General features: G+C 46.7%; 1 protein-coding gene across 1 annotated transcript; it reads left to right on the top strand.

Annotated features, from left to right (window-relative positions):
* Nucleotides 1-21,956: 21,956 nt before the first annotated feature.
* On the top strand, nt 21,957-141,796 carry mindy4b (MINDY family member 4B; the record flags this gene model as incomplete). The annotated part of the gene is made up of 13 exons (XM_084309715.1): nt 21,957-21,965; nt 25,038-25,147; nt 70,632-70,749; nt 74,376-74,555; nt 94,976-95,095; nt 101,485-101,582; nt 121,686-121,851; nt 123,110-123,175; nt 124,081-124,151; nt 131,537-131,609; nt 132,067-132,243; nt 138,737-138,917; nt 141,654-141,796. The coding sequence occupies 13 exons, from the start codon at nt 21,957-21,959 to the stop codon at nt 141,794-141,796; spliced, it is 1,512 nt and encodes a 503-aa protein (XP_084165841.1).
* Nucleotides 141,797-142,850: the final 1,054 nt, after the last annotated feature.

Here is a 142,850-nt window from a genome sequence, read left to right as displayed (position 1 = left end):
AACCTGCAATTTGTTCTTGTCAGAGACCAGCAGGGCTGAGTCGTCCGCAAACAGGAACAAGTTGCAGTCACAGGCTGACGACATGTCATTTGCATAAATTAGGAAGAGTAGTGGTCCTAGTATGCTTCCTTGTGGAACACCACAGCTCACTGTGAGGGGGGGGGATAGAGTACCGTTTACCTCTACCATCTGTTCTCTCCCCTCCAGGTAGGATTGCATCCAGCTCACTGATAGGCTATCAAAACCAATTGCTTTTAGCTTGTCCATTAGAATGGAGTGATTGACAGTGTCGAAGGCCTTTTGTAGGTCCAGCATGACCATGCCGCAGTATTTGCCAGCGTCCACCTCTTGTTTGATGTGGTCGTTCAAATAGAGGAGGCATGTGTCAGTGGAGTGGGACGTTCTGAAGCCAGATTGGAATTCGTAGATTAGGTTTTTTTCCGCCAGGTACTTTTCGACCTGTTCGTAGACTATTTTCTCCATGACTTTCGAGATGGAGGTAAGAATAGAAACAGGGCGGTAGTTGCCTGGGTCTAATTTGCTGCCCTTTTTGTGTAGAGGGGTCACTCTCGCAATTTTGAAGTCCTTGGGGACGTGCCCCTGTCTTATAGAGAGGTTTATTATGTGTGTGATGACTGGGGTGATGGCGGCTGCTGCGTCTCTGAGGAATTTGGAGGGGATGTTGTCATGGCCAGTGGCCTTGTTAGGTTGGAGGGCGCTCAATTTTTTGAGTACCTCATCGGTTGTTACCATTTCAAGTTTGAAGTCGTCTTTGTGGACCCCTAGGTTTTTGTAGTATGCTACTATGTGTTCTACCCCATAATGCCCTGAGTGGGAGGGTAGTTTGTTTACCAGTGTTGTGGCTATGTTTGTGAAGAAGATGTTTAAGTAATTGGCTACATCCAGCTTGTCTGTGATGAGCGTGTTGTCCGTCTTTATGTTTATGTTTGAGAATCTGGTTTTAAGTTTTTTACTGCAGCCTAGTTGATTATTGAGTAATTTCCAAAGTTCGCGGGGTTTGTTTTTGTTTTCCTCAGTTTTGTCGTTGATGAAATTTCTTTTTGCGGTTCTGATCATGGTGTTTATGTCATTTCTTAGTCTGTTTCTTTGGATTTTTAGTTCAACCACGTGGGCTTGGAGTTCACTGTTTGAGCTTTTGGAAAGCTTTGTCTGACTTTTATGAAGTTCAGAGCATTTTTTGTCTCTGGTTTTCATAGCGGCCAGTATTTCAGTGTGCATCCATGCCTCAGCGCGATTTTTAACCCTGGTGGTTCTTATCGGTGCCATGTTGTTGAGTATTGCTGTGAATTTGGTTTTGAATCCAAGCCATGTTTCTTCAACCTGTGTACCACTGAGCTCATCTGACCAGTCCAAGCTCCCCAGTTCTAGGTTAAAGGCCTCTCTAGAGTAAGTTTTGAGGTCTCTAGATGTGACTGTTTTGTGACAGCCGGCCTTCTGTTTTAGCTTTTTGCGGGTACAGAAAATCATATAATGATCACTTAACCCGCATGCTATCACCCCTTTACTGGAGATCATGGACTTGTCAGAGGTCAAAATGAGGTCAATGGTGGTTTGTGTCGAATCACATACCCTTGTGGGTTGTGTGATTAGCTGGCTGAAACCGTGCAGGTCAGAAAATCTACTGAAGGCCTTGAAGACGGGTGCTGATTTACGCAGCATATCCGTGTTCCAGTCCCCAATAAGAATTTTTTCTACCCCCTCCACCCCAGCTAAACACCCATCAAGTGTGTCATAAAAGCCACTCTGTTCTGGTGGTCTATAGATTGTGCCTACTAGTACTGGTTTCGCCCTGTCTAATAAGATTTCAATCCAAACAGTTTCAATTTCATCATGGTTAAGGTCAGTACGGTTGATGTATTTGGTATCCTTGTGTATATACACACAGACGCCACCTCCATACTGGTTCCTATCCCTCCTGACTATTGAGTAGTTTTCTATTTCAATCTCTGGATCCTGTACAGATGAGTCTAATTTTGTTTCTGTGAAACACAATATGTTAGCCTTACCGTTTAAAAACAACTGTTTGATTTCAGCCAGTTTAGGTCTCAGGCTATTTGTATTTAGATGAAATATGTGAAGTCCATTTTTGCTTGTAATAAGATTGACGTCGTCACAGTTGAGGTAACTCTGTTCAATTGTGTCCTGTCCTGTGGTGGGGGGAGGGGGGGCGTTGTTGCTGTTTGTGCCGTGGGTGGGGAGGGGGGGAGGGGGTGATGCTTTGTCCTTTGCTGGAGTCTGTATTCCTTTGTGTGAAAGCCCGCGATGTGGGGGGGGGGGCTGGTTGATTACAGATATGTCTGATTGTACTCCATTGTGGGGGAGGGGGGGTGCCTTTTGTCCTGGCCTCGGCCCGGGTAGACTAGCTGGCATGGCGGCCTTGGCGGGGCCAGCCAAGCTAACCGTCGGGTCCTTGGTGGTCTCGATGTCCCGCGCCGCTCTCCCTTTAGCCACTCGCCGAGTCCGCTGGGGCTTCTGTGAGGGTATGTCGCCGCTTGCTGGTCGGCTGGTGCAACTGCTGGCTGAAGCGTCAATTGCGTGGATGCTGTTGATCTCCGGCGCCGGTGTGAGGAGCGATGCCTCGCTGTTTTGTCCCCGCGACGTGCTGGGCGCCTCGGTTGTGAACCCCGGTTCCTTCCCTCTTGCTGTGGCCTCTCGTGGGTTCTTTTGCAGAGGAGGCAGAGGAGGAATGTTGCCGTTGATCATGTCGTTAGCCGCAGTATGTGTGGGTAGCCGTTGATCTGTTGTGCTGGCTGCTGCTTCTTGGGTCAGCAGATTTGACTGTAGTCTCTGGTTCCGTGTCATTACGGGACCAGGGTTCTGATGAATGTCACCCGACATGAGCAGGTATAATAAAAACATTGATCTCTTATTACACTTGCCTGCCGGGGGTAATTTCTTTCGTTCCGGATTTGCAGTAAGTACTGTGTGGATGGTCGTGGCTCCGAAGGCTGGATGTTTCCTCTCCGAGCCCGTTAACAAATAGAAGTCGCAATGGGACTGCTGTTTTACGTTTTCGCTACCCTCCACTTCTGTCTGGAGTTGCTGCTTGAGTTGTGAATTCAGGTACAAATCCATAATCCACAGGAGGGAAAGTAGAAAATGCGCAAAGTACTTTTTTGTTGTTGCTCTGTTGCGTTGGTTACGGGAGCTACGTAAAATGCGACCGTCCATGTTGAAGCCGGATGTCTCTCTCTCTCTCTCTCTCTCTCTCTCTCTCTCTCTCTCTCTCTCTCTCTCTCAGCTCTCTCTCTCTCTCCCACCCCCCCTCTCTCTCTCTCTCTGTCTACCAGTCGCAGACTCTGTGTGGGCTGACTGTCACTCAAAGTGCTTATGGGCGGAGCCAGGCCATAACAGCCTGAAATCCTGAGGCTGAAAAATGATGGTTTTCTTTTGAGTACTTGATTAGAAATATAAAACAATGCGTTTTAATTTTTTTTTTTACAGATGTCTTCAATAGACTCACAGGAATTGTGTAAAGTTGCCCAAATAGTGCTAGGAATAGCAATGCAGGTCCCCTTTAAGCAAAAGTGGTTACCTGTGTTGAACTGGTCTATTTTTTAGAAAATAAAAAAATATACTGGATTACTATTACGACTACTACCACTGCTAATACTACTGATACATCCCTATTGGCAAAATGTATATATTAAATTTTTTTTTAATTATTATTATTATACTTTATTTTTTTGGTTCATTATAAAACTGTGGTGGGACAAATTAGGGCCGCCACAGTCTAGGTAATTAATTGGAAACATTGTACAACGTACAGGTGATTAAACTGGTATAAAATATATAAATTAGTACTACTGTACTGAATAATAGTGCTAATCCGATGTATGTACAGAGTTGTAGTATTAATATGTACAGTGATACAGGTATAAAGACACTATGGTAGTAAGCAGCGTAACTAGTAAGATATAATATATATTTGAATGCTTATATATGTGTAAAATAAACAAACAAACAAACAAACAAAACAAAATTATATCAACTTCTCAAATTCTAGTCTGAAAATGTACTACAACGGATATTTGAGGCAAATTAATGTTATATCTTAATATCAGTTCACACTAGTGTGCTTTGAGTGTTACAATAAATAGTTTCTGAGTACAGTTAACGGGTGATTAGTCAGTCTTTATAGTGTGGAAGTAACTCCCCCAGCAAAGAAGAGGCACCTCCCACGGAGCAAATAGCACAACAAACGTGGAGAATTGTGTTTACAGGGAGGCCTGTATCCTTAGTAACCTCTTCATGAATGTGGACCTGCTCCAGTGGCTTTAAACTCAGACACGTCTGGAGCCAGTGGAGCAGCCTTGAGACGACAAGCTTCTCTCAATCAAAACACTTGTCGCTGCTTCCTGTGACTCTGCTCCACTTGTGTTCTTGCGCTGTTGTGCCACTTACTGTGGACCAAGGTAAGCTCTGATGAGTGTGATGATGATAATTATTATTATTATTATTAGTATTATTATTAGTAAATTAAAGGTGATGTAAGTGGTATTTATCAGTGATGGCTGTCAGAATGTAGAGCTATTTAACACTTATTTTAACAAAAAACAAGATGAGATAAAATAAGATATTCCTTTATTGAATCTCTTGATGCGCACATTTCCCCAAGGGGATCGATAAAGGAACATCTTATCTTATCTTATCTCTTACAGCACCTTTAAGTAAGGATGCAGATGAGTCTGTGGTTTCTGTGTCTGGTGGACGAGTGGTGTTTACAACTGCATTCAGTCATGAATGTTGGAACTGACATAAGGTTTTTGAGTTTACTGATATACAGTAAGGTTCCACAACCATTGAATGGAATTACTTGCTGTTCAAAGAATAAATAATTTACTTCTACAAAACATCCAAAAATGGAAATTAAATGTGTGATGTCATCAGTCAAAAACACATCTAAACAGTTTAGAAATAATGGGTTAACTTAATATACAGTATGTTTTGTATGTCGTTAACTTGTGTTTGTTTAAGATCTCCACGTAATTTACTTTCACTTTGCTCTTGATTGCATGGTGTACAAGTTTACCTGCAGCTTGGCTCAAAACAAAACATATCTAACATTTCCATTTCAAGACAGAGGCCGACACACAAACCACCATAGCAACCATCACAGGCCAATAATACAGTTCATCATCATTCAGTATCATACACATGTTTATCCAATATTGCAACTGAAGCAGCTGCTGACCTCAGGCCTGGTGTTTAATTGTGTCAAGACTCTCACAATAAATAATGAAAAGGTCTGAATACGTCTGCTAAAACTCACCAGTTTTAATCTGGAGAAGGTTGAACTGCTTATTCTATGGTGTCAGTGTTATTGTTGTCCGCGTGGCTTGATGTATTCTGTTGTAATTCTTCTTCTAATGTTTTTTTTAATGCCACACCCAGGATAACAGGTTAAAACTAGACAGTGATTATTTATATCCCAGAACGGCCCAAATTATTAACTTTTTGTGACCATGCCCCGGCCTAATCCATGCCGTTGAGAAGTAGTTAATGTTTTTAGTTTCATGAGAACAGCGCCACCCCGAGGCCAGACGAGTCATTACTTCACAGACCTTGTATTGTATTGCAAGGCAAACTTACTAGTCAAAGTTTGTTGGAAATCGGACAGTTCACTAGTAACGAGTCACTTCCTGGTAAGATATCCTTGTTTAACAGCCGGGTTTCAGACATTTGATTGGATCTAGCGGTCATCTGGTTACCCAAATAAATAAAGTAAGTGAATTTAATTGAATTGATTGGAATTGATTGGATTGAAAGTGAACCCTCCTAACTCCATGAATGGACGACCCACAGGCTTCAGACAGCAGCTATACAACATGTTTCCAGAGGCACTGAATGGGAACGCGATAGGCCCAGTAATGACCAGTAATTCAGGGCCACTTGGAGTGACCAGTGCTCACATAATTCAGGTGCAGACAGGTCTACTTACTGAATGGGACAGGCCCTCAGAGTACCTACTTACTGAATGGGACAGACCTCTGCGTCTCTTAACCCACACTGCCCTGACTGTACAATAGAAGAGAGGCCGATTGAGTTTCCTCTTGCATGTAAGAAAACACGACTCAAGTGTTTAACCAGTGGTTCTCAACCTGGGGGTCGCAATAATAATAATAATAATAATAATTATTATTATTATTATAATTTATTTATTATTACAAAAATTAATTGTATTTTTTTGGGGTGTGTGTGTCACGTGATAGATTACAGAGTATGATGTCATATGCATTACATCATTGTGTTTATACACATCTGCAGCCTACAGGGTTGGGGTTACCGACTGCTCTGGGGATGACTCTGAGTCATTAAGGCCCCATGTCGCTCAGCGGTTCGACCAGAACAGTATCAGGGTTAAAGGCTCAATCCCTGATCCAAATGTAAACAAATGGGTGGCCCGGCCCCACCTGGCACCTAAAACCACCCCGCCTGGGACAGGCGTCTATTTGAGACTCTACTTTTTATTAGAGGTTATTACAGTATACTCCATTTGTATGGTAGAAAAGACAGCCCACTGCAGTATGTACTAACAGCACAGTGAGGATGTCATCAGGGGTGTAGGTTTGATTTCCACTCGGTGCATAGCATACTACATACATTACCTTTTACATTGTACATATCCCTTACCTACTCTTACTAGTTACGCTGCTGGCCAGTCTGACTTACTACCATAGTGTCTTTATACCTGTATCACTGTACATATTAATACAGCTCTGTGCATACATCTGATTAACACTATTACTCAGTAGTACTAATTTATATATATTTATGCAGTTTAATCACCTGTACATTGTATATTACTGTTGCACTTTACTGTTACATTTGCCAAACCTATTTTTGTTGTACTGTACTTGTGCTGTATAATGATGACAATACATTTTTAATCTAATCTAATGTAATCTAATCAAATTTGATCTTTGGTAGGGACACTTGATATATAATATATAAAATATAGATGTTTTTTTCAACTCATTTGAGTGTAAATAAATCTTTTTGAGCTACAAAGAGCATCAGATGATCCTGTTTCTTTAATGAACCTCCTGAATGGATGCGTTTGGCCTACTGTACATGTGCACTTGCTGCATACACAATGACAGCAGTTTACAGGCAGGCATTTATCAGACGCAAACTATTATCATTGATACAACTGTGAGTGTAGCTATAGGGGCTACACGACCCTGACTGTATTTAAAGGATAGGTTCGTTAGACCACTACTAAATATTAATTAGCCAGACATTAAATGTACACAAAATGGCGGACACTCTATTAACTGCGAGGGGACAGTGATACAAAGTTGAATAATCACTTTAATGTTAAAGCCAAACATACATATCATATAAACACAGATCTCCTGTTACTAGTATAATGTCAATGCAACAATGTCCGAGGTAAGTATAGTTCCTAAAACTACTGGTACCCGACCGTTGGAGCTCTGAATGGAGTGAGACGGATTGAACAGCACGGGGGAAGCAAGATGGCGGATGGAGACGATATTCTCTGGAGTTCCTACTCCAGAGAGCTGCAGACCAACGGGGATAATCCTGTCGTCGCTGGATAGGGGGTCTCATACGGACCTGGTTCCTGTATTCCAAACGCCCGATGGCAGATTAATAGCTAATATTCCAAACGCCCGATGGCATGGTCACTAGCTAGTTAGCCCTTTTATGCTAAAGGCTAACCCGCATGTAGTCAGTAATAGTTAGTTGAATCCAGAACGCCGCTGGGTTCAGCCCAAAGTCTCTCAACGTTCCTTTCTTATTTGCCCGTCTGCAAATCTATAGAGATTATTATTTACTTCTGTTAGGGTTTGAAACCGACCTCAACAGCACGGCACAGACAGGTAGTTCAGAGTTAGCCAAACACTAGGGCGTATTTATTACAGAATCAAAAAAGAGCCAAATAACAAATCTGAATCAACAAAAAAGGAGAATGCCTTCGGCAGAGTTGTCTGCGGCTCTGCAGATCCTCCCGGTGTTAGAGGTGGGGAATCGGCGTAGGCGCCGCTGCGGCTCTGCAGATACTCCCAGATCCAACTCGGAGTGGAAACGGAGAGAGAGAGAGAGATCAACAACAGTCCAACAGTACACAGAGGCAGTGCAGTTCAGTCCTCCCTTAGCTGAGTCCAGTATGAAATACAAGTGACTTGATCTTCGGTGTAAACTACACACAAGTTAGCTGAGTCCAGTACAAAACAAAACGGTACTTCTTCAGTGTTATCCAAACACACAATTTAGCTGAGTCCAGTACAAAACAAAACGGTACTTCTTCAGTGTTATCCAAACACACAATTTAGCTGAGTCCAGTACAAAACAAAAACGGTATTTCTTCAGTGTTATCCAAACACACAAAAACAGATAATCCAAAAAGGTTTGTTTCCAAAACTCACCAAAGCGCAAACGCGTAAAGCGGGCAACGAGGCGCAGCTCCAAACGGATGATCAAGATATTCACCAGCGGCGATCCAAAGATGTCCTGGAGGGAAAGTAGACGAGGCACAACAACGGGGGGAAGACAGGCAGTAGCAGTAGTAATAAAAACGACCCGACAACGATTGAAAGAAGGTCCGAGTATATGAAGCCTCTGGAGCGCTAATCACAAACTACGACTGGTGCGTGATGGAATTGGTAATAGCTCCTGAAGCGTGTGGCGGGGAATGCACCAATCAACACAGTACCTTGAAGAAGCGTGTGGCGGGGAACGAGCCAATCCTCACAGTACCCCCCCCCTCCACGGGAGCCACCCGGCGACCAGCCCGACCCGGCTCGTCCGGATGGGAACGATGGAAGTCGGTGATCAGGCCGGGGTCCATGATGAGCTGGCGGGAGACCCAGCTCCGTTCCTCCAGGCCGTATCCCTCCCAGTCCACCAGGTACTGGAACCCCCGACCCCGCCGTCGGACGCCCATCAGCTGGCGGACTTGCCACTGGGGGTGTCCGTCCACCATCTCGGGAGGAGGCGGGTCCGGAGCAGGAGGCATCAGGGGACTGAGAGAGACAGGCTTAACCCGGGACACATGGAAAACGGGGGGAATGCGCATGGACGCAGGAAGCTTAAGACTCACCGCCGCCGGACTGAGTACCTTCAGAACCTCAAAAGGACAGACGAACCGGGGGTTAAGCTTCTTGGCCGAGGACCGAAGCGGAAGGTCCTTTGCGGACAGCCACACCCTCTGCCCAGGGTGGTACGTCGGCGCAGGGACCCCGGCGCCGGTCAGCCCCATGACTGGCGCGCTCCGATGACCGGAGCAGCGCAGTCCTGGTGATCTCCCAGACCCGACGGCACCGGTTGAGATGGTCCTGTACGGAGGGAACTGCCACCTCCGACTCCTGTGCAGGGAAAAGAGGGGGTTGGTAGCCCAGGGATATCTCAAAAGGTGAGAGGCCGGTGGCGGAACTGACCATGGAGTTGATGGAGTACTCGACCCAGGGAAGGAACCGGCTCCAAGAAGCGGGTTTCTCGGCAGCCACACACCGAAGAGCAGACTCCACGCTTTGGTTCATCCTCTCCGTTTGTCCGTTAGTCTGGGGATGATAACCAGAGGAAAGACTGACCGTTGCCCCCAATCCCTTGCAAAAAGCCCGCCATACCTGGGAAGTGAACTGGGGCCCCCGGTCCGAGACGCCGTCCTGGGGAAACCCATGGAGGCGGAACACATGGCGTGTCAGGAGGTCCGCCGTCTCGGCCGCCGAGGGAAGCTTGGGAAGGGCCACGAGGTGAACCCCCTTGCTGAACCGATCCACCACAGTCAGTAGGCACGTGTTCCCCTGGGAAGAAGGAAGACCTGTGACGAAGTCCAACGCCACATGGGACCAAGGGCGGCTCGGAATGGGAAGCGGCTGCAATAGCCCGGAGGGTGCCTGGTGGGAGGCCTTGCTGCGGGCGCAGACCGCGCAGGCCAGTACAAACTCCTTGACGTCGTTCCTCATGGTGGGCCACCAGAATCGACGAGCCAGGAAGGAGAACGTGCGATGAACGCCTGGGTGGCAGGCGAACCGGCTGGTATGGCCCCACTGGAGGACCCGGGACCGGACTGAGTCGGGGACGAAGAGGCGATGAACAGGTACATTGCCGGGAGCGTGATGGAAGCTGGGGACCAGTCGAACGGCAGGGCGGGAGAGGTTAGCCTGGTAAGTGGTTCCGCCACCTGGCTGTAGTTCCGGATGAATCTTCGGTAGAAGTTTGCGAACCCGAGGAAGCTCTGTAGCTCCTTCCGAGAGGTGGGTTCCGGCCACTCCTCCACGGTCCGGATCTTGCGAGGGTCAGCTCGGGTCAAGCCGCTCTCCACGATGAAGCCCAGGTAATCGACGGAGTCGGAGTGAAATCGGCACTTCTCTGCCTTGACGAAGAGCCGATTGTGGAGGAGGCGCTCCAGCACACGGCGGACATGCTGGATGTGTTCCTCGAGGGTCTTGGAGAAAATGAGGATGTCGTCTAGGTATACCACCACAAACTCCTCCAGCATGTCACGAAGGACGTCGTTCATGAGCGCCTGGAATACCGCCGGAGCGTTGGTGAGGCCGAACGGCATTACCAGGTACTCGTAGTGGCCCCTGGGAGTCTTGAAGGCGGTCTTCCATTCATCGCCCTCTCGGATACGGACCAGATGGTAGGCACTCCGGAGGTCCAGCTTGGTAAAGACGGTAGCCTGGGTGAGAGGCTCGAAGGTGGAGTTCATGAGAGGAAGAGGGTACTTGTTCTTAATGGTGATCTCGTTGAGCTGGCGATAGTCGATGCAGGGTCGAAGGTCTCCGTCCTTCTTCCCAACAAAAAAGAAACCGGCCGCCACCGGGGAGGAGGAAGGCCGAATGAGGCCTGCTTCCAAGGACTCAAAGATATATCTATCCATCGCTGCCTTCTCAGGGACGGTCAGACTGTAGAGGCGGCTGCCGGGAAGGGGAGCCCCTGAGCGGAGGTCGATGGCACAGTCGTAAGGCCGGTGAGGCAGAAGGGCCTGAGCCCGGGACTTACTGAAAACCTCCTCGAGGTCGTGGTACTCGGGGGGTATAGTCGAGAGGTCCGGGGGCGGCTCACAAAGGGGGCTCCGGGGCGAGGGACAGGACGCCGCCTGAAGACACTGGGCATGACAGTCGGAGCTCCACCCCCTGATGGTACCGGAGGACCAGGCGATGTGGAGCTCATGCAGCGCGAGCCAGGGCCTGTCCAGGACTACTGGGACAAGAGGGGATCTGGTGATAAAAAACTGGAGTCTCTCAACGTGGTTACCAGCAATGGTGAGAAGGACTGGACAGGTGCGTTGAGTGATGTCAGCCAGGCGGTGCTGGTCCAACGCGAACACCTCCAAGGGTCTCACGAGGTCCTCTAGCGGAATGTTGGCCTGGGTAGCAAACTCGAAATCCAGGAAACTCTCGTCAGCACCCGAGTCAATGAGTGCCTCCACCATCGCCCGTTGGTCCGCCCAGGCCAGGGTGACGCTCATCAGACGGCTAGGTGGTGCACGGTTCTGGGAACGAGAAAAACGGCTCACCAGGATCTCCCGGGGTCCCGGCGAGCCTGGTCTTTTGGCCGGGTGGGGCAGTTGGAGATACGGTGCCCATCCCGGCCGCAGTAGAGGCAAAGGCCGGACCTGAACCTGGCCTCCCGTTCAGCCGGGCTAAGGTGTGAGTGTCCCAGCTGCATGGGTTCCTCCTCGGGCACCTAACGGGAGGGGAAGGAACCACCAGTTGTGGTGGGAGCAGGACGGACCGCAGTACCGTCACGAGTGCGGGGGGTCTGGGGAACTTCTGGGGGTCCCCGTCGGGCTCTCTCACGCCTTCTCTCCCGGAGGCGTCCGTCGATGCGAATGGCGAGGTTGAATAGGTCCTCGAGGGACTCAGGCTCCTCACGGGTCGCGAGCTGGTCCCTTGTTGAGCCCCCTCAGGAAGGTGAGACGAAGCGCTTGATGGTTCCAACCGCTCTCCGTTGCGGCCAGTCTGAACTCCAGCACGTAGTCGGTGACCCCGCCACTGCCCTGCCGGAAGGTGCCCAACCGAGCTCCTGGGTCCTGGCCACGGGCTGGGTGGTGGAAAACCCTGCGGAGCTCTGCCACGAAGTCTGGGTAGGAAAACCAAAAATCAGCCCTCATTGCCCAGGAGGCAGTAACCCACTGTGCTGCCCGGCCTGAGAGCAGGTTAGTCATGTAAGCCACTCGGGCTCCCTCTGAAGTGAATCGGCTGGGTTGATGAAGAAAAACCAACTCACATTGCATGATGAATGTGGCACAATCCTCGAAGTTACCATTGAACAACCGTGGTTCGGAGAGACGGGGCTCCCGAGGTGCGGGATCGGGAGACGCGGGGCCCGCCATGGCTGCGGGTGGTGCTCTGGCCGAGACTCCTGAAGCAGGTGGGGTTACAAGCAGGGCGTTAAATGCTTCACTCAGAGTTTGTAATTGGTGAAGAATATCAGCCTGCTGATTACCCTGGGCTGTCTGCAGGGTAGCCAGAGAGCCAAGGGACTCCTGAATAGGCAGGACCTGGGCTCGGAGCTCCTGTACAGCAGCCGCAGCCGCACCTAACTGTAGGCTGTGGTCGTTGGTCAATTCAATCTGGACCGCCAACGCTGTCCTGACTCTGTCTGTGTCGGCTGAGGTCGTCATGGTCGGGTCGTAATGTTAGGGTTTGAAACCGACCTCAACAGCACGGCACAGACAGGTAGTTCAGAGTTAGCCAAACACTAGGGCGTATTTATTACAGAATAAAAAATTAGCCAAATAACAAATCTGAATCAACAAAAAAGGAGAATGCCTTCGGCAGAGTTGTCTGCGGCTCTGCAGATCCTCCCGGTGTTAGAGGTGGGGAATCGGCGTAGGCGCCGCTGCGGCTCTGCAGATACTCCCAGATCCAACTCGGAGTGGAAACGGAGAGAGAGAGAGAGATCAACAACAGTCCAACAGTACACAGAGGCAGTGCAGTTCAGTCCTCCCTTAGCTGAGTCCAGTATGAAATACAAGTGACTTGATCTTCGGTGTAAACTACACACAAGTTAGCTGAGTCCAGTACAAAACAAAACGGTACTTCTTCAGTGTTATCCAAACACACAATTTAGCTGAGTCCAGTACAAAACAAAACGGTACTTCTTCAGTGTTATCCAAACACACAATTTAGCTGAGTCCAGTACAAAACAAAAACGGTATTTCTTCAGTGTTATCCAAACACACAAAAACAGATAATCCAAAAAGGTTTGTTTCCAAAACTCACCAAAGCGCAAACGCGTAAAGCGGGCAACGAGGCGCAGCTCCAAACGGATGATCAAGATATTCACCAGCGGCGATCCAAAGATGTCCTGGAGGGAAAGTAGACGAGGCACAACAACGGGGGGAAGACAGGCAGTAGCAGTAGTAATCAAAACGACCCGACAACGATTGAAAGAAGGTCCGAGTATATGAAGCCTCTGGAGCGCTAATCACAAACTACGACAGGTGCGTGATGGAATTGGTAATCGCTCCTGAAGCGTGTGGCGGGGAATGCAGCAATCAACACAGTACCTTGAAGAAGCGTGTGGCGGGGAACGAGCCAATCCTCACAACTTCACTTCGCTCAAACAAGTCACTCTGCTCTTCCAATGGTAGCTCGACAATATTGTTGTTGTATCTAATTAGCCGTCCAGCTCTCTATCAAGATACGTTTTTGTTCTGTTTACAACTGCTGCGCCAAACGTTTGCTCTCACACACTATGCCCGGGCATGTTCTAAAACCCTGCGTATGCGCTCACGCTGTCTACAGATGCATGCGCCCGCGCCTACGGCGTTAAGAATGGAACATATGCAAAGAGGCGAATGATAAATACTGTTAGGTAAATAGACGACGTGAAAATATATATCTTATATACATAAACAATATATAAGGTATACAAAATAATAAACGTGGACTTTATGTGTTAATCTGGACCTTCAGAACAGCCGCCCCCTAATTAGTCAGAACCTAATTAGCAAATACATTTTAGGGCACAGATTAATATCAAAGGTCAAGTCAATTTCTCCATAAAGGACTATGGGGAGTTGGAAGTAACCTATAAAGTCGAAGGGTTATCGTCATCGTCAGGAGAGTCAGGGAACGCAGGAATCTCTATCAACTTAGCTACTGGTCTGGTATAAGTCCGCCCTTGGACGATGACCTCTGCAGCTCTGACCTTCCCATCCGAGCCCTTGATTACTCGGCTCACGCGGCCGGCTGGCCACGTAGCTCGGGGTAGTGACTGGTCTATGATCATCACGACGGTCCCCACAGTCAGGTTGTCTCTGTCTTTCACCCATTTCTGGCGGGCTTGAAGGGAGGGTAAGTAGTGTAGGAGGAAGCGGGCCCAAAACTGGTCGGCCAGCACTTGGCTGTGTCTCCACATTCTCCTTCCGCTCATCTCGTCCTGTCTGTACACAGTCTGAGGAAGGGCAGGGTCCAGCCGCCCCATCAAGAGGTAGTTTGGGGTGATGGGGTCGACGTCAGATACGTCGCTTGAAACATAGCCTAGGGGCTTGGAGTTCAGAACTCCCTCAATCTCAGTAAGGACCGTAGCTAGGACTTCATCGCCCACCGTCTGGGCTCCAAGCACGGTGTACAGAGCAGTCTTGATTGATCGGACCTCTCTCTCCCACGTTCCACCGAAATGTGGAGCATTCGGTGGATTGAACTGGAAGGTGACCTGAGCCGGAGCGAGGCGAGTCTTGAGTTCTTCACCCATGTTCAGGAAGCTCGCTCTCAGTTCCGTGTCTCCTCCTCGGAAATTTGTCCCTTGGTCTGACAACAGCACTGAGGGGGTCCCTCTCCTCGCTTGGAACCTCCGGAAGGACATGAGGAATGAGTCGGTACTCATCGACTGAAGGAGCTCAATGTGGACAGCTCTGGTGGTCATGCATTTATACACAATACCCCACCTCTTCTCTGTTCCTCTTCCTCTCTTAACATTGAATGGGCCGAAGCAGTCCACGCCCGTGGAATGGAAGGCCCGCTCGCCGACTCTGAGGCGGCAGGGAGGCAGGTCTGCCATCTTCGGGATAATAGGCTGTGCCCTCCACTTGCGACAGGTCGGGCAAGTTTGTTGGAATCGGCGTACAGCTTCTCTCCCTTGGAGTATCCAGAAGGGCCGCCGGATCTCCGCAAAGACTCGCTCAGTCCCCGCGTGGCACACCACCTCGTCGTATTTCTGAATGATCAGGTCTGTTACCCTGTGTCGGCTGCTTAGGACGATGGGATGCTTAACATCCTCGGCCAAGTCCGGGGCCCGTCTCAACCGACCCCCCACCCTGATGAGGCCCTGGGCGTCGATTTCTGGGGCTAAGGTGAGGAGTCGACTGTCTGAGGGGACTGGATTTGCCCTTATCAGACACTCCCTTTCCTCTGGGAAAGAGTCTCTTTGCGCCCTCTGCAGCACAAGAAGTTCCGCTTCCTTGTAGGCAGCTGCACTGAGGTCTGTGGTGGGGGGAAGCTCCGGGTGGTGCCATAGGAATGTCCTTTTTTGGGCACTCTCCAGAGTTTGACAGTCATCTAGGTCTGGGCCCGTTGGAGCCGGGGCTTGACTCAGCCCGCAGAACATGGACTTCTTTATTTCTGACTCGTCCTGGTTCGCATCCCGCAGTGTTGAGATAGGCCACTTCTCCTCCGGGAGTCTGAGGAACTCTGGGCCATCACTGTATGAGTTGGGACGGGTGAGGTCGGCTAGGGACATCCCCCGTGTGATGACATCCGCCGGGTTCTGCTTGGTGTCAACATATCTCCAACATTCCGCTCCTACCAGGTCTTGGATTTCCGATACTCGGACTCCTACGAACACTTTGTACCGGCAGGAGGCGGACTGGATTCAGGTGATCACGGTCATAGAGTCTGACCATAGGATGATCTCACGCACCGGTATGGTGAGTTCATTTTGCACCATTTTGGCAAGTTGTGCGCCTACCAGGGCTGCGCAGAGCTCCAGTCGCGGAATCGACTGCTGCTTGCGCGGAGCAATCCTCGAGCGGGCCAGGACAAAGGCTACGTGGACTTCTCCTCCCTCTTCTCGAGCCATCAGGTAGGCCACTGATCCGTACGCCACTTCCGAGGCGTCGCTGAAGACATGCAGGTCGATTTGACAAGTCTCCAAGCGCACGGTAGGAGGGAAGTATCTCCGCGGGATGGCAACCTCGCGGAGTAAGACAAGTTCATCCTCCCACTCTCTCCATGTGGTGGCTAGGTGCTCGGGTATGGGGTAATCCCAGCCCTGCTCCTTGGCCCACAGTTCTCTCACCAGCATCTTCGCCCGGGTGGTGTAGGGGAGAATGCACCCCATAGGGTCGTACTGGCTGGCGAGTGTTCGGTACACACTCCGCCGAGTGGTCAGTCTAGTCGTGGAGGCCTCCTGGTCCGTCCTCAGAGGTGTGTGCCGGTAGTGAAGCGAGTCCGTTTTAAAGCGCCAGACGAGACCCAGAGTCATCTCTTGCGCTTCGCCTGGGGTGTGCGCCATCCAGGTCTCGCTGCTAGCGGCCTTCGTCTCTGGAGGGAGGTGCCGGAGGACTTGAGGGTCGCTACTGGCCCACTGTCAGAGGTCGAATCCACCTTTGGCTAGCGAAGCCCGTAGCTTCATCATGATGCTCTCTCTGCTTCTTCTGGCGTGGATACGCTCTGTAGACAGTTGTCCACGTAGAAACATCGTTCAACGCTGTGTCGGACATCATCATCAGCTCCGGGGTCTTCGGTTACGCGCTTCTGTAACGCGAACGTGGCGCAGCACGGGCTGCAGGTGGTGCCGAAGGGGAGTACCTCCCATTGGTATATCGAGGGTTGTTCGTCGTCGAGCCTCTCCCTCCACAGAAACCTCAGTAAAGGCTTATCTTCCTCCATCAGCCGGACTTGTAAGAACATCCCCTTGATGTCGCCGCTGATGGCCACTTTGTCCTGACGAAAACGTATCAGGACGCCGAGGAGGGAGTGTCCAAGTGTGGGACCGGGCAGGAGTAGGCTATTCAGATTCTGCTGTCCAATCTGATGACTGCAATTGAACACAATGCGGTTTTTTCCATTGTGTGTGACCTTGTGGTGGGGCACGTACCAGAACTCTGTCGTCCCTTCTGCCTCGTGGTCATCGATTTTCTTTATGTGGCCGGCCGTTACCAGCTTCTCGATCTCGGTGCGATAGATTGCCGCTTGTGGGGGGTTCTTGGCGAGGCGCCGCTCTGTGCTCTGTAGGTAGTGGTGCGTCGCTCCCTTAGGCACGTGCATAGTGGGCATCCCTTCTCGCCTCAAGAGTGGGGTCGCGTACCTTAGCACTCCGTCGACCTCGACCCTAGTAGTCTTCTGCTCTAGTAGAGCGATGGCATACTTGTCCTCCATGGACCGAACCATCTTCCGTTCGTTCTTGAATGGCAGCGCATCTAGCGTCCATAACCTCTCAACGTGCTGTAGGAGAGTGGGGTCTGTGTCGCTCACCTTGGTGTAAAGGCAGCGTGTGGACGTTGGTCGGCTGGAAGGCCCGGAGAGGGGGCCCTGTAGCGTCCACCCCAGCCGGGTCTTAACCGCGGCTGGGCATCCTCTGGGTCCGATGTGGACCGCGTCAGTAGGGACAATGAGGTCCGCGTGGTCGGACCCAATGAGTAGGGTCGGTGTGGCGCCGCTGATAGGCGGTATGGGCAGTTGGCGTAGGTGGTCGTACTTTTCCCTCAGCTGTGGGATGGGGTAATCGTAGCGTGACAAGCCAATGTCGTAGCTCGTGAACGCCTTGCCGATGGCGTACCGCTTCTCAGGCTGATCGATCGCTGCAATGGTGAACGAGACACTTTCACCTTTGATTGTCTTTAAGTCTCGACGAATGGTACGGAGAGTCATGGTCTCCTCGGGACCCCGCAGGTCCAACTGGGTCGCGGCGGAGGCGAGGAGGAGTGTCTTCTCCGACCCATCGTCAAGGACGGCGTAGGTGTCGAGTACTTTGTCCCCGTGACTAAGGAGTACTCGGACCACCTTGAGGAGCACTCTGGAACTCCCACTCTTCGCGGGGTCAATGTAGAGTACGTCTGCTCCCGAGTTGATCAGTGGAGCTGGGTTCCACTTGTTGCTCTCGTGCAGTGCTTCGAGGTGAGCGCCGTCACACTTGCCACACTTCTTAAGGCGGCATTCTGCTGCCATGTGGCCACGCGCGCAGCGGAAGCAGCGGCGGTTAGCCCTAATCCACTGACTTACTTTGGCGGTGGTCAGTTTCTTGAATGCGTCGCACTGTGACAGCCAGTGTTCGCTGTCGCAGTATTGACATGCGATCTTCCACATCCCCTTGGCGGGGGGGTTGTGACTCTTCTGCGGTGACACAGTGGTGTAGTGGTTAACACTGTCGCCTCACAGCAAGAAGGTCCAGGGTTCGATTCCCGCTTGGGGACCAGGTTTCCATGATGCCAGTTACCCAGGTGGGGTATCTCCCAGGCCTTTCTGTGTGGAGTTTACATGTTCTCCCCGTGCTCGCAAGGGTTCCCCCCCCGATAAGATAAACCCAATGGAAAAACATGCACAACAATAGATCGCTAACGCTGTGGCGTCCTTGACGAAGACGGACAGGAGCACTTGGATTGGTCCCCTGGCGCGGCTCACGTTGACGCCTGTCTGCTCCCGGCTGCCCTTGGGGGGGAAGGACGACGGGATGGGTTAATCGCAGATACGAATTGCATGCATGCATCGCATGTGTGCCGATTGATGACCTCTGAGCAGGTCCTAAATTATTATTATTATTATTACACCGACTCGGCCTGGTGCATCACTGTGATGGGCCTGCTTTGGTCTTTAGCCCTCCTCTGTCCCTCTTTAAGGTTCGAGCCACCCCATGCGAAGGTGTCAATCCTTAGGCTGCTAACCTCCCTGGCGAGGAAGTCAGCAAGATCCAGCAGTGACTGCTCTGGGGCATTCCGGTCACGGTAGTTTCGTTGCAGCCGAAAACATTCTTGGCGGAATGGGGGGAGCTTCTCTAATATGCGCTCCACGTTGGAGTTGGCGTACAGCTCGTACATCCCCTTCTCTCGTTGGGACCCGAGCATCCCTACTAGGGACTGTACTTTGACGGATAGGTCATCCAGGGCTCGGTTGTCTTTAGCTGGGGGGAGTCGTTCGATCTCACGTATCTCCTGAATGACATAATCCCACGTACGTCCGTAACATCCGTCGAGGGCAGCCAGGGCGTCAGAATAGGGAGTTTGTGAATTGGAGTATGCCAGCTCAATGTTGTGCGCTCTAGTTACCTTGAGATGTTTAAGAAGGATGGCGTACTTGTATGGCTCGTCCTTTACTCCTGACATGATCGTCTCTAGGCACATATGCAACTTGTTATACTGCGCTCGGTCTTCTCTTGTGAAGTCTGGGAATGTGGGTGTCCCAATGTAGGGTGCCATGGAGGGCTGTGACACTGACACACGTTGGGGGAGGGGCGTTCTCGGCGAGTCTCCCGGTCCGTTGGGGTGTTGGTTCGTGCTGGGCGGGAACCAGGGGCTGGGTTGCCAGGCTCTAGTCCTCAGTGCCGTTTGGTGCTCTAACTCCCCACTGGGACGTGTTGGGGGTTCACGACGCAGCGTGTCGTGACTGAGACCGGGGCTGCGATCGGCCTCCTGGTCTGAGATGGAGTAGTGCGGGTGGGCCCTCTGACCTAGGGCTGGGCGATATGACGATATTATATAAATATCGGGTACAGTTCATTAACGATACACTTTTTTAACGTATCGTGGATATCGTGATGTTTTGCCCAAGAGGTTTGTGTCGCGTCAATCTGGTCCACCCCGTTCAAACTTTTGAACAACGCCGCCCCCACACACACACTACTGCATCAAAGTTAGTACTTATGATTAACAAAGGCATTCGTTTTGTGGCATTAACGTTATATAGTTACACGTTCAATAACATCAGCGTATTTACCCAAACATAGCAACGTCCGATGACGACATAGATAGCAAGCGTTACTGTTCATATCTCAGCCCGTGCTGAGTTGTGCGTGGTGGTGCTGCGGTCGTTTAATAAAGTTTTCAATCAGACCGCTGTATGGAAAGGCTTTTATTATAACATTTGTTGCAGTAAAATCATTATGCCTCGTTGTCATGCTGCGGTGCGCTAGTAATCACTCGTCGGCCGCGGTGAGCTGTTGTTGTTGTCGTTGAGCTGAGCTCTCGTTAAAATCAATGGAGGACATTCAGGAATGTAAAAAAATAATAGCGCTTGCCGATTGGTGCTAAGAACAGCAGGGCGGGTGCAAGCGGTGTGACGTAATTGGCAGACTCGACTGTCAATCAAAATGATTCTGTTGCCGGCTGAATGATTGAATGAATGAAAACGTTATTAACGATTGCAGAATGGGTACAATACAGTACAGCTCAATACAACAACAGTGGACTGGAGGATGAAGACCAGAAAAAGACTTTTACACAAGGGTCCTCTATTTTCAATTCATCAAAACATTTAGAGACATACAAAAATACAGTAGTTTCATAAAAATGCTAAAATCCTATTGATTGATTGATTGATTGATTTAAAACTTTATTAACATATTGCAGAATGGGTACAGTACAGCTCAATACATACAATTGTTAAGGGGATGTAGACCAGAGAAAGACTTTCGTCTTGTTTACATCAGGGTCCCCCATTTTCAATTAATCATATTTCATATCTAAATCATATAATATCTCATTGCTAAATATTATGCAATATATAATCTAATAATCCAATAATCTAAATCTAATATATAATATAAAAATGCTAAATGCATGGGTATTTTATTTTGTCTTTAATGTTAGCTTGCAAACTCATACTGTCTTGGTAAGCCTCATAATGAATTGTTTGGGGAAAAAAAGAAAAACATCGTGATGTGTATCGTGTATCGCCGAAAGGTCAGAAAATATCGTGATATCATATTTAGGCCATATCGCCCAGCCCTACTCTGACCTCCCTCGTCTTCAGTCAGGCTCTGTAGTCGCTCGGCTAGCTGCTCTGCAACGTAATCAGGTTCTTCCCTTAGGCGGGGTCCCATGTAGCTTCGTCGGGTCGGGGAGGGTGCCCTCGACCCTTGGCGTGACGATCTCCGGGAGCTCCGGGTGGAAGAATGGGGAGTTACATTCTGGAGCGCTTGCGCCATCATTTGTGCTTGTAGGCGGTCTCGTTCTGCCTCGCGCTGCGCATTGACGCGGTCTCGTTCTGCGTCGCGCTGCGCATTGGCGCGTTCGCGCTCCATGTTTTCTTCAGCCTGGAGTCGCCTCTCTTCCACTCTGAGATGTTCACGCTCACTCTCTCGTTGCGCCTGGAGGCGGTCCCTTTCCGCCGAGGCGGTTATCGTGGCGATCAGGACTTGCGCTAGCCTCCTATCGGCCCCGCTTGGGGATGACGCTGATGACCTTGATTCGGAGCTGCCTGGGCTGGGCGGCGACCTGGTCTTCTCACGTGCTCCGAGGTCCATCTCGGGGGCACGGTACTCTGTGGGTCTAGTCAAGTCATGCCTCGCTTGTCCCCCCCGGTAAGCTAAGTTAGTTTCACTTAAACTAGCTTGGGTCTCTACATCTAGGGTTGACCCCTCTGTAAGGTTGGGCATGCTTGAGCTACCAATGTTATCCCTGCTTAGCATCCTCTTGGATAAGCTATGAGGTAAATCTACGGCGTAGCCCTCCAGGTAGGGAGGGGGCTGACGCTGGCGCCTAGGGCGCTCTAATGGGGAGATCTGGTTGGGGAGTGTCCGCCACTGGCCATATTATCACTGATATTATCACTGATACCTCCGGCTCGAAGGACCAATTGTAGCTAAGGGGCTACACGACCCTGACTGTATTTAAAGGATAGGTTAGACCACTACTAAATATTAATTAGCCAGACATTAAATGTACACAAAATGGCGGACACTCTATTAACTGCGAGGGGACAGTGATACAAAGTTGAATAATCACTTTAATGTTAAAGCCAAACATACATATCATATAAACACAGATCTCCTGTTACTAGTATAATGTCAATGCAACAATGTCCGAGGTAAGTATAGTTCCTAAAACTACTGGTACCCAACGGATTGAACAGCATGGGGGAAGCAAGATGGCGGATGGAGACGATATTCTCTGGAGTTCCTACTCCAGAGAGCTGCAGACCAACGTGGGATAATCCTGTCGTCGCTGGATAGGGGGTCTCATACGGACCTGGTTCCTGTATTCCAAACGCCCGATGGCAGATTAATAGCTAATATTCCAAACGCCCGATGGCATGGTCACTAGCTAGTTAGCCCTTTTATGCTAAAGGCTAACCCGCATGTAGTCAGTAATAGTTAGTTGAATCCAGAACACCGCTGGGTTCAGCCCAAAGTCTCTCAACGTTCCTTTCTTATTTGCCCGTCTGCAAATCTATAGAGATTATTATTTACTTCACTTCGCTCAAACAAGTCACTCTTCTCTTCCAATGGTAGCTTGACAATATTGTTGTTGTATCTAATTAGCCGTCCAGCTCTCTATCACGATACGTTTTTGTTCTGTTTACAACTGCTGCGCCAAACGTTTGCTCTCACACACTATGCCCGGGCATGTTCTAAAACCCTGCGCATGCGCTCACGCTGTCTACAGGTGCATGCGCGTGCGCCTACGGCGTTAAGAATGGAACATATGCAAATAGGCAAATGATAAATACTGTTAGGTAAATAGACGACGTGAAAATATATATCTTATATACATAAACAATATATAAGGTATACAAAATAATAAACATGGACTTTATGTGTTAATCTGGACCTTCAGAACAGTGAGTACAGAATAATAATAGTCGGTCAACATATTTTATTCCCTATTGTTGGAGAACTTCAAACTTGCTGGCTGCTAATCAGAATTCCGTGGGGCGACAGTGGCTCGGGAGGGAGAGCAGTCGTCTGGTAATCTGGAGGTTCCCGGTTCGATTCCTGCTCCTCCCGGGCAGCGTGTGGAAGTGTCCTTAGAGCAGGGGTTCTCAAACTTTTTTATACCACCACCCCATTTTATTTAGGATTTCTTTTGGGCAACCCCACACTTAATGTATCACGTCATTTCAACGTGGAATTAAGGAATATCAAAATAAAAGCACAGTTTGTTGAACTTGATCATGCATATTTATTAGAACATTTTATTACAGCACTATGTTATCAATACACATTTATAAAATGAGGCATATTTAGCCAAAATATGTCGCCAGAACATAATTATTATTAAAAAAAATGTAATGTGTGAGTGAGTGGGTGAATGTGTGGAACAAATTGTAAAGCCTTTGGATAAAAGAGATATATAAATGCAGACATTTACCATTAATCATGAGAGTGAGTAACGTGACCAACGAGTGGGCGGCTGTGACAGAGCTGTGGGGGAGGGCGGAAAGTCCAGGTTGCTGATTGGATGTTGCAGATAATAGGAAAACCTACCTACCTACCCTTTCGCATCAGATAAGAAGGCCCTGTTTTCCTGACTGTGATGTTGTGAATTATAAACTAAAACTACTGTTTTCATTCAATTATCTTTGGTAGAAACAATTCGTGTTTCCTGTCCCAAGCGTCCCCCTAATATATAACATAACATGTTATCAAGTGAAACAGCCTGACAGGGATTCAGGATATTTACCAGTTCATGGCTTCTATAACAAGAACAAGTGAAGAATACAGTATGTTAATGAATGTTTACAATATGGCCCAAACTGTTAAACTGTTATTGCTATAAGGAACCCAAACTAAACAGCATAATTAGGCTGAAACACTTAATTTAGCCTCTGTAGAATTAGAGAATAGTGCAGTATAAAACAGTATAAAACAGGCTATATGATGACTTTAAGCCTATGTAGAATTAGAGAATAGTGCCGTATAAAACAGGCTATATGATGACTTTAAGCCTATGTAGAATTAAAGAATAATACAGTATAAAACAGTATAAAACAGGCTATATGATGACTTTAAGCCTATGTAGAATTAAAGAATAATACAGTATAAAACAGTATAAAACAGGCTATATGATGACTTTAAGCCTATGTAGAATTAAAGAATAATACAGTATAAAACAGTATAAAACAGGATATATGATGACTTTAAGGCAAGCCTATGTAGAATTAAAGAATAATACAGTATAAAACAGTATAAAACAGGCTATATGATGACTTTAAGCCTATGTAGAATTAAAGAATAATACAGTATAAAACAGTATAAAACAGGCTATATGATGACTTTAAGCCTATGTAGAATTAAAGAATAATACAGTATAAAACAGTATAAAACAGGCTATATGATGACTTTAAGCCTATGTAGAATTAGAGAATAATACAGTATAAAACAGTATAAAACAGGCTATATGATGACTTTAAGCCTATGTAGAATTAGAGAATAATACAGTATAAAACAGTATAAAACAGGCTATATGATGACTTTAAGCCTATGTAGAATTAGAGAATAGTGCAGTATAAAACAGTATAAAACAGGCTATATGAGGACTTTAAGCCTATGTAGAATTAGAAAATAATGCAGTATAAAACAGGCTATATGATGACTTTAAGCTTTAATAATGCAGGGTTAGGGTTATATGATAAAACAGGCTATATGATAACTTTAAGCTTTAATAATGCAAGGTTAGGGTTATATGATAAAACAGACTATATGATAACTTTAAGCTTGAATAATGCAGGGTTAGGGTTATATGATACAACAGGCTATATGATGATTGATTTTAAGCTTTAATTATGCAGGGTTAGGGTTATATGATAATGCAGGGTTAGGGTTATATGATAAAACAGGCCTTTGAAGGAAAGGTAGATGACAACAGGCCTATTGCTTTCAGCAGGGAAAGAGACTTACAGCTGGGACAGAATCAAGGTGTAGCCTATGGTATTATATACCTATGGTCGTGGCTCGTCTGTCTCCTACGGTTACAGTTACAGGGTGTAAAGAGAGACCGCAGGGGGTCCTCAGCCAAGAGGAAGCAACAGCATCAGCACTGCTAGTAGTCCGCTGACTGACTGACTGTGCTGACTGACTGTGCTGCATCCCTCACGATGAGGCTGGATGGTCGTCTCAGTCGGGGTTCTCCCCTGCTCGCTGTGCTGTGTCCCCCTCAGATGGAGGAGGGCGACGAGGAGCACTGCTTGAGGAGAAACGCAGAGCTGGAGGAGATACTCGCCCAGGTGTCTGACCTCGACAAGTGGAGGGAGATCTTCGATTCCCGCAGGTAAGCCGTGCTTCTATCGTCAGTAACCCTACACCTATAACCCTATGACATCATCTTGTATCTATCTATCAATCTGCCCGTCGGACAGTAATCCTACACCTGACCTCATCTTCCACATGGAACCTGGGAGGTGCTTCAGGAGCCTGGAGCTAAATCTAGCCACTGATACGTCAAGATAGAAATTAAACTGTTTTGGTTTTTTTAGTCATTGTGTCAATTCCCTCCCTGGTCATTGTGCTGCCCTACTGTCAGTCTGGGGAGGGTGTAGAGTCGACTAACACATGCTGCCCTACTGTCAGTCTGGGGAGGGTGTAGAGTCGACTAACACATGCTGCCCTACTGTCAGTCTGGGGAGGGTGTAGAGTCGACTAACACATGCTGCCCTACTGTCAGTCTGGGGAGGGTGTAGAGTCGACTACCACATGCTGCCCTACTGTCAGTTTGGGGAGGGTGTAGACTAACACATGCTGCCCTACTGTCAGTCTGGGGAGGGTGTAGACTAACACATGCTGCCCTACTGTCAGTCTGGGGAGGGTGTAGAGTCGACTAATACATGCTGCCCTACTGTCAGTTTGGGGAGGGTGTAGACTAACACATGCTGCCCTACTGTCAGTCTGGGGAGGGTGTAGACTACCACATGCTGCCCTACTGTTGGTCTGGGGAGGGTGTAGAGTCGACTAACACATGCTGCCCTACTGTCAGTCTGGGGAGGGTGTAGAGTCGACTAACACATGCTGCCTTACTGTCAGTCTGGGGAGGGTGTAGAGACTAACACATGCTGCCCTACTGTCAGTCTGGGGAGGGTGTAGAGTCGACTAACACATGCTGCCCTACTGTCAGTCTGGGGAGGGTGTAGACTATCACATGCGGCCCTACTGACGGTCTGGGGAGGGTGTACTGTAGACTAACACATGCTGCCCTACTGTCGGTCTGGGGAGGGTGTAGACTATCACATGCGGCCCTACTGACGGTCTGGGGAGGGTGTAGACCACCACATGCTGCCCTACTGTCGGTCTGGGGAGGGTGTAGACTACCACATGCTGCCCTACTGTCTGTCTGGGGAGGGTGTAGACTACCACATGCTGCCCTACTGTTGGTCTGGGGAGGATGTGTAGACTACCACATGCTGCCCTACTGTTGGTCTGGGGAGGGTGTAGACTACCACATGCTGCCCTACTGTCGGTCTGGGGAGGGTGTAGACTACCACATGCTGCCCTACTGTCGGTCTGGGGAGGGTGTAGACTACCACATGCTGCCCTACTGTTGGCCTGGGGAGGGTGTAAACTACCACATGCTGCCCTACTGTCGGTCTGGGGAGGGTGTAGACTACCACATGCTGCCCTACTGTCGGTCTGGGGAGGGTGTAGACTACCACATGCTGCCCTACTGTCGGTCTGGGGAGGGTGTAGACTACCACATGCTGCCCTACTGTCGGTCTGGGGAGGGTGTAGACTACCACATGCTGCCCTACTGTCGGTCTGGGGAGGGTGTAGACTACCACATGCTGCCCTACTGTCCTTCTGGGGAGGGTGTAGACTACCACATGCTGCCCTACTGTCAGTCTGGGGAGGGTGTACTGTAGACTAACACATGCTGCCCTACTGTTGGTCTGGGGAGGGTGTAGAGTCGACTAACACATGCTGCCCTACTGTTGGTCTGGGGAGGGTGTAGACTAACACATGCTGCCCTACTGTCAGTCTGGGGAGGGTGTAGACTACCACATGCTGCCCTACTGTCGGTCTGGGGAGGGTGTAGACTACCACATGCTGCCCTACTGTCAGTTTGGGGAGGGTGTAGACTACCACATGCTGCCCTACTGTCGGTCTGGGGAGGGTGTAGACTACCACATGCTGCCCTACTGTCGGTCTGGGGAGGGTGTAGACTACCACATGCTGCCCTACTGTCGGCCTGGGGAGGGTGTAGACTACCACATGCTGCCCTACTGTCGGTCTGGGGAGGGTGTAGACTACCACATGCTGCCCTACTGTCGGTCTGGGGAGGGTGTAGACTACCACATGCTGCCCTACTGTCGGTCTGGGGAGGGTGTAGACTACCACATGCTGCCCTACTGTCGGTCTGGGGAGGGTGTAGACTACCACATGCTGCCCTACTGTCGGTCTGGGGAGGGTGTAGACTACCACATGCTGCCCTACTGTCGGTCTGGGGAGGGTGTAGACTACCACATGCTGCCCTACTGTCGGTCTGGGGAGGGTGTAGACTACCACATGCTGCCCTACTGTCGGTCTGGGGAGGGTGTAGACTACCACATGCTGCCCTACTGTCGGTCTGGGGAGGGTGTAGACTACCACATGCTGCCCTACTGTCGGTCTGGGGAGGGTGTAGACTACCACATGCTGCCCTACTGTCGGTCTGGGGAGGGTGTAGACTACCACATGCTGCCCTACTGTCGCTCTGGGGAGGGTGTAGACTACCACATGCTGCCCTAGTGTCGGTCTGGGGAGGGTGTAGACTAACACATGCTGCCCTACTGTTGGTCTGGGGAGGGTGTAGACTACCACATGCTGCCCTACTGTCGGTCTGGGGAGGGTGTAGACTACCACATGCTGCCCTACTGTCGGTCTGGGGAGGGTGTAGACTACCACATGCTGCCCTACTGTCGGTCTGGGGAGGGTGTAGACTACCACATGCTGCCCTACTGTCGGTCTGGGGAGGGTGTAGACTACCACATGCTGCCCTACTGTCGGTCTGGGGAGGGTGTAGACTACCACATGCTGCCCTACTGTCGGTCTGGGGAGGGTGTAGACTACCACATGCTGCCCTACTGTCGGTCTGGGGAGGGTGTAGACTACCACATGCTGCCCTACTGTCGCTCTGGGGAGGGTGTAGACTACCACATGCTGCCCTAGTGTCGGTCTGGGGAGGGTGTAGACTAACACATGCTGCCCTACTGTTGGTCTGGGGAGGGTGTAGACTACCACATGCTGCCCTACTGTCGGTCTGGGGAGGGTGTAGACTACCACATGCTGCCCTACTGTCGGTCTGGGGAGGGTGTAGACTACCACATGCTGCCCTACTGTCGGTCTGGGGAGGGTGTAGACTACCACATGCTGCCCTACTGTCGGTCTGGGGAGGGTGTAGACTACCACATGCTGCCCTACTGTCGGTCTGGGGAGGGTGTAGACTACCACATGCTGCCCTACTGTCGGTCTGGGGAGGATGTAGACTACCACATGCCTCCTCTGATCCATGTGGAGTCGCAGCTGCTTCTTTTCACCTGACAGCGAGGAGTTTCACTGGGAGACGCTACGTCACTTACATGGACTCCAGTTAAAGGAACACTCCACCATTTTGGGAAATACACTTATTTGCCATCTTCCCCTGGACCTCTATCTGGGGCTACTGGACACACAGAGATGAAATTGACATCACTCATCTTGTCTGACTCTGGAGAAGGTGGTAAATATGTGTTTCCCAAAATGTGTTCTTTTAGTCCTCATCTACCGCCCCCCCAAAGCCTCCACCTGTCTGAACTCCTCACTACTGTCTGCACTATGTGCTCATCCACACTCCTGCTTGGGGACTTCAACATCCACATGGGCGTCATCTCCACCCTTTCCTACAAAGCCCATGTCAGTTCTGTCACAAAATCCCCCTTCTTCCACCTCAGAAACATCTCCAGACTCCGACCATCACTTTCCGACTCCACAGCTGAGACCCTCATCCATGCCGTCGTCACCTCCCACCTGGACTACTGCAACAGGGTCCTGTCTGGGGTTCCAAGCAAAACCCTGGACAGGCTCCATCCAGTATGTTCAAAATTCTCACCCGCACCAAACCCTGGCAGCACATCAACCCCACCCTCATCCACCTCCACTGGCTCCTCATCAAATCCTGCATCACCTACAAAACCCTCCTGCTCACTTACAAGTCCCTCCATGCTCTGGCACCTCAGTACCTCACTGACCTCCTCCACCCCCTCACTCAGTCATGGTCCCTGCGATCCTCTGACACTGGTCACCTCTCCATTCCCCGAACCAGACTGCAGACCTTTGGTGACAGAGCTTTCAGCGTGGCAGCTCCCACCCTCTGGAACTCCCTCTCCGCAGAACTCCGCAACGCCCCAACTCTGGACTCCTCAAAACTCACATCTTCAACATGGCCTTTGACCCCTAACCTCCTACATTGAATGTTGTGTTTGTCCACCATGTTTGTTATTGTTGTTTTTCCCCCTATGTAAAGCAACCTTGGGTTTTATGAAAGGCACTATATATATTATTATTATTATTATTATTATTATTATTATTATTATTATTATTATTATTATTATTATTATTATTATTATTATTATTATTATTATTATTATTATTATTATTATTATTATTATTATTATTATTATTATTATTATTATTATTATTATTATTATTATTATTATTATTATTATTATTATTATTATTATTATTATTTAAGGCCCTCCTGGCTCTAAGTTACATATCTGAGGAGGACCAAGCAATATATCTGATCATGATATAATTTCCTTACAGGTTGGATTTACAGCACATCATAAAAGTAAGTTAAATTCCCTTTACTTATCCAGACATTATTCTCTCTCTCTCTCTCTCTCTCTCTCTCTCTCTCTCTCTCTCTCTCTCTCTCTCTCTCTCTCTCTCTATCTATCTATCTATCTATCTATCTATCTATCTATCTATCTATCTATCCATCCATCCATCCATCCATCCATCCATCCATCCATCCATCCATCCATCCATCCATCCATCCATCCATCCATCTATCTATTACTCCATTTTAATAGATTACCCAAACACTTCCCAACATCACATTTTCACAACTCACAACTTACATGATGATGAGCTCAGTTTTTCTCAATTGCTTTGGTGCATTTCTCTGATCAGAATTAAAGTTCTCATAACTGTTAGTGCATTTCTCAAAACAATTAGTACAAACTGCAAAACCTAGGTGATAACCTGCAGAAGCGTGTCACTTGCTCAAAATGGATAATTCATTCCTTAAAAGCAAGTATTCATGTCAATGAAAGTGTCACTGTCATCAAAATGAAAAGTCCTGACACCATTGTTTATGAACAAGATAGTCAAATGGCTTTGCCATGTTTTCGTTATGACAGTTCACTCTGTAAGTGTTTTCCAATGCAAAAAAAGTCAGATCTTGGTGACACTTTCTGAAAATGCTCAAGACAGCACTATACACTATTTGCACAGCCATTTGAAATCTACAGTTACACATTGCTGTATTTAGTGAGGTAAATGAGTACAAGACACGTATGTTTCACATTTTTACTGCATGCTCTTTGCAATTTTAATGTGTTCACAGCATTGTGCAAAAGAAAAATACAAACAAAATTTACAACAAACATAAGAAACACCCTTTGGCCTTTGGGTAGAGCTGTGCACAACTGTAAACAATATTGCAGTACATATTGGAACTGAATTGGAACATACAACATACATAGTACTGTAAATCATTCATTCACATCCAGACGTTCCTGTCTGTCTGGCTATTGGATTCAGGAATGGGGAGTAGGGAGGGAGATATTCCACCAGCATCCTTTCATGTGCTGCAAACCACTGTGTGACCAGAATTGCGTGGTGAAAACACACATTATCCCATACAACAATGTACTTGGTCAGATGGTCGCCATTTAGACCCCTCTCATTCTCAGGGATTATGTCCCTGTAAAGAGTGTCTAAAAAAGTCAGCAGATGTTGTGTGTTGTATGGACCAATGCGGGGCATATGGGTGAGGACGCCGTTTTCTGAGATGGCTGCACACATTGTAATATTCCCTCCTCGTTGGCCTGGGACATCAGTGGTTGCTCTCTGTCCAATGTGATTCCTTCCACGCCTTCTACCTTTTGCCAGATTGAAACCCGCCTCATCAACATATATGAATGTGTGCAGCGATTCCCTGGCATCCAGCTCCATTCAGGGAAAAAATTATAAAGAAATGTATAAAATTTGCTTGACAGATTTTGACAACTAGTTCAACATATTTGTATGTAATGACTCAAGCAATGAAATGAGGACTATTAGTTTTATAGGGAATGACTATTCAGCAGTCATAAGTATAGTTCATTTTGACTGACATGACCTAAGCAAATGATAATGTTATAAAACAGCAGAGAATTGTATGAAAGCAATTGATGCATGTCCAAAAGCATTTGCAATTTGTTCGGAGGAATGAGAAACTGCTACTATGATGTGCATAAATTACAAAATGTTGTGGAGGTTGAACTAACAGTTATGAGAACTTTAATTCTGATCAGAGAAATGCACCAAAGCAATTGAGAAAAACTGTAACAATCATCATCACAACTCATGTAAGTTGTTAACTGAGCTCATCATCATGTAATGTGTTGTGACAGTTATACAGTCAACTGAACAGTTGAATCAACCAAACAGTTATACAGTCAACTGAACAGTTATACAGTCAACCAAACAGTTATACAGTCAACCGAACAGTTGAATCAACCGAACAGTTATACAGTCAACCGAACAGTTGAATCAACCGAACAGTTATACAGTCAACCAACCAGTTATACAGTCAACCGAACAGTTATATTTCGTTATATTATCGTACTTGGCCATCGCGTCCCGCTCTTAAGCCTATCGAGATATACCTCATCTCATGTACCTATTGTACTCCATCAACAAAAACAAAAATACGCCCATCACCTGCCGGACCCCGCCCCTATAGAGGCGTGCTCTATAAGATACTCGGCATGGTCACCAAACACTCTTCCTCTATTTTCGTTTCCATCATAAATCGGTCGCAAGGCGCCTTATGTAACTAGTTGTTATGAAAAGATTAGAGAAATTGCATAATGTTGAATGCTTACCGGAGGTTTGCTTACCCCTGGAATCTTCGGGGCATGTTTCAGCGACACGTCGGGCCTATTCTGATGTTTCCTCGTCTGGTGGCAGCAGGACAAGGAGCAGCGTGCAAGGTTTGGCTATCGAGCCGGCTTGTACACAGGTAGGCCCTGTGTCATCAGGCATTGATGTTGGTGTTAGTAATGCTGTGGAGTGTGTTTCGGCTCCAGGGGCGAGGTGGCTTGGTGAACGTTCCACTGCAGTGGACGATTTCCTGGCTGTCCTGGAGCATGCTGCTTACACTAATGCTACTAATGCTACTGCTAATGCTAATGTTGATGCTGAAATGGGTCGTTGTTCTAATATTCCCCGCCGCGGGACGTTGCCGCTTTTCCCTCCTCTTGCCCGGTTCATTGATGAAGGTCAGTCGGTTGCTAATGTGGGGGGTTTCGCTGAGTCTTATTTACCTTTTTTACGGGTAAAAGGGCTAACAAACAGGGTGCAGGCCGGGTGTACCGTGGCTACGTAGCCAGGTAGCTTTGATCCTGTGTCCCGGCGGGGATGAACGATGTCCCACCCGGCCGATGCTTGAGAGCGAATCGGCTCGGAGGGTGGCAGTATGGACGGATGAGTGGTATACTACTGCAGGATGGTTTGTAGCTGCGGCCAGTGTTATGGCTCAGCTGGCTATTTTCCTATCCACATTGGCGTCGGGTAGTGGGGCTATGGGTCCAACCGACATTGTAAACATGTTGCATGTTTGTGGTGTTATAGAGATCTTGACTCAGTCGCAAGCTATAACTGCGGGGAGGATTAGGATGCTATCAACGTTTGTTGTTAGGCATGTCTGGTTGGAGCACTCTCCTCTTGGGGAAGAGGATAGGTTTTCTCTCCTCACGACTCCTTTTTCCACGGAAGGACTTTTTGGTCGTTCTGTTGAGGCGCAGGCGGTTGTTGATCTGGGTCCCACACCGCCTCACGCTGTGCAGCCAGAGGTTGGAGCACGGCCTCGTCAACGACTGTGGCGAGGCCCTCGACAGGCTGCCATGTTTCCCCCGCCAGTGGTACCCTGGGCGGAGAGTCAACAGGGCTCCACAAGGCCGACAGCCTTGGCGGCCGATGGATCGGCCATTTTGGATGTATTCAGCTTGGATAATACAAGCCGTCGTCATTCTGCCGCGAGCAGCCCGCTCCCCGTTCAAACCTCTCTCCGTTACCCACGGAAGCGGGGCTCTGATCGTTTTTCTTTGGCTGCGGGCCGCGAACCTTCTTTGAAGCGCATGCGGCCCCACTTTTCACTTCTCATGGGGACAGGGGCTGACACCCAGTTGATGGCTGAGCCTGGGTCTGTCCGTGAGAATGTTTTGCTGTCGCGTGGCTCCTGCACCACACGTTGTGTGATGGGTGAGCCTGGTGTTACGGCTGCCACTAGCTACAGTGGTCAGCAGGGGGACTCGAGGCCTCTTCTGTTGAATGCACAGCAAGGGTTACCCCGGCTTCGCCTTCGCCAGGCGGGGTGTCACACTGACGCCTCCCACTCCCGTGAGAGCGGCAGTGGTCTGCAAAGAAGAGGCGAGCGTGATTTGGGTGATAGCAATATCACTGCAGGGCTCATCATGGGGTCCTCATGCCTTGCGTGTCTAGCTGTAGAACAACTCCTCAGCATGCGCTAGAGGGGTGTTCAGGGGGGGGGTGTGTGTCAACCAGTTTGATGACAGCTTCTCCCGTATCAAACCGGCCCTTTCTGTCGGGGTCCCCCCTTGGGTGCGTCGCACAGCGGGACGGACCGGGCCAACTATCTACTGTTCCTTGCGGCCCAGCGTCAGTTGACGGCGGGTGCGCTGTGGGATTATTTTCACATATGGCGACAAGAATGCCGTTTGGAGGGGTGGATAGAGAGAACGTTGAAGGAGGGGCTTGTGTTGCAGTTCTCAGGTTTGGTGCCGACCCTATTGTCAGGGTCAGAAGCAGTGACAGCCCTGGCCGACGAGATCCAATCTCTGTTGGCGAAGCAGGCCGTAGTCGTGGTTCCGAGAGAGGATGCGATGTCAGGCGTCTACTCCCGTTATTTTCTGGTGCCCAAGAAAAAGGGGGGGGTCAGACCTATACTGGATCTGTCCGCGTTCAATCGGTTGATTGTAGCGAGACCGTTCAGGATGTTGACCGTCAAACTCCTTCTGCTTGCTGTCAGAAGGGGAGACTGGTTCACCTCCATAGACCTGAAGGATGCGTATTCCTGCGGTTCCTGTTTCAGGGCGTAGCGTACGAGTACCAGAGGTTGCCGTTCGGCTATTCTCTGGCTCCCCGCACATTCACCAAGTGCGTAGCGACTGCGCTGGAGCCTCTACGTCGTCGGGGAATACGGGTTCTATTCTATCTCGACGACATTCTACTCCTCAGTCGTTCGGAGGAGGTTGCCAAGTCTCATACCAGGCTGGTGGTGGAATTCCTCACCAGGCTGGGTTTTGCTGTGAACTGGAAGAAGAGTACGCCTCTTCCCAGTCAACAGGTGGAGTACTTGGGCTTGACGTTGAGGTCAAGGCCCATGATTGTAACCCTCTCGGAGCAGCGGCGGGTGTCTATCCTTCACGCGCTCGGGGGTTTCCGTCTGGGAGGGACGGTCACGGCGCTGCAAGTGATGCGCCTGCTCGGTATGATGGCATCTGCTCACACGGTGGTTCCTCTTGGCCTCCTCTTCATGAGGAGGATACAGAGGTGGTTTTTCTCTATGGGAATAGATCCGGTGAGGGACAAATGGAAACGGTTGACGGTTCCTTTGTCGATATGGGGAGATCTCGCCCATTGGAGGAGGCTGGGTATCCTCACCATTGGGGTCCCCATGGGCAGCAGGCGCTCACACGTCACGGTCTTCACCGACGCCTCTCTCACGGGTTGGGGAGGGACGTGTCGGACCAACGCAGTGGGGGGCAGCCGGACGAAGGTCCGTGCTGGCCCGTCTACCCCGCACATCAATGTGTTGGAATTGAAGGCGGTCCTCCTGGTCCTCAAACGGTTTGCCCACCTGGTGGTAGGCGAGCACGTTATGATCAGAACAGACAGTATGACGGCAGCGGCGTATATCAACAGGCAGGGTGGGACTCGTTCCATCCGCCTGCACCGGGCGGCGGTCGAACTTTGGCTGTGGGCATCTCGCAGGCTGCGCAGTCTGAGGGCGCTCCACATCCCTGGTGCAGAGAATATGGGCGCGGATATGATGTCTCGGGGCGGTCCTCGTTACGACGAGTGGGAACTCCGCCCCGACATAGTCAGGTGGATCTGGGATCGCTTCGGGGAGGCCTCGGTAGATCTGTTTGCGAGCCGACGCTCTCACAAGTGCCCCTTGTGGTTCTCGGTCAGTCGAGCAGATCATCCCCCCTTGGGGGTGGATGCCTTCTCGATCTTTCCATGGCCGCCCAGTCTTCTGTACGCCTTTCCTCCTGTACAGCTGTTGGGTCAGCTGTTGGAGCGGATACGGAGGGAGCGCAGGACGGTGATCCTGGTCGCGCCGGACCGGGGCACAGCAGTGTGGTTCCCGGTCTTGATCCAGCTACTGGTCGCTCCGCCTTGGGTTATTCCTTGGTCGGCGACGGCCCTCTCTCAGCAACACGGGTTGGTGTGGCTGGTGGGAGGGTAAGTCTGGAGAGGATGGACCCTTCTGTGGTTAATACCATCCGGAATGCGCATGCTCCCTCCACTGTCGCGCTTTACGCGGGCAGATGGCGTATGTTCCAAGAGTGGTGTAAGGTGGGGGGCCGGGACCCAGTCTCCTGCCCCCTGGATGCTGTCCTTGGTTATCTCCAGTCTCTCCTTGGTAGATTGTCGGCTTCGACGGTGAGGGTATATGCAGCAGCTATATCCTCCTATCATGAGGGGTTTGAGGGGGATGTCTTGTTCAGCCACCCTCTTGTGAAGCGTTTTCTGCTTGGCGCTCGACGCGTTAAGCCGGTGCAACGCTCTTTGGCTCCGAGTTGGGATCTTCAATTGGTCCTCGGTCGGTTGTCCTTGGCCCCGTTTGAGCCGCTTGAGCAAGCGCTGATGGGACGGCTGTCTTTCAAGACCGCGTTCTTGCTGGCTGTCACCTCCGCTAAACGCGTGGGTGACCTCTGTGCTCTTTCGGTACATCCAGAGTGCCTGTCTTTTCGTTCCGATTGCGGTGCCACTCTGCGGCCTAATCCTACTTTCGTGCCTAAAAATATCCGGAGTTCCTTCCGCTCCAGGGATATTGTGGTTCAGGCGTTTCATCCGCCTCCTCACGCTAGTGAGTTAGATGCGGGCCTTCACCTGTCATGTCCGGTCCGTGCTTTGGGAATTTACCTCAGCCGTACTCAGGACCTCAGGGTTACCGATCAGCTTTTTGTCTGTCACGGTGGTTCTCGTGCCGGTAAGGCACTATCGAAACAGCGCCTGTCCCATTGGTTGTGCGAGGGCATTGCCCTCTGCTACACGTTGGCCGGGCTGGATCCCCCTGGGGGCATCAGGGCGCACTCCACTCGTGGGGTGGCTGCCTCTGCCGCTCTGCTGGGTGGGGCCTCGGTGGAGGACATCTGTGCTGCAGCTTCATGGTCCTCCCCGGGCCCCTTTGTAAGGTTTTACCTCATGGACATGACCGGGGGTTCTGTCTCCCAGGCGGTTCTGGGGTCGGTGGCCTTTCCTGCTTCCCGTCCTTTGGTAGGGTAGCAGGAGTGTGTGGGTATGGGCCACAGTGTGTTGGGTCACACGTGGTTCCGCCTGTGCTGTGTGTTCAAGGGGTTCTAGTTCCCTCTTGCTCGCACTCGGGTGGAGTTGACTGCGCCCCCCCTTCATTAGGAAGGATGGGGTGACGGGACTCCCCAACCCCTTGATGTGGGCTTACGGGTCCTCGGGTTACATCTGTCGGGCCTCGCGTCCGCTCTACCCCATATCTCGATAGGCTTAAGAGCGGGACGCGATGGCCAAGTACGATAATATAATGACAGGTTATGTATATAACCTAGTTATATGAGTACTGGCTAAGCGTCCCGCTCTTAAGCGGCCCTGAGTTCCCTTGGGAAATCTTTTCCTGGAAACGGGTTTTTTGCGAGGAAGAGTGTTTGGTGACCATGCCGAGTATCTTATAGAGCACGCCTCTATATAGGGGGGCCCGGCAGGTGATGGCCGTATTTTTGTTTTCGTTGATGGAGTACAATAGGTACATGAGATGAGGTATATCTCAATAGGCTTAAGAGCGGGACGCTTAGCCAGTACTCATATAACTAGGTTATATACATAACCTGTCGTTATAGCTTACGCTTTGCTCTATTGGAACTGTCCCTTTAATCATATCCTAAAATGAAAACTTTCACCTCGTGTACCTGCCCAACCTGCCTGACCACTCCCACATCCGCTCCTATAAAGCGGGGTCATGGCCATACAACAGCTCCTTCCCTACTTTCACTGCCAAAGCCCGTGTCATAGCACTGCTTTAAGTTGAGTGTTAAAGTAGTTAGTTTAGTTATAGGAGCTGTGTTGGCATTGTCCTTTGTTTCTTCCTCTCTCACTAATTTACGGGAGAAAGAAAGGATAATGTCGTCACCACCGGAGAGTCTAGAAGATGATGATCATTCTGACCTCCACCGACGCTTCGCATTGGGGTTGTCTCCGGCTATGCAGCTGGATACTTTGCCTCGAGAGGCGGTCGGCTGTGTGAGAGCTGACGGTCTCTCTGGGGGGGTGATGTTTTGCGACGCGAGCCTCACGTGTGTCAGTTGTGAGGGGGCAACTGCGCAGCTTGCGTAAGGTCGGCTCCAGGCGAGAACCCCTTCGTTGCCTCTTCATAGCGGTGGAGGGGGTTCTAGTTTGATGCCCCACGATAAAACAGTGCTCCTCCTCAGAGAGGTCGTAGCTTTATTTTCCTGGGGCCGTGATTCCGAGTCTGGGGTTCAAGTTCCCGGGTCGGATACCCTCTGCCACCGCGCTGGCCCCGCTTTTCAAGACGAAAGCATCCTGCATGGATGATGCGAGCTTGGTGTTTCATTATGAGAATATCTCCGTGCTCAGGACGGCTGCAGCCCGCGTACAATGGGGCTTACTGCCGATGCCGCTGTATCTGGTAACACCGTTCTGTGAGAGGGACGTGTGTTGCCTTCCCTTTTTTCTTTTGGATAAAAAGAAGGAGAGACAGTCGACTGTCTGAAGTGTTTGGCCTGTATCGCTATTCCTCACGTTACACAGCGTCGGCCTGCACCATGACTGGCCGCAGGATGTGGGCGTCGCGTCGGAGCGAGGCTTCAGCCATCGCCGCTTCTGGCCCCGCCAGCGAGAGGCCTCGTCAACGTGGTGGACCAGCCTGTTGTTGCGGCCATTTCATCCTGCGTCTGGTAGTTGGGTAGGAGTCCATAGGCCATTACACTATGCCCCACTCTTCCTTCCTCCCCCTCCGGAATGTTTTTGGTTAATAACGATGTTTTTGTTTAACAAAACGGTGTTACTTCACTGCATTTTGGGAGATATGACGATGTGAACTCGCAGCTACAAATGCTGGGGTGCGTTTTCTTGCTTGGAGTGTTGTGCAGTTTTCTTTGAAAATTGTGTTGGTCGCTATTTTGTATAGCTTAGCAAGGCTTGTAAGTTCTAACACTTGGCCAAGGCTTATGTCTTTCTCTCTACTTAAAATCAGCGTTCTTCTTATGTGAGTAAAAGTGAACTGTTTTTTTTTTATTGTATGATGAGAAGTTGTGTGTGTGTTTCATGTAACGTTTAGGAAACGTAGCATTGAGTCCACAACTGGCTGGGTGTTAACCTACAGAGTTGTACATAGTGGCATATGACCAAGGGCCTTGAGTCCCTCTCTTTAGCTTGATATTTCTTCTTTGCTTAAGGGTAATGATAAAAATAACGGGTGGCAAGTTTTTCACACATAAGCCAGAGCCATGGATAAAGCAATTTTTTTACACAAATGAGGTTATATATCGTATTTGCTTCGCGTCCCGCTCTGAGCCTTATGAGATATCCCTTATCTCCTATGATACCTATTGTATCTCCCACGAACAAAAACTACATGCACCCCACCTGTATGGGGCCCCGCCCCCATGGTGGCACCGCCCATATAGCAGTGACTCTGGTCACCAAACACCCTTCCTCTATTTTCGTCCCAGCGTAATGGCTGCGTGCACCATACGATAACTAGTAGGATGAAAAGATTAAGGAAGGTTCGTAATGTTGAGGGCTTACCGGAGGTTGCTGGCCCCTGGCATCTTCGACGCATGTTTTCGGCGACACGACGGGCCTATGTTGATGTTCCTCGTTGATGACAGCACATCGAGGTTCAGCTGTACAAGACTGGCTGTCGGGCCAGCTTGTACTCAGGTAGGCCCTGTGTCTTTCAGGCATGGGTATTAGTGTTAGTAATGCTGGTTTGTTTTGTTACACAACCATGTTGTGTGTTGGCGCCGGGGGCAGGATGGTTTGGTGAACGTTCACTGCAGGGAACGGTTTCCAAGCTGTCTTGGGCGTGCTGCTAAAACATCTAATGCTATGCTACATGCTATCGCTAATGCCGCATGCTATTACTACTGCTAATTGCTACGCTGTTCTAATGTCTCCGCCGTGAGATGTTGTCACTCTCCCTCCTCTTGCCCGGTTCATCAATGAAGGTCAGTCGGTAGCTGTTGTGGGTTTTTTTGCTGAGTCCTATTTACCTTTTTTCGGGTAAATGGGTTGACAACAGGGTAGGCCGTGGCTAGGTTTCCTAGCCAGGTATGTTACCTTGTGTTCCGGCGGGGTTTGTTGAACGGTGTTCCCATCTGGGTTGGCGTCGGGTAGTGGGGCTATGGGTCCGGCCGACATGGTAAACATGTTGCGTGTCTGTGCGCAGGCAATTGTTGTTTTGGGTCCCACATCGCCTCGCGCTAGGCTGCAGTAGTATAAGGGCAGGGCCGCCTGGGAGAAATGTGAGGCCCTGTGCGTTTTTAGACGCGAGGCCCCCCACCCCCTGAGGTGGCCCTGTGTAGTGGGCTATTGTTTCGTTTTGTCACTCTGCTATGAGAAGGTCTGTCTTGCTACAGTTTTCTCTCCTCTCAACCATTCATACTGACGGTCAATCGGTATACTGGGGGAGTAGTGCAGGGGGGGGGCTTTGTTTACCTTTTTTGGTAAATGGGCTAAACTAGGGCTGGTGTCCTGTTGTGAATATTTTGAATGAAGGCGGGACTAGTTCGCTCTGGTCCGTCTCCCCTTAACTTTGTGTGTATGGGTTTGCTCATTCTACAGTATTTTGTGGTTTAGTTCTTTTATTCATTTAACCTTTTCATGGTGCACACCACAGTGGAGGTTGCTGTTTGCAATCACCACTGGTGCTCCGTGTTAACATCAGTCCTTTGTTTTTGACATATTGAAACAATGCCCCGCCCGGCCGACGCCATGGGTGGGTCGGCCTGGCGAGTGGCTGGTGGGCTGTTAAGGCTTGTACCGCCACGGTATGGAATTAACAACGATTAGAACTGTGTTCGAATTGCTGTTTTTTTCTATTAAAAAAATTGTGTCTGGTGGAGGGGCCTGAGGGCCAGCCGACGTCGACACATCGCGCGAGGTTGTTGACGTTATTAGCTTTGACCCAGCCGCAAGCTATAACCGCTCAGGGTTTCCCTCTCCGCAGGGGATTTTTGGTCTTCTGCTGGAGCGCGGGCGGTATTGTCCTAGGCCCTACACCGCCTCACACCGCGCAGCCAGAAGAAGAGAGAGCACGGCCTCGTCAGCGGCGATGACGAGGCCCTCGACAGGCGGCCATGTTTTTCCCCGCCGGAGGTATCCTGGGCGTTGATTCGACAGGTGTCCACAAGGCCGACAGCCTTGGCGGCCGAGGGATCGGCCATGTAGGATGGGTTCGGCTTGAACAAACAAGCCGTCACCGTCCTGCCGCGAGCAGCCCGCTCTCCGATCACTCCCTTCCCCAACACCAGCGGAAGAAGTGGGCTCTGATTGTTTCCTTTTGGCTGCGGGCCGCGTGCCTTCGTTGATGCGCGGGTGGCCCCCCTTTTCGCTTCTCATGGGGACAGGGGCTGACACCCAGTTGATGGCTGAGCCTGGGTCTGTCCGTGAGAATATTGTGCTGTCAAGCGGCTCCCACACCTTGAACTGTGTTGGTTGAGCCTGGTGTTACGTCTGTCAACTTAAGTGTTGTCAGCAGGGGGGCTCGAAACCTTTTGAGGCACACAGTGCGGGCTTCCCCGGCCTCGCCTTCGCCAGGCCAGGTATCATGTTGGTGCCTCCCACTCCTGAAATATTGGCAAGTGGTCGCAGCTCACATGATTTGGGGTGGTAGTAATATCACTGCAGGGCTACGGTGTGTAGGAACCCATGGGGGCCTTACACCTTGCATGTCCGGCTGCAGAACAACTCCTTCAGCATGTTCTGGAGGGGTGTTCAGTGGGGTTTTCTTTTTTTATCGGAAGCCCCCCGTATCAGACCGGCCCTTTCTGTCGGGGTTCCCCCTTGGGTGCGATTGCCTCGTGGGTGGTGTCAGGGTCAGGTGTTCCGACACGGAACGCGCTCCTCGCACGGTTCCAGGTTTGGCTACGCACAGCGGGGGGACCGGGCCAACTATCTACAGTTCCTGGCGGACCTGCGCCACGTGACGGCGGGTGCGTTGGGAGTGTCATCACATATGACTACGGCAGTACCATATGTCGAGGTGGATGGAGAGAACGCTGTGGCGGGGACTTGTGTTTACACAACCCCACCCGTTTTCAGGTTTGGTACAGACCCTATTGTCAGGGTCTCCAGCAGTGACAGCTCTGGTCAACGAGATCCAATCTCTGTGGACGAAGCAAGCCATCGTCGTGGCGTTCTCCTCCCGGTGTTCTCTGCCCGAGAAGTTGGGAGGGAGGGGTGTAAGACCCAGGCTGGACCTGTCCCATGGGAAGGTTCAGCATTTTTTGGATCGTCTCCTACCTGTTGAACACTGTCAGGTGGGGGTCTGGTTCTCTTCCATAGACCTGTAGGATGCGTATGCGCATCCCCGATCTTCCATCCTAGTGCTTACCTACGCTTCCTTTGCAGGGTTAGCGTATGAGTACCAGAGGCTGCCGTTCGGTTTTCTCTGGCTCCCCGCATCTTCACCAAGTGCGTGGAGGCCGCACTGGGGCCTCTGCGTCGTCCGGGGTTACGGAGTGTTCTGCCCTGATGACGTTCTGGTCCTTCGCGGTCAAGGTGGATCGTCAGGTCTCGTACCAGGCAGGTCTCTACCAGCCTGGGGTTGCTGTATACTGGATGTAGAGTACTCCTCTTCCCAGTCAACGGTTGGAGGGCTATGGGAATCCATCTCAGAGCGTGTTGTCAACACGCTCGGGAGGTTCCGTCCTAGGACGGTTACGGCGCTGTCTCACGTCGCGTTTTCACCGACGCCTCCCTCGCTGGTGACGCGTCGGGCCAACGCAGTAGGGGGCAGCTGGCAAACCATGCTGCCCGGTCTGCGCTACGTTCAATGTGTTGGTGTTGAAAGCGGTCCTTCTGGTCCACAAATGGTGTTGATCAGGACGGACGATACGACGTCAGTGTCGTGTATCGACAGACAGGGAGGAGTACGCTCCCCCTGTCTGCACCAGGCGGCGGGCGGCTGGCTATGGGCGTCCTCCATCTGAGCGGCCTGAGGGCTCCCCACATCCCCGGCAGGGAGAATGTGGGTGCAGGTGTACTGTCGCGGGGCGGTCCTCATCCTGACGGGTGAGGATTACGTCTGGACATGGCCAGGCAGGTCTGGGACTGATGCCGTGCCGCCAGGGATTCTTCCCCATACATCTGTTAGGTCAGTTGTTGGGACGGGTACGTTGAGGGGCGCAGGTTCTTGATCCTGATGGTGTTACCGTCTGGAATGCGCATGCTCCCTCCACTGTCGCGCTTACGCGGGCAGATGACGTATGTTCCAAGTGTGGTGTAAGGCGGGGGGCCGGGACTCAGTCTCCTGCCCCCTGGATGCTGTCCTTAGTTACCTCCAGTCTCTCCTTGATAGACTGTCGGCTTCGACGGTGAGGGTATATGCAGCAGCTATATCCTCCTTTCATGAGGGGTTTGAGGGGATGTCTTGTTTAGCCACCCTCTTGTGAAGCGTTTCCTGCTTGGCGCTCGACGCGTTAAGCCGGTGCAACGCTCCTTGGCTCCGACTTGGGATCTTCAATTGGTCCTCGGTCGGTTGTCCTTGGCCCCGTTTGAGCCGCTCGTGCAGGCGCCGTTGGGACAGCTGTCCTTCAAGACCGCGTTCCTTCTGGCTGTCACTTCCGCTAAACGCGTAGGTGAGCTCTGTGCTCTCTCGGTACGTCCAGAGTGCCTGTCTTTTCGGACCGATTGCGGTGTCACTCTGCGACCTAATCCTGCTTTCGTGCCTAAGAATATCCGGAGTTCCTTCCGCTCCCGGGATATTGTGGTTCAGGCGTTTCGTCCTCCTCCTCACACTAGTGAGTTAGATGCGGGCCTTCACCTGTCATGTCCAGTCCGTGCTTGGGGATTTACCTCAGCCGTACTCAGGATTTCAGGGTTACCGACCAGCTTTTTGTCTGTTACGGTGGGGCTCGTGCTGGTAAGGCACTGTCGGAGCAGCGCCTGTCCCATTGGTTGTGCGAGGGTATTACCCTCTGCTACACGTTGGCTGGGCAGGATCCCCCTGGGGGCATCAGGGCGCACTCCACTTGTGGGGTGGCTGCCTCTGCCGCTCTCCTGGGTGGGGCCTCGGTGGAGGACATCTGTGCTGCAGCTTCATGGTCCTCCCCGGGCCCCTTTGTAAGGTTTTACCTCATGGACATGACCGGGGGTTTTGTCTCCCAGGCGGTTCTGGGGTCTGTGGCCTTTCCTTTGGTCGGGTAGCAGGAGTGTATGGGTATGGGCCACAGTGTGTTGAGTCACACGTGGTTCCGCCTGTACGGTGTGTTCAAGGGGTTCTAGTTCCCTCTTGTTCGCATTCAGGTGGAGTTGACTGCGCCCCCCCTTCATTAGGAAGGATGGGGTGACAGGGCTCCCCGCACCCCTTGATGTTGGCTTACGGGTCCTCAGGGGGTACATTTGTCGGGCCTCGCGTCCGCTCTTCCCCATTATCTCATAAGGCTCAGAGCGGGACGCGAAGCAAATACGATATATAACGAGTTATATTAGTATTGGCTGAGCGTCCCGCTCTGCGCGGCCCTGAGTTCCCTCTTGAGGGATTTTTTCCTGGGACGGGTTTTGGCGAGGAAGGGTGTTTGGTGACCAGAGTCACTGCTATATGGGCGGTGCCACCATGGGGGCGGGGCCCCATACAGGTGGGGTGCATGTAGTTTTTGTTCGTGGGAGATACAATAGGTATCATAGGAGATAAGGGATATCTCATAAGGCTCAGAGTTGGACGCTCAGCCAATACTAATATAACTAGGTTATCTACATAACCTATCGTTATCGGCTGTGGCTGGCGTGCATGATGTAAAGTTTTACTCTACAGGTAAGTATGTGCTTTCATCTGGTGTCACGGCTCTGCTTTCTTTTGGCGTCGTATCAGGGGTGAGGTGGTGAGGGGGTGGATAAAATAAACCTCCCTTCTCCCGGATATAGTTATATCCTTACGAAACTGATTGGCCGAGAGGTTGTGCCTTTCTACCTATCGGTCTCCCTGTCGAGGTCTCTCTCGTCACAGGGAGGGGAGGGGATTTTCCTGTCTCCCACACCAAATCAGGATAGGTGGGACACGGGTTTCCCCCGGCCATTTGAAAACGTCACAGGTGCTTTTTCTTGCTGGCCAAGAGACATGTCCGTGAGTTACAAGGCCTGTGCTACAGACCGCTGTCATTGTAAAGGATAGGTGATGCAATGCAGTAGAGACAATTTATCTTCTACTCTGCTCCCTACCAGTAGTGTATATTGGGTCAGAGCCTCCTCCTCAGGGAGTTTTCAGAGTCTCCTCCTCAGGGAGTTAAGAGCCTCCTCTGAGTTTCAGAACCTCCCGCTCAGTGTGAGCCTCCTCAGAGTTTTCAGAGTCTCCTCCTCAGAGAGTCTTGGTCCAATTGTTACATGAACCGTTTTCAATTGTTTTTACTCACGTTGTGGTCTCTCTGGGAGAATCGCTGTCTTCTCCTCTTACATGAAGAGCAGAATTGACGCAGTTTTTATTCCCAGGCTCGAGAGGCCATTGAAGCACAAGCGCGTTTTCTTATTGGCCAAGAAACATGTCTGTGAGTTACAGGGCCTGTGCTACAGACCGCTGTCATTGTAAAGGATAGGTGGTGCAATGTGGTAGAGACAATTGTCTTCTACTCTGCTCCCTACCAGTTGTGTATTGGGTCAGAGCCTCCTCCTCAGGGAGTTTCAGAGCCTCCTCCTCAGGGAGTTTCAGAGCTTCTTCTGAGTTTCAGAACCTCCCTCTCAGTGAGGGAGCCTCCTCAGAGTTTCAGATCCTCCTCCTCAGAGAGTCTTGGTCCAATGTGTTACATGAACCTTTTTCAATTGTTTACTCACATTGAGGTCTCTCTGGGAAAACTGCTGTCTTCCCCTCTTACATAAGGAGCAGAATTGACGCGGATGTTATTCCCAGGCTCGAGAGGCCATTGAAGCACAAGCGCGTTTTCTTATTGGCCAAGAAACATGTCTGTGAGTTACAGGGCCTGTGCTACAGACCGCTGTCATTGTAAAGGATAGGTGGTGCAATGTGGTAGAGACAATTGTCTTCTACTCTGCTCCCTACCAGTTGTGTATCGGGTCAGAGCCTCCTCCTCAGGGAGTTTCAGAGCTTCTTCTGAGTTTCAGAACCTCCCTCTCAGTGAGGGAGCCTCCTCAGAGTTTCAGATCCTCCTCCTCAGAGAGTCTTGGTCCAATGTGTTACATGAACCTTTTTCAATTGTTTACTCACGTTGAGGTCTCTCTGGGAAAACCGCTGTCTTCCCCTCTTACATAAGGAGCAGAATTGACGCAGTTGTTATTCCCAGGCTCGTCATGTGAGGACCCGTGTCTGTGTCTTTTGTAGACCGGCTCCCTGCTGCTCGTCCCAGACAGCAAGGGGAAACGTTGTGAGGCTCTTTCTTGTTGGAAATTCGCCGTCACTGTTCTCGGGTTCTTTGCGAGCATATACGCTGTTTATGAAATCAGCGTATGGTCTTACGAGACCGATCAGCGCTGGCCCAGGGTGTTTTTTCAATGATTGAATATGCTTTGTGGGCCGGCGCGCCTTGGTTGCCCAACATCATAAAAACTGCGTTTTTTATGCGGGCGGCTGGGAAGGAGATTTTGTCTCTACCGAGCGCCAGTGCACTAGGTTAGACACGACGGCTCACGCACATCTCCGGGGGGAGATGACGGAGTAGATCAAACATTGGCAGGGGGGGTTCACGCCTTTGGGTGGGCCACCAAGAGCAGTGCGTTCGCGTACTGACCGTCTTGGTGGCGCCCTCTATGATGTTTTGGATCGACACGCGTACCTACCCCCCTCTTAGGACTGGGGGCAGCGGCGTGACTAGGGCACGGGACTGGTCCTGGTCGCGCCGGACCGGATCAGTTTAACCCATTGTCCGCCGAGGCATAGACAGGTTCTGGTTCCCCGAGGGACTCTGTGCTTTTCCGGGGGGAAATGCCAGGTCGGGCCGGACGTCACAGGGGTTGATGTCATGAATGTGTGTGTCATATACATGTCACCTTGAGTTGCCCTTGACAGTGGCATGCATTGGTCCATACTGTGTTGTACCTTTTTGCACGGTGTTAGGGGGTTGGTCCTTCTCCATTTGTTTCACCCCTCCCTCCCTGTTAAACCGGGGATGGGAGGGGGCTGTCGGGGAGGCTGCTTCTCTCAACTCCTCTATGCATCCCTGTGTAGGTCCCGGTCCACCAGGCCCAGGTCGGGCCTTGCCCTCAATAAACCTGTTGGCCTGGGTTAACCCTTTTTAAACCTGAAACGCTTGAACTGCATTGTATAGCCTGTGTATACACGCATTTGTGTTTCTGGGGTTTCTTAGTGGGTTAAGGGAGCACCCACCTGTGTGTTGGTAGCAGAGTCGACTCTCAGGTTGAGCCCGGGTCTGACCCCGGCTGCCCGAGAGTATGCCCCCGCATCTTTCATGACGTCTGCCAATTGTGTCAAACTCTTTCTCTGAACCTCGACCCCGCGGGATTAATAAATTGGCGGGGTCAGGGTTCGTGGAGATTGTGACATGGTGCACAGCATACCGGACCACCCTTTACCCTTTCCGCCGGGATGCTGTTCTTACAGTAAGCCCCTTAGGCGCCTGTCTAGTCCTCGGTGCTCCGGGCGCAGGTCGAGTTCTACTCTTGGGACCTGTCGGCCTGGATTGAGGGATCAACCTCCTTGGAGGGTTGTCTCCCCGGCGCGCCGGCTGGCCCCACGTTATTGTGGGGGGGAAGCCTCCTTGGGTGCGCTTCGGAGTGGCGTGCCAAGGGGAGAAGGGCCTTCACCTGGTTTAGGCCCTGTCCGATACGCTGGCGATGTGGAGGGTGGTGTCACCAGTGACCGTCTGGTGGGGTCTCTATGCCACGGCCTCATAGACCTCACCAGGCCCCTTTTTCAGGGGGTCCTAGCCCCGGGGTGGCCTGAGGCTGGGACCTCCTCCGCGCTCCGCTGCTACGGTCTTGCCACGGGGTTGGGGTTTTGACTCCGATCCCGCGATGTTGGGGGCTGTGACGAGGGTTTGCTCACGTCTGTCTGTCGGGCTTACGCTCTGCTCAGCTCTTGTGTTCCAATAGAGCAAAGCTATAACGAAATATAACAAAGGTTCAAATCAAATCAAATCAAATTTATTTATAGGGCCCGACAACACACGTTAATGTCCCCATGGGCCGTACAGGTCTTCTTTAAACAAGTCAAGAAGACAACATAACAATAAGTCAAGAACAGAACAAGAACACCATAGGGTCCAAACATTTTTTAGATGAATGCAAATAAATGAAAGAATGCAAGCACTCCCAGACATACCCCACGCGAAGGTAAGGAAAAACTCACTAAAACCTAACAATAGGGAAAAAAAGCTCCACAGGCAATGTGGAGGAGAGAAACCTTAGAAGGGCCGTTCAAGGGGGGATCTCCCTTCTTAGATGTCGGTGATAGTAGTGTTGCAGACGGACAGTTGGTAAGCATGCACTCATGTGTGTGGTGAAACACAGATGAGTGCATGCAATAGCAACTGTACATTTTGAAAAATTAAAGATAGAGCTAATAGCGATAGCAACTGAACATTTTGAAAGATTAAAGATAGAGTTGATAGCGGATCTATTTGAGGCACAGGGGCGGCGCAAGAGGGTCACGTCCTCCCCGTCTTAGTCACGGGACATTAAACACTCCGGTCGTTGCTCAGGGACAGCCGGAGACAGGGGGAAGGCGCAGAGAGGGTCGCGAACTCCCCGACATCATCGCGGGACATCCGGCACTCCGGTCACCACTACGAGACCTCCGAAGACAGGGGGGCACGCAGAGGGGGTCGCAATCTCCCGGCCTTCGTCACGGGACGTCCAACACTCCGGTCAACACTCCAGGACAGCAAGTCATAGGAAGACAGGGAGACGGGACAGGCGTTAGACAGCTCATGAGATTGTAGTAGGCGGACATAGCAATAGATACAAGTGGTAGGCATATATGTGAATGGAGTAGATATATGAAGTAAGCGTATTATGTGAATAGAATAGAAGTACTTAACCCAGCAATGAAACCGCGTTGACTGTTAATCTGTTAACAGTCTGTTAATCAGTTGACAGGACCACGGACAGACGGCGGTGAATAACTGATCCAATGCCTCGGAGGTGCATGTAGAGCAGTCAATACAGGCTTGGCCAAGACCCCGAGGCATCCATCACCTTGGTCAGCGCCAGGAGACGGGTACTCAGAGAGAAGGGGGAGGGAGGGGGGGGGGGGGGGAGGGGGGGGGGGGAGAGTTAGAGAGTTCCCATGTTTGTGGTGCTGCAAAGGAGCAGACATGTAGTACCCTGTAGTGCCATGTAGTACCCCGTAGTGCCATGTAGTACCCTATAATACCCCATAGTGCCATGTAGTACCCCGTAGTATCCTGTAGTACCCTGTAGTGCCATGTAGTACCCTGTGGTGCCATGTAGAGCTATGTAAGCCATGTAGTACCCTGTAATGCCATGCAGTACCAAGTAGTACTCTGTGGTACCAAGTAGTACCCTGTACCCTAACTAAACTACCCTATAGTAAACTACCCAGTGGTACCATGTAGTACCCTGTACCATAACTAAACTACACAGATTAATCTAAAGGTCAGTCCCCGACCAGGTGAGATCAAGGTAGGTTGAAGGAGAGAGAGAAAAGATGAGTCTTAAGCAGGGATTTAAAAGCTTCGACAGAGCAGGCGCCCCTGATGACGGCAGGTAATTTGTTCCACAGGTAGGGAGCGCGGTAGACAAAGGCTCTGTGGCCGGCGGATTTCTTTTTAACCCTAGGGGTCGATAGAAGCCCCGCATTTTGTGAGCGCAGAGCACGAGCGGGCGAGTATCGGGAGATGAGATCAGATAGATAGAGCGGTGCAAGCCCATTTAAAATTTTGTAGGTGAGGAGTAGCACTTTAAAGTCAGAGCGGGCTTGGATAGGAAGCCAATGTAGGGCGGACAAAACTGGTGTGATGTGATCAAATTTTCTAGTTCTAGTTAGTATCCGTGCAGCCGCATTTTGCACGAGTTGAAGATTTTTGATGCTTGAATTAGGTAAGCCTGAAAAAAGTGCATTACAGTAGTCCAGACGTGATGAGACAAAAGCATGAATCAGGGTTTCAGCATCAGCCAGAGTTAAAATGGGGCGTATTTTTGCGATATTACGAAGATGGAAGAATGCAATTTTTGTGACATTTTTTATATGTGCATTAAATGAGAGGGAGGAATCAAAAATGACTCCGAGGTTTTTTATGGTGGAGCTCTGGGATACATGACAGGTATCAAAGTTGAGGGAGATGTTCTGAAACAGGCCTCTGTGGTTTGGGGGGCCAACAATTAACATCTCAGTTTTATCTGCATTAAGGAGTAGAAAGTTTTGCGACATCCATTTTTTGACGGCAAGCAAGCAGGCCTCAAGGTTTTGTAGTTGGGAGGAATCATTTGGCTTAATAGGTATATATAATTGGGTGTCATCAGCGTAAAAATGAAAGTTTATGCCAAATTTGCGTATGATATCGCCGAGGGGTAGCATGTAAATCGAAAATAGCAAAGGGCCCAGGACAGAGCCTTGTGGGACACCACATTGCACTGGGAGGGTCTCAGATGTTAAATCATTATAGACCACGCAGTGTGTTCTATCAGTTAAATAGGATTTAAACCAAGCTAGTGCGAGACCCCGAATGCCAACATGGTTCTCAAGCCGACCTAGAAGAATCGAGTGATCGATAGTGTCAAAGGCTGCACTGAGATCAAGCAATAAGAGCACAGAGGTGAGGTTTGAGTCAAGAGAGAGCAGTAAGTCATTTGTGACTTTGGTAACCGCCGTTTCGGTGGAGTGTAAGGCTCTAAAGCCAGATTGAAATGATTCATTAAGATTATTGTTTGATAAATGGTCAGTAAGTTGCGTTGCGACGATCCGTTCTAACACTTTGGATAGGAATGGGAGATTGGAGATAGGTCTGTAATTTTTCAAGATTAGAGGGTCGAGGTTCGGTTTTTTAAGTAATGGTTTAATGACGGCTGATTTAAAGGCCAGGGGCACCACGCCAGTAGACAAAGAGGTGTTGAAGATATTGAGTAGGGCAGGGCCTAGAGTTGGGAAGAGTTTTTTGATGAGAGTTGCTGGGAGAGGGTCAAACAGACAGGTTGAAGGTTTAGCCGCGCCAACCAGTTTAGAGAGGGCACTAAGTGAGACGTTTTCAAGGCAGCATAGCGTATGACTGGAATCAAAGTCAGGGGGAATGCCCGTCAAAGGTTGGGAGGGACTCTGATTGTTGAGTAAAGCAACAATTTCATCTCTAATGAGGTCAATTTTCTTGGTAAAAAATGTCATGAATTCGTTAGCCGAGAACGCATGGTTTAGGGCACTTGGTTGTTTCTGCGTAAGTTTTGCAACTGTGTCAAACAGAAACTTTGAGTTGTTTTTGTTTTCATTTATGAGCCTGGAAAAATAAGAGGTTTTGGCAAGTGAGAGTGCCTTTTTGTAGTTACGTAAACTATCATTCCAGGCGAGGCGGAATACTTCGAGTTTGGTCGAACGCCATTTATGTTCAAGTTTGCGACAAGCCTTTTTAAAGGAGCGCGTTTCCTCCGTAAACCAGGGAGTTAGTTTTTGCGGAGCACGTTTAATTTTAGGTTTAAGGGGAGCGACAATGTCGAGGGTGCTACGAAGGGCGGCATTAAGTTTGTCTGTAAAGAGATCAAGGGGGCCAGAGTAAGAGAGGAAGGGAGAGAGGGTGTCTGGTAGGCAGTTAACTAGAATTGGGACAGTTGAGGCGTTAATACGACGGCTCATGTAGGATTCTACACTGTCTGGGCGAGAAACCGTCAGATCAATTTGAAATTTGATGAGGTAGTGGTCTGAGAGAGCAGGAACATAGGGGGAGACGGTCAAATTTGACACAGTGAGACCGCGGGCTAGGACTAGGTCAAGGGTGTTCCCACCACTGTGAGTGGGTTGGTCAACGATTTGAATAGGGTTATCCTATAACCCTAGTTATATGAGTAATATCGAGCGCTTTGCTCTGACTCACTGAGGACCCCACGGTCTTCCGTTTCGGCGGTGAAAGACTGGGGAAGGAGCTGTTGTATGGCCATGACCCCGCTTTATAGGAGCGGATGTGGGAGTGGTCAGGCAGGTTGGGCAGGTACACGAGGTGAAAGCTTTCATTTTAGGATATGATTAAAGGGACAGTTCCAATAGAGCAAAGCACTCGCTATTTCTCATATAACTAGGGTTACAGGATAACCTTCGTTATACAGTAAACTGAACAGTTATACAGTAAACTGAACAGTTATACAGTCAACCGAACAGTTATACAGTAAACTGAACAGTTATACAGTCAACCAAACAGTTATACAGTCAACCAAACAGTTATACAGCCAACTGAACAGTTATACAGTCAACCAAACAGTTATACAGTCAACCGAACAGTTATGCAGTCAACTGAACATGGAACAATTCTGCCACACTTGGAGAACAGGTAACATTAATTCAAAGACAACTATTTAATTGACCAGTGTTCATGTGTCGTGTGTGTCTGAATGTTCCCTGTGTGTCTGAATGTTCCCTGTGGTGTCTGAATGTTCCCTGTGTGGTTTATCTTGTGTGTCTGAATGTTCCCTGTGTGTCTGAATGTTCCCTGTGTGTCTGGATGTTCCCTGTGTGTCTGAATGTTCCCTGTGTGTTTTCTCTTGTGTGTCTGAATGTTCCCTGTGTGTCTGAATGTTCCCTGTGTGTTTTCTCTTGTGTGTCTGAATGTTCCCTGTGTGTTTTCTCTTGTGTGTCTGAATGTTCCCTGTGTGTTTTCTCTTGTGTGTCTGAATGTTCCCTGTGTGTTTTCTCTTGTGTGTCTGAATGTTCCCTGTGTGGTTTCTCTTGTGTGTCTGGATGTTCCCTGTGTGTCTGGATGTTCCCTGTGTGTCTGAATGTTCCCTGTGTGTCTGAATGTTCCCTGTGTGTCTGAATGTTCCCTGTGTGTTTTCTCTTGTGTGTCTGAATGTTCCCTGTGTGTTTTCTCTTGTGTGTCTGAATGTTCCCTGTGTGGTTTCTCTTGTGTGTCTGGATGTTCCCTGTGTGTTTTCTCTTGTGTGTCTGAATGTTCCCTGTGTGTTTTCTCTTGTGTGTCTGAATGTTCCCTGTGTGTTTTCTCTTGTGTGTCTGAATGTTCCCTGTGTGTTTTCTCTCGTGTGTCTGAATGTTCCCTGTGTGTTTTCTCTTGTGTGTCTGAATGTTCCCTGTGTGTTTTCTCTTGTGTGTCTGAATGTTCCCTGTGTGGTTTCTCTTGTGTGTCTGAATGTTCCCTGTGTGGTTTCTCTTGTGTGTCTGAATGTGCCCTGTGTGTTTTCTCTTGTGTGTCTGAATGTGCCCTGTGTGTTTTCTCTTGTGTGTCTGAATGTTCCCTGTGTGTTTTCTCTTGTGTGTCTGAATGTGCCCTGTGTGTTTTCTCTTGTGTGTCTGAATGTTCCCTGTGTGTTTTCTCTTGTGTGTCTGAATGTGCCCTGTGTTCCCTGTGTGTCTGAATGTTCCCTTCGTAAAAGTCAGTCAAAGCTTACCAAAAGCACGAGCAGTGAACTCCAAGCCCACGTGACTGAACTCAAACTAGAAAGAAACAGACTAAGAAATGACGTAAACTCCATGATCAAAACTGCAAAAAAGAATTTCATCAATGACAAAACTGAGGAAAACAAAAACAAACCATGTGAACTTTGGAAATTACTCAATAATCAACTAGGATGCAGTAAAAAACTTAAAACCAGATTCTCAAACATAAACATAAAAACTGACAACACGCTCATCACAGACAAGCTGGATGTAGCCAATTACTTAAACATTTTCTTCACAAACATAGCCACAACACTGGTAAACAAACTACCCTCCCACTCAGGGCTTTTTTTTTTTTAAACTTTATTTTTTAGCGTTTATCGCTTTTCTGGTCAAGCATGACCGACAGAAACAGGTTGAATGGGATGTAGAGTAGGGGAAGACACTCTGAGAAAATACGGCGGGTCCGGGAATCGAACTCGTGTACCCCAGATCCGTGACGAGCACGGTTGTCCCCGACGCAGAAATGGCGCCGAGGTACGCGGTGAGCTACGGGAGCTCGCCCACCCACTCAGGGCTTTATGGGGTAGAACACATAGTAGCTTACTACAAAAACCTAGGGGTCCGCAAGGACGACTTCAAGCTGGAAATGGTAACAACAGATGAGGTACTCAAAAAACTGAGCGCCCTCCAACCTAACAAGGCCACTGGCCATGACAACATCCCCTCCAAATTCCTCAGAGACTCAGCAGCCGCCATCACCCCAGTCATCACACACATAATAAACCTCTCCATAAAACAGGGACACGTCCCCAAGGACTTCAAAATTGCGAGGGTGACCCCTCTGCACAAAAAGGGCAGCAAATTAGACCCAGGCAACTACCGCCCTGTTTCTATTCTCACCTCCATCTCGAAAGTCATGGAAAAAATAGTCTACGAACAGGTCGAAAAGTACCTAGCGGAAAAAAATCGAATCTACGAATTCCAATCTGGCTTCAGAACATCCCACTCCACTGACACATGCCTTCTCTATTTGAACGACCACATCAAACAAGAGGTGGACGCGGGCAAATACTGCGGCATGGTCATGCTGGACCTACAAAAGGCCTTCGACACTGTCAATCACTCCATTCTGATTGACAAGCTAAAAGCAATTGGTTTTGATAGTCTATCAGTGAGCTGGATGCAATCCTACCTTGAGGGGAGGGAACAGATGGTGGAGGTAAACGGTACCCTATCCCCCCCCCTCACAGTGAGCTGTGGTGTTCCACAAGGAAGCATACTAGGACCGCTACTGTTCCTAATTTATGCAAATGACATGTGACTGCAACTTGTTCCTGTTTGCGGACGACTCAGCCTTGCTGGTCTCTGACAAGAACAAGTTACAGGTTGAAAAAACCCTCAGCTCGGAACTAGGCAAAATCTGCATATGGCTCGCTGATAACAAACTATCATTACACATGGGCAAAACAGAGTCCATTCTCTTCGGTTCAAATAACAAACTCAGCAAGACCGACGGCTTCTCAGTTACAGTGGGTGACAATATTGTCACAAGGAAAGATGAAATTACCTACCTGGGTTCCATCCTAGAGGCTAATCTCTCCTGTGACAAAATGGCATCCAATGTAATAAAAAAAAGTCAACCAATGAACTCGATTCTTGTACCGGATCGCCTCTCTGGTAAACAAGAATACCCTGAAGACTCTGGCAGGAGCACTCATTCAAGGGTACTACGACTATGCTTGCACCGCATGGTACCAAAGCACCTCAAAGGCGCTAAAAACAAAATTACAAACATCTCAAAACAAACTGGTCAGACTACTGCTTGACCTTACTCCTAGAACCCACCTCACCCCTGCCCACTTTGACAACCTAGGATGGCTTAGAGTAGACGACAGAGTACAGCAACTTGCAATGGGCCTGGTCTACAAGATACACTACACGACCAAGGTACCCATGTACATGGCAAAATACTTCCCAAAGGTCAGTGAATACCACGATCACAACACCAGAGGGAGCTCCACAAATCATGTTAAACCCAGATTCGGCTCAAACAAGGGACTAAACACGTTTCGCAATTATGCCACATCAATGTGGAACGCCCTACCCAAAACTGTAAAGGAATGTGAATCACTACCCACTTTCAAAACCACTCTCAAGGGACACCTACGGAAGACTGCAATTCGAAACTGGCCCCTGTAAATGTCCTAACCCAACCCCCTCCAATGTACAGTAATTTACCTAGTATGGTTTTGTCAATATTCCAATGTACAATTGTGCTTGTTTGTACAGTGTGCCCCCCCCCCCCCCAATGTACAGTTTTGCTTGTTTATACAGTGTCCCCCCCCCCCCCCAACCACCTCTAATGTAAATTACCCAGTATGGTTGTCAATATGTACCCAATGTACCCAACCCCCCCCACCCAACCTCCTCCAATGTACAGTTTCTACGTCAAATGTATACTCCCTTTTCTTGACTCTTTTTGTATCACAAACAGTACTGTATTTGCAAATCTGGTATGTCATAAATGTATAGGTGTAGCAGGCCTACTGTCTATCTGTATGTCATGTATGTCATATATGTCCTGATGAATTGAAAATGGGGGACCCTGATGTAAACAAGACGAAAGTCTTTCTCTGGTCTGCATCCCCTTAACAATTGTGTGTATTGAGCTGTACTGTATTGTACCCATTCTGCAATCTGTTAATAAAGTTTTCAATCAATCAATCAATCAATCAATCAATCAATCAATCAATCAATCTATCAATCAATCAATCAATCCCTGTGTGTCTGAGTCTAAATTGTTAGCTGTGTCCGTCATCCTCCCTGCCTTGGAGAGTAAATATTTCTGATGAGATTAATGAGTTAATGAGTTAATTCATGGGCAGATATACCACAGCGCTCTCAGGTAACCACATTGTTATTCTGTCGGAACACACGGCAGGCGGAGGCCAGCGTGCGTGTGCGTGTGTTCTCAAGTTCTCAAGTTCTTTAATAGTTGTCATACAGAAGTACAGAATACTTTCATACAAAATGCTTCTTACTGTTACGCTCCAGAGACTGTGCTAGACAAGATAGTATCAAATAACATAATAACATAATATAGCATGAATTTAGAAGAAGAAAAAGAAAATGAGGTCACAGTGTTCGGTATAGACATATGTACAATGTTCTGAGTTACCATATAATATACAATACACAATACTATGCAGTGTACTAATGTACAGTACTATCTAGTGCAAAGCAGAAATGGGATGAGGTACAATTTTAGGTACAATTTACAGTAAGGTGTACGAGTTGTAGTGCAATCCTTCATCCATAAATATAAAGTGTGGGGAGTGGGTGCTACAGTGTGTTTGTTTAAAGTGGGTGTGTGCTATAAAGTGTGTGGAGTGGGTGCTACAGTGTGTTTGTTTAAAGTGAGTGTGTGCGTGTGGATGTGTGTGCTATGTGCGTTTGGTGGTTGTTGTTGTGTAGTGTTCATTCATTGTTCGTTTAGCAGCCTGATGGCCTGGGGATAGAAGCTACTTCTGAGTCTTTCTGTGCTCGCCTTGAGACTCCGGTATCGCTTGCCTGACCGCAGCAGTTCAAAGAGGCAGTTGTTCGGGTGACTGGAGTCTTTAATGATTCTCTTAGCCTTGCCCTTGCAACGCTTGTAGTAAATGTTCTGGAGGGTGGGGAGCCCCCCTCCAATTGTGCGTTCGGCTGAACGTGTCACTCTTTGTAGTCTGCTTCGGTCTTTTGCAGTGCTATTCCCAAACCAGGAGGTGATGTTGCCGGTCAAGATGCTCTCTATTGTACATGAGTAGAAGTTCTTAAGGATCTTCTGGCTGACTTGGAACTTCCTTAGGCGCCTGAGGAAGTAGAGGCGTTGTCGTGCCTTCTTCACCACACTGTTAATGTGTGTGGTCCATGTCAAGTCCTCGGATATGTAGGCTCCGAGGTACTTGAAGCTGTTGACTCTCTCAACCGGTGCCCCGTCGATGCTGAGGGGGCTGTAGTCCTTGACCCCCGACCTCCTGAAGTCCACAATCATCTCCTTTGTTTTGCTGACGTTCAGGGAGAGGCTGTTTTCCTGGCACCATCCCGCCAGGACCTTGACCTCTTCCAGGTAGGCCCTCTCGTCGTTGGCAGAGATCAGGCCCACCACCACTGTGTCGTCAGCAAATTTGACGATTGTATTGCTACTCCGCTGAGCCACACAGTCGTGTGTGTACAGGGAGTAGAGGAGGGGACTCAGAACACAGCCCTGGGGGGCCCCTATGTTGAGGGTGATGGATGAGGAGGTGCAGTTGCCTGCTCTCACCACCTGGGGTCTGCCAGTCAGGAAGTCCAAGACCCACTGGCAGAGGTCATAGCCCAAGCCCAGGTCCCTGAGCTTGGCTATGAGTATGGAGGGGACTATGGTATTGAATGCCGAGCTGTAGTCGATGAATAGCATTCTCACATAGTTCCCCTGCCTCTTGTCCAGGTGTGATGCTGCTGTGTGCAGCACATGGGATATGGCGTCCTCCGTGGACCTGTTGGGGCGGTATGCAAATTGCAGGGGGTCCATGTTGATGGGGAGGGAGGAGCAGATGTAGCCCTTTACTAGCTTCTCAAAGCACTTCATGGCTATGGAGGTGAGAGCTACAGGGCGGTAGTCATTGAGGCAAGCAGGCTTGGATTTTTTGGGTACAGGGATAATAGTGGACTTCTTCAGGCAGGTGGGGATGACAGCCTGTTCTAAGGACAGGTTAAATATGTCAGTGAATACTGGGGCCAGTTGGTCGGCACAGACTTTTAGGACGCGGCCGGGGATGCCGTCCGGACCTGCTGCCTTCCTGATATTCACTTTTTTAAAGGTCCGCCTCACCTCATGCTCTGTTGCCCTGAACACTGCGCCTCCATCAGCAGCCGACCCCCCCCCCCCCCATTGCCGAGGCTTGTGAGCTGGTGTTGTTATTACCAGCATCAAACCTCGCATAGAAGGTATTGAGGTCGTTTGCTAAGGAGATGTCACTGTTCAGTTTGAGGGAGGCGCCTTTGTAGTCTGTCATCGTTTTGAGCCCCTGCCACATAGCTCTAGAGTCAGCTTGTTCAAACTGGAGTTCAATTTTATCCCTGTAGCGCCGTTTGGCCTCTGACACTGTCCTCCTTACGTTGTGTCGCGCCACCTTGTGGTCATTCATGTTGCCTGCCACTAGGCCGTCATTGTATGCTTTGGTGCGCTCTCTCAGAGCTTCACGGACGGATTTGTCTACCCAGGGTTTTTGATTTGGGTAAACTTTCATTTTGGTAGTGGGGATTGTTTCTTTCACCCTAGTACAAACATAGTCCAGCACTGTCTCCGTGTAGGCATTAATGTTATCTGTGTCGCGGAACACAATCCAGTCTGTGTGGTGAAACACTGACCGGATCGTCTCTTCTGACGTCAGATCCCATTTCTGCACCTCTCGCGAGACTACGGGAGTACTTTTAATTCTCTGTTTGTACTTTGGTGAAAGAAAAATTGACGCGTGATCTGATTTACCAAAGCCACTATCAGAATGAGCCTTGTAGCCACCTTTAAATTGCGTGTAACAGTGATCTAGGATGTTACCGCCTCTGGTGTTGCAAGTCACATGCTGATAGAAGTCAGGCAATACCTTTCTCAGATTGGCGCTATTGAAATCTCCCAGTACCAAAATGGCGGCGTTAACGTTAGCCACTTGTATTCTATTTACCTCGTCGTGTAGTCTGGAGAGCGCAACCTTGTTGCTGGCTTGCGGTGGAATATACACTCCGATCAGGACGATCGCCGTTAACTCCCTCGGGAGGAAGAAAGGACGACACTTGATGGTTATATATTCCAGTTCTGGGGAGCAGTGGTTGGATAATTCCTTCACGTTCGTTGGATCACTCCAATTTTTGTTAAACATGAAGGCAATACCTCCTCCACGTTGTTTACCGGACTCTGATGACCGATCCTTGCGATGGATAAAGAAGTGATCCGCTGGTTGAATTGCGTGATCTGGAACCTCCGGTGTGAGCCATGTTTCGGTGAAGCAAAGGACATTGCAGTCCCTAACGTCTCTTTGATATTGAATCCTTGCTCGGATGTCATCCAGTTTATTGTCTATTGATTGTACATTGGCTAGCAATATACTGGGCAGTGGTGTACGGTGGCGTCTGGATCTCAGCCTGTTACGGATCCCAGCCCTCTTTCCTCGTCGTCTTTTCCTGGGCTCTGGGAACAAAGGGTCTGGTCCTAATCTCCGGAGAATTTCTTCAGGCCATTGATGCGGTTCGGAAAGCTGATCCAGCGAGTAATCCAGTTGGTAAGTTTCCCGTAATCCAATGTCTATGAGTGACTGACGGTCATATACATTAAATGCACCAACAGTTGGTACGCACAAAACTCTAAAAACTATAAATATTAACAAAAGTAAACACAGTCTCGACGGAGCAAACAGAGAGGCAGCCGGTCGGAGCGGCGCCATCATCACATGCAGTGTGTGTGCGTGTGTGTGCGTGTCTGTTGATGCTTGACAGAAACAACAGCAGCATTGCATTGAGACTTAATACTATGAGCATGGCTGCTCTCAGCAGACCACTCTGTCTCACTCAGTGTTTAAAGGAGGATAGAGGAGAATTTTCTTTTTTTATTTAGCCTTTATTTAACCAGGTTTGTCCCAATTGAGATCCAGGATCTCTTTTAGAGATGATGGGTTTCACTAACTAAGCTTAAAGATATAATATGTAACATTACCACATTAAAATATCGAAAAACTACTAGAATTATGTTATATGTGTTGTTGAGCTCTTTACTTAAATTATGTTTTCAAACCCTGAGAAATTGGACCGTTTCAGTCAAGAATATGGACCGCTTCCTGTGGTTTTCTTCTTCTTCGTTTACTTTCTGACAGGCTAGATAATAATAATAATAATAATTAATTGCATTTATAGCGCTTTTCTGTTTTTCTAGACACTCAAAGTGCTTTTTACAATGTAGGGTGGGAATTACCTCCTTCACCACCACTGGTAGCACCCAACCTTGGGCTACGCAGGCTCAATGGCTACCATACAATGGCACCCGGCACACATCACACTACACAATGGCTGAACGGCTCAGGAGACAGGGATTGATATCAGTCAATTAAGGGGAAGGGATGATTAGGTGGCCTTGATGTGAGATACCTGATTGGGAATTTGGCGAGGAACGTCGGGGAACCCCCTACTCTTTACGATAGGCGTCCTGTCCTGGGTTCTTTACCAGTTTTTCTCAATTGCTTTGGTGCATTTCTCTGATCAAAATTAAAGTTCTCATAACTGTTAGTGCATTTCTCAAAACAATTAGTACAAACTGCAAAACCTAGTTGATAACCTGCAGAAGCGTGTCACTTGCTCAAAATGGATAGTTCATTCCTCAAAAGCAATTATTCATGTCAATGAAAGTGTCACTGTCATCAAAATGAAAAGTCCTGACACCATTGTTTATGAACAAGATAGTCAAATGGCTTTGTCATGTTTTCATTATGACAGATCACTCTGTAAGTGTTTTCCAATGCAAAAAAGTCAGATATTGGTGACACTACCTGAAAATGCTCAAGACAGCACTATACACTATTTGCACAGCCATTTGAAATCTACAATTACACATTACTGTACACACTGTACAGTGTACACATTGTAATATTCCCTCCTTGTTGGTCTGGGACATCAATGGTTGCTCTCTGTCCAATGGGATTTCTTCCACGCGGTCTACCTTTTGCCAGATTGAAACCCGCCTCATCAACGTATAATGTGTGCAGCGGTTCCCTGGTACATGCTTTATCCCAGACAAGAGAGAGATAAAAACTATAAACTTTTCCTGTGTAACATAATGCATTTTGGACAACATATTGTACAGTATGAACTGTCATGTAAGTGTACTGCATGGCACTACACAAAGTAACCAGTTTACAGCACTGAACATTAGAGTATGCATAGAACACATAAATGTTTTACTTGTGCATACTGGTGGCGGATCTCCTTCACTCTGTTCCAGTCAAATGGCTACTCATTTGTCAATTGTACTACAATTGTTTCATGCACATTCAATTTCCACTGAGCAGTCAATTGTAGCGATTGAAACGGATTCAATATTCCCAAAGATATTGTCATCCTCTATAACAGCGCTTTGTATCTCTGTCAACCTTATGGCATTGTTTGCAATCACCATTGCACAAATGGCTTCCTCTTGTTGCGGAGTAAAAAGGGGCCCTCTTCCACCTCTGCGAGGTTGTCTTGCAATCCTATGTGGTGCAGAGTAAAATTACAGTAATGTACAGCAAACATGAGATATACTGCTTTACAGTAACCCATATTACTGTAGTGTACAACAGTGGCGTCGCGTGGGTAAAATAACAGGGGAAGCCAAAAAAAATTATTAAAAAAAATTTATTAAATATTTTTATTAATATTTTTTTTTTTTTTTTTTTTTTTAAGTCAAGTAGTCACCATGTACACTACAGTATGGCTCGGCGGCCAGTCAAACTTTCTTAACAGATTGCAGAATGGGTACAATACAGTACGGCTCAATACACACAATTGTATAAGGGGATGCAGACCAGAGAAAGACGTTTGTCTTGTTTACATCAGGGTCCCCCATTTTCAATTCATACTAGTGACATTTATGACATACAAGACATCATGACATCAAATATACAGTACTGTTACCCCTAGATCCTGACAGAGTATATACATATGATGGGGAGGGGACTGTACATTAGGAGGGGGTTGGTGGGTGGGAGAGAAATATACATACGGCCGGTGTTGTTTTCGAGGAGGGAGTAGGATTCCGCAGAACACCGGGAGAGAATATGACTGTCTATTAGACAAACGTGACAAGACAAACGTATTTCTCTGGTCTGCATCCCCTTAACAATTGTGTGTATTGAGCCGTACTGTATTGTACCCATTCTGCAATCTGTTAAATAAAGTTTTCATTCATTCATTCATTCATTCATTCACGTGTCTGTTGCGCCGCGCGCCCAGCCATCAGAGCGCTCCTACTGTAAAATGCGGAAGCAGTCATTTCAGCCTCAGTTTTACTCGTTTATAAAAATGATTTAAAATGTTTATTAGCAACGCCGAGCTTTCAAACCCTGCCGCATCTGTGTGTGAAACCCTAATGGAACGCTGGGTACCTTTGACATTTATATCCGATATATTTTGGACCCACCGCTAGCTTTTAAGCAGTGCTTGATGGTGCACATTAACCTGGCTACTACGGAGGAATAAGTTACTGCGTATTCCAGCCCCTGGCTTGCATTGCAGTCATGAAAGGGTATACAAGCTTGCCTGATAACGTTAGTTAGTCCTTAGTCAGGCTGCTCAGTTCTTACCTGGTCAATAATGTGGTCCTCCTCTTGCCAGATAGATTTGTTAAATCATAATATCCACAGTGGTGTGCTCTGCTGGTCCTCAGTACTAATGGGATGTCACGTTAGGTAGTCAGGTGGAAACGTGAACTTCTGACCTGCCCCGCCTCCAGGTGGAAAATATGCTGAACGTCTTCCTCCCAGCTCCGTTTTAAACTTTTAGGGTGTGGCACAGTGGCAGTCAGCTCGAATCTGATTGGCTAGGATCGGATTTGGAGTTTGGACTCACTCTATAATGCTGGAAGCCTGGAGAAAGAGACCTACCCACTGCCTCTCTCCTATACTAGCTGCAGTAGTGAGCACAGTCTGACAGTGTGTTAGAGGGAGTGAGAAGGAGAAGAGGGAGACATTAAAAAAAAAAAAAAAAAAAAAACACAGATGCACAGATGAAAAAGAATGTAAACTATATTAAAAAAAAATTATATTTTAATTTTTTTTTTTTTTTTTCATATTTCATAATTTGATATGAATTTATAGGGAGGCATGGCTTCCGTTGGCTTCCACAAGGATTCGCCACTGGTGTACAATAACAGTGCTTCCCACTTGTAAAATAATGCAGTACAGTACCATACTGTAAAGATCTTGTTCATGAGGAATATATATATCTCAAGAGAACTGTTTGTATTCACAGCTAACATGTACACATGATCGACATAAGTATAATACTAGGCATGCCTGTAGGGAAACGTTCACACTGCTACTACCAAAAACCAATGCAGCAAAGAAAATTGTGTTATATAGAGCCATGTCATATTGGAATAAACTGCCAGTACATCTTACTCAGATAACCAGTAAGATAATAAAAATAATTTGAAAAGAGCATTGAGAGAAAAAGAAATTAGTTTACATTAAAGAAAAACACAGATACCGTAGTTTACACTGTAAAGATATGACTTTCTGAGAGTTTAATCCCTTTTATTGTATTTTCTGTGATCTGATACTCTGTTTGTGTACTGTAATGCTATTTGGAAATATTTTTATATTTTTATATGTAGGAATATTGGAATATATTTTGAAATGTATGCTACTATAATGTTATGTATGTATGTACTGTTTTTGTTGTGTGTGGACCCCAGGAAGACTAGTTGTTGCTGCGGTGATGACTAATGGGGATCCGTAATAAAGATAAAGATAAAGATAAAGACCATCCAAATAAATCTGTGTTTTTATTCAACCACATTTTTCATTCACTTACATGACGTGGTTAGCATTAGCTAACGGCTTTTCTCGGGTTTACCCCCCGCGGGTTGAATGCCCATCACGAGAATATTCGTTTTATTCTTTTTTTTATTTTTATTAGCGATCTGAAATCATATTGCATCAAGCAAGCCTACCGTTGGAGATCCAGTCACCCCAGGCTCTCAGATGTGAAAAAAGCGCCCCCTATCGTCTCCCAGATGGTAAATCACCCTTTTGGATTGGACTCAATGAAAGTGAATGGGAGAAAGGATTTCTGACTCCACATTTTACTTCTCACTCACGCAGCCGGCATCGACCGGCATCACTCCGGAGCCTGAAGAGCAGCGGGGATTATGTGTTCTACTGTATACACGGTTGATCAATACAATGATCGATTTTTTCGAATGGTGATCAGGAATTGGAATAATCCATTTGGATACCATCTGATCTCAGGTAAGGAATCTATGTTATCAGTCTTAGGATAATCAGACTCGTTTTCACGGATATATAAGCGTTTCCCCTATATGTGATATAGCTGTTTTGACTGTAAAAGCCATCAGGAAATAAGAGCAGCGATTATCAGCGCGCGGCACGAGCGTGCATGCGCACACATATACTATCGATTATCTAGCGTTTATTTGAAAACGATTCATAAATAGGCCGACAAATGACAACATTCTAGAATATTCCAGTAAAAGGCGATTATCATAGAATGGGTTGTTTTTTCCGCGAAAACGAGTGATTTTCAAAATGCTATCAAACTGAAATGAAGCGATAAAAAAACAATCTGCTTTGACAATGTTGACTGGAAAATGAGTCTTTGATAAGCGACGGGCAGATTAGACACATAGCCATAATTTAAAACATAGATTAGGCGATATTAACGTTAACATTGGAGTGGATTTGGGCATTCAAGGGGGTAAAAAGGAAAACATGGACTGGCTCTCAAAGTGTTAACAATGAAGACAACAACTCCCATGATCCCACGCTCCTTATAAAAAAATACTATTATATCGATCAGGTGCGAATATCTTGTATTGATCAGGTTAGTAGATATTGTACCGATCAGGTATTACAGATCATGTGCATGAAATAAACTAAAATGTTAAAACCCATTTAGACTGTTTCTCATTCATGTACTGTGTATACTCTGCTCCTGTGTTGTAGACACTGTGTTGCTCTGTACCTACCTGTTTTCCAATGGATTCGTCCATACATGATATAAACACATTCATAAAGTAATAATATCTTGTATTGATCAGGTAGTAGTATTTCCAGGTGAAACTAATTTATATATTATCAACCACCATGGGGCCTGGCGCTAACGAACAAGTAAGTTATAACTACTGGTGTAGGTCCAGAAAACATTATTATAAAATACATAATACTTTATAATGCAGAAAACTTGAAACTTTGATGAAGTGAATTTTTTTTTTTACTTCAGAATATGTACAATAAACTGGGTGACTGTCATCAGAACCAACCATTGTTTCTGTGCATTAGATACATATGCTGGTAACATTCACACTATAAAATTATGCACATTCATAAAGTAATAATATCTTGTATTGATCAGGTAGTAGTATTTCCAGGTGAAACTAATTGATATATTATCAACCACCATGGGGCCTGGCGCTAACGAACAAGTAAGTTATAACTACTGGTGTAGGTCCAGAAAACATTATTATAAAATACAGAATACTTTATAATGCAGAAAACTTGAAACTTTGATGAAGTGAAAAACATTTTTACTTCAGAATATGTACAATAAACTGGGTGACTGTCATCAGAACCAACCATTGTTTCTGTGCATTAGATACATTATGCTGGTAACATTCACGAAAAATTAACTTTTTATTTTATAGATTTTCCACAAATAAGGGAAGGAATAGAGCTGCATAGTTCAGGGTTTTATTTCAAAGTAGGTCTACAGATGCCAGTGTTTTTTCTCCTTTTCTGTGTTTTATTTCAAAGTAGGTCTACACATGGTAGTCTTTTTTCAAAGTGGACTACTTTTTATTTGATAAATGTTCCACAAATAAGGGAAGGACTCAAATATACCTGAATAGTTCAGGGTTTTATTTCAAAGTCGGTCTACAGATACCAGTGTTTTGTCTCCTCTTCTGTGTTTTATTTTAAAATAGGTCTACACAGCCAGTATTTTTTCTCCTCTTCATAAGAGTTTGAGGTTTTCCTTTGTTATAACAGGTAAAACAGCAATAAAAAGTCAAATTTTTTCTTTTTGTTGCTTTATAATCCCATTAATGCAACAAACTGTGTGCTATAAGTATAAAGTATAATAAATCGCAAATTACTTTGGGTATGCAATTGTCAGGCGTTTTATGCTAAATGTGGGGTATGCTTGGGGATATATAAAACGTTATACACTGTGTTATCTTCATTTTAAGGGTAAATAGGTTGTGCGGCTCCCTGAGCATTTTATTTCGTGGGACGGGGAAAAGTGGCTCTTTTGATAGTGTAACGCTTGGTGTGCTAATGAAGTTGAGAACACAGTGTGCAGGCAAGGGAGAAGGAACGTAGGCAGAGACGAGGAGCGATGCTTGAAGGGGTGTTTACTTCTTATCCAATGTAAATACAAAACAACACTACTAATAACACAACGAGGGAAAACAAGAAAACGACAGAAGGATACAGGCAAGGACTCACTAGACATCAACAGGGAAGGCAGGCACGACACGGGGAACACACAGGATACTGGAGGAATGTTGCCACAAGAAATGGAGGACAGACAGACACCTAAATACCCACACTAATTGACAATCAACAACACCTGGCCAACACAGAATCACAACATACACAACGACAGAAAAGCAATGACAAACTAAACAACAACTAGACACTACGGCAATGACACACTACAACACAACAGAGGAGTAACATCACACATAGACAGGGGTGGCCCAAGACAATAAACAATTAGACACTATATCTATTATTTGGAACCACAGTAAAATGGCCGCCTGTACCAACAGGCTAGTCTGGCCACTAGAGGGTAGGAGACCAATGTCAGGAGGAGAGCAATGTCCACTGTTATTCTCCTGCCGGTCAGCAGGACCAGCCCTTGGATCGTAACAGTACCCCCCTCTCAACGGGGGGCTTCCAGACCCCCGAGAACAACGTCCGTACCCAGGCGAGGGAGGAAGCCGGAACCCCGGAGGGGGCCCAAGGAGAGGACCCAGAGACCAGGAGCCGGGAGGCTGAGCGAAAACCCCAGGAGGGGCATAGCAGCCAGGGGGGCTGAAAACGGGCGCAGATGCCCGGAGAGGGGGGGTGGGGAAGGGAACAGAGGCCCGGAGAGGGGGGGCGGGGAAAGAAACAGGGAGCTGGAGAGGGAAGCTGGATCTGGGAGCAGCGGCCCGACGAGGGGGGGTGGGGATGGGCACCGAGACCCGGGGAGGGGGGCTGGACCTGGGAACAGAGGCCCGACGAGGGGGGGTGGGAACAGGTGCCGAAGCCCGGGAAGGGGAGCTGGACCCCGGAGCAGGATCCCGGACGAGAGCCCCTCCAGCTGCCGGACTAGGGACCGGATCAGGGGAGCCGGAACGGGGGTGCGGCGGCGGCACAGGGATTATGGTTGACATTTTGAAGCAGGCAGGGACCACAGACTCAGCCAGGGATATATTGAATATGGATGTAAATACTGGGGCCAGCTGGTTTGCACAGGACTCAAGTATTCTTCCTGTTATCCCATCTGGGCCAGCCGGTTTCCGAGTATTTATGATCCAACATGATCCAACATGTCCCCCCCCTAGTTGTGCATTTGATATGTTGGAAAAAGTTTGGCATAACCTTTTTCAAGTTAGCCTTGTTGAAGTCACCGGCTACGATCATACCCGCGTCCGGATGTTTGTTTTGGTGTTGATTCAGATAGTCCTGTAGGTCGGCCAGAGCTCTGGCGGTGTTGGCTTGCGGTGGAATGTAAACTGCAGTTGTTATGATGGCTGTGAATTCCCGGGGGAGATAGAACGGGCGACAAAGGATGGACAAATGTTCAAGGTCCGGGAAAGAATCTTCACCTCCTTGGGACTGCACCAGCCGTTGTAGTGAGGAAGCAAACCCCTCCACCAACGGACTTTCCTGACTCTTCAGTTCGGTCAGCTCGGAAGACAGAGAAGGAATCTGATGGGATGATGGTTTGATCCGGTGTTGCTATTTGTTCAGTATCTGGTCTCTAGGAGGACTGTTCAGTATCTGGTCTATAGGAGGACTGTTCAGAATATGGTCTCTATTTGTTCAGTATCTGGTCTCTATTTGTTCAGTATCTGGTCTCTATTTGTTCAGTATCGAGAATATATGAGACAGTGTAGAAGAGGCTGAAGTGGAGGCTGTATTATATGATGCTGTCTGCCTGATTATTGTCATAACTATTGTAAGTTGTTAACTGAGCTCATCATCATGTAAGTTGTTAACTGATCTCATCATCATGTAAGGTGTTAACTGATCTCATCATCATGTAAGTTGTTAACTGAGCTCATCATCATGTAAGTTGTTAACTGAGCTCATCATCATGTAAGTTTTTAACTGAGCTCATCATCATGTAAGTTAACTGAGCTCATCATCATGTAAGTTGTTAACTGAGCTCATCATCATGTAAGTTGTTAACTGAGCTCATCATCATGTAAGTTGTTAACTGATCTCATCATCATGTAAGTTGTTAACTGAGCTCATCATCATGTAAGTTGTTAACTGAGCTCATCATCATGTAAGTTGTTAACTGAGCTCATCATCATGTAAGTTGTTAACTGAGCTCATCATCATCATCATGTAACTGGTGTCTTTTCTTTTGACAGCAGCTGCAATGTTCATGTCACCTGGTGGCGTGAATACTTTCGGCAAGCAACATGCCCTTCCGCGTTGCTCTGATTGGCCAGCGATCGGCCAGCCCTCTACGCTCGTTTTCCCCCTACGTCGGTAACGTGCGCATGCGCATTTTCTTTTTGACGGCACTCACACGCCAAGTAGGTTTTCGCCACACAGCCACAAGCTGTGCAGGTTTTAATAGCAGGTTTTAATAGGTTTTGCCGCAGCCGCGGCAGGTTTTAATAGGTTTAGCCGGTAGATAATAATAATAGCAATACTTAGAATAATAATACTTAGACAAACGCAAGCAAAAACAGCAGGCTAGCTATTTAGGTATTAACAATTGTATGTATTGACCTGTACTAATAAACTTTTCAATCAATTAATCAATCATGTAACCGCGTCTAAAGTCCAAATGAATGCAAAAACAGCAGGCTAGCTATTTAGGTATTAACAATTGTATGTATTGACCTGTACTAATAAACTTTTCAATCAATCAATCAATCATGTAACCTACAGCACAGCAGGTAATAAAATGCATTAACAACACCCCTTAGCTGTTATAACTATGTACTAAAATTATATACCTCTGCTTTGGCTTGCACGTTGAATTGGCTGCGTTGGCTGAATAGCAGTGATCGCCCGCGGCGTCCATCTTGCTTAGTTAGGCGTTGGAGTATAGCGTATATAGCGTGGCATATATTGATGCAGGTAGGTATTATCTGATGCAGCTAGGTATTATCATGCTATACCTGCTTATTATTATTAACCAGCGTTGCTAATATGGCGTTGCTAATATGGCGTGTTCTGTGATGCCCATTTATTATTATTGTCGCGTATTAACCTGGGGGGGCCTCATGCGCATGCGCGGCGTAGGGGGTAAACGAGAACCTGGGGGAGCCTCATGCGCAGCGTAGGGGGTAAACGAGCACCTGGGGGAGCCTCATGCGCATGCGCGGCGTAGGGGGTAAACGAGCGTAGAGCGCTGGTATTCACGCAGGAGAGCGCTGGCCAACGCTGGCCAATCAGAGCAACGCGGAAGGGCATGTTGCTTGCCGAAAGTATTCACGCCACCTGGTTGAGGTTGTGTGTGGACAAATCAATTATTTAAATGTGTGTGTGTGTCCATGTGTGTGTGTGTGTGTGTGTGTCTGTGTTGGCAGGAGGGTCTTTTCTGTGTGTGTTGTTGTGGTTTGATCATATAACTTGATCTGTCGTGGAAAGACCAGGTGTCACCGAGAGAGAGAGAGAGAGAGAGAGAGAGAGAGAGAGAGAGAGAGATAGAGAGAGAGAGAGAGAGAGGGAGATGGAGAGAGAGAGGGAGATAGAGAATAAGAGACAGGACAGAGAGAGAGAGACAGAGAGAGAGAGAGTCAGAGAGAGAGACAGAGAGAGAGCACGCTACAGGCATTTAGTTTCAGTGCAAGGCATATCCTCCTCTGTCTGCGGTCTACTCTTTCATCCCTTCTTTCTCTCTCTGTCTCTCTTTCTCTCTCTATCTTTCTCTTCCTCCGTCTCATCAAACCTCTCTTCTATATGAAGAATGTAAACAGAGTCATAGTTCAGTTTTACTCAACAAGGACACCTTCATCTACCGGGAAACAGGACTTTCATTTGGTTGGCACTTGTGTGCTTCAGCGGTGGCTGTGGTACTTTAAGAGCGTTGGACCCGTGGTGTTTGTACCGGTACTTTAAGAGCGTTGGACCTGTGGTGTTTGTACCGGTACTTTAAGAGCGTTGGACCCGTGGTGTTTGTACCGGTACTTTAAGAGCGTTGGACCCGTGGTGTTTGTACCGGTACTTTAAGAGCGTTGGACCCGTGGTGTTTGTACCGGTACTTTAAGAGCGTTGGACCCGTGGTGTTTGTACCGGTACTTTAAGAGCGTTGGACCCGTGGTGTTTGTACCGGTACTTTAAGAGCGTTGGACCCGTGGTGTTTGTACCGGTACTTTAAGAGCGTTGGACCCGTGGTGTTTGTACCGGTACTTTAAGAGCGTTGGACCTGTGGTGTTTGTACCGGTACTTTAAGAGCGTTGGACCCGTGGTGTTTGTACCGGTACTTTAAGAGCGTTGGACCCGTGGTGTTTGTACCGGTACTTTAAGAGCGTTGGACCCGTGGTGTTTGTACCGGTACTTTAAGAGCGTTGGACCCGTGGTGTCTGTGCCGGTACCTTGAGTGCGCTGGCGGGTGGGACGACAGACTACCAGGAGCTGGTCCAGGCCATGCGGGTCCTGCAGCCGGGTCACCTGGGCTACGTGGAGCTGCTGCAGGAGGTGGTGAAGAAGAACCCAGTGGTGAGTTCTGCTGACCAGGCAGGCGGCACGGAGCTCAGGTGCCCTTTCAGCTCATAGACAATGTGTTGATTCTATTTGTATTTATTTAAAATAGTCATGTACATCAACATTTCAGGATAATTTCCATCTGTAGTCCCTTTGTAGGTTGATGTTGACAGAGCAGACAATTACAAATGTACACAAACTACATCACCACAAGAACAGACCACAGTACAAGTTACTAAACTTCATAACCACAAGAACAGACAACAGTACAAGTTACTAAACTTCATAACCACAAGAACAGACAACAGTACAAGTTACTAAACTACATAACCACAAGAACAGACAACAGTACAAGTTACTAAACTACATAACCACAAGAACAGACAACAGTACAAGTTGCTAAACTACATAACTACAAGAACAGACCACAGTACAAGTTACTAAACTACATAACCACAAGAACAGACCACAGTACAAGTTACTAAACTACATCACCACAAGAACAGACAACAGTACAAGTTACTAAACTACATCACCACAAGAACAGACCACAGTACAAGTTACTAAACTACATAACTACAAGAACAGACCACAGTACAAGTTACTAAACTACATAACTACAAGAACAGACAACAGTACAAGTTGCTAAACTACAAAACCTCAAGAACAGACAGCGGTGCATGTGATGCGATGTGGCGAGACAAACCAGGAAATAGGAAGACGTTGAATAAGCTTAAAGTGCTTTAGGTACCAAGTGTTAAGGTGCTTGTGCCAGAGTACTAATTTTATTGAACTTGAATTGTAAAGTGCATCCAAAATGAAATATTAGATATTGTATTTATTAGAGTATCAAACATTTGATTAAGTTGACCATATATAACCTTAATCCATTCAGGTGTAGGATCTCACATGAGAGTATAGTTTTTAGAACTGAGCGTTCTAACGAGGATGTCACAACAGGGGCTGGCAACGAGAGTTCTAGAATCACAAGACAGAATTCTGAGAAGACGTTCCAAAAGACATGCACCTGAAAGAAATGCACCTGAAAGACATGTACCTGAATACACCTGAAAGAAATGCACCTGAAAGACATGCACCTGAAAGACATACACCTGAATACACCTGAAAGACATACACCTGAAAAACATACACCTGAAAGACATACACCTGAAAGACATACACCTGAAAGACATACACCTGAAAGACATACACCTGAAAGACATGCACCTGAAAGACATGTACCTGAAATTATAATTATAATAATTCATTACATTTATATAGCGCTTTTCTCAGACTCAAAGTGCTTTACAACGTAGGGTGGAAATTGCCTCCTTCACCACCACTGGTAGCACCCAACCTTGGGCTACGCAGGCTCAATGGCTGCCATACACTGGCACCCGGCACACATCAGATTGTACTGGGCAGCTCCTAGTGATCAACAGAGTCGGACTGTGGTTGTACTGGGCAGCTCCTAGTGGTCAACAGTGTCAGACTGTGGTTGTACTGGGCAGCTCCTAGTGGTCAACAGTGTCAGACTGTGGTTGTACTGGGCAGCTCCTAGTGGTCAACAGTGTCAGACTGTGGTTGTACTGGGCAGCTCCTAGTGGTCACCAGTGTCAGACTGTGGTTGTACTGGGCAGCCCTAGTGGTCAACAGTGTCAGACTGTGGTTGTACTGGGCAGTTCCTAGTGGTCACCAGTGTCAGACTGTGGTTGTACTCAGGGAACAAAATAAGTACCAGCCAACCGCCAATGGCTGGTAAAAAATCTGCCTGGCTGGTAGATTAAAAAAAATGGCTGGTAAGTCAAAAAGTTAAGTTTGTTCCCTGAGAGCAGAGCTACACAGCAGTGCGCCTATTTTGCGAGCCGAAATAAGTCTGTGGTTTTTTCTTCTTCTCACAACGGGTCAAATGCATCTAACATGCATTGCATCGTCGCCATTCCTTTATGCCCACATCGCCCGAAATGAACGTTATGTTAGCGTAAGCTAACAAGCTAATCCTGATCAGCGGCAGAGCCATAGAGAACAGCAGACAGTGTGGACTGGGGAAAGGGAAATGGGGGGGCACTCTCCCTTTCTCTGTGTGTGTGCGTGTGTTTGGAAAGACGATGAAGTCACTAGTCAGGACTCAGGAGAGGAGTATATTGTAGTAAACTGAGGATTACTGAGGATGCACAGATAATGTTGATATTCAAATATAAAAAGGTTTCGAGAGGAGTGGAAGTTTGAAGACAGACTAGACTACAATATGATGCGGGGGTGGTGAGTTGAAACAGTGTGTGTGTCCCCGACCCCACTTCTATGTTTCAATAAATTATTTGCATTTAAAACTATTAACGCTGACTCATTCCTTCAGTCCACTCAAAATTATGCTAATATTCCTTATGTTGTTTATGATATTAATTGAAAATAGCATATGAGAGTATTATATAGTAATAATAACACATGGCGATATACTAAAAAGCTATTTATAATTTTTGGCTGGTAAAAAATCTGCCTGGCTGGTAGTTTTTAAAATCTACCAGCCAAATGGCTGGTAAATCAAAAAGTTAATTTTGTTCCCTGGTTGTACTGGGCAGCTCCTAGTGGTCAACAGTGTTAGACTGGTTGTACTGGGCAGTTCCTAGTGGTCAACAGTGTCATACTGTGGTTGTACTGGGCAGCCCCTAGTGGTCAACAGTGTCAGACTGGTTGTACTGGGCAGCTTCTAGTGGTCAACAGTGTCAGACTGTGGTTGTACTGGGCAGCTCCTAGTGGTCAACAGTGTCAGACTGTGGTTGTACTAGGCAGCTCCTAGTGGTCAACAGTGTCAGACTGGTTGTACTGGGCAGCTCCTAGTGGTCAACAGTGTCAGACTGTGGTTGTACTGGGCAGCTCCTAGTGGTCAACAGTGTCAGACTGTGGTTGTACTGGGCAGCTCCTAGTGGTCAACAGTGTCAGACTGTGGTTGTACTGGGCAGCTCCTACTGGTCAACAGTGTCAGACTGTGGTTGTACTGGGCAGCTCCTAGTGGTCAACAGAGTCGGACTGTGGTTGTACTGGTCAGCTCCTAATGATCAACAGTGTCAGACTGTGGTTGTACTGGGCAGCTCCTAGTGGTCAACAGTGTCAGACTGGTTGTACTGGGCAGCTCCTAGTGGTCAACAGTGTCAGACTGTGGTTGTACTGGGCAGCTCCTAGTGGTCAACAGTGTCAGACTGTGGTTGTACTGGGCAGCTCCTAGTGGTCAACAGTGTCAGACTGTGGTTGTACTGGGCAGCTCCTAGTGGTCAACGGTGTCAGACTGTGGTTGTACTGGGCAGCTCCTAGAGGTCAACAGTGTCAGACTGTGGTTGTACTGGGCAGCTCCTAGTGGTCAACAGCATCAGACTGTGGTTGTACTGGGCAGCTCCTAGTGGTCAACAGTGTCAGAATGTGGTTGTACTGGGCAGCTCCTAGTGGTCAACAGTGTCAGACTGTGGTTGTACTGGGCAGCTCCTAGTGGTCAACAGTGTCAGAATGTGGTTGTACCGGGCAGCAGTTGTGAATGTGTGTGATTGACTGAGTGTGAAGAAGCATGTACTGCACATGTTGAGCGGCTCTTTCCAGGATGAATAGAGTTGCCTTACGTCTGTGTCTTCCCCCTCTCTCTCCTCCCACAGAGGCCCGAGGAGCGGGTCAAAGAGGAGGAGAGCGAGGAGGCCTCTGGGAGGCCAACGCCTGACCCCAAGGGGCGTCTCCGTGGCCCCTGCAGCTTCCTGAAGCCCCCCTACTCCATCCCCAGGAGCCTGGCCGTGTCCCCAAGTCTGGGAGGCCTCCCCGTCACACCTGAGCTCGCTGTGGTGCGTACTTTCGTGTAAGGGTTTGTACTACTATAGCCAGAACCCAGATGCAGACACAAACAGGCAGAGACGACGACGAATCAGAGAAAACCCAAACAGTGGGTATATTTATTATATCGGGGGGGGGGGGGGGATACGGTAACCAGGTTCTCAGACAGTCCAGGGAGTAGGTGAGTGGAAGGGGAGTCATACAAGCGGGAGGTCGTAGCCGGGGGCTGGTTTCTCAGACAGTCCAGGAGGTACACGAGGAGAAGAGTAGTCAGGCTGGCGAGGGTCATACACGAAATCCAGAAGACGGGAGCAGGGTGGGGAGCCAGGTAGAGGACTGTGAGCAAGGAGGACAAGACAGGGTTAGACAAGGCAAACGGATAAAGGACTGACACAAGAACGAGCACTAAATATAATGACTGACTGGTCTACTAGAAGTTATGATCTGGAAGTAGGCTGGGATAGAGTGGGGGAAAACCAAGGGGGTACAGGAGACTGGAGGCTTGGAGGTGCATGACATAATAATAATAATAATAATAATAATAATAATAATAATAATACATTTTATTTGGTGGCGCCTTTCAGGACACCCAAGGTCACCTTACAGATCAAAGAAAAAATGTCTGTGTGGAGTCTGCGTGTTCTTCCTGTGTCCGTGTGGGTTTCCACTCTGGTTTCCTCCCACACTGTTGGAAGTTGTTCTGAATAAGACAACTCGCTAATGCTCAACTTAATTTATTAAAGGAAAACTCCAACATTTTGGGAAATTTGCTTATTTGCCATCTTCCCTGGAGTTAGACAAGAAGATACATACCTTTGTCTTCTCTGTGCATGCATTAGGCTTAGGGAACGCCCGCACTGTTAGCCTAGCTTAGCGTCAGGAAGTAGGTTCCTCCAGCAGCCAAGTTCCCAGGCAACTTCCCAACAGTCACGAAATACATTCCAAATACAACTCCAAAACGTTCCTGTAAACATGTTGTGACCTGTGTATTTACCACATGGAGAAAAAATAAATAATTGAATTAGACATTTCCGTTTTCTAAGCAGATATACTCGGAATTTTTTTTTGCCGAACCACTGCCGTCTGGGCGCAGTGATTTCATGCAACACAGTGCTACTTTCTAACGTTGAGGCCAGTGTCGCGAGCTACTAGTCAGATTGGTTTTACTGACGGAAGTTACAACACGGCTTTTGAGGTGATGCGTCGCGTGAAATCACTGCGCCCAGACAGCAGTGGTTCGGCAAAAAATTGTTCCGAGTATATCTGCTTAGAAACGGAAATGTCTAATTCAAAAAAAAAATCTTTCTCCACGTGGTAAATACACAGGTCACAACATGTTTACAGGAAGGTTTTGGAGTGTATTTGGAATGTATTTCGTGACTGTTGGGAAGTTGCCTGGGAACTTGGCTGCTGGAGGAACCTACTTCCAGTGACTGACGATAAGCTAGGCTAACGGTGCAGGCGTTCCCTAAGCCTAATGCATGCATGCACAGAGAAGACAAAGGTATGTATCTTCTTGTCTAACTCCAGGGAAGATGGCAAATAAGCAAATTTTCCAAAATGTTGGAGTTTTCCTTTAACACTTTGCATGCCACGCCCGAGATTTCTCGGGTTTACCCCCCGCGGGTTGAATGCCCACTCACGAGAATTCTCGTATTTTCTATTTTTTTTTTTTTAGCGATCTGAAATCATATTTCATCAACCAATTCTACCGTTGGAAATTCAACTACCTCAGGCGCTCAGATGTGAAAAAAGCGCCCCCTATCGTCTCCCAGGTGGTAATTCACCCTTTTGGATTGAACTCAATGAAAATGAATGAGAAAAAAAAACACGCACTCCACATTTTACTTCTCACTCACGCAGCCGGCATCTACCAGCTTCATGCTGGACTCTTGGAGCCGCGGGGAATATGTGTTTTACTGTATACACAGTGGATCACTAAAAGGAGCGATTTTTTCGAATGGCGATCAGGAATTGGAATAATCCATTTGGATACCATCTGATCTCAGGTAAGGAATCTATGTTACAAGTCTAAGGATAATCAGACCCGTTTTCACGGATATATAAGCTTTTATGTGATTATGTGATATCGCTGTTTGACTGTGCGCGCCGTCAGGAAATAGGAGAAGCGATTTTCAGCGAGCGCCACGAGCGTGCATGCGTACACATATACTATCGATAATCTAGCGTTTATTTGAAAACGATTCATAAATAGGCCGAACAATGACAACATTCTAGAATATTCCAGTAAAAGGCGATTATCATGGAAACCTCTTTTTTCTCCGTGAAAACGAGGGGTTTTCTAAATGCTATGAAACGGAAATGAACCGATAAAAAAACAATCTGCTTCGACAATGTTGACTGGAAATAGGTCATTGATAATGCGACGGGCAGATTAGACACATAGCCATAATTTAAAACATAGATTCGGCGATATTAACGTTAACATTGAAGTGGCCTTAGGCATTCAAGGGGGTAAAAAGGAAAACACGACTGTCTCTCAAAAAAACCCGGTAAAGGATACAAACAATACGTCTCTCTCATGACAGGCATACCAATCCCCAGCTCCCACGCATGCGTATTTTATACCCATCCCGTTACTCTAACTACGGGATCAGTGATAGCTCAACATTGTGAACAGTGTGACTGATCTACGTCCCTTTTCCTTAGCTCATACCCCATGAAATAATAAAACAATTCCCTTTAGCAATAGAATACAGCAGAGCTTGTAACATATTTCAACTTAACAATAACCACCACAGCCTGTAAACATATAAGAAAATATCTCCCTGTGTAAACAGAACTACCCGGCAGTACCAAATGCAGAATCCAAATAACACAACTGAGTTTAACCCTTTTTATTTTTTTATTGGCCACTGAACATAGTCCTTGTATCTAGGATTCGGCCTGCTGACACGACCTGCACTTGTCTTGTAGCAACTGTCAGTCGTGTTTGAGGGGGCTTTCTCATTAGGAACGGGTGCTCCGCTCCGTCCTCGCTCCGTCTTTGAGTGCGAACTCCCCCCCCTCCCTCTCCCCCCTCTGGTTTGTGTACACACTGCAGTCTTGGTTCGCTCCGGGTTTTGTTTCCGGTTTTGCGTTTTGAGCGTGTAAGCTGCCGTAGGCAATGATGTCACACTCTAACGTCAACACATCAACAGTTGAACACATGGATGGAAACTGGATGTCCGATATATAAGGAAACGAATAACCAATAAATATGAAGTTATCTTTGAACCTCTGGTGTCAAGCCTTGTCAATATAACCCACCCCCTTTTCTCACGAATGGAACTGGTGTTGTGGAGTCCGCTTTGAACGTTTTCCAGGGTTAGCGGCTAGCGCTAGTTAGCTTAGCCTAGTTATGGAATAACTTAATTAGCAGCTAACGTTAGCCCATTGCTCGCGTCAATTATATTGCATGTCATTGAAGGTCCGCGCTGGTCTGTGTCTAATGAAATTACAATTGCATGTCATTGAAGGTCCGCGCTGGTCTGTGTCTATAATGAAATGAGAGGAAAGCTCTGCGCTAAAGCAAGTCTCATCTCAGCCGCGACGTGACAACATACTCAATGTTATATAAAAATAATCTTGCGGTCTACTTGAAAAGCAGCCTGCAATCTACCGGTCGATCACGGCCGACTGGTTGGGCACCACTGGTCTATAGAAATAAATGCATTCGAACAAGAAATCAATGTATAGACATAGCAATGGGAAAAAAATTGCCAGGCCTAATGCGAGCCAGGGAAGTCTTGGGCTTGTAACGTGGCTTCATCTCGAAGTTTTCATCCACTGAGCCGTGAGGCTCAACATGCTTGTTTGGTTGAGGTCTGAACTCGCCAAATTGCCCATAAATATAGTTTTTTTGGGTATTGTCCAGTTGTTGCTGTATGTTTTTATCTGCCCAAAATTCAAGCAAGCATGAAAGCATTACAGTAAGCTTGCACACCACGCCCGCTCCATCGTCGGGGACGCTGGTTCGCACCCGAGACCACCTCTTCCAGCAGTCCAGGTTTGGAGCGAATCAGCGTCCCCAGCGTTCTCATCACACCCTATTTTGGTGCGATCGCGCTCTGATTCGACCCCGAATGGCTAGTGTGAAAGCCTCCTGGGTCTGGTCCAGGAACCTTGTGTGGTCCAGGAACCTCAAACTGAGGCTGTCCAGTGTCAAAAAGTCCTTGTCTCTCACTTGTAAGAGTGTCATGTTCCTCTGAACTCAGTCCAGAACGCATCCGGTTGTTCAGCGTCACTTGGATCGAATTGTGCTGGGGAAGGCTCGGCTACCGGCAGATCGAATTGTGCTGGGGAAGGCTCGGCTACCGGCAGATCGAGTTGTGCTGGGGAAGGCTTGGCTACCGGCAGATCGAGTTGTGCTGGGGAAGGCTCGGCTACCGGCAGATCGAGTTGTGCTGGGGAAGGCTCGGCTACCGGCAGATCGAGTTGTGCTGGGGAAGGCTCGGCTACCGGAAGATCGAGTTGTGCTGGGAAAGGCTCAGGTACCGGCAGAACATGTCGGCGATTCCTCCTGTAGAGCTTTCCTTCTGAACAGATGCGGTACGATCTGAGCTCTTTGCAAAGCTCCTTCACCATCCCTGTCCGGTTGTAACCCTTGTGGGATTTGCAACCTGACACTTTGTCCTTCCATCAGAGGTTGAAGCGGTTTGTCAAAGTACCGCTTCTGTGACAGTCTCTTATTGAGTAGCTGGGCTTTCACCTGCTGTGGCTCATGCATGTGTGGTTCGAGCAGCTTCCTTGTGACGCCAGTGTGGTGCGTGTCTGTCTTGACATGAGCCTCTGTGCAGGAGATCCAAGCTTCGCATCACGTGGTACGTTTCTGAGATTCAACAGATTGAGAAACACATCTGATCCATCTCTGTGAGACTTCTCCATGAGTTGTTTTGCTCTACGGATGGCTCTCTCTCTGCCAACCCGTTAGATTGTGGATATTCAGGGCTGCTAGTTGTATGAGTGAAGTCCCACTGAGCAGAAAAGTCCTTAAAGCGCTGACTAGTGAACTGTCTGGCGTTGTCTGATATGAGAGTGTCTCTTGAGCTTTGTGATGATGACTGTTGCAGAGGTGATATCATACAGTCGATCGATCTCATAGTAGCCTGAATATGAGTCCACTAGCACCATGTACTGCTGGCTGCCTTCAAAGAGGTCCGCTTCTACAGTAGACCAGGTCTGGAACTGGATGTAGTTGGAGCGGCTCTTTCAGCTGGTGACATGTTGTGCTGTTACACACAGAGCATGACTGTATTGCTTTGTTGATGTCGTCTGTTAGTGTGGGCCAGAAAACTATGCCTCTTGCTCTCCGTTTAGTGGCTCCACACCAGGATGTCCTCTGTGCATTATGCTGATGTACTCCGGCTGTAGTGACTGAGGAATTTCCTTTCATCATGACACCATCGTCAATGACCAGCTCATATCTGAAAGGTAAATAGGGATGAGCGGCATGTGGGAGACTACGCTGTTTGACAGGCCATCCATGTCTGATGAAGGAACTGAGAGTCTGCAGAGTTGTGTCATCTGCTGTGTGTCTCTTTAACTCCTCCAGACAAGAAGAGGATATGTAGCTGACTGTCATCGCATCAAAACTGTCCTCCTCATCAGCGTGCTGCACCGCGGTACTCTGAGGAGCCAGATACATCTGTTTTCCATTTTTGTATATCAGAGTGATGCCCTACTTCTGTAATTGTAAACATAATCCTTTGAAGTCTCGCTGGTGCTGCATGTATGGGCTTTTTTTTATTATAGTGACCAGGGGCTGGTGGTCAGTTTCGATGGTCACATGCTTTGCCGTATATGAAGTCGTTAAACTTAGAACATGCAAACACCACTGCTAACAGCTCCTTCTCTATTTGAGCATATCTGGTTTCTGTGTCAGTGAGTGTCCGCGAGGCTACAGGTTTCCCTTCCTGTAAACATGCAGTCCCGAGCCCGTACTGTGAGGCATCACACGTGAGTACCACTGGCTTACGGACATCATAGAATGTAAGGACAGGAGTGTTAAACGTGTTTTCAGCGTTTCAAAAGCAGTTTGCTGCTGTTCATGCCAGGTCTGTGATCTGTCGCAGTGGAGCCGCCAGCTGGCTGAAGTTTGGGATGAATTTTCCGAGGTAGCTGACCATCCCAAGGAATCTTTGCAGGGCTGGGACGTCTGCTGGCACTGTCATTTCACTGATGGCTTTTGTTTTGCTGGGATCAGCTCTGAGCCCGTCACTTGTGAAAACATGACCAACATAGCTGACTTGATTGAGCCGGAACTTGCACTTAACTCATTCAGCGCCATGGATTAGCCTCGTCCCGTTCTAGCTATGCCACGCTTTAAATATAGGGGTGCGTCACCTTGTTTGTAGAGATATATCTATATTCTATATTATAGCTATGGAGTATGGAGACAATACTATAGTCATTTGACAGTGACTTTCTTCCGTCGAACATGCAAAAGAGAGAAAATGTTTTCATGAATATGTTCGCGCGTTATCCCGTGGTGAATATAAGTAGTTTAGGAGTGATCCGGGATAATTCCTGAAAAGCTGAGTTATAGGGCGCTACGTGTATTCTACTATAAGCGTTGGCGTTTCTTGCCTGGACACGTTACTATTTCCAAATCAAATGTATATAATAGGTATTATGTTTCATCATGAATGCATGAAAGGGGGGGGGTAGTTTTTTTATGCTTTGATGGCCAGTAACGGCATTCGTGTTGAACACTACAGACGCTGATTAGCTGGATCGATATGAAAACATTGTTGGATCAAGCTGAAATTGATGTCAGAACTTGGCGGTCAGGTGGCGTAGCGGAGATTGCGCTTGTCACCAATGCAAGAGGCTGCGGTCTCGACTCCCGGAGTCAGCATTGCTTGGGGCTTGAGCTGATGGCTATACTAACCCGTTTGGCTGGGTTAGGGGGAGGGCAAGTCATGGGTGGGAATCTGGCGTTGTGGACAGCGACGCCTACAGGTCAGGTCTGGGCGCTTGCTCAGCGGAGGCAGGACTTGATGAAGGCAGCGTGACCTCCCACACGTTACACTTCACCAATGAGAGTCCTCGCTGCCAGGTGAAAAAAGAGTCACTGGCTGTCGCCGCGCATGTCGGAGGAAGCGTGCGGATGACTTCATGGTTCCCTTGTACCGACCAGTGGGAGAACATGCGCACAACGACAAAAAATTGGGACGGGGAGAAAACAGAGAAAAAATCTGAGAAAGAGAGGATAAAAAAAAATAAAAAAAATAAATTGATGTCAGATAGTCCTTACCTTTGATCGGGGGTATTCCAAAAAGAATATTCCAATTGTCTGATTGCGATTTCCAGTATTGGTGTCCATCTGGTCCCGGACATAATTTGGCACAATTTATGGATCGAGTGTGCCAGATGCGTTTCGAAGTGGTCGGATGAAGCGATTTACTCGGCTCTGTCTAAATTTAGCACCCAGAGGGGTTTAAATGTAACGCATGGTCTGGAACAGGGTTTACTGCACTCTCGATACTGCCACCTAGCCGGATCTGGCCGGTACTGCACCCTCTGGGTCCCAGTATGCCTTTTAACGGCAACATACAGGTCCGTGACATTGAATCGAATATTAAAATCGGAAAAAATAAAAACGGACCAAATAACGAGTTTACTCGTTGTTGCCGTTCAACGCATGACGCCCAATAACGAGTAAACTCGTTGTTGGCGGGGAATGAGTGAGGATTCAGCCTCAAGTTCACCTCCCTGGCTCGGTTGAGCACCTTCCTCAGATTTGCATCATGTTCCTCCACACTTTCGCCTCCGATGAGTATGCCGTCGACAATTATTGCACAGGGATACCCATCGAAGATCTGCTCCATAGAGCGCTGGAACACTTCACTAGCAAAGGTGAGTCCAAACGGCATCCTCATCCTGTAGCGACCAAAGGGAGTGCTAAAAAGAGCTCTTAGCGTCTAAGACAGAAAACACCTTAGCATTTGCCATGTGTGCAGTCACCTCTTCGACAGTCCGCATAGGGTGGTATGGCCTTTTCAAAGCGGTGTTCAAGTCTCTCGGATTTATACATATCCGTATTTCCTGTTTGTCTTTTTTGTTAGTTGCGACCATGGATGACACCCAGTCATCCATGGTCTAAAAGGCTCTAAAAGTAAAAGTCAAGTAGTATTTGCAATTTAATGTACATAAGTATCTAAAGTAAAAGTATGCATTCTACATGACGTTTGTGTATTCCAATGCTTGGGAGCGTTCAAACCTCCATCCACTGATGTCTAAAGGTTAATGTGGTACATGGTCCATTTATGCTGCCCTGATTACGTCCTCTTGAAGTTGACAGGCTTCAGATTTGAAAGTACATAATCTTCATATATTTTTGCCATGTTTTCTATACAAAATCCTTTTCTTCAAAGTAACTAGTAACTGATGGGTTCAGATAAATGTAGTGGAGTAAAAGTACCAAGTTCCCAAAAATTTAAATACTCACGTAAAGTACAAGTAGCTCGAAATTGTACTTAAGTACAGTAGGCTACTTGAGTAAGAATATTTTAGTTACTTTCCACCACTGATCACATGTTATGCTAATCACAGGGGCAACCATCCAGCAGCAGTAATGGAAGGTGGTAATTTAACACTTTATTTTCCATGATACATATTCAGAAGCTTAAAGGCTTAGTGTTACACACTACAGCACATGGGAGTGTTCTGTTCAAATGAAAACATTAATATGCTGTGTAATCTAAGTACACTTAAAAAAACCACAAGTTGTACTTTAGTAAACGTATTAAAGGTGTACCATTTTGGTAAGCAAACGTAACCAAAAGTTAAATATCTAAAGTATAATTTCAATATGTTTAAGCATATATTAGGCATATATATTATTCAATTTCAAGTTTCAAGTTTCAAGTTTCTTTATGAGTTGTCATACAGAAATACAGAATACTTTTGCATGAAATGCTTATTTCTGTTTTGCTCTTGAGAGTGTGCTAGATAAAATAACAAGATAGTGTAAAATAGTATAATATAAGTATAAAATAGAAAGTCAAGTACGTAAACAAGTGTAAACAAAACAAACATTTTCAATATACATATATACAGTATATGTACAGTCTATACTTCTGTACAGTCTATACAGTCGGCTACTATACAGTAGTGTAGAATGGTGAGGTATAGCTTAGCTTGTGGTGCCACCTTGTGGTGGTGAGGTACAATGGGGTGCATGGGATTGATGCCATAATCAATATCAATCAATATCAATATTGATGCCAATAAATATAAAGTGTGTGTTAGTGTCTAAAGTGGGTAAGTGGGTGCTACAGTGTGTTGTTTATTTAAAGTGAGTGTGTGCGTGTGGATGTGCGTGTTGTTGTTCATTGTTCATTGAGCATCCTGATGGCCTGGGGATAGTTAAGCTCCTTCTGAGTCTCTCTGTGCCATGAGACTCCGGTATCGCTTGCCTGACCGCAGCAGTTCAAAACTTTAGTATACTTTCTGAATACCTGAAAAGTATAAAAAGTATACTTCCATAAAATGTACTTAGGTATACTTTTTTTGACTGGGGTATTCGCTCAACGTATCATATATTGTGGAAAATAAGTTTTGTTATTCAAAAATAATAAGAAAAGAAACAGCCAAGAAGTTCCTGTGTTTGATGCTGAGCAGCATCCGGGAACAAGTGCCACTCCTTACCCAGACAGACGACACAGACAACGGATGGGATGTCTTCTCCAATGGTATTATGTCTAGTGCCATTATGTCTTCCTTCCTGTCTGTTTGATGAGGCCAACCCTTTACAGAGATGGTGCAGTGGTTAAAGGGGCATGTCACAGATTCTTAACCTGAATCCTGACGTTCTGTTCTGAGGAGGACGTGTGATAATTGGACATAACACCGGTTCCTGACAGGGAGCGACGCGAGCGAGCGTGATTGCGAAAATGATTAAAATGTATTCGTTTCAATCAGACTATCCTGACCTACCGCGAGCGACAGCGAACTGAGCGGCGATGTCGCTCTCCCCTCAAATATTCGCTCGCTGTGTCTCTAGTTGAGCGATTACGCGGCCGAGTCCCGCCCCTAAACACTTTTTATTGGTCGAGAATCACAGGCTGCTTTGCCCCTGTGCTTCCAGGTAAATACACACACTCGGACAAGCGCCGCGTCATATCAGGACAGTGTCGCGCGCGATTTCGTCTCCAGTTCGCTCGCTCGCTGCCTGTCAGGAACCGGTGTAACACTTAAAGGGTGACATAACACTTAACATTTGCATTTTGTCATAGCTGACACTTTTATCCAAAGCGATCCTTTAATAAGAAACGATTTGAATGGGAATGCCCTTTGTGTCTATTCTATCACCGAGAAACATGACCATGTCACCTGACACCTGCCACCAGCCTGCTGCTTACCCAAATACAGTGTGTGTGTGTGTGTGTGTGTGTGTGTGCGTGTGCGTGTGTGTGTGGCTGGCAGAGGAGAAAGATTGGCATTATTACCTTACGCACACACACACTTACTTACTGACCTAGTTAATTAAGTAAGTATGTGTGCATGTGCATGTGCGTGTGTGTGTGTGTGTGTGTGTGTGTGTGCGTGTGGCTGGCAGAGGAGAAAGATTGACATCCTAGTTAAGTAAGTATGTGTGTGTGTCTGTGTGTGTGTGTGTGTCTGTGTGTGTCTGTGTGTGTGTGTGTGTGTGTGTGTCTAAGACTACAAAAGACTAGCAAACCGCCTTGTTATTTATTTATGTAACTCTTAAGCAGTAGATGGAGTTGGTCTGCTGTTGTATGACAAGCTTCTGTAGATATGTACCAACAGCAAGTGACACGGTGTCATTAATCCTGCTGCTGTCAGTGTTCATCCTGCTGCTGTCAGTGTTCATCCTGCTGCTGTCAGTGTTTATCCTGCTGCTGTCAGTGTTCATCCTGCTGCTGTCAGTGTTCATCCTGCTGCTGTCAGTGTTCATCCTGCTGCTGTCAGTGTTCATCCTGCTCAATCCATTCAGTGTTCATCCTGCTGCTGTCAGTGTTCATCCTGCTGCTGTCAGTGTTCATCCTACTCAATCCATTCAGGGTTTAGCCTACTCAATCCATTCAGGGTTTAGCCTACTCCATTCAAGGTAAGGCCTACTCCATCGTTTTTTTCTTGGTGAGGTAGGATTAAAATTCTAAATTAATATGACCAACATTCCCATATTCACCTTATATGCCCCGCCCACATCGGCTTGTCTCTTAATTTCTTGTAGCTTGGTGATAAAGATCACACTCCAGCACAGAGCTATTTCTACGCCTGTACGTCACAGCCTGCTAAACACCTCTGTCTCTACGCCTGTACACCACAGCCTGCTAAACACCTCTGTCTCTAGTCTCTATGCCTGTACATCACAGCCTGCTAAACACCTCTGTCTCTCTATGCCTGTATATCACAGCCTGCTAAATACCTCTGTCTCTACGCCTGTACATCACAGCCTGCTAAACACCTCTGTCTCTACGCCTGTACATCACAGCCTGCTAAACACCTCTGTCTCTACGCCTGTATATCACAGCCTGCTAAACACCTCTGTCTCTACGCCTGTATATCACAGCCTGTTAAACACCTCTGTCTCTACGCCTGTATATCACAGCCTGTTAAACACCTCTGTCTCTACGCCTGTATATCACAGCCTGCTAAACACCTCTGTCTCTACGCCTGTATATCACAGCCTACTAAACACCTCTGTCTCTACGCCTGTACATCACAGCCTGCTAAACACCTCTGTCTCTACGCCTGTACATCACAGCCTGTTAAACACCTCTGTCTCTACGCCTGTACATCACAGCCTGTTAAACACCTCTGTCTCTATGCCTGTATATCACAGCCTGCTAAACACCTCTGTCTCTACGCCTGTATATCACAGCCTGCTAAACACCTCTGTCTATACGCCTGTACATCACAGCCTGCTAAACACCTCTGTCTCTACGCCTGTATATCACAGCCTGTTAAACACCTCTGTCTCTACGCCTGTATGTTACAGCCTGTTAAACACCTCTGTCTCTATGCCTGTATATCACAGCCTGTTAAACACCTCTGTCTCTACGCCTGTATGTTACAGCCTGTTAAACACCTCTGTCTCTACGCCTGTATGTTACAGCCTGTTAAACACCTATGTCTCTACGCCTGTACATCACAGCCTGCTAAACACCTCTGTCTCTACGCCTGTACATCACAGCCTGCTAAACACCTCTGTCTCTACGCCTGTATGTTATAGCCTGCTAAACACCTCTGTCTCTACGCCTGTATGTTATAGCCTGTTAAACACAGTAGCGGCTTGTGGATGCTTCGCCACTAGGGGCGCTATACCAAACATTTTGCAAACATGTACAAGGCACGCATTGGCGAATATTATCACCATTGCCATCGATCAATATATGATCACAGTCAGTCAAATGCAACCACGTTTCCAATAGCCCAACACAAACACGCACAGCTCTCTCTCTCTCTCTCTCTCTCTCTCTCTCTCTCTCTCTCTCTCTCTCTCTCTCTCTCTCTCTCTCTCTCGCTCTCTCTCTCTCTCTCTCTCTCTCTCAGATGATGTCAGATCCATTCAATAATAAACGATGTCGATGTATATCCATTCCACTCACTGCCCACTGTCCAGACTCCAGACTGAATCACAAGTTCACAACACACAGCTTCGAACATGTTGCAAACTGTGGCTAAGGAAAAAACTGGCATCGCCGCGTAGGCCAATCAGAGAGCGTCTCCGCGAAATGCAGCTATGGAAATTCTAGACGGAAATTCTAAACGCTTGACTAGACCGCTTCAAATCGCGCCCGGATTCCAACATAATAGTCATATTTCAACGCACAACGCGTTACGCACTGATTGGCTGTGACGGATACAGTGATCCAACAGTGACGCGCACTCAGAGCGATATCGCGTCTAGCCCGGGCCGAGAAATACAAAAAAATAAAAAAATAAAAAAAAAGTGAGTCACTTCCTGTTCCTGAAAACGAGTATTTTTTATTTTATATAGTAACGTTATATTGTGCATTGGAAACACAAACATACTTAAAATGAGTAAATATTATTCATTTTAAACATGTTTATATTATTTATAGGGCTATAAAACAAAAAACTAAAAAATAATTGTTCTTGTTCTCATATAACCAGGGCAGGGCCTGAGGGGGGGCGGCGCCCTAGCGCCCCCCAGTGGCGGCCGCCACTGGTTAAACACCTATGTCTCTACGCCTGTACGTTACAGCCTGTTAAACACCTATGTCTCTACACCTGTACATCACAGCCTGCTAAACACCTCTGTCTCTACGCCTGTACGTTACAGCCTGCTAAACTCCCAACAATCTCCCCCTCGCTCTCCATCCCTGTCCTCCATGGAGACAGTCCACGGCGGTGAGGACTCATGTCGTATTCGTAGCCAACCAACCTCAGCTAGAGGGTCGACCGCTATCAGGACCCTCTATCACCCAATATGGCTAGAGAAATGCCACGAGTCAGGATGGACAGACAGAACGTTGAGACTAGGGCATGTAATGCAATTTACAGCCCCTCATCCTCCAGTCCAGTGTCACCAACTTTTCAATTGATATAATTTAATTTGACCCACATTTAAGCCAATAGATACAGCGTTCAATCTCTCAAAGTGATACAAATTGAAAGAATGAAACACATAATGGTAGTAGGATTTCATTTTTAACACATTGCGTGCCACGGACTACAGCCCCCTCAGCATCGACGGGGCACCGGTTGAGAGAGTGAACAGTTTCAAGTACCTCGGAGCCCACATATCCGAGGACTTGACATGGACCACACACATTGACAGTGTTGTGAAGAAGGCACGACAACGCCTCTACTTCCTCAGGCGCCTAAGAAAGTTCCAAGTCAGTCAGAAGATCCTTAGGAACTTCTACTCATGTACAATAGAGAGCATCCTGACCGGCAACATCACCTCCTGGTTTGGGAATAGCACTGCACAAGACCGTAGCAGACTACAAAGAGTGACACGTTCAGCCGAACGCACAATTGGAGGGGGGCTTCCCACCCCCCAGAACATTTACAACAAGCGGTGCAAGGGGAAGGCTAAGAGAATTATTAAGGACTCGAGCCACCCGAACAACTGCCTCTTTGAACTGCTGCGGTCAGGCAAGCGATACCGGAGTCTTAAGGCGAGCACAGAAAGACTCAGAAGAAGCTTCTATCCCCAGGCCATCAGGCTGCTAAACGAACAATAATCGCTAAACGAACAATAATCACTATGCAACAACCATCAAATGCACACAGCACACACACCCACACGCACACACTCACTCAAACAAACAACACACTGCAGCACCCACTCTCCACACTTTAGATCACACAAACACACTTACACTTTATATTTATTGATAAAGGATTTGCACTACAACTCGTACACCTACTGTGAATTGTACCTAAATTGCACCTCGTCCCATTTCTCCATTTCTGCCTTGCACTATATAGTATTGTATATTAGTACACTGCACAGTATTGTATATTGTATGGTAACTACGTCTATTCTGCATCGAACATTGTACATATGTCTAAACTGAACACTGTGACCTATTTTTTTTACTTCTAATTTTACTATGTTTTTATTTCATACTTATCCTGTCTTGCACAGTCTCTGGAGCGCAACAGTAAGAAGCATTTTGTACAAAAGTATTCTGTACTTCTGTATGACAACTATTAAAGAAACTTGAAACTTGAAACTTGAAACTTGAACGCCCCTTTGACCAGAATAACCCCTTCTGTGCCAGCGCTTTAGTCAATGGGAGGTCTGGGAAATTTGCGAAGGCTTAAACTATATCTTAAATTATGGCTATGGGTCTAAAACACCCCTCGCTTATCAATGACTTGCTTGCAGTCAACATGTACGAAACGGATAGTTTTTTCATTGGTACATTTCCGTTTTATACCGTTTTGAATACGAGTATAGTTTCGGAGAGTTCTAGTAATTTCAGAGAAATTACGTGATAATAGCCCTTTAGTGGAATACACAAAACACGTTGTCATTTCTCGGCTGATTTATTAATCGTTTTCAAATAAACGCTTGATTATTGATAGTATATCTGTACTTATGCACGCTAGAGAAGCGGGCTGAAAAATCTATTATTCATGCCGTGCTTAGCGTTAACGTTACGCACACACACACACACGTTGTGATCGCTGTGAAAAAAACATCTGATTAAGCCAAAACTGTTAACATAGAGTCCTTACCTCACATCAGATGTTCTGCAAAAAGATGAATCCAATTCCTGATTGCCATTCCAAATATCGATCGTGTTTATTGATCCAACGTTATACTCCGAAACAGATAATCAACGCTTCTTCCAGTCCCCTCAGTCAATGCAATAGTATCCAGATGCATGCCCCAGAAGTAAAACGTGGACCGGAGTTATTTTTTCGATGCACTTTTTCAGCCAATCCAATCCAATGATGTGCAATACCATCCGGGAGACAATAGGCGGCAGTATTTTCCCTTTTCGAGCTCAGAGCCATTCCCAATGATAACGTCAGGCTGGATGGATGAAAAATTTATGGATATTGCTAATAAAAGAAATAACGAGAAAACTCGTCATTGGCACTCAACGCATGGCGAGTTAAGACGACTAAAGTCGTCGTTGGCACTCAAAGTGTTAATCCTATACTTAATAAAGGTTTACATTTGTATGTTGATACAAACTTTTTAACACAAAACATACAAACCTAAGAACTTTTGCAAGTATAAAATACATAAAAACCTTTTTGAAAATTATAAAGGTTATTATAAAACTTTCTTTTTAAATAAAACACCAGTGTAAGACATGTATGCAAGTATAAAAAAAAACATGTACATAACATAAAATGGGTCCTCTCTTGTCTATTCCCAGAGTCAAAACAGTGGATTACAAAACTGGGTCTGTCATTCCACATAACAAAAACAGTGTCTGTACAATATTTACCATTTACCATTTACAACTATACAACTATAGTTGGAAACAGTGCTGTACTTAGGTCAATCAATGAGATGGCTGTGACTGGATGCTCTCAGCCAGTGCTTTAAAGTTGGATTCATAACTTGTCAAGGCCAACCTCATGCAGTCAGAGAGGTGTGAGTCAGTGAGGAGGCTCCTGTGCTTGGATTTGATCAGCTTCATTTGCAAAAAAGCCATTTCACAAAGATAGGTAGACCCAAAGTAGGCCCTCACTTTCAGTGACTCTAGACTCTAGTCACCCAAACAACTGCCTCTTTGAACTGCTGCGGTCAGGCAAGCGCTACCGGAGTCTCATGGCCAGTACAGAGATACTCAGAAGGAGCTTCTATCCCCAGGCCATCAGGATGCTCAATGACAATGACACTATGTAACAACCCATCATCTACACTCACAGCACACACATCCACATGTACACACTCACTTTAAACAAACACTCACCTTAACACCCACTTTACTCACTTTAGACACTAAATTATATTTATCTATTATTAAAGAGATTTGCACTACATTCATACCTCATTTGCACCTTACCCTAAGTTTTGTACCTCATTTCTGCATTGTACCTCACTGTTACCCATTTTACTCTGTATTGTATATGTATATTGAACATTCCTTTACTTACTTTTTTACCTACTTCTTAATAACTTTTTACTTACTTTTATTTTTACTGTATGAAGCACACTCGCAGGGGCTCATACAGAAACACGCATTTCATCGTAAAGTATTCTGTATTTTATTGTGACAAATAATAAACAAACTTGAACTTGAACATGAGGTCACAGGAGGACAGAAGAGGACATGTGTCACTGTTTACAAGGCCCCAGAAGTCACTGTCTGTTGACCTTGCCTTCAGTACGATGTCGTTCTGAAGATCCAGTATCTCCATGTCAACTCCAGCTGGCAGACTGAACACCTCCTCGAATTTCTCAGCTACCTGCTCCACGTTGACAGGCGAGAAGGGGTTTGAAATGAAGGAGAGGATGCTCTCCATCTCGTCCAGCTCTTAAATCGTCTGTCAAATTCAGCAGAGAGTTTGTCCAATTGGACACAGTAGCGCTCTGGCTGGAAAGCCTCCTGGAATTCCTTGAAGGAATTCACGGAGCTCTACATATGTGGCAAGTCCCGCTCTCTCCCTTGCAGGTCACAGTTGAGCGTGTTAAATTTCGCCATCAGGTCCGTTAGGAACCCGAAGGTCCAACAGCCATGCATCAGTTGACAATTCTGGATAGTCGCTGTCCTTTCTTGTTGAGAGAAATGGTCTGCTTTCAGGCAACAAGTCCAAAAAGCGCTGCAGGACCTTACCCCGACTTAGCCACCTGACATTTGCATGGAGGAGAAGGTCTCCGTAGGCAGCCTCCAGCTCCTCCAGTAGCGAAGCCGGTGTTGGAGTGCATGGGCGCGGATGGAGTTAACCACTTTAACAACCAGTGACATGGGAAAAGTCCACCGCTTTACCAACCAGGGCTTGTTGATGTATAACACTGTGGTAATTTCGAAAAGAAGGAAAGTCAGGGTCATTACGGCAGAGTGACACAAGCCCTGCATGCACACCAATCATTGCAGGTGCTCCATCTGTGGTCATCGCGACCAGTTTCTGAATGGGGATGCCGGTTTCCTGCACATACTGTTTGAACTGTTTGTACATATCCTGGCCGCTGGTTTTTTCTTTCAGGTGAGAAAGTCCTCCTTTGTAGTTGAATCTTTGAAGGACATCCGTACAAAAATAGCGAGCTGTGCAGTGTGTCCACAATATCTACCGACTCATCAAACTGTAACGAAAAGTACTCGCACCACTTCAAGTCCTCCAGTACTTGCCTGTCCACGCCGCTTGATAATGCCTCAACCCTCCGTGTAACAGTTGGGGGACCCAGTGGCACACGAGACAGAGCTGCAGCGATTTCATGTTTGTTTTTGAAGCCCTCAAATAAAGTGTCAGCGGTGATGGCCATGGCCTCCTTTATGAGTTCTCCATCGGTGAAAGGCTTCTTATGTTGAGCCAAAAGGTGGCTGACACAGAAGGATGCCTCTGTAGCCGCCTTATTGTGATCCACTGGCCGAGTGAAGAGCTGATGCTGTGCTCTCAGTTCATTCCTTAGCTCTGCCACTTTTTTTGCACGCAGGCTGCTCTTTGGCGGGTAGCTCTCCTCAAACATCGGGTGGTTGGTGTGGTAGTGTCTCTCCAAATTCCATTTTTTACACAGGGCCTGTGTTTGACGACACAGCAAGCACACGCATTTGTCTTTAACTAAAGTGAATACATATTGTTCTTCCCATTCTGGGTAAAATTTGTAGTTTTTTGCCCTTTTTTTCCTGTGGCTCAGCCATGACTACTACACCACTCTCCAAAGTAGGGACGTACTGTCAGCTGTCAGCAATGTACTGTCAGCTGTCAAAGTGCCGCGAGTGCGTGACAGCGCGCAGTCGGGCCGTATGATGCTTAACACATTCAGTACCAAAAACGACATATTACGTTTTTGCTCGACAAGCGTTCAGTGCCAAAAACGACATATTAAGTTTTTGGATCGTTTGATCTTTTTACTTTGATCCCCGCTCTACAGACTTGCCGGGAGCGATCTGCATCATTTTGGCACGTCCCCACACATTAGAACTGCAATGCTGATCGACTATCACCAGGTGGCAGTATCGTCCATGTCTGTACTGCAATGGCTTGGAGTTGATAGTCAGCTTCACTTTCATTTCTCCTTTGTTAGTGGCCCCTCCTCCTGCTGGAACAGAAATTCACATTGCTCGCCTCGGAATTCCGTTGCATAAGCGTATTTGACCATCGAAATGTGTATAGACATATACACTGGTAATCGCGATGACCCTTGGAATTCTTCTTCTTGGAATACCTTCTGGCTAAGGTAAGGTACATTCTATGTCTATTTTACCTAATCTGAAACGTGTTTTTCTAACTATCACAGTTCTGTGTTTCACCGGACGAAAAACATGGTCGGCAAACACGGTCAGAGTTTTGAGTTAAAACGACCCCCCCCCTCTTGATGATTTTGTGATGCGCGTTTTATCTCGCAATCTATGAAAAAAGACTGGATTCTCTTGGAAATGCGCGATGTTTAGTGTGTAATAAACTACAAACTACAGCGTGTGGAAACAAACGATTATTCCCATCTTGCACTACAAGTAACGTTTGACAAAATGAGCCACACCATGTCTCCACAGCTGTAATACAGAACACACACACAGCTTCGCAAACATAGTGAAACGACCGTGGAAACGACTATAAGGCTGGCATTCTAGGGGTAAGGATAAGCAATACACGTGGCACTCAAAGTGTTAAGGCGCTCATATACTCGGAAACTGACACATAGGTGCACGCGGCTCTGTTTATAGTAAATTTTTGGTGTTTGTAAGTGTACGTGATCCACACATGCGCACTAGGATCACACTCCAGGCCAGTGACAGAATAGTCGGCACGCATATCCATGGGGGTATCCGCACAGTCACAAAATCTGGGAGGCACGCGGATAGCCGTGTGGACGTCCACGCTGACAAGAGCAGTGACGAAATGTACTATGTCACGCATACCAATGCGCGCACCTGTGGATGCGGAAAGTGTAATCTGGCCTTAGAGGTTAGATCTACTTGAAATGTCCCAAAGATCTACAGGTTGGTGACCCCTGCTCCAGTCCTTGCGTAGGAGAATGGATAAAGATGCTAGTGTGGATAAATAATGCATCTATAATCACAAAGGTTTAGCTAGCTCATCATCCCTATAACACAGATATCTACAGAAAAACAACTAGAAGCTTGGTGTTTTTTATAAAATTATGGACTTTGAAGGCTAATAGTTCCCTCTCTAGATACATTGTCAAAACGTCAAAAGTCAAAGTTAATTTGCCACATACATAATAACAATATACATGTGCAATGGTAGTGAAACGCTTCATCTGTAAGCCCTACTAGACTGTGAACTATCTGAATAAACTCAAGACAACTTAGTATATACAGAGATCCCAAGTATAAACAGTTAAAGTAATTATAATCTAAAAACTAAGATAATGTTCAAGTAAATATGTAAACAAATACAGGACATCAGGAATATGGAAAGTAGTGTTGTGCAAATGAGTAGATAAATGTGCAAATGAATGTTTACCTGCCTACATATCCATGCTGCACACACACACACGCACGCACGCACGCACGCACGCACGCACACACACACACACACACACACACACACACACACACACACACACACACACACACACACACACACACACACACACACACACACACACACACACACACACACACACACACACACACACACACACACACACACACACACACACACACACACAGTAGCTTAATGTACATTATTCATAGGGAGCAGGGGAAATAGGGGTCAAATACAGAAAGATGTCACCGGTTTGAATCCTAATCATATCATCCTGTCTCTCCCATGGTTCTGTAGTGCTCTGTAGTGTTGATGTTGATGTTGTCTCTGTCTTTGTGTTTGTTAGAATCTAAGGAAGATTCTGTTTGGTGGCACTTTCCACGTCTTCAACTATGAATGGAGGAAATCCTTCTTCAGGTTCAGAGAGCCTCATTCAGACTTGTCCTACGCCCTGGAGACAGAGAGGGTGGGTACTATTACTACTACTACTACTACTACTACTACTACTACTACTACTACTACTACTACTACTACTACTACTACTACTACTACTACTACTACTACTACTACTATTACTACTACTACTACTATTACTACTACTACTACTACTATTATTACTACTACTACTACTACTACTACTACTACTACTACTACTACTACTATTACTACTACTACTACTACTACTACTACTACTACTACTACTACTACTACTACTACTACTACTACTACTACTACTACTACTACTACTACTACTACTATTACTACTACTATTATTACTACTACTATTATTACTACTACTACTACTACTACTACTACTACTACTACTACTACTACTACTACTACTACTACTACTACTACTATTACTACTACTACTACTACTACTACTATTACTATTACTACTATTACTACTACTACTACTATTACTACTACTACTACTACTACTACTACTACTACTACTACTACTACTACTACTACTACTACTACTACTACTACTACTACTACTATTACTACTACTACTACTACTACTACTACTACTACTACTACTACTACTACTATTACTACTACTACTACTACTACTACTACTACTACTACTACTAGTTCACTACAAACATCACGAAAACAAACTGGTCAGACTACTGCTAGACCTTACTCCTAAAACCCACCTTACCCCTGCCCATCTTGACAACCTAGGATGGCTTAGAGTAGACGACAGAGTACAGCAACTTGCAATGGGCCTGGTCTACAAGATACACTACACCACTACCCATGTACATGTCGAAATACTTCCCAAAGGTCAGTGAATTCCACGACCACAACACCAGAGGGAGCACAAATCATGTTCAACCCAGATTTGGCTCAAACAAGGGACTAAACACGTTTTGCAATTATGTCCCCGGATCTGTCGGAACAGCATAGAAACAGCGTTTTCTATGTGTACAGATGGGAAGGAGGATTTTTTATGTAGGTTTCCCTCGTCCGAGCTGACAGTACTGAGGTATTGGTCAGCATGTAGGTCCCTGTAACCCCTGGGGGGCTCGGTGAGAGGGCTCGTCTGGTTAGACGCAGCCAGAGACCCCCAAGAGAGGGTGACGGGGCAGGCCTGTGGTCACAGGGGGGAAGGCCCCACCTGTGGTGGGCCAGTGGAATGCTGCTCTCGGGCGGTCAGTCCCTCTAGCGCCTCTGTGACTTATGGCCAGGACGCACACCCCCTGTCTGTTTTACAGGGGGCAGTTGCGTTGGCCACGCCGGGCGGGGTCGGTCTTATCCTAGTGTCTGCCAGGTGTCAGCCATGCTCTGCTGTACTGGTCACCTGTGGGCCCCAGCATTCCGGGAGGCTCACTGGCCTGAGCTTCCCGTGTGGGGATGGGTGGGGCAGGCTTGCCGTCGACCCTCTGTGGCTCATCGGTCAAGCACGTGCGCTCTCCCTCTCTCGGCGCTCGGCTCGTTAGGGAGAGCGGTGGCCCTGGGGAGGGGGGGGGGGTAGGGCGCTGTCGTAAATCCGGGTGAGGTCCTTTGGTCCTCATCTGATCCTTCGGGGGGGTTCTGTCTCGCGGCCATGGCCGGGTGCCCCCGCCTCCGTAAAGGGAAGGTGCGGCTCTTGGAGCTGGAACCCGTTCTGCATCCCACTGCCGGGCGGCTGGCGGGGTACATGGTGAGGTAGACGGTGGTTTTTCGCATGATCTACTCACCTTGTGCGTTTTGGGGTACCTGCGCCCCACTGCGCATGATTGGCGTCCTTCCCTCCGCTCCTCGTTAGGAGGCGGGAGGGGGCCGGACCCCACCCCATGTTTTTCTGATGGTCGTAAAGGGGACCTCAGGGGGTGCATTTGTCTGGGCTACGCGCCCTGCTTCGCCCGTTGTCCCATAGGCGAAACAGAAAAGCGTAGCCAATGAAATATAATGAAGGTTATCCTATAACCCTAGTTATATGATTGGCATAGCTTTTCTGCTTTAATCGCAGCCCTGAGGACCCTTGGCTGTGTTCCGTTGAAATACAGACTCGGAAGGGGGAGTTGACCAACTACACCTGGCTTTAAGGTGTAGGCGTGGTCGGGCAAATAGAAGGTACATGAGAGAAGTTTTCATTGAACGCGCACAGGCGCTGAGCGTATCTAGGGTGACCAAATCCATATGCAGGACAGCGTGTCGATTTTGCGGGACATTTGTTGAAATTGCGGGACAGTAATGAATATGTATACAATAATCATGTTTACATAATGTATTCATTTTGATCAAAATATAAGCATTTAATGTATTAAAAACACAATAGTGTTGTGTCTTAATTGCTTATTATACTCATAATCACTGTATAGAAGAATACCACAATCCAACAAGCTGTTAAATTACCTACCGACTCCTAGCGGTTATATGGCTATAGAGTTAAGATACATGAACCCTGTGATCTCTCTTGTAATGTGATACTGAAGTGCATACATGTATTACATTGTCTACACTGGTAGTGGCTTCCTTGATTCTAAACCTGTGCAGAACACTACAAACATTTCATTTATCATTCAATGATAATCTGACAAAATTGTACAATTATTAAAATGATAATACTTTTAATACTTTTTTTTTTATCATATATACATTTAATTGTTTTAAACTTTAATTTTTTTTTTATTAATTTTCTTTAATTAACAGGTTAAATGTAAATGGGTATACAGGATGAATATAATAACATGAGCATTAATAGGCCTGTGTTATGGCCTAGAGTGTTATCCTCTAAGTGAAATACATATATATACTAATGAAAACAGCAGTGAACAACAGGAAATAACTATATATACAAAATATATCCTATGGGGAACAATAGGCTATAGGCTAAGCAAATGGCTGTAACATGTCTCGAACATAGAAATGTGCCTCTGAAAGTTTCAGCACCATGGAGAGCACCATAGTGCCGTTAGTGCTTGAGGAATTTATATTTATTACTGGACTGTGCAGCTTCCAGTAGAGCCTTCTGACCAAGAGCATATTTATAAAAAGCTGCACATGTGAGAGAGAAATTAGTTTTGACTTGTATTTCTCTCTTCACGAGCTCCACACTGCATCTATTTCTCTGGTCCGTCCACGCGCCGGTCATGAGGGAGAACAACCTCTCTACGAACGCATTCGTGACCGGGATGCTCAGGAAGAATGAAGCCAGCTGGGTCAGGTTGGGGGTCTGGATGTCCTTCAACAGCAGCCCCCACTTGACTCCAATAGTCGCCTCCATCTCCACCACTTCCTTCTGACGTGGAACGATTAAACAAAACTCCTCGAGAGCGCATCCATGTCTAACAATAAGGGCTTCAGCTGTAGCACACAGGTCAGTGAAGCTGACGTTTCTCTTTAGAGACATGACAGAAAGAGCCTTCAGATCATTCTCATTGGAGAAATCGAACCACTTCTCGAGGTAGACTATGGCAGACCTGTAGAACGATGTGAAGTCTGCTCTTGCATCTGGGAAGTGGCGGAGAAGGACACTGGCCTCTGTTCCAAAGAAGGAATCCGTGAGCCTTTGCTGGAGTTTCCCACGCAGGGTAGAGAGGATGGGGTAGACCTCACATACAGTCACGTCATCCCCCAATAACCAACAACCAATAGCCAATAACAGCTTGCATGATATATAGTACCTGGCGCGAGCTGTTGACTTGCAACTTGAGCGACCGGAAATAAACAGCTCGCGCCAGGTACTACATGCGCTTGTGCTGGTTAGACTATAGGCTATGTTACATAACGTTACATATGTAGTACTTGTGGTGCGTGCATTAGTGCATGTTTTGGGGATTAATGAGAGGACAAAAACAATAATTATTAATAATAATAATAATAATAATAATAATAATAATAATAATAATAATAATAATAATAATAATAATAATAATAATTGTTTATTGAATTGCGGGACACTTATTGAAATGCAGGACATTGTTCTTCTCTTGCGGCATGTGGGACAGAGGGCTGAAATGCGGGACTGTCCCGCACAAATCGGGACATTTGGTCACCCTAAGTGTATCCCATAGGCGAAGCAGAATAGCTACGCCAATCATATAACTAGGGTTATAGGATAACCTTCGTTCACACAGACCTGTCCTACGCCCTGGAGACAGAGAGGGTGGGTGGAATATTACTACTACTAGTACTACTACTATTACTATTACTATTACTACTACTACTACTACTACTACTACTACTACTACTACTACTACTACTACTACTACTACTACTACTACTACTACTACTACTACTACTACTACTACTACTACTACTATTCTACTGCCACTAGACATGGCACCTTATGTAAGACCAGTTCTCCATACGAGAATGCATCTATCTATGATCTATGAGTCTAGTTAATAATTAGCCAGGGAGCATCGCTCACATGTAACCACAGTGTCATTATGATGTCATGATAGCCCGGACGGCCTGGTCTGTGGAAGGTGACACTCACCGTGTCATCTAGCTGCCCTGTGACACAACACCAGGACGGTTAACATAACAGTCCCACCATGCACACCAACCCTGATGAGCTCTTATGAAACCCTAATAAGATCAGTGGGACGTACTGGAGAATGTATCCATCATAGATATACACCGTATTTTTATCTCTATCATGTACATTATGTCATGTACTGTTGGTTTTCCCAATAAGCACAGTTTTCATCATCATTTCAGATTATTATGTATATGTATGGGTGACAATGGCTAGAGGTAGAACGGTTGTCTGGTAATCAGATGGTTCCCGGTTCGATTCCAGCTCCTCCCGGCAGCATGTCGAAGTGTCCTTGAGCAAGACACTTAACCGCCTAATTTGGCACCTTGCATTCTGTGTGTGAATGTGTGAGTGAAGGGGTGAATGTGAGGCATAAATTGTAAAGCGCTTTGGATAAAAGCGCTATGTAAATGCTGTCCATTTACCATTTATATGTATGTATGCAGGCAGGGATATACAGTATGTTTGAATGTATGTATGTATTTATGTACTGATGATTTATACCACATTCAGCTTATCGAGTGTACAATCTCACATTTGATTAATTAAGGCGAGACACCCCAGGTGAATAGGCAAATATAGTTCTTTTGGTTGATTTTGAGATTTTGTTATATTTTGCTTCCTAAACATGTCTTCTATGAAACCAGTGACAATAAAACGTCAATAACACACATTTAGTTGTTTATTTTACTTAATTTTGCCTGATTGTGCACATAATTTTATGGGGAAGTGCCTCATTTGCATATATAAACATAGAATTCAGAAAACTTGCAATATATTTTTTCTTAGTTTATATGTACATAACAAACTGGGAAATGCTCATAGTGATATCTATTCAAAGATTTTTTTTGCCTATTAGGGGGTACTACACTGTTACTACACTGTTCTACACTGAACTGTTCAGTTCAATAACATCATTATTATGTTATTCAGTTATCAGACATGTGTTTAGGTTGTCTATTACTAATGGTTTGATTAGGTATTGCGTTTGTAAATAGCTGTTTCAAAAAAAATTATGGCATTTTACAATACAGAACTTTGAAGGCGTTTTCCCAAAAACGAGTTTTTATGCGTTTTTCTTACACACTTGGGTAAATATGTACCATTTCCCTAGCACCTACACACACACACCATACTTTCCACATTTCTTCCTATATATACCCTGCATCTTTGTCCAGAGGGGTTTGTTGATATATCATTCATAGCCTGATTTATAGTACATTTATACCAAAAAACCTGGGCGAAAATAAATTTTTTCATGACTATAGACAGCATTTCCTGATTCATGGGATGATAAAAATACATAGCCACAATCCCTTCTGGACAAAGTTCACTGTGTTATGTGTCAACATAATGACATTTTTTTTTTTAATCTGGCATCATCCAATGTTGGTATTTATACCCTAACGTCATATGCAAATTAGTGTATATTTAATTAGGTAACGCCTATTTTGCATATATAAACATAAGATCTCAGAAAACTTGCAATAATTTTTTTCTTAGTTGTTATGTACATAACAAACTGGGAAGGTTTCATAGTGATATCTATTAAAATATTATTTTTGCCTATTCACCTGGGGTGTCTTGCCAGTATATGAAATAAAATAAAAAAATATTATAATAACAAAATACGACTAACCTTCATACTGTCTTTTACTATTATGCACTTATTATGCTACCAAGTAATCTACCATGCCTATATTAGTACCTACTATGCTAATTATGTCTCTACTACTATGCACTCTAGACTGTAGCACTCAAGTTCAACACTGTTTGAAAAACAATGTTACTTAGCTGCCAGAGTTGTACCCTTCCTGCTGAGAAACTACTACATGTTACTTTTAAATAAAAAGGTATATGTCTCTGTTTCCACTCAGGGAGGAGCCAGAGCCGTCCAGATGGTGGTCCAGGCTCACATCATTAAGTATCTGCTGTTCACCCAACATCCCAACTCAGACTGCTGTACGCTACAGAGGTCAGACCACTGATCAAACCAGTCTCCCCTCCACCCCTGCAGCGCTCCACATCAAAGACAGGGGGCGCATTTTGATTTCGAACAGTTTTAGAGTGGCAGTATCTCACAGATGAATACGGCGGAAAATTGGCGTCAATGACCCTCCAGGAGCTTGGATAGGCGGCCAGAAGATGCAGAGCGTAGGGGTCTTGAGGGTGTGTAGTTAGAAGAGGAAGAGCGTAGGTTTCATGAGGGTGTGAATGAATGAATGAATGAATGAATGAATGAATGAATGAAAACTTTATTTAACAGATTGCAGAATGGGTACAATACAGTACGGCTCAATACACACAATTGTTAAGGGGATGCAGACCAGAGAAAGACGTTTGTCTTGTTTACATCAGGGTCCCCCATTTTCAATTCATAGTACAGTTAGAAGATGCAGAGCGTAGGGGTCTTGAGGGTGTGTAGTTAGAAGATGCAGAGTGTAGAGGTCTTGAGGGTGTGTAGTTAGAAGATGCAGAGTCTAGAGGTCTTGAGGGTGTGTAGTTAGAAGATGCAGAACGTAGGGGTCTTGAGGGTGTGTAGTTAGAAGATGCAGAGTGGAGGGATCTTGAGGGTGTGTAGTTAGAAGATGCAGAGTGTGAATGAATGAATGAATGAAAACTTTATTTAACAGATTGCAGAATGGGTACAATACAGTACGGCTCAATACATACAATTGTTAAGGGGATGCAGACCTGAGAAAGACGTTTGTCTTGTTTCAATCAGGGTCCCCCATTTTCAATTCATATAGACATTTATGACATACACAACATACATGACATTTATGGCATAGGGACATATAGGTATTTAGTACTGATACATTTGTGACATAAACGGTATTCAAATATACAGTACTGTTACCCCTAGATCCTGACAGAGTATATACATATGATGGGGAGGGGACTGTACATTAGGAGGGGGTGGGTGGGTGGGAGAGAAATATACATACGGCGGGGAGGGAATATATACATGCGGTGGGGAGGAGACTGTCTATTAGGAGGTGGTGGGGGTTTTGGGCATTTACGGTGGCCAGTTTCGAATTGCAGCCTCCCGTAGGTGCTCTTTAAGAGCGGTTTTGAATGTGGGCAGGGATTCACATTCCTTTACAGCTTTGGGTAGGGCATTCCACATTGTTGTGGCATAATTGCGAAACGTGTTTAGTCCCTTGTTTGAGCCGAATCTGGGTTTAACATGATTTGTTGAGCTTCCTCTGGTGTAGTGGTTGTGGTATTCACTGACCTTTGGGAAGTATTTTGACATGTACATGGGCACCCCGGTCGTATAGTGTATCTTGTAGACCAGGCCCATTGCAAGTTGCTGTACTCTGTCGTCTACTCTAAGCCATCCTAGGTTGTCAAAGTGGGCAGGGGTGAGGTGGGTTCTGGGGTTCAGGTCAAGTAGTAGTCTGACCAGTTTGTTTTGTGATGTTTGTAATTTTGTTTTAAGCGCCTTTGAGGTGCTTTGGTACCATGAGGTGCATGCATAGTCATAGTACCCTTGAATGAGTGCTCCTGCCAGAGTCTTCAGGGTATTCTTGTTTACCAGAGAGGAAATCCGGTACAAGAATCTAGTTCGTTGGTTGACTTTTTTTATTACATTGGATGCCATTTTGTCACAGGAAAGATTTGCCTCTAGGATGGAACCCAGGTAGGTAATTTCGTCTTTCCTTGTGACAATATTGTCACCCACTGTAACTGAGAAGCCGTCGGTCTTGCTGAGTTTGTTATTTGAACCGAAGAGAATGGACTCTGTTTTGCCCATGTGTAATGATAGTTTGTTATCAGCGAGCCATATGCAGATTTTGCCTAGTTCCGAGCTGAGGGTTTTTTCAACCTGCAACTTGTTCTTGTCAGAGACCAGCAGGGCTGAGTCGTCCGCAAACAGGAACAAGTTGCAGTCACAGGCTGACGACATGTCATTTGCATAAATTAGGAAGAGTAGCGGTCCTAGTATGCTTCCTTGTGGAACACCACAGCTCACTGTGAGGGGGGGGATAGAGTACCGTTTACCTCTACCATCTGTTCTCTCCCCTCCAGGTAGGATTGCATCCAGCTCACTGATAAGCTATCAAAACCAATTGCTTTTAGCTTGTCCATCAGAATGGAGTGATTGACACTGTCGAAGGCCTTTTGTAGGTCCAGCATGACCATGCCGCAGTATTTGCCCGCGTCCACCTCTTGTTTGATGTGGTCGTTCAAATAGAGGAGGCATGTGTCAGTGGAGTGGGACGTTCTGAAGCCAGATTGGAATTCGTAGATTAGATTTTTTTCCGCCAGGTACTTTTCGACCTGTTCGTAGACTATTTTCTCCATGACTTTCGAGATGGAGGTAAGAATAGAAACAGGGCGGTAGTTGCCTGGGTCTAATTTGCTGCCCTTTTTGTGCAGAGGGGTCACTCTCGCAATTTTGAAGTCCTTGGGGACGTGCCCCTGTTTTATAGAGAGGTTTATTATGTGTGTGATGACTGGGGTGATGGCGGCTGCTGCGTCTCTGAGGAATTTGGAGGGGATGTTGTCATGGCCAGTGGCCTTGTTAGGTTGGAGGGCGCTCAATTTTTTGAGTACCTCATCGGTTGTTACCATTTCAAGTTTGAAGTCGTCTTTGTGGACCCCTAGGTTTTTGTAGTATGCTACTATGTGTTCTACCCCATAATGCCCTGAGTGGGAGGGTAGTTTGTTTACCAGTGTTGTGGCTATGTTTGTGAAGAAGATGTTTAAGTAATTGGCTACATCCAGCTTGTCTGTGATGAGCGTGTTGTCCGTCTTTATGTTTATGTTTGAGAATCTGGTTTTAAGTTTTTTACTGCAGCCTAGTTGATTATTGAGTCATTTCCAAAGTTTGCGGGGTTTGTTTTTGTTTTCCTCAGTTTTGTCGTTGATGAAATTTCTTTTTGCGGTTCTGATCATGGTGTTTACGTCATTTCTTAGTCTGTTTCTTTCAGTTTTTAGTTCAACCACGTGGGCTTGGAGTTCACTGTTTGAGCTTTTGGAAAGCTTTGTCTGACTTTTATGAAGTTCAGAGCATTTTTTGTCTCTGGTTTTCATAGCGGCCAGTATTTCAGTGTGCATCCATGGCTCAGCGCGAGCCATGGAGGTCATAGAGGTCTTGAGGGTGTGTAGTTAGAAGAAGCAGAGTGTAGGGGTCTTGAGGGTGTGTAGTTAGAAGATGCAGATTGTAGGGGTCTTGAGGGTGTGTAGTTAGAAGATGCAGAGCGTAGGGGTCTTGAGGGTGTGTAGTTAGAAGATGCAGAGCGTAGGGGTCTTGTGGGTGTGTAGTTAGAAGATGCAGAGTGTAGAGGTCTTGAGGGTGTGTAGTTAGAAGAAGCAGAGTGTAGGGGTCTTGAGGGTGTGTAGTTAGAAGATGCAGATTGTAGGGGTCTTGAGGGTGTGTAGTTAGAAGATGCAGAGCGTAGGGGTCTTGAGTGTGTGTAGTTAGAAGATGCAGAGCGTAGGGGTCTTGTGGGTGTGTAGTTAGAAGATGCAGAGCGTAGGGGTCTTGAGGGTGTGTAGTTAGAAGATGCAGAGCGTAGGGGTCTTGAGGGTGTGTAGTTAGAAGATGCAGAACGTAGGGGTCTTGAGGGTGTGTAGTTAGAAGATGCAGAGTGGAGGGATCTTGAGGGTGTGTAGTTAGAAGATGCAGAGTGTAGAGGTCTTGAGGGTGTGTAGTTAGAAGATGCAGATTGTAGGGGTCTTGAGGGTGTGTAGTTATAAGATGCAGAGCGTAGGGGTCTTGAGGGTGTGTAGTTAGAAGATGCAGAGTGTAGAGGTCTTGAGGGTGTGTAGTTAGAAGATGCAGAGCGTAGGGGTCTTGAGGGTGTGTAGTTAGAAGATGCAGAGCGTAGGGGTCTTGGGGGTGTGTAGTTAGATGAGGCAGAGCGTAGGGTTCTTGAGGGTGTGTGTAGTTAGAAGATGCAGAGCGTAGGGGTCTTGTGGGTGTGTAGTTAGAAGATGCAGAGCGTAGGGGTCTTGAGGGTGTGTAGTTAGAAGATGCAGAGCGTAGGGGTCTTGAGGGTGTGTAGTTAGAAGATGCAGAACGTAGGGGTCTTGAGGGTGTGTAGTTATAAGATGCAGAGTGGAGGGATCTTGAGGGTGTGTAGTTAGAAGATGCAGAGTGTAGAGGTCTTGAGGGTGTGTAGTTAGAAGATGCAGAGCGTAGGGGTCTTGAGGGTGTGTAGTTAGAAGATGCAGAGCGTAGGGGTCTTGGGGGTGTGTAGTTAGATGAGGCAGAGCGTAGGGTTCTTGAGGGTGTGTGTAGTTAGAAGATGCAGAGCGTAGGGGTCTTGAGGGTGTGTAGTTAGAAGATGCAGAGCGTAGGGGTCTTGAGGGTGTGTAGTTAGAAGATGTAGAGCGTAGGGGTCTTGAGGGTGTGTAGTTAGAAGATGCAGAACGTAGGGGTCTTGAGGGTGTGTAGTTAGAAGATGCAGAACATAGGGGTCTTGAGGGTGTGTAGTTAGAAGATGCAGAGTGGAGGGATCTTGAGGGTGTGTAGTTAGAAGATGCAGAGTGTAGAGGTATTGAGGGTGTGTAGTTAGAAGATGCAGAGTGTAGGGGTCTTGAGGGTGTGTAGTTATAAGATGCAGATTGTAGAGGTCTTGAGGGTGTGTAGTTAGAGGATGTAGAGCGGAGGGCCTGGCTCGCTGATAACAAACTATCATTACACCTGGGTAAAACAGAGTCCATTCTCTTCAGATCAAATAATAAACTCAGCAAGACCGACGGCTTCTCAGTTACAGTGGGTGACAATATTGTCACAAGGAAAGATGAAATTACATACCTAGGTTCCATCCTAGAGGCAAATCTTTCCTGTGACAAAATGGCATCCAATGTAATCAAAAAAGTCAACCAACGAACTAGATTCTTGTACCGGATCTCCTCTCTGGTAAACAAGAATACCCTGAAGACTCTGGCACGAGCACTCATTCAAGGGTACTACGACTATGCTTGCACCTCATGGTACCAAAGCACCTCAAAGGCACTAAAAACAAGATTACAAACATCACAAAACAAACTGGTCAGACTACTACTTGACCTTACTCCTAGAACCCACCTCACCCCTGCCCACTTTGACTACCTAGGATGGCTTAGAGTAGACGACAGAGTACAGCAACTTGCAATGCGCCTGGTCTACAAGATACACTATACGACCGGGGTGCCCATGTACATGTCAAAATACTTCCCAAAGGTCAGTGAATACCACGACCACAACACCAGAGGGAGCTCCACAAATCATGTTAAACCCAGATTCGGCTCAAACAAGGGACTAAACACGTTTCGCAATTATGCCACATCAATGTGGAACGCCCTACCCAAAGCTGTAAAGGAATGTGAATCACTACCCACTTTCAAAACCACTCTCAAAGAGCACCTACGGGAGACTGCAATTCGAAACTGGCCCCTGTAAATGTACAGTAAATGTCCTAACCCAATAATACACGAGACCCTCTTCTTGGGACCAAGTAAGGTTTTGTCGATATTCCAATGTACAGTTTTGCTTGTACAGTTGTACAGTTCCCCCACCCTGCCTACCCAACCCCCCCCCCCCACCCACCCACCTCCAATGTACAGTCCAACCCCCACCCCACCTACCCAACCTCCCCCCACCCCACCTACCCAACCTCCTCCAATGTACAGTTTCTACGTCAAATGTATATACTCTCTTTTTTAGACACTTTTTGTATCACAAACAGTACTGTATTTGTACATCTGGTATGTCATAAATGTATAGATGTAGCAGTACTGTCTAGTATGTTGTGTGTGTCATATATGTTACGATGAATAAAAAATGGGGGACCCTGATGTAAACAAGACGAAAGACTTTCTCTGGTCTGCATCCCCTTAACAATTGTGTGTTTTGAGCTGTACTGTATTGTACCCATTCTGCAATCTGTTAATAAAGTTTTCAATCAATCAATCAATCAATCAATCAATCAATCAATCAATCAGGGGTCTTGAGTGTGTGTAGTTAGAAGATGCAGAGCGTATAGGGGTCTTGAGGCAGTGTAGTTAGAAGATGCAGAGTGTAGGGGTCTTGAGGGTGTGTCGTTAGAAGATGCAGAGTGTAGGGGTCTTGAGGGTGGGTAGTTAGAAGATGCAGAGCGTATAGGGGTCTTGAGGGCGTGTAGTTAAGTTCAAGTTCAAGTTCTTTAATAGTTGTCATACAGAAGTACAGAATACTTTCATACAAAATGCTTCTTACTGTTACGCTCCAGAGACTGTGCTAGACAAGATAGTATCAAATAACATAATAACATAATATAGCATGAATTTAGAAGAAGAAAATGAGGTCACAGTGTTCGGTATAGACATATGTACAATGTTCTGAGTTACCATATAATATACAATACACAATACTATGCAGTGTACTAATGTACAGTACTATCTAGTGCAAAGCAGAAATGGGATGAGGTACAATTTTAGGTACAATTTACAGTAAGGTGTACGAGTTGTAGTGCAATCCTTCATCCATAAATATAAAGTGTGGGGAGTGGGTGCTACAGTGTGTTTGTTTAAAGTGGGTGTGTGCTATAAGTGTGTGGAGTGGGTGCTGCAGTGTGTTTGTTTAAAGTGAGTGTGTGCGTGTGGATGTGTGTGCTATGTGCGTTTGGTGGTTGTTGTTGTGTAGTGTTCATTCATTGTTCGTTTAGCAGCCTGATGGCCTGGGGATAGAAGCTTCTTCTGAGTCTTTCTGTGCTCGCCTTGAGACTCCTGTATCGCTTGCCTGACCGCAGCAGTTCAAAGAGGCAGTTGTTCGGGTGACTGGAGTCTTTAATGATTCTCTTAGCCTTGCCCTTGCAACGCTTGTAGTAAATGTTCTGGAGGGTGGGGAGCCCCCCTCCAATTGTGCGTTCGGCTGAACGTGTCACTCTTTGTAGTCTGCTTTGGTCTTGTGCAGTGCTATTCCCAAACCAGGAGGTGATGTTGCCGGTCAAGATGCTCTCTATTGTACATGAGTAGAAGTTCTTAAGGATCTTCTGGCTGACTTGGAACTTCCTTAGGCGCCTGAGGAAGTAGAGGCGTTGTCGTGCCTTCTTCACAACACTGTTAATGTGTGTGGTCCATGTCAAGTCCTCGGATATGTAGGCTCCGAGGTACTTAAAGCTGTTGACTCTCTCAACCGGTGCCCCGTCGATGCTGAGGGGGCTGTAGTCCTTGACCCCCGACCTCCTGAAGTCCACAATCATCTCCTTTGTTTTGCTGACGTTCAGGGAGAGGCTGTTTTCCTGGCACCATCCCGCCAGGACCTTGACCTCTTCCAGGTAGGCCCTCTCGTCGTTGGCAGAGATCAGGCCCACCACCACTGTGTCGTCAGCAAATTTGACGATTGTATTGCTACTCCGCTGAGCCACACAGTCGTGTGTGTACAGGGAGTAGAGGAGGGGACTCAGAACACAGCCCTGGGGGGCCCCTATGTTGAGGGTGATGGATGAGGAGGTGCAGTTGCCTGCTCTCACCACCTGGGGTCTGCCAGTCAGAGACCATTGGGTCTCATTCACCAACGGACTTAAGACAAAAGATCAGACAAAATTTTGTCCTAGGCTAGCTCTACTTAAGACATTTTCTGGCCGATTTTGGGATTCACCAACAGTCCCTTCTCCTGGATTCGGTCTTAACTAAGAGCAGGATTTAGGAGCGCTGAAGAGCAGTCGTAAGTCGGACAGACTGGTGTGCGCCGTGTTCTTAAGGGCTTTATTTGGGAGGAATCATGGTGTTTGCGTTCATGTCAACTCTACAGACATCCTTGGAATTAAATAATCATAATAATAAATATGACAATATTTGTATGATATAAAATTCAGTTTTACATTTACAGTCATGCCTCAAGAGGCATCATGATGTCAGAAAATAAATAAAAACACTACACCAACACTGCAAATGACAGTGGATAAATAAATAAGAACTAAAGCTAATCGCGTGGATATAGATAGTGGAATAGACGTCTTGTTGCGCGATCCTGGCTACCTGTTCAGCGCGCGCGCACACACGCACACTGTATAGCCTATGTAGTGTGTAATGAATGAACAGTAGGCTTATATTATTCAAATTAGTTGTTTCATTAGGAGATATTAGATACTGTATGCGCTGCCCTATAGTAGTACGTACAGTACACATATTTTAGCATGCCATCTTAAGGCCGCCACAGAGTCAGGTGTACTGTGAGCGGACTGGACTCTGCACGGCATGTCCGCAATCGTTTGAGTTTTCAGTCAAGCGTACCACCGCTTACCAATTTCCTACATTTCTCATGCCAGTTTACTACATTTAATGCAGGTCGATGTCAACCAACATGCCGAGCAACCTTTTGTGTGACACCGGTGCGCATCGCCTCTGTGGAGTCTGGTCCGCTCACGCCAGACTCTGTGGCGGCCAAGATGTCACGCTAAGATGTGTACTGTACTGTACTGTAGTATAACTACAGTATGACTACTATAGGGCAGTGCAATATCTGCGATCTCCTAATAAAACAAGTAATTAGAATAATATTGTTAGGGTTTGTAATGCGACCCCAATTGCACGACACAGACAGGTAATCAGAGTTAGCCAAAACAAGGACATGATTTATTATACAGAAAAAGTGGCACTGAGCCTTTAAGGGGGGAAAAAACACTAAAGTCCAATAACACAAAAAAAGGCGGCACTGTGCCTTTAACGGGCGAACAGGCAGGAAAAAAGTAACAGCCATCCTCTGGAACATGGGCAAACAGTACCCAGGAATCTTCTTCCTCACGGGCAAAAAGTAAACAGGTATCTTCTTCCTCCCGACCAGAACGCTGCCGACGGGCAACGCAGCAAACAGGGGATCCGAGGGGAATGGGGTGAGAACACGGGCATCCTCCCGTGGAGTAATAGAGAGTGATGGCGAGCCTCACCCCAGGAACGAGGTCCATGTAGAGGGAGTAGGGAAGTAGCCGGCACAACATCTGGAGTGGGAACACTGGGATCCTCCTGTGGAAGTCTAGAGAGCGAAGACGGTGTCCTACTCCAGGAAACGGCGACAGGTGGTGATGTACAGGGGTGGCACGACGTCTCACGCCGGAGATGCGGCAGTAGATGGTAGTAACAAGAACGACCCGACAAGGAGTGGAGGGGAGTCAGCGTATAAGAATCCTCCCGACGAGCTGATTGTGGATCAATCTCAGGTGCGTGAGGCAGAAAAACGGCACGCCCCCTCGTTGGGCAGCATGCAGAATTCCTCCAGCCCTCACAAATATAAGCCTACTGTTCATTCATTATGCACGTAGACTATACAGTACGCAAACGCGTGTGTGTGTGTGCGCGCGCGCGCTGCGACAGGTGGCCAGGAGCGTGCAACAAGACGGTTTAAATATGAAAAATTAATACAGTCAATTCCACTATATAGCTATTTGAATCTGATCTAATTTTGATCCGTCGCAAAGCGCTTCAGCTCTACCTGTTGAATACGGGGAACTATCAGCTCATGCTTTGCACACGGCCCTCGCATTATAATGAACTGGAGGGGCGTGTCTGTATGCAAATAGATGAACGCGCACCCAGGGTTCGCAGCTGTGATCATTTGGCAAGTTAAGATAACCTCTCCACGCGTCTGTGAATCCGGGGGTAATTGTCGTCGGCTTTCTCTTACAACCTTCCAAGGAGGTTGTCGTAAGAGAATTCTCAAGACAATGTTGGTGAATGAGATCCATTGACCGGAGGTAGGAGGGAGCCGTTCCCCTCACTGCACGGTATGCCAGGTAAAGAACCTTGAAGCGGATTCGTGTGGCGATGACAAGGCAGTGCAGCTCTCTAAGAAGTGGGGTGACGTGGGCTGACTTCAGTAGGTTGGAGATCAGACGAGTTGAAGCACCGTGGTGACGCAAGCCGGTAAACCAGCTAGCTGACTTCCTGGTTAAATAATAAATAAATAAATATACTGCTATGTTCTAGTGACAAAATGGCGTAGGTTATCGCACGCTATAACTATGACCGCATGGTAACACGACGCCAAAAGGGCAGGGTTTGTCACCCGCTATTAACACCCAGACAATGTGCAATACTATACCTGGGTGTCCCGCCCAACGCAGGCGCCAACTCATTATACTAAAGACACTGTAAACCACAAAGGCTAATCTGCTGCTAACAGGCCAGCTAACACACACTCATATACCTGATCATGCACAACAAACACCCAGAGTCACTGCTAGCGGAGGAGGGGGGAAACCCTGGTGGAGCACCGCGGAGGCCGTGCAGGTCGGGGGAACAGAAACAAAAGGAATTGATTGATTGATTGATTGAAAACTTTATTAACAGATTGCAGAATGGGTACAATACAGTACAGCTCAATACACACAATTGTTAAGGGGATGCAGACCAGAGAAAGACTTTCGTCTTGTTTACATCAGGGTCCCCCATTTTCAATTCATCAGGACATATATGACATACATGACATACAGATAGTCAGTACTGCTACATCTATACATTTATGACATACCAGATTTGCAAATACAGTACTGTTTGTGATACAGAAGGAGTCAAGAACAGGGAGTATATACATTTGACGTAGAAACTGTACATTGGAGGAGGTTGGGTGAGGGCCCGGGGGGTTGGGTACATTGGGATATTGACAACCATACTGGGTAATTTACATTGGAGGTGGTTGGGGGGGGGGGGGGGGGGGCACACTGTATAAACAAGTAAAACTGTACATTGAGGGGGGGGGGGGAGGAGACACTGTACAAACAAACAAAATTGTACATTGGACTATTGACAAAACCATACTAGGTAAATGACTGTACATTGGAGGGGGTTGGGTTAGGATATTTACAGGGGCCAGTGTTGAATTGCAGTCTCCCGTAGGTGTCCCTTGAGAGAGGTTTTGAAAGTGGGTAGTGATCCACATTCCTTTACAGCTTTGGGTAGGGCGTTCCACATTGATGTGGCATAATTGCGAAACGTGTTTAGTCCCTTATTTGAGCCGAATCTGGGTTTAACATGATTTGTGGAGCTCCCTCTGGTGTTGTGATCGTGGTATTCACTGACCTTTGGGAAGTATTTTGACATGTACATGGGTACCTTGGTCGTGTAGTGTATCTTGTAGACCAGGCCCATTGCAAGTTGCTGTACTCTGTCGTCTACTCTAAGCCATCCTAGGTTGTCAAAGTGGGCAGGGGTGAGGTGGGTTCTAGGAGTAAGGTCAAGCAGTAGTCTGACCAGTTTGTTTTGAGATGTTTGTAATTTTGTTTTTAGCGCCTTTGAGGTGCTTTGGTACCATGAGGTGCAAGCATAGTCGTAGTACCCCTGAATGAGTGCTCCTGCCAGAGTCTTCAGGGTATTCTTGTTTACCAGAGAGGAGATCCGGTACAAGAATCGAGTTCGTTGGTTGACTTTTTTTATTACATTGGATGCCATTTTGTCACAGGAGAGATTAGCCTCTAGGATGGAACCCAGGTAGGTAATTTCATCTTTCCTTGTGACAATATTGTCACCCACTGTGGTCGCCTGTGGTCTGGGCGACCCGGGTTCTATTCTCGGCTGTCCCCTGAATTCGCTACATTGGTGTCAGAAGCGGGATGGTGGACCGCGAGGCCATCGGAAAAGCGTGCGCCCCGAGGCGTGAAGGAGCTGATAGCTGAGATGCAGAGACACGCTTCCCGAAGGAGGGGAATGTAATGACATTGTAATGACATTGTAATGATATTGTAATGACCACGGATGCCTAGACTCGCTACCCCCTTGGCTGACTGGTCAGACCCTTTAGTAGTTGACTGATTACATTTACATTTACATTTAGTCATTTAGCTGACGCTTTTATCCAAAGCGACTTACAAGTTCTGTACGACAAGCCATCAGGAAGAGCACAACTCTATCAGCTGAGTAACAATGTTCATCAAAGTGTTGAGTGCTACAGTGTAGGTTAGTTTATTAGGACAAGTGCATGACAGTATGGTTAGTTAGGGTTAGATTTTTTTTTTTTTTTTTTTTTTTTTTTAATTCAGATAATGGTTGAAGAAGTGAGTCTTTAGTCGACGGCGAAAGATTGGACGTGTTTCGGCTGTCCTAACTGGGGTGGGTAGTTCATTCCACCATTGTGGGGCAAGGACTGAGAATAGGCGACTTCTCTTTGATGACCCTCCCGGAGCTTGGATAGGAGTAGGTCTGAGGCGGCCAGAAGATGCAGAGCGTAGGGGTCTTGAGGGTGTGTAGTTAGAGACCATTGACCGGAGGTAGGCGGGAGCAGTTCCCTTTGCCGCACGGTATGCTAGGTCAAGGGCCTTGAAGCGGATTCGTGCAGCAATGGGGAGCCAGTGCAGGTCCCTAAGAAGTGGGGTGACATGGGCCGACTTCGGTAGGTTTGAGATCAGGCGGGCCGCTGCGTTCTGAATGAGTTGAAGAGGCTTAGTGGCAGTGGCCGGGAGGCCAGCGAGCAGTGCGTTGCAGTAGTCGAGGCGGGAGATGACTGTTGATTGGACGAGGAGTTGGGTGGCTTCTTTTGTCAGGAAGGGGCGTATCCTTCTGACGTTGCTCAGGAGGAATCGGCAGGTTCTGGTTGTCGCTGCGATGTGAGCAGAGAAGTTCAACTGGTCGTCGAGGACAACACCAAGGTTCTTGGCGGTCGGGGACGCGGTCACAGCTGCATTCTCGACTGTGATGGAAAGGTCGGTCAGGGGGGAGGATTTGGCCGGCAGGTGGAGCAATTCTGTTTTGCTTAGGTTCAGTTTGAGGTGGTTGGTCGTCATCCAGGCGGAGATGTCGGACAGACAGGCCGAGATCCGCTCAGAGACGTGGATATCTGAGGGAGGGAAGGAGAGGAAGAGTTGAGTATCGTCGGCATAACAGTGGTAGGAGAAGCCATGAGACGTGATAATGTTACCCAGTGATTTAGTGTAGAGGGAGAAGAGAAGGGGTCCTAAAACCGAGCCCTGGGGGACACCCGTCCGCAGGGGGCGGGTGGCCGACAGGGTCCCTCTCCATGACACTTGGTAGGAGCGGTCATTGAGGTATGATGACAACCATGTCAGCGCAGAGCCAGCCACTCCCATTCCTGCGAGGGCCGCGAGGAGGATCTGGTGGTTGACTGTGTCGAAGGCTGCAGATAGATCTAGGAGAATCAGGACAGAGGAGAGGCCTTTCGCTTTTGCTAAGTGAAGTGCCTCTGTGACCGCAATGAGGGCTGTCTCTGTGGAGTGACCAGTCCTGAAGCCTGACTGATTAGGGTCTAGGAGGTCATTCTGTAAGAGATAAGCAGTAAGTTGGTTGGATACAGCACGTTCAAGTGTTTTAGAAAGGAAGGAGAGAAGAGAGACAGGACGGTAGTTGCCTATGACGGTAGGGTTCAGGGATGGTTTTTTTATGAGGGGCGTGACTCTGGCTTGTTTTAGGGAGGTGGGGACCACCCCCGAGTTGAGTGAGGAGTTGATGGTTGCAGTTAGGAATGGGAGGATGTCTGGTGCTATGGACTGGAGGAGTGGGGAAGGTAGCCGGTCCAGCTGGCATGTAGTCGGACGGTTCGACGTTACCAGTGTCAGGGTCTCGGCTTCTGTAATGGGAGAGAAAGATGACAGAGTGAAGGATGAGGTTCTCGATTCAGCATTTGGAATGGGTGGGGGTTGGGAGAAGGAGCTGCGGATGTTCTCCACTTTTTCCTCAAAGAAGATCGCAAAGTCTTCGGCAGAGAAAGATGAGGGAGGGGGGGGTGGGGGGGGAGTGAGGAGGGAGGACATGGTAGCATGCAGTTTGCGAAGATTCTTGGCAGAGGCCTCGATCCTATGGTGAAAGAAAGAAGCTTTGGCATTAGTAATGGTTTTGGAGAATGTTAACAAGAGGTTGTGATATGTGTCGATGTCAGCAGTGAGGCGTGACTTTCTATACTTCCTTTCAGCTGCTCTCAGGACCTGTCTTTGTTCTCTCACTGGATCTGTCAGCCATGGACTGGGTGGGGAACGGCGGGCAGGTTTCTCAACGAGGGGACAGAGCTTGTCGAAGGAGGTTGCAAGGGCTGAGAGGAGGGTGGAGGTTGCCATCTCTGTGGAGAGAGCAGAGAAGGTGTCACTCAAAGGTAGAGTGGATAGTATGTCAGAGGAGAGGGTGGAGGGGGATAGGGAGGGCAGGTTGCGTCTGAGTGAGACGGTTTGAGTTGGGGTGAAGACCTTTCGGTTAAGCATGAGAGTTAGTGAGAAGGATATGAAGGAATGGTCAGATACATGTAGGGGAGTTACCGTGGTGTTAATGATGCTGGAGTTACGTGAAAATATGAGATCCAAGGAGTTGCCTGCTTTGTGGGTGGGAGGCATGGCAGTGGGAGTCAGGTCAAATGATTGTAGGAGGGAGACTACTATGACTGACTGAGATGAGTCAGGCAGGTTTAAGTCGCCCAATAGAAGGAGAGGGGTACCATCTTCCGGTAAGGAGCTTAGAAGCATGTCCAGCTCATCTGTGAAGTGATCGAGCGGACCTGGAGGGCGGTAGAGTGTAACAATGGTGAGATTGAAAGGATTAGAGACAGATACTGCATGATATTCAAAAGAGGAGAGTGACAGTGCTGGGAGGGGTGTTACGTTTGTAGTCCATGAAGGAGATGTCATGAGGCCAGTGCCTCCACCCCGCCTGGAAGGTCGAGGTGTGTGAGTGAAGTTATAGTTTGTAGATAATGCTGCAGGTATTGATGAGTTATTGGGGGTTATCCAGGTCTCAGTTAGAGCCAGGAGCTGCAGATTTTGACTATGGGCGTAGGCAGTAATGAAGTCAGCTTTCTTGACTGCTGATTGACAATTCCATAGGCCTCCCTGTACTGTGACAGGTGTATTAGTGGCTGTAGGAGGGTAGGATAGATTAGCCGGGTTGCTAGCAAACTGCCGTGGGTGGGTTGAGTCTGTTCTGGGGGAGCAGATTGTGGATATGAGACACATTGTGGTGTCAAGAGTGGCAGGGAGGAAGTAGAGAAATAGCAGAGTGGGAGGGAAAGGGAGATTTTTCAGAGTGGAGTGTAAGATAGGATTATGATGTACTTAGCACTGGGTGGATCCCTGGATCCCTCTGCAGAAAACTCCAGGAAAACTCCTCTTTGTCCCTCTTCGTTTCTCGACGCTTCGCTGACGCTAAGCCAGCAGGCCTTTAAATCCCTATCACTAATTAGTGCTTTCTAACACCTGGCCCTTAATGGGTCACTTAAGGAAACAAAATGGCCGCTTTAAACACGCCCCTTAATCAAGTCAGCTGGTCAAGTCAGCAATCAAGTCTCAGTTTAAAGATATTACTAAATTACTTAAAATGTCTTAATCAAGTCAGCTGGTCAAGTCAGCAATCAAGTCTCAGTTTAAAGATATTACTAAATTACTTAAAATGTCTTACCCTGATGCAGTGTAAGTCTCTCAGTGAATGAGCTGTCCTTCCACAACAGAATGTAGTACAGAGTGATTCCAGGAGAGGCTGAGGTTCTGCTTTTAAGCAGTGACAGGGCTCTGAGATCACACTCAGTACACAAGTGCTGTCTTTAAGCAGGAAGCAGCTTTTAATGGGTCACTTAAGGAAACAAAATGGCCGCTTTAAACACGCCCCTTAATCAAGTCAGCTGGTCAAGTCAGCAATCAAGTCTCAGTTTAAAGATATTACTAAATGACTTAAAATGTCTTACCCTGATGCAGTGTAAGTCTCTCAGTGAATGAGCTGTCCTTCCACAACAGAATGTAGTACAGAGTGATTCCAGGAGAGGCTGAGGTTCTGCTTTTAAGCAGTGACAGGGCTCTGAGATCACACTCAGTACACAAGTGCTGTCTTTAAGCAGGAAGCAGCTTTTAATGGGGCACTTAAGGAAACCAAATGGCCGCTTTAAACACGCCCCTTAATCAAGTCAGCTGGTCAAGTCAGCAATCAAGTCTCAGTTTAAAGATATTACTAAATGATTAGCGCTGTCGCCTGTAGTCTGGGTGACATGGATTAGAACACAAGGGAGCTACCTGTCCCAAACGTACCTACGCTAAAGACACAACAAAGGAGGGGGGAAGGGGAGGTACAAATATGGGGTAGCAGTACACTACGGAGAGGGGGTAATAGGGGAGTAAAACCGGCCGCTGATCCTGGGTTGACAGGCAATATACTGCACCAATATAGAGCTAGCTCTGCTACAGCCAACCCAATAATACTGACTTTCAGGAGAGGGACTAGGCTGGGAGTGGTGCAACAGCAAGCAACGTCCGTTGGAAATAAACGCCCCAAAACGCTGGTTTCGGCCACTCTTCTTGGTGGTGACTTGACTTACTTGACTTAATCCTCTTTACCCCGTTGGGGGGCATAGGGCGTCCACCAGAGCTCTCCATCTCACTCTCTTCTGGGCCAGGGCCTTTGCCTTCTTGGTGGTAGAGCGGGTTTAATCCATATAGCAGAGGAAAACCCAATCAGTGGCATGTTTGTTCACAGCTTAACAAACATATACATGAGGGCGAACAAAGAGTGTTACTTAGGGGCTGTCTACACGAGCGCTGGGTTTAATGTAACCGTGATTGTATGTGCGCAGTTGCACTGTTCGGCCACACACAACCGGGGTTTTGCTACACTGCAACCGCGGTCTTTGAAAACCGGAGTCCAGGGTGAAGCTTTGCGCACATCCCGGTTTCAGTGGGTGCGTGTGGGCATAGCAACCGAGGTTATTCCCAGTGTTTACAGCAGAGCTGTCCCAAGTAGCGTTATATGAAAATTATTGTAACAAACTTTTGTTCGAAACGTATCGTCTGTGTTTTTTTTTTTTTTTTTTTTTTATCTTTCTTCCCCTCCTTTTTCCCGATTTTTCTCCCATCCCACCCTTCCTGGTTGTTGCGTACTTTCCCCTACTGTTGGTCCGGGAGACCGGAGACTGCTTTCCTCCGACGCATGTGCAGCCTGGGGCAGGCCAACCTGGCCGCGCAGGTTCTCACCGGGGAGAGTGTAGCGTGTGGGAGGCCACACTATCTCTCCTCAGATCCAACCCCCGCTGAGCAGGCGCCCCGACCGAACTGTAGGGGTTGCTGTCCACAACGCCCAGGACCCACCCTTCAGCTTCCCACCCCCTGATACAGCCAATTGTATCAGCGTGAGAGGACAGCCAAGCTGATAGCAACGCCGGGAGCTGGATTCGAACAGGCGAATCCTAGTGTCTCCCGGTGTTGGTGACGAACGTAATCTCCGTGCGCCACCTGCCCCCCTGTATCGTCTGTGTTGAAGAGTGTTGTGATCGACTGATGATGTCTGCTGTCGCATTCCTGACCTGACGCTCAGAGTAAACCTGTAGCTGCAGCTAAACTAAACTCATGTGTTGTCAAGTTATTGTTATAAGGAACCCAGTCCAGACTGCATCCCCTTAACAATTGTTTGTATTGAGCCGTATTGTATTGTACCCATTCTGCAATGTGTTAAATAACGTTTGCATCCATTCATTCTACTAGCGTTAACGTTACCACATTATTACGTTAGCATGTAAGCTAACAAAATCGCTGATGCTAGCCTCAGCTAGCCTCGATGCTAACTATACATGGAGAATGCCATTCACATTAGCATGTAGCTAACAACACAGAGATCTTTTTGTGAGACTAAACTATCTGCTCTTGGTGGTAAATTGTGTTGATGTTGGTTTTGTTTCATCAACAAATGAGAGGCAGAACACACAGTGAATGTATCCGTTTTGTTTATTACACTTTTATTGCACTTTCTTTGCTGAAAAATAAATGCTACATTGGATAAATGGCTAACGCGAGGTATTTAACACTTTCAGAGCCCAAGCTTAATCTTGATTTACCGCTTGAATTCCCATCATCCACTTCAATGTTAGCGTTAATAACGCCTAATCTATGTTTTAAATTATGGCTATGTGTCTAATCGGCCTGTCGCTTATCAATGACTCGTTTTCCAGTCAACATTGTCGAAGCGGATTGTTTTTTTATCGGTTAATTTTCGTTTTATAGCATTTTGAAAAGCCCTCGTTTTCAAGGAAAATATAAATATTCCATGATAATTGCCCTTTACTGGAATATTCTAGAACGTTGTCATTTTTCGGCCTATTTATGAATCGTTTTCAAATAAACGCTAGATTATCGATAGTATATGTGTACGTATGCACGCTATATAGGCGATCTGAGAAATCGATTCTCTGATTTCCTCAAAACGATCGCCCACACACACACACACACATACACACACATAGGGCGAACACTGAGATCTCAGCGAATACAACTCTGATTATCCCAAGACTTGTAAAATAGATTCCTTACCTCAGATCAGATGTTCTCCAAAAAGATCATTCCAATTCCTGATCGCCATTCCAAAAATCTATCGCTTTTATGGATCCAACGCTATACTGTACATATGTATTCCACGCTGTTCTGAGGCTCCACAATGAATCCGATCGGCTCGGGTTACATGCCTCAGAAGTAAAATGTGGATTCCGGATTTTTCTTTTCTCATCCATTTTCATTGAGTCCATTCCAAAAGGGTGCATTACCATCTGGGAGATGATAGGGGGCGGTTTTTTCACATCTGAGCTCCTACAGGGGCTGCATACCAACGGGAGACTCGGTTGATGAAATGAATTCAGATCGCTAATAAAAAAATAAAACGATAATTGTCGTCGTGGGCATTCAGGTATTGGGCTGATAAAACGTCTTATCACGTTTTGGGCATTGAAAGGGTTAAAGATGGTGACTTTGTTGTTTTTAAGCAGGAAGTGTAGTGAGCGTTCAACCTTTTCTGATTGGTTGAAATGACCTTCATGTCTGAACAACATCGCCACCTACTGCTTTGGCATTGTACTACATGCATATGACTTCACTCTGTGCGGGTTTAAACCAGTCGTGTGGACAGAGTTTTATTTTTTTGCATAATTAAAAAAAGAAAATGTGTCATTAATACCCGTGATCGTGTGGACAGGGCCTTAGCTTGGGGGAAGATGATAGGAGGAGGACCCAGGCCGAGCCACTCACTGGTCCCACAGTAACATAGTGGGGTTGGAAGAGGATTGATGGGGTCTTCCAAAGTTGTAGCCAGGCAGGAGAGACAGTATGTTACAATCATGTACAGTCTGAGTGTCTCTCTCTATGTACTGCCTGAGTGTCTCTCTCTCTGTAGTCATCTCTCTCTACATTATAAATGTATCTCTCTCTCTATGTACAGTCTGAGTGTCTCTCTCTCTGTACATTATAAGTGTGTCTCTCTCTCTCTCTCTCTCTCTGTACATTATAAGTGTATCTCTCTCTCTCTCTCTCTCTCTCTACATTATAAGTGTCTCTCTCTCTCTACATTATAAGTGTATCTCTCTCTCTATGTACAGTCTGAATGTCTCTCTCTCTCTGTACATTATAAGTGTATCTCTCTCTGTACAGTCTGAATGTCTCTCTCTCTCTCTGTACATTATAAGTGTATCTCTCTCTCTGTACAGTCTGAATGTCTCTCTCTCTCTGTACATTATAAGTGTATCTCTCTCTCTCTCTCTCTCTATCTCTATGTACAGTCTTAGTGTCTCTCTCTCTCTGTACATTATAAGTGTATCTCTCTCTCTCTGTACATTATAAGTGTATCTCTCTCTGTACATTATAAGTGTATCTCTCTCTGTACATTATACGTGTGTGTGTCTCTCTCTCTCTGTACATTATAAGTGTCTCTCTCTCTCTCTGTACATTATACGTGTGTGTCTCTCTCTCTCTCTGTACATTATATGCGTGTGTCTCTCTCTGTACATTATAAGTGTCTCTCTTTCTCTCTGTACATTATAAGTGTGTGTCTCTCTCTCTGTACAGTCTGAATGTCTCTCTCTCTACATTATAAGTGTCTCTCTCTCTGTACATTATAAGTGTCTCTCTCTCTGTACATTATAAGTGTCTCTCTTTCTCTCTGTACATTATAAGTGTGTGTCTCTCTCTCTGTACAATCTGAATGTCTCTCTCTCTACATTATAAGTGTCTCTCTCTCTCTACATTATAAGTGTCTCTCTCTCTGTACATTATAAGTGTCTCTCTCTCCCTCTGTACATTATACGCGTGTGTCTCTCTCTCTGTACATTATAAGTGTCTCTCTCTCTGTACATTATAAGTGTGTGTGTCTCTCTCTCTGTACATTATACGTGTCTCTCGCTCTCTATACATTATACATGTGTCTCTCTCTACAGTCTGAGGGAGGTAGGAGAGAGGGACCAGGAGAGGGCTCTGTCTGCAGCTCTGTCTGACATCCTGTGGTCGGCAGGCGAGGAGCACAGCGCCACCGTAACCCTGGTAACCAAAGACTACTGCATCACACCGCACCTGGACTACAAGCTGGACAACTTCACTGAGAGGGTACAGTCAAGGTCAATGCCCCTGTGACCCACGGCTGGGGTCAAATAAAGGCCTGTCATGGAATGTTTAGAATGCCCATTTGTCCTCCATGTTGGAAGAGACAACAGGTTGCTATGTGTATAAATATATCAACAAAAATGAATCTTGAATTTTTACTGAATCTTGCAAACATGTCACAGAGGAACAGTGATGCTTTTCCAGTGTTTTACCTGCACAGAAGTGAGCCATTTTCTTTTGAAAGTGGTTATCAGTGGTTACATGCGGCCATGTTGGAAGAAAGAAAACTACACAAACATTCTGTTCACAAACATCCTCTATTGACCCCAACCCTGTAATGCATTATCTTTGAATAGTTTAGTTTTGAGTTTAGTGCCCTTGTCAGATTCAAGTCTTTTTTTAAATAGTTTATTTTATTTTTATTTTTTTATCCACTTTTTCTCCCATTTTCTATATTTTCTCCCATCCCAATTTCGTATCGTCCAATTCAACCCTCCCCTGTCACGGACGCTGTTTCTTGCCTCCCACAAGCCGGCTGCAATGTGGACCAAGTCATACATAGCACGAGTCCCCTCCGATACTCGAGGTAACAGCAGTCGCATCTTTTCACCTGCGCAGCTCGATCTCTCAATGGCGAGGAGTAACGCGTGGGAGGCTCACGCTGCCCCCGACACTTCCTGATTCTACTGCGCAGGCGCACCAACCAACCTGTAGGAGTCGCTGTCCACAACGCCCGATCCCCACCCATCAGTTTCCCACCCCATAATACGGCCAATGTGTATTAGTATGAACGACCAGCTAAACTGAAAGCAATGTGGAGTGCTGGGCTCGAACAGGCGAGCCCAGCGTCTCCGCATTCGTGGTGAGCGCCTTGCCCACTACGCCACGTAGCCGCACACCAGATTCAAGTCTTGATGCTCTGATTTGGTTTTATAGATACAGTATTGACTTACCCGTCCAGGATCACTGGAATAGCACAATGTAGATTCTGTTTTAGGATGGATTTTCTCTCTAACTACCTGTCTAGCGGATACGGACCACTAGCCTAGCTTAAAACTCCGGGAGAGGTGTTTTTGGGCAACAGCTAGACTAGTGGTCCGGATCCGCTTCCATTCATTTGAGCTAAGCTAAGCTAGTTTTCAGCCGGATAGCCTTCTACTGATCGCACAGAGAGGAAATCGGTATCTATCTTCTTGTCTGACTCTGGAGAAGACGGTAAGAGTATTACGGTGACTCTCTCTCTCATCTGTCTTCATTTCAGCTACAACTTTTCAATTTCAACCAGAAAGAGGACGTCAGGAAGTTCATATATGAGCATGTGCAGTGTGTGAGTCAACTGTTTCTATCAACTACACCGTTTAGTGTCGACAGTCTTGAACCGTTTCTATCGACTACACTGTTTAGTGTCGACAGTCTTGAACTGTTTCTATCGACTACACTGTTTAGTGTCTACAGTCTTGAACCGTTTCTATCTTCATGCTACTGGCAGATTGTTTAGTGTGCTATGCTAATATGTCTCTACTACTATGCACTCAAGACTGTAGCACTCAAGTTCAGCACTGTTTGACGAACAACATCACTTACCCTTAGCTGCCGGAGTTGTACCCTTCCTGCTGACTTGTTGTACAGAACTTGTAAGTCGCTTTGGATAAAAGCGTTCAGCTGAATGACTAAATGTAAATGTAGATGTAAATGTACTTGCTAGGGCTTCCCCCCCTTAGTCAATAAATCGGTCGGTTTGTTCTTAGTCGACCCAGACTTAATTAGTAATTTTTTGTCTTTTATTATGCTTTTGTGTTCCATGATGAATTATTTGTTTACTGAAAAAATACAAGGACACCGGCAAACACTAGATATAAAGTCCTTCTGCATGATTGCTTGTGGGAAACGTAACTTTACAGAGTTGTCGATTAAATCAACTAAACCATTCATTTACAAATTCCTGTGACTTTTACTCTAATTGACTAAGAATAATTTTTTTAGAGAACAGTATACCTCTACTCTCCTGACCAGGGTCCCCAGTCCTTCCACACCTACTAAACTCCTCACAGACGTGTCTGTTCATTGGTCTGTGATGAAGGTGAAGGCATGTTGATGTTGAGTCATCTTCTTCTTCTTCTTCTTCTTCTTCTTCTTCTTCTTCTTCTTCTTCTTCTTCTTCTTCTTCTTCTTCTTCTTCTTCTTCTTCTTCTTCTTCTTCTTCTTCTTCTTCTTCTTCTTCTTCTTCTGTAGTTTAAGGAGGAGGGGAGTCATGGAGTCATTCTGTTCCTCTACAGCCTGATCTTCTCCAGAACCATCAGCAGGTAATAACCACATCAGTAATATGCTGCTTGTTGAAGCAATATAGATGATCAACTTTATATCACTACATTTTTGCTACAAATTTGCTTATTCACAAATCAAAACAAGGCTGGGAATTGGGAAAACCAGGAAGTTCTTTCCAGAACCAATTGGGGGACCATGCTGTTTTATCATAAATCGATCAATACAGACTGTATTAATTAATGTTGTGTTTCTTTTTCAAATGTAGCCAAGAGTAAAGACCCTAACCCTATCAAAACAGCAGTCAAAGTGTATATTTTCAGCACTGTTTGTTTACCGATGTTTTAACAATTTCCCGGAAATAAGACTTTATCGGAATAATGCTAATTCGATCTCTCTTTTATCGTAAAACCCAGAGTAAAACCCAGATTTAGCATTTTCCCTATCCATAGATGTATTCTCCCCGTCCCAATTTTTTGTCATTGTACCAATTCCCCCCCCTCCCCTACCTGGTTGTTGTGCGCATTTTCTCCTACTGGTCGGTACAAGGGAACCCTGAAGTATCTGCACGCTTCCTCCGACACGTGCAGCGACAGCCAGTGGCTCTCTTCTCACCTGGCAGCGAGGGCTCTCATTGGTGAAGTGTAACTCGTGGGAGGTCACGCTGCCTTCCTCAAGTCCTGCCTCCGCTGAGCAAGCGCCCAGACCTGACCTATAGGCGTCGCTGTCCACAACGCCAGTTTCCCACCCACGGCTTCCCTCCCCCTAACCCAGCCAAACGAGTTAGTATAGCGATCAGCCCAAACCAAGGCAATGCTGACTCCGGGAGTCGAGACCGCAGCCTCTTGTATTGGTGACGAGCGCAATCTCCGCTACGCCACCTGACAGCCCATAATTCAATTTTGAATGTATAATTCAAATGGATTATAATTATTACTGTATTTACAAATCCTTCTGTTTAATCATCTTCCCTTTATTCATTTGCTTAGATTTTTTTATACAATTGATATCAAGAAGGTGCTGAATCAGAAGAACTGTAATGTTAGCATGGTGTTATTCACTGGCAAAGATGTTTCTGAAAATAGGGCTACAGCTTAACCGGTTGGAGTATTTAGAAGCAACACCTGACCTAACATCTCTCCTCTTTAAGCTAGACATTTAGAAGCAACACCTAACATCTCTACTCTTTAAGCTGGACGTATTTAGAAGCAACACCTAACATCTCTACTCTTAAGCTAGAAGTATTTAGAAGCAACACCTAACATCTGAATGAATGAATGAATGAATGAATGAATGAATGAATGAATGAATGAAAACTTTATTTAACAGATTGCAGAATGGGCACAATACAGTACGGCTCAATACATACAATTGTTAAGGGGATGCAGACCTGAGAAAGACGTTTGTCTTGTTTCCATCAGGGTCCCCCATTTTCAATTCATATAGACATATATGACATACATGACATACAGATAGTCAGTACTGCTACATCTATACATTTATGACATACCAGATTTGCAAATACAGTACTGTTTGTGATACAGAAGGAGTCAAGAAAAGGGAGTATATACATTTGACGTAGAAACTGTACATTGGAGGTTGGGTGGGGGGGGTTGGGTACATTGGGATATTGACAACCATACTGGGTAATTTACATTGGAGGTGGTTGGGGGGGGGGGGGGGGGGCGGGGGGCATACTGTATAAACAAGTAACACTGTACATTGAGGGGGGGGGGGAGGAGACACTGTACAAACAAACACAATTGTACATTGAACTATTGACAAAACCATACTAGGTAAATGACTGTACATTGGAGGGGGTTGGAATGATTGGGTTAGGATATTTACAGGGGCCAGTGTTGAATTGCAGTCTCCCGTAGGTGTCCCTTGAGAGAGGTTTTGAAAGTGGGTAGTGATCCACATTCCTTTACAGCTTTGGGTAGGGCGTTCCACATTGATGTGGCATAATTGCGAAACGTGTTTAGTCCCTTATTTAAGCTAGAAGTATTTAGAAGCAACACCTAACATCTCTACTCTTAAGCTAGAAGTATTTAGAAGCAACACCTAACATCTCTACTCTTTAAGCTATAAGTATTTAGAAGCAACACCTAACATCTCTACTCTTTAGTATTTAGAAGCAACACCTAACATCTCTACTCTTTAAGCTAGATGTAGATTACGCTTTGTCACAGGATGTGGCAATCGAGTGCACCATTGCACCCTATATGCCATTGCAAGTTACCCATCTCTACAAATACGGTGATTTTCTCGATGGCTCTCTCTTGTGCACAAAGCTCTGCTTAAACTGGTTCCCTCGTACCTAAGCGTGCTTCTGTGCACTAAGCAATACAAGTATGCCCTTCGTTCTCAAGCTGCTCTAAAACTGGATGTTCCCTATATGATAACTGAATTGGGAAAAAGGGCTTTTAAATATGCTGCTCCTTCATCCTGGAACAAGATACAGGAGGACCTAAAATTACCAGGACTGGTCACCCTCTGAGAATTTAAAGCCATTTTAAAATCCTACGAATTCAGTTCCCTCGGACAGTGCAACTGTGTTTGATAACTTGCCTGTTTGATAACTTGCCTGAAATTAGAGCTTGCTGTGAATGTTTTATCTGTATTTTATTGTGATGTTCTTTTTTTATGTTGAAACTTTCTGCTGCCTTGCTTGGCCAGATCGCTCTTGAAAAAGATATTTTAATGTCAATGATGCTTATCTGGTTAAATAAAGGATTTGATTGATTGATTGATTGATTGATGTATTTAGAAGCTACACCTAACACCTCTCCTCGTTAAGCTAGAAGTATTCAGAAACAACATCTAACATCTCTACTCTTTAAGCTTGTGAGGATTCGCCTGTCCCTGGACCTCTTTTCCCTGTCTCCTACTCTTCACCAGCCCCCACCCTTGCGAGAACTTTTCCCTGTCTCCTACTCTTCACCAGCCCCCACCCTTGGACATTCTTGTTCCTCTACCTTCACGCACCTGTTGGGAGTTTGCAATCAGCTCGGGAGAGTACTTAGGTTGCAGACTCCCCTCCAGTCCTTGTCGGGTCGTTTTGTGTTCTGGACTCTGTGTTCGTTCTGTATTCTGTACGTTACCATCACCTGCCGCGTCTCCGGCGTGAGACGACGTGCCAGCCATCACCACCTGTCGCCGTTTGCCTGGAGTGGGACACCGCCTTCGCTCTCTAATTCTCTACGGGAGGTTTCCAGTGTTCCCACTCCAGACGTCAAGCCGGCTCGCCATCGCTCCCGATTCCACGGGAGGAAGGCGTCTCTTCGTGATCCTCGTTCCTGGGGTGAGGCTCGTTGTCGCTCCCTATTATTCCACGGGAGGATGGCGTGTGCTCATCCCGTTCCCCTCGGACCCCGGCTCGTCGTCGCTCCCTATTATTCCACGGGAGGATGGCGTGTGCCCATCCCGTTTCCCCTCGGACCCAGGCTCGCCGTCGCTCCCTATTATTCCACGGGAGGATGGCGTGTGCCCATCCCGTTTCCCCTCGGACCCAGGCTCGCCGTCGCTCCCTAGTATTCCATGGGAGGATGGCGTGTGCCCATCCCGTTTCCCCTCGGACCCCCTTTGTTCTGTGCTGCCCGTCTGCAGCATCCGAGGAGGAGGAGGAGGATTCCTTCCTGAGCAGCAGAGCCCTACTCGGTGTAGGGAGGGGAGGAGGATCTCCGTGCCCGGCCTCCGCTGTCGGGCCCCTGTCCCCGTGCCAGGCCTCCGCCGTCGGGCCCCTGTCCCCGTGCCAGGCCTCCGCCGTCGGGCTCCTGTCCCGGTGCCCGGTCTCCGCCGTCGGGCCCCTGTCCCCGTGCCCGGCCTCCGCCGTCGTAACCCTGTCCTCATCCCTGTAAGCGGTCCTGGCCCTGACACTTAGCCCTGACACTTAGCCCTGGTCCTGGCCCTGACACTTAGCCCTGGCCCTTAGCTCTGGTCCTGGCCCTGACACTTAGCCCTGGCCCTTAGCTCTGGTCCTGGCCCTGACACTTAGCCCTGGCCCTTAGCTCTGGTCCTGGCCCTGACACTTAGGGCCTTTTCTCACTCACCCTATTTGTTTCTATTTCGTTCCGTTCTGCCCGTTCTGAGATCTGATGCGAACTCCCCCACCCCCCCCCCCCCCCCCTCTCCCCCCTCTAGTTTGTGTACACACTTCAGTCTGGGTGCGCTCTGGGTTTTGTTTACGGTTTGCGTTTTGAGCTTGTAAGCTTGCCGTAGTCGATGATGTCACGCTCGAAATGTAAACACAGGAAGTGTTAACACGGAGACTGGAGAATGGATGTTGATATAAAGAAACAAATAACTAATAAATATGAGGTTATATTTGAACCTCTGTTGTCAATATAACCCACCCCCCTTTTCTCACGAATGGAACTCTGTTGTAGAGTCCGCTTTTGATCGTTTTGCAGCGTTAACAATAACGCTAAGCTAACGGCTACCGCTAGTTAGCTTTATAACCTTTTACTAGTAACATTGCTCGCATCGATTATATTGAATGTCATTGATCTACTGGTCGACCGAAAATGTAAACGGGAATGTCTTAACACGACTGCGGACTCTGGATGTTGATATAAAATGAACAAATTGCCAATAAATATGAAGTTATATTTGAACCTCTGATGTCAAGCCTTGTCAATATAACCCACCCCATTTTATCACGAATGGATGGTGTTGTAGAGTCCGCTTTTGAGCATTTTGAGCGATCTACTGGTCGACCACGGCCGACTGGTTGGGCACCACTGGTCTAATAGAAATAAATGCATTCGAACAATGTATAGACATAGCAATGGCAAACAAAATTTATGACGTTATGTCAGCACCAGGCGCCACGCCCGTGAAAAGGTACAAGCTCGCAAAGCCACACCCCCCGTTCTCCCGGGGCCGACCCCGAGACCACCTCTGCCAGCTGATCCCGTTCAGCGGGGGGTGAAACGATTCAGCGCCGTTTCGCACCCCAAAAGGGGTGAGTGAGAACACTCCCCCCGTGCTCCGGGACGGTGATTCGATACAAAAGGCTGAGTGTGAAAGCCCCCTTAGCCCTGGTCCTTAGCCCTGGCCCTTAGCCCTGGTCCCTTAGCCTGTTCGCCTGTTAAAGGCACAGTGCTGCAGTTTCATATTTCATGGACTCTTGTGTTTTTTGTGTTCTCCCTTAAAGGGACTGTGCCGCTTTTTGTTATTTAATAAATATTGCCCTGTTTTGGCTTACTCTAATACCTGTCTTGTGTTGTGCGATTGGGGTCGGTTTCAAACCATAACAAAGCTAGAAGTATTTAGAAGCTACCCCTAACGGGTCCTACTAATCACCCCAAAGTACCAGAAAATACCAGAAAATACCAGAAACTACCCCAAAATACCCCAAAGTATACCCCAAAATACCAGAAACTACCCCAAAATACCCCAAAATACCAGGAAATACCAGGAAATACCAGAAACTACCCCAAAATACCCCAAAGTATACCCCAAAATACCATAAACTACCCCAAAATACCAGAAAATACCAGAAAATACCCCAAAATACCCCAAAGTATACCCCAAAATACCAGAAACTACCCCAAAATACCAGAAAATACCCCAAAATACACCAAAGTATACCCCAAAATACCAGAAACTACCCCAAAATACCCCAAAGTATACCCCAAAATACCAGAAACGACCCCAAAATACCCCAAAATACCAGAAGATACCAGAAAATACCAGAAACTACCACAAAGTATACCCCAAAATACCAGAAACTACCCCAAAATACCAGAAAATACCAGAAAATACCAGAAACTACCCCAAAATACCCCAAAGTATACCCCAAAATACCAGAAACTACCCCAAAATACCAGAAAATACCAGAAACTACCCCAAAATACCCCAAAGTATACCCCAAAATACCAGAAACTACCCCAAAATACCCCAAAATACCAGAAAATACCAGAAAATACCAGAAACTACCCCAGAATACCCCAAAGTATACCCCAAAATACCAGAAACTACCCCAAAATACCAGAAAATACCCCAAAATACACCAAAGTATACCCCAAAATACCAGAAACTATCCCAAAATACCAGAAAATACCCCAAAATACACCAAAGTATACCCCAAAATACCAGAAAATACCCCAAAATACCAGAAAATACCCTAAAATACCCCAAAGTACCCCAAAATACCCCAAAGTATACCCCAAAATACCAGAAACTACCCCAAAATACCAGAAACTACCCCAAAATACCAGAAAATACCCCAGAATACACCTAAGTATACCCCAAAATACCAGAAACTACCCCAAAATACCAGAAAATACCACAAAATACACCAAAGTATACCCCAAAATACCAGAAAATACCCCAAAATACCAGAAAATACCCCAAAATACCCTAAAATACCCCCAAAGTACCCCAAAGTATACCCCAAAATACCAGAAAATACCCCAAAATACCCCAAAGTACCCCAAAATACCCCAACATACCCTAAAATACCCCAAAGTACCAGAAAATACCAGAAAATACCCCCAAAATACCCCAAAATACAGTATTGTATATTTGCATATCTTGTATGTCACAAATGTAACAGTACTGTATATCTGTATGTTATGTATGTCATAAATGTCATGATTAGATTAGATTAGATGATTAGATTAGATTTTTATATCTGTATCTGTATGTTGTGTATGTCATAAATGTCATTAATGAATTGAAAATGGGGGATCCTGATGTATTTTCTGGTATTTTGGGGTATTTTGGGGTAGTTTCTGGTATTTTGGGGTATTTTTTGGGGTATTTTGGGGTAGTTTCTGGTATTTTGGGGTATTTTGGGGTATTTTAGGGTAGTTTCTGGTATTTTGGGGTATACTTTGGGGTATTTTGGGGTAGTTTCTGGTAGTTTCTGGTATTTTCTGGTATTTTGGGGTAGTTTCTGGTATTTTGGGGTATACTTTGTGATATTTTGGGGTAGTGTCTGGTATTTTGGGGTAGTTTCTGGTATTTTGGGGTATACTTTGGGGTAGTTTCTGGTATTTTCTGGTATTTTGGGGTAGTTTCTGGTATTTTGGGGTATACTTTGGGGTATTTTGGGGTAGTGTCTGGTATTTTCTGGTATTTTCTGGTATTTTGGGGTATTTTGGGGTAGTTTCTGGTATTTTGGGGTATACTTTGGGGTATTTTGGGGTAGTTTCTGGTATTTTGGGGTAGTTTCTGGTATTTTGGGGTATACTTTGGGGTATTTTGGGGTATTTTCTGGTATTTTCTGGTATTTTCTGGTATTTTGGGGTAGTTTCTGGTATTTTCTGGTATTTTGGGGTATTTTGGGGTAGTTTCTGGTATTTTGGGGTATACTTTGGGGTATTTTGGGGTAGTTTCTGGTATTTTCTGGTATTTTCTGGTACTTTGGGGTGATTAGTAGGACCCCACCTAACATCTCTGCTCTTCCTCCTCACAGACTGAGGGAGGATCTTGACTCTACGACTTCTCATCTGTTGCAGATAAGTCTAGGCAACTTTGTGTGTCGCCAGGTAAGGATACAGACTGATTTCAGTAGATATTGTAGAATGTATCAGTCTATGTATTAAATGGATCAGTCTATGTATTAAATTGATCAGTATATGTATTAAATTGATCAGTCTATGTATTAAATGGATCAGTCTATGTGTTAAATTGATCAGTCTATGTATTAAATGGATCAGTCTGTGTTAAATTGATCAGATTTAAAAGCAACACCTAACATCTCTACTCTTTAAGCTAGATGTAGATTACGCTTTGGCAATTGAGTGCACCATTGCACCATTGATCGCAGACCACCAGGTTACCAGCTGCTCTTTGTGTTTACCGGGATGTGATCAGAACATCACAAAAAAGCTATAAATTATAGAAAAGCGAGAAAACAGGAATCTGTTAAAAGAATATTTTATATTTGTCTCTTAAACTAAAACAGAAACCCTGAAAACTAACATTCCTGTTCTTTTTTTGTAGGCATTGTTGAACCTACTGCTGACGGGCAGGGCCAGTCCTAACGTCTTCAACGGGGACGTCCTGGAAGGGGCGGACGGCAGGCCCCTGGAGCGGCCCCTGCACGGGGTCCTGGCCCGCAGTGATGTGGGGTACCTGCTCTGGAGCCGAGAGCAGCTGGAGCAACACAGGCTGCCTCAGGTAGACTACTGGCTTTACTCAGGGGCGGAGCTTCCTTTAGGCGGTTGCCTAGAGCGCCACCCAGAGCGCCAAAAACTGCACCCAGCAAAAAAGAAAAAAAAAAGATATATATATATATTATTAATATTGTTTCTTTTTTTTCTGGGCAGGCATTGTTGCGCCCCCTTCTATATCTGCAACCAAAATTTTGACATTTAAAAAAAGTATCTAACATAACAGGGGTGAAGCTTGCCTAGGGCACCAAATGTGCTAGGTCCGGCCCTGGCTTTACTGTCTGCATGAGGGGGAAGGGAGGTGTCTATTCGAAGCCCAAACAACTCCTGCTTTGCGCTCTGATTGGCCACTGACCTACGGTATTACGCCCCCCTTATCTACGCCAGTTCTGGGGCTCGCGGGGCGGTGGTCTGGGGCTCGCGGGACGGTGGTCTGGGGCTCGCGGGACGGTGGTCTGCGCCTCGCGGGACGGTCCACACCCCGTTATCAGTGTTCTTCTTCCCCGCCAATGAAGTATTCACCCAAAGACCCAATACCGTGGCAACAACTACCGCACTACCGGTAGAATAAGTGTCGAGAACCGTCTTGTCGTGTTTTGAACATTTATGTTGTGTTGATGGAATCACGTTAATATAGAGAGATGAAAACAATACGTTATTTCGATTGATATGAATTGGATAATGCAGGCTGTTAGTAGAGGCAGGACTAGCGAGCAGGCTGCAGGCTGTTAGTAGAGTTGGGCACTGGCGTAGATACCGTAGGTCAGTGGCAATCAGAGCGCAAAACTCGAACGCGGAAGCAGGAGTTGTTTGGGCTTCGAATAGACGCGTAAGGGAAGGGAAACGTCTACCAACTTCAGCTGAGAAGTGTTTGACACACAATGGTGGAACGACCTTCCCACTACAGTCAGGACAGCCGAAACCCGCCCGATTTTCTGCCGTTGACTAAAAACATACTTCCTCAATCAATATCTGAAATGAAAAAACGTATTTTACTATTATGCACTTTGCTACTAAGGAATCTACCTTGCCTATATTACTACCTACTGTGCTAATATGTCTATACTACTATGCACTCAGAGTGTAACATTCAAGTTCAACACTGTTTGACGAACAATCTTACTGACCCTTAGCTGCCAAAGTTGTACCCTTCCTGCTGACTTGTTGTAAAGAACTTGTAAGTCGCTTTGGATAAAAGCGTCAGCTGAATGACTAAAACAATATTCTGTATTACCTGTCGGTCTATAGTCCTCTCACTGGCTGATCTCCAGTCTCCAGTCTTTATTAATGGACTATGGAGGTCTAATTATCATCATTATTCCTATTCGAAAAGTGTCCCGAAAGGAGGCCCTCTTCCTGGGGTGCGATTTGGGGGGCCAGGGGGGTGGGGGGGGGGGGGGGGGGGGTACAAAGGTCAAGTTTCCCAGAGGAGGGGTGACGTGGGTAGGCAGGCAGGGGGAAGGTGTGCAGGTTAGGGTTAATAATTAATAGAATACTGTCTCTCCAGGTGCGCAGCATGATAAAGACTCCTGAGCGTCCTATAATAACACTGTCTCTCCAGGTGAGCAGCATGATAAAGACTCCTAAGCGTCCTATAATAACACTGTCTCTCCACGTGAGCAGCATGATAAAGACTCCTAAGCGTCCTATAATAACACTGTCTCTCCAGGTGCGCAGCATGATAAAGACTCCTAAGCGTCCTATAATAACACTGTCTCTCCAGGTGCGCAGCATGATAAAGACTCCTAAGCGTCCTATAATAACACTGTCTCTCCAGGTGCGCAGCATGATAAAGACTCCTAAGCGTCCTATAATAACACTGTCTCTCCAGGTGAGCAGCATGATAAAGACTCCTAAGCGTCCTATAATAACACTGTCTCTCCAGGTGCGCAGCATGATAAAGACTCCTAAGCGTCCTATAATAACACTGTCTCTCCAGGTGAGCAGCATGATAAAGACTCCTAAGCGTCCTATAATAACACTGTCTCTCCAGGTGCGCAGCATGATAAAGACTCCTAAGCGTCCTATAATAACACTGTCTCTCCAGGTGCGCAGCATGATAAAGACTCCTAAGCGTCCTATAATAACACTGTCTCTCCAGGTGCGCAGCATGATAAAGACTCCTAAGCGTCCTATAATAACACTGTCTCTCCAGGTGAGCAGCATGATAAAGACTCCTAAGCGTCCTATAATAACACTGTCTCTCCACGTGAGCAGCATGATAAAGACTCCTAAGCGTCCTATAATAACACTGTCTCTCCAGGTGCGCAGCATGATAAAGACTCCTAAGCGTCCTATAATAACACTGTCTCTCCAGGTGCGCAGCATGATAAAGACTCCTAAGCGTCCTATAATAACACTGTCTCTCCAGGTGCGCAGCATGATAAAGACTCCTAAGCGTCCTATAATAACACTGTCTCTCCAGGTGAGCAGCATGATAAAGACTCCTAAGCGTCCTATAATAACACTGTCTCTCCAGGTGCGCAGCATGATAAAGACTCCTAAGCGTCCTATAATAACACTGTCTCTCCAGGTGAGCAGCATGATAAAGACTCCTAAGCGTCCTATAATAACACTGTCTCTCCAGGTGCGCAGCATGATAAAGACTCCTAAGCGTCCTATAATAACACTGTCTCTCCAGGTGCGCAGCATGATAAAGACTCCTAAGCGTCCTATAATAACACTGTCTCTCCAGGTGCGCAGCATGATAAAGACTCCTAAGCGTCCTATAATAACACTGTCTCTCCAGGTGCGCAGCATGATAAAGACTCCTAAGCGTCCTATAATAACACTGTCTCTCCAGGTGAGCAGCATGATAAAGACTCCTAAGCGTCCTATAATAACACTGTCTCTCCAGGTGCGCAGCATGATAAAGACTCCTAAGCGTCCTATAATAACACTGTCTCTCCAGGTGAGCAGCATGATAAAGACTCCTAAGCGTCCTATAATAACACTGTCTCTCCAGGTGAGCAGCATGCTAAACTCACCCTGGTCCAGATGACTGTCCTGCCGCTATTTGATTTTAGCGATGTAATCTACCGCTTGGCCCGTAAAGGTGATCTAGAGCGCTTAGATATCCTATATCACTCCGCCATTCGCTTCGCTACCAATGCGCCCTACAGGACCCACCACTGCGAGCTATACTCCCTAGTAAACTGGCCCTCCCTGGAGATTAGACGCAACATCCACTGGCTGGCCTTTGTATATAAAACACTTCTAGGCCGTAATCCCCCTTACCCGCCTAGTCCACCCTCGTCCACTCCCAAATTACCACACCCGGTCAGCCACACATATCCTGGTAAACGCCCCCCATGCCAACTCCTCACAAGGCCGTTCCTCCTTTCAGTACGCAGCAGCTGATAGCTGGAACACACTACAAAAAACCTTAAATATGGAAACGTTTATTTCAATTCGATTGTTTAAGGAAACTTTAACAAACTCCCTAGAGCACTCATGTAGATGTTTCTCCATGTGCTAACACCATGCTGCCACTATTGTTCTGTTGTCCGCCAGTTGTTGTTCAGTTCAGTTGTTGCTCTGTATGTATGTCCTGCCTTTTTAATAATGTTCCTTTGTGTTTTATTTTTATTTATTTGATTTTATCCCCCATCCCCTTTCCCCTAGGGGGCTTTTTACGCCCAAATAGGCCGTTATTGAAAATAAGAACTTGTTCTTAATTAACCTGCCTATTCAAATAAAGGTTTGATGATGATGATGATGATAAAGACTCCTAAGCGTCCTATAATAACACTGTCTCTCCAGGTGCGCAGCATGATAAAGACTCCTAAGCGTCCTATAATAACACTGTCTCTCCAGGTGCGCAGCATGATAAAGACTCCTAAGCGTCCTATAATAACACTGTCTCTCCAGGTGCGCAGCATGATAAAGACTCCTAAGCGTCCTATAATAACACTGTCTCTCCAGGTGCGCAGCATGATAAAGACTCCTAAGCGTCCTATAATAACACTGTCTCTCCAGGTGAGCAGCATGATAAAGACTCCTAAGCGTCCTATAATAACACTGTCTCTCCAGGTGAGCAGCATGATAAAGACTCCTAAGCGTCCTATAATAACACTGTCTCTCCAGGTGCGCAGCATGATAAAGACTCCTAAGCGTCCTATAATAACACTGTCTCTCCAGGTGAGCAGCATGATAAAGACTCCTAAGCGTCCTATAATAACACTGTCTCTCCAGGTGAGCAGCATGATAAAGACTCCTAAGCGTCCTATAATAACACTGTCTCTCCAGGTGAGCAGCATGATAAAGACTCATAAGCGTCCTATAATAACACTGTCTCTCCAGGTGAGCAGCATGATAAAGACTCCTAAGCGTCCTATAATAACACTGTCTCTCCAGGTGAGCAGCATGATAAAGACTCCTAAGCCTCCTATATTAATTGTTAGGCATTAGTTAATTTAGCATAGGACCCAATCGCAGACAGGACCAGGAGGAAGCAGGCAGGACGAGATGGAGTGTAATTCAAAGAGAGAGCTTTACTTAAACATAAAGCTAAATACAACAAACAAAGTACTTTCCAAAACACGAAACATGACCATGACAGTAAACAACAGCTAAACAGAATAATGAACCGACAAGGAGACAAGGAAAACACAGAACTTAAATACACAAGGTAATTGACACATGAGGGTTGATTGGTAACGAGAGACACCTGGGATGGGAACAGACTGACAAGACTAGATGTGACACAAGACTGAACACTAGACAAGAGTAACACTAGAAACATAACAACAACACAAGGAAACTAAGGCTGCGGTTACACTAGGGCCATTTCATTTAGTTTCATTTCGCTTTTCAGAACGCTGCGTATTGGCAGGCAACTGTCAAAACCCCCACCACCTCCTAATAGACAGTCTCCTCCCCACCGCATGTATATATTCCCTCCCCGCCGTATGTATATCTCTCTCCCACCCACCCACCCCCTCCTAATGTACAGTCCCCTCCCCATCATATGTATATACTCTGTCAGGATCTAGGGGTAACAGTACTGTATATTTGAATACCGTTTATGTCACAAATGTATCTGTACTAAATATGTCCTTATGCCATAAAGGTCATGTATGTTGTGTATGTCATAAATGTCTATATGAATTGAAAATGGGGGACCCTGATGGAAACAAGACAAACGTCTTTCTCAGGTCTGCATCCCCTTAACAATTGTGTGTATTGAGCCGTACTGTATTGTACCCATTCTGCAATCTGTTAAATAAAGTTTTCATTCATTCATTCATTCATTCATTCATTCATTCATTCATTCATTCATTCATTCATTCATTCATTCATTCAACTAAGAGTTAAGTTAGACGTCGTTTTGTCTCGTCTACTATATACATGTAGTACAATGCCAAAGCAGTAGGTGGCGATGTAGTTCAAACATGAAGGCCATTTTCAACCAATCAGAAAAGGTTGAACGCATCACTACACTTCCTGCTAAAAAACAACAAAGTCACCATCTTTAAATACCTCGTGTGAGCCATTTAGCCAACGTAGCATTTATTTTTCAGCAAGAAAACAAAGTGCAATAAAAGTGCAATAAACAAAAACGGATACATTCACTGTGTGTTCTGCCTCTCATTCGTTGATGAAACAAAACCAACATCAACACAATTTACCACCAAGAGCGGATAGTTTAGTCTCACAGAAGTAGAAATGGATGAAAACTTTATTTAACAGATTGCAGAATGGGTACAATACGGCTCAATACACACAATTGTTAAGGGTATGCAAACCTGTAGTTTTGGACTGGGCTCCTTATAACAATAACTTGACAACACGTTGGTAGCCGCAGCTACTTGGGACAGCTCTGCTGTAAACACTGTAAATAACCGTGCGTGTTACACATGAATAAGCAATCTGAGGAGGACAGCAAATTATATTAATTATAGCGCGATATTGCAAGTGACTCCCAGAAATAGTTCTGATGTTTGGACTAATGGACGGAGTCGAGGTCCAGCCAGGGGAGAATTTGGCGTCGGTCTCTACTGCGCATGGCCATTGGGCAGAACCGCTCCGTATCCGGCTTGCACAAATTACATGGCACCATTGTCGACGAGTTTCCAAAACGAAAACACCCTTTCAGCGTTGCCGCTAGAAAAACGCGTTTTCCTGCCAAAACTGCGTTTCTTTTTAACTTGGACATGCAAACGTAATCATTCGAAAATAGAACGTTGCTGTTTTACACCAGTGTAACCATGGCCTAACACACTAGGAACATAACACTAACAGGGGAACATGAAGGGCAAGAGACACACCGGGAGACACAACAAAAGGGGAAGAACACAGAGGAACGTAGAAACACTAAAGAGCCACCAGTGCACTAGGAGGGTATGCACCAGTGAGGGTAGTCCAAGGGTGAATGGAGGCTGTGAGGGGACTTGTCCAATGGAAGGCGGGGGGAGGTGAGGTACAGGGATAAGTCCAGGAATAGGAGGGGGGAAGAGGGCAGGACCGGGTGGAACGTAACAATAATACTGTCTCTCCAGGTTGGCAGCATGCTGAAGACTCCTAAGCTTCCTGTCTGGGTCTGCTGCATCAACGGCACCTACAGCATCCTGTTCAGTGCAAACCGCTCCCTGCTGTCAGACTGGAGGATGGAACACTTATTTACCCTGTATTTCTACAACGGACAGCCCTCTCAGATAACCACAACTATACTCATTATAGGTAGGAAATGCCTACTGTGCCTCCCCTAGAAGTAACTATCTTAAAGGGGAACTATCTTATAAATGGCCTTTTTGAGTGTTTAGCATTGTTTCCTAGCTATGTGAACTTATATTAATATGATCTATGTCTCAAAATTCTCTTATTGGCGCATTCTTCCAATTCTCCTCTCACAATATTCACCCTCACTGAACTGAGTCGTTTGAAAATGTGCCTATATGTGATGTCATATAGTCACCGCTGCATGTTAATGTTCAGGGGGGCCGGCACGGTGCCGTGGTTTAGGAGCCCAGGCTCAAAACAGCTCGAGATCTTGAGGTAGAAAAATGCTGTTTTTGAGGACTTGATTAGAAATACAAAACAATGAATAAAAAAAATATATATATTACAGAGGTGTTCCATAGACTCACAGGAATTGTGTAAAAGTGCCCAAATAGTGAAAGAAATAGTAAAATAGTTCCCCTTTAACTATAAAGGAAGGAAAATCTGCGTGTCTGTCTTTCAATCAATCAATCAAATTTATTTATAAAGCACATTTCACATGACGCGTGTCAACCAAAGTGCTGTACAGAGGGTAAATACACAAGATACATATAGACAACAATCACACTCCGTTTTATGGGAGGGCACACAGGCAAACACATAGAAAAACAGGGCATGAGTCAGTGAACGGGAAAGGCTAGTAGGTAGAAGTGGGTTTTGAGCCTCGATTTGAAGGCATCTATCGAGGGGGCGAGCCTAATGGAGGTGGGGATGCTGTTCCACAGTTCAGGGGCTGCGATAGCAAAGGCACGGCCCCCCCTGAGCTTGAGGTTAGACCTCCGGACTGTCAGGAGCCTCTGATCGGCTGACCTGAGGGACCTGGTGTTGGAATAGGGGGATAGGAGGTCTGAGATGTAGGAGGGTGTGTGACCATTAAGGGCTTTAAAAACAAATAGGAGAACCTTAAAATCTATCCTGTAGCGTACTGGGAGCCAATGAAGGGAGGCAAGGACAGGGGTGATGTGGTCTCTCTTGCGGGTTCCGGTCAACAGTCTGGCAGCAGCGTTTTGTACCAGTTGTAAGCGGGACAGGGAAGACTGGTTAATGCCTATATAGAGGGAGTTGCAGTAGTCTAATCTAGATGAAATGAAGGCGTGGATGACTCTCTGAAGGTCTGCAGGGGAGAGAAGGGCTTTGAGTTTGGCAATGGTGCGTAGTTGGAAAAAACATGCCTTTACCACTGAGTTTACTTGTCTGTCAAATTTAAATTGTGGATCAAAAATGACACCTAGGTTCTTGACATACGGCTTGACCAGGGAGGACAGGTTGCCAAGGCTGTTGGTAAGGGTGGTGACAGCGTCTGGGGGACCGAAGAGGATTATTTCGGATTTGTTTTGATTTAGTTGTAGAGAGTTTTGTGCCATCCAACATTTAAAATCATCCAGGCAGGATATGAGACTGTTAAGTAGAGACTGGTTGTTGGGTTTCAGGGAAACATAAAGCTGTGTGTCGTCAGCATAACAGTGAAAAGAGATGTTGTGCTTCTGAATGATTGGACCAAGGGGTAGCATGTAAAGGGAGAACAGGATCGGGCCAAGGATGGACCCTTGTGGGACCCCACAGGAGAGGGAGGTTGAGGGGGAGGAGCAGTTGGCGATGTTGACAGCAAAGCTTCTATTTGTGAGATAGGAGGAAAACCATGCTAATGCAGTGTCACTGACACCAACCCCATGTCTGTCCTTTGCATCTCTTGAGAACTGTTCATCCGATTGGCTTCACGCTGGATGGGTGTATTGCTGAGGACCCAGCAGGGTTCAGTTTTGAATTCCGTGCCATTTGGCCAGATGGCGGCGCTATAACAACAAACTTTAGGTTTTGACCCGTAATCTCTGACCTTGAACTCTCAGGAAAACATTTTCCCCCTGGATTCTGTGGGCTCAGACAAATTTATCCAAATCTGTTTTTTCACTACTCCACTGACACATTTTGAGAAATCATCACCAAATACAAGATGTTTTGATATTCCGCACAGTTTTGCTATAGCTGGCCTTCGAAGTTTCCTCATGCTGTAGGCAGGGCTTATATTACAAAATAATTAATATCTCCTGAACGCTTTGTGCTATTGCAACCACATTTGGTGGACATCTGTAGATATGACGTCTGAGTGACCATGACAAATGTTAGGCCATTTAGTCAATAGGTGGCGCTGTAGCAGCATCATAAGTTTAAATAGTCGTAATAGTCAAATACCTGTCTGTCCTTCGCATATCTGGAGAACTGTTCATCCGATGGTCAGGGGTATTTGCCTGGAATGTCAATAACCGAGGCAGGATCTGTAGATATCTGCCGATTCCTGTAGATGTCTGTTGTAGAGGAAACTCGTATCTATCTTCTTGTCTCTCTCTGGAGAAGACGGTAAGCTAATTTCCCCAAATGTTGCCGTGTTCCTTTAAGGTTCTATGTACTGTATATTCTCTTCCAACCATGGAGACAGTTCTGCTTTCTCTTCTCTTGTAACAAAAGAGACCCGTACCTTTAAACCAGCCAGGCGGAACAGAAAGACCGTACTGAATATTCATAGTATTCTCATGACACCTGTCACACATTTATTACCAATATGGTGCAACGCCATAAACACAACTCAGTGTCATTTAATGATGATCACCTGTTCATTACAATCACCTGTTTGCAATGATGATGTAACTAAGTAAATACCATGAATAGGTCTGACAGGAAGCCCCCTGATTCTGTTTGCAGACACACACTCCCACCACTGGGAGGCTGGTACCAGGACCGACCCAGGAGACGCGGACCGGAGGTTCCCCTCCGTGGAGATGACCATCAAAACCAAATGGGAAGGAGCCGCTATAGACTGGAGCAGCACTGTGCCTTTCTACTGACCTGGACCACGTTTCTACTGACCTGGACCATGTTTCTACTGACCTGGATCATGTTTCTACTGACCTGGACCATGTTTCTACTGACCTGGACCATGTTTCTACTGACCTGGACCATGTTTCTACTGACCCAGACCATGTTTCTACTGACCTGGACCATGTTTCTACTGACCTGGACTATGTTTCTACTGACCCAGACCATGTTTCTACTGACTTGGACCATGTTTCTACTGACCTGGACCATGTTTCTACTGACTTGGACCATGTTTCTACTGACCTGGACCATGTTTCTACTGACCTGGACCACGTTTCTACTGACCTGGATCATGTTTCTACTGACCTGGACCATGTTTCTACTGACCTGGACCATGTTTCTACTGACCTGGACCATGTTTCTACTGACCTGGACCATGTTTCTACTGACCCAGACCATGTTTCTACTGACTTGGACCATGTTTCTACTGACCTGGACCATGTTTCTACTGACTTGGACCATGTTTCTACTGACCTGGACCATGTTTCTACTGACTTGGACCATGTTTCTACTGACCTGGACCATGTTTCTACTGACCTGGACCATGTTTCTACTGACCTGGACCATGTTTCTACTGACCTGGACCATGTTTCTACTGACCTGGACCATGTTTCTACTGACTTGGACCATGTTTCTACTGACCTGGACCATGTTTCTACTGACCCAGACCATGTTTCTAGTGGCCTGGACCATGTTTCTACTGACCTGGACCATGTTTCTACTGACCTGGACCATGTTTCTACTGACCCAGACCATGTTTCTACTGACCTGGACCATGTTTCTACTGACCTGGACCATGTTTCTACTGACCTGGACCATGTTTCTACTGACCTGGACCATGTTTCTACTGACTTGGACCATGTTTCTACTGACCTGGACCATGTTTCTACTGACCTGGACCATGTTTCTACTGACCCAGACCATGTTTCTACTGACCTGGACCATGTTTCTACTGACCCAGACCATGTTTCTACTGACCTGGACCATGTTTCTACTGACCTGGACCACGTTTCTACTGACCTG

This window comes from Notolepis coatsorum (genome assembly GCF_963971535.1).
Source record: "Notolepis coatsorum genome assembly, chromosome: 1".
NCBI lineage: Eukaryota > Metazoa > Chordata > Actinopteri > Aulopiformes > Paralepididae > Notolepis > Notolepis coatsorum.
This window is presented reverse-complemented; position numbering and strand designations above follow the sequence as displayed.